The sequence below is a fragment of the Magallana gigas genome, chromosome 8 (genome assembly GCF_963853765.1).
Source record: "Magallana gigas chromosome 8, xbMagGiga1.1, whole genome shotgun sequence".
NCBI lineage: Eukaryota > Metazoa > Mollusca > Bivalvia > Ostreida > Ostreidae > Magallana > Magallana gigas.
The window spans coordinates 2,158,138-2,295,979 of NC_088860.1; the positions used below are offsets into that span (position 1 = coordinate 2,158,138).

General features: G+C 34.6%; 8 protein-coding genes and 3 long non-coding RNA genes across 18 annotated transcripts; 5 read left to right on the forward strand and 6 right to left on the reverse strand.

The window, feature by feature from the left end:
* Positions 1 to 31,875: 31,875 nt before the first annotated feature.
* On the forward strand, positions 31,876 to 77,242 carry LOC105344273 (scavenger receptor class F member 2). Of its 8 annotated transcripts, none has more exons than XM_066068590.1 (10): positions 31,876 to 32,030; positions 32,918 to 32,985; positions 33,359 to 33,484; positions 48,188 to 48,230; positions 48,596 to 48,657; positions 48,804 to 48,932; positions 72,085 to 72,117; positions 73,390 to 73,495; positions 73,766 to 73,803; positions 74,987 to 77,242. In XM_066068590.1, exons 1-10 carry the CDS (start codon positions 31,948 to 31,950, stop codon positions 76,078 to 76,080), a joined length of 1,782 nt encoding a protein of 593 aa, XP_065924662.1. In that variant the 5' UTR covers positions 31,876 to 31,947; the 3' UTR covers positions 76,081 to 77,242. The 8 variants fall into 8 exon arrangements, with proteins under 8 accessions (XP_065924662.1, XP_065924668.1, XP_065924665.1 ...); XM_066068591.1 differs by lacking the exons at positions 31,876 to 32,030; positions 32,918 to 32,985; positions 33,359 to 33,484 and adding exons at positions 45,327 to 45,454; positions 46,276 to 46,343; positions 46,716 to 46,841; XM_066068596.1 differs by lacking the exon at positions 72,085 to 72,117.
* On the forward strand, positions 34,085 to 35,847 carry LOC136270941 (uncharacterized). Its single transcript, XR_010708799.1, has 3 exons — positions 34,085 to 34,214; positions 34,580 to 34,641; positions 34,788 to 35,847. It is a non-coding gene; the product is annotated as an uncharacterized lncRNA (long non-coding RNA).
* Positions 55,152 to 55,561, reverse strand: LOC136270583 (uncharacterized). The gene is made up of 2 exons (XR_010708384.1): positions 55,417 to 55,561; positions 55,152 to 55,288 (listed from the first exon to the last, which is right to left on the reverse strand). It is a non-coding gene; the product is annotated as an uncharacterized lncRNA (long non-coding RNA).
* LOC136270582 (uncharacterized) lies at positions 56,980 to 59,242 on the reverse strand. Its single transcript, XM_066068597.1, has 2 exons — positions 58,974 to 59,242; positions 56,980 to 58,680 (listed from the first exon to the last, which is right to left on the reverse strand). Exon 2 carries the CDS (start codon positions 58,383 to 58,385, stop codon positions 57,426 to 57,428), a length of 960 nt encoding a protein of 319 aa, XP_065924669.1. The 5' UTR covers positions 58,386 to 58,680; positions 58,974 to 59,242; the 3' UTR covers positions 56,980 to 57,425.
* On the forward strand, positions 62,560 to 66,278 carry LOC105344271 (uncharacterized). Its single transcript, XR_010708383.1, has 3 exons — positions 62,560 to 63,202; positions 63,352 to 64,565; positions 65,361 to 66,278. It is a non-coding gene; the product is annotated as an uncharacterized lncRNA (long non-coding RNA).
* Positions 77,243 to 78,715: 1,473 nt separating the features above from the next.
* Positions 78,716 to 83,571, reverse strand: LOC117690239 (perlucin). Its single transcript, XM_034473798.2, has 5 exons — positions 83,436 to 83,571; positions 82,674 to 82,783; positions 82,080 to 82,173; positions 79,006 to 79,225; positions 78,716 to 78,782 (listed from the first exon to the last, which is right to left on the reverse strand). The coding sequence occupies exons 1-5, from the start codon at positions 83,455 to 83,457 to the stop codon at positions 78,776 to 78,778; spliced, it is 453 nt and encodes a 150-aa protein (XP_034329689.2). The 5' UTR covers positions 83,458 to 83,571; the 3' UTR covers positions 78,716 to 78,775.
* Positions 83,572 to 84,812: 1,241 nt separating this feature from the next.
* Positions 84,813 to 86,452, reverse strand: LOC117690240 (perlucin). Its single transcript, XM_034473799.2, has 5 exons — positions 86,348 to 86,452; positions 86,074 to 86,162; positions 85,693 to 85,783; positions 85,193 to 85,421; positions 84,813 to 85,023 (listed from the first exon to the last, which is right to left on the reverse strand). Exons 1-5 carry the CDS (start codon positions 86,394 to 86,396, stop codon positions 84,975 to 84,977), a joined length of 507 nt encoding a protein of 168 aa, XP_034329690.2. The 5' UTR covers positions 86,397 to 86,452; the 3' UTR covers positions 84,813 to 84,974.
* An 877-nt stretch (positions 86,453 to 87,329) lies between these two features.
* Positions 87,330 to 90,185, forward strand: LOC105344276 (carboxylesterase 4A). The gene is made up of 3 exons (XM_011452013.4): positions 87,330 to 87,474; positions 87,742 to 89,309; positions 89,829 to 90,185. The coding sequence occupies exons 1-3, from the start codon at positions 87,454 to 87,456 to the stop codon at positions 90,004 to 90,006; spliced, it is 1,767 nt and encodes a 588-aa protein (XP_011450315.3). The 5' UTR covers positions 87,330 to 87,453; the 3' UTR covers positions 90,007 to 90,185.
* Positions 90,186 to 95,413: 5,228 nt separating this feature from the next.
* Positions 95,414 to 97,593, reverse strand: LOC105344278 (G-protein coupled receptor 83). Its single transcript, XM_011452015.4, has one exon. It carries the CDS (start codon positions 97,192 to 97,194, stop codon positions 96,028 to 96,030), a length of 1,167 nt encoding a protein of 388 aa, XP_011450317.3. The 5' UTR covers positions 97,195 to 97,593; the 3' UTR covers positions 95,414 to 96,027.
* Positions 97,594 to 104,882: 7,289 nt separating this feature from the next.
* Positions 104,883 to 116,472, forward strand: LOC105344280 (MAM domain-containing glycosylphosphatidylinositol anchor protein 1). Its single transcript, XM_011452017.4, has 5 exons — positions 104,883 to 106,099; positions 111,116 to 111,274; positions 112,729 to 112,880; positions 115,371 to 115,484; positions 115,789 to 116,472. The coding sequence occupies exons 1-5, from the start codon at positions 105,247 to 105,249 to the stop codon at positions 116,005 to 116,007; spliced, it is 1,497 nt and encodes a 498-aa protein (XP_011450319.3). The 5' UTR covers positions 104,883 to 105,246; the 3' UTR covers positions 116,008 to 116,472.
* On the reverse strand, positions 116,158 to 121,555 carry LOC105344279 (zinc finger and BTB domain-containing protein 24). The gene is made up of 9 exons (XM_066068778.1): positions 121,486 to 121,555; positions 120,410 to 120,635; positions 119,977 to 120,110; positions 119,664 to 119,723; positions 118,884 to 119,549; positions 118,605 to 118,727; positions 118,166 to 118,417; positions 117,835 to 117,918; positions 116,158 to 117,687 (listed from the first exon to the last, which is right to left on the reverse strand). Exons 1-9 carry the CDS (start codon positions 121,511 to 121,513, stop codon positions 116,582 to 116,584), a joined length of 2,679 nt encoding a protein of 892 aa, XP_065924850.1. The 5' UTR covers positions 121,514 to 121,555; the 3' UTR covers positions 116,158 to 116,581.
* Positions 121,556 to 137,842: the final 16,287 nt, after the last annotated feature.

Genomic DNA, 137,842 nt, shown 5'->3' on the forward strand with positions numbered 1-137,842 from the left:
TTTTCAAAAAAAAAAAATTAAAAAATTGATGTATTTCATGTCTAATTTACATGATACAATGATTGGACAGATGAATTTGTAAAAAAAATAATATTAATTATAAATTTATATTTGGTTTCCTTCTTTTTGTCTCTTCTTTTTTTCTTTTATGTATCATTTTCAATACATTCAAAATAACAATATTTTTTTATTTAAAGTTTTCATTTATAAACCTTCTGTGTCAATTATCAAACTTTTACGATCATAAAGAATTCAAAATATTACGCATCAAGCTAAACAAACAAAACTTGTAGTTCAAGGATGCAATAAATAAATTTCTTTATTTAATGAAGCAGAACAGTCTTATCGGGTTAGTAAATGTGTTCCGGATATACTTTATGCGCAGCTGTGAAAAACGGTCGCGGCAGTTTCAAAAGTACAAAAAAGACCGCTACAGTTTTGAACAAGATCATGCATCAATGATTAAAAATCACGTGAGAAGAAAAACCACTTTTCCTATTCCCACACATCTAAACATACTTTGAGTTTTAAAAAAAATGTTCTAATTACATGTAGTATTTCTAATCCACCCACTGATGATTAATGGAGAGAGTTAAATGTAAAATTAATCATTGACTGCAGAAATCCAGTTAATTAAAGCAGCAAGGATGGCAGAATCATTCTACAATTCTCGGTAAGTGTTATATTACAAAAATATATATCATAATTCGAATCTAGAAGTAAACTTTAAGGGCAGAATCCATGTTTTACGAAAGAACGTACGAGTGAACAAAGATTTAGAAACCTGCAGACTAAATGAGTTTTATTTTTGTAAGATTATACAAACCTTATGTTACATAACTTAATATCTTGTTATGTAATAACATCAAAAACACAATTCCATCAGTGTAAAGAAAACTGAATGAAAAAGAATTGCAAAAGAAATTTTCGGTCTGGGTCTTAAGTTTCTCTAAAAAACATGGACCAAAAATATTAAGGTTAGTATATGTCTTAAAGGTTATCTTTCATTGACTTTTGATTTTCCAGCGATCAGCAACGTACATCTTCACCCTCCCGAAATCTTGAAGATTTCGAGGAGGAATGGCTTCAGATAGGGCGTGACTTTTCAGTATTATTTGATTCAGGGTAAGTTTGTCTTCTTAAAATTAGTCGCTTGTTAAAAAGTCAGCTTTTTCATCAACACAAATAGAAGAGACATTTTTCAAAGGATAATCGCTTACCAAGATTGATGATAATTACAGATTCATTGTTTGTTATGTACACTCTTTAATTTTCTTTACTAAAAAAGGTATTTATAAAACATTTTATTTAACTAGAAATTTTCCTGTTGACCCGGACCTAATTCAATCTATCGATGGGTCGAAAAGGAGAAAATTAGGCGAGGCGAAAGACTCGTTTATTATTTCAAGGAGGTAATCTTTTCTAACATTTCAGAAAATCCCCCTCTCTCTCTCTCTTTCCCCCTCTCTCTCTCTCTCTCTCTCTTTCTCTCTCTCTCTCTCTCTCTCTCTCGTCAATTAACTTTTTTTATAATTAAAAACTTGGTTTGGTTTAGACTTCTTTTATTATTGTATTTTAAAATAATTTTAATATAAAATACAGAGGTTTATAGGATGTATAGTTATTAATTGAAACTAAACTTGCTGTTTTTAAAAATCTGTAGGAAAATGGCAAGACAATCTGAAGGTTTTTTCTCAGCAGAGGAGTAAAGAAGACCTAAGTGGGCTTAATCAGTGAAGTAAACATTATGGTTTAATTAATACTCACTCCAGTTAAAATTCTAAAAATACCTAAATATAAATCTCTGCTAAAAGCAAAAGTAATGGGCTTAATATTTGGTGAAAGATTAAATCGAAGTTAGTATCTTTATTACTTTTTTTTCATTCTATTGTTTACAGACAGGAAAGCCCTAACAAGTACAAGGCGCTTGAAAGGCGTGCACGATCAACATGTACCCTGGTGGCGTCAAAATACAGCCCAGCGTCACCGGGATACAGCCCAGCTTTAACAGGATACAGCCAAGCTTCACCAGGAAAGAGCCCAGCTTCACCAGGATACAGCCCAGCTTCTCTGGGATATAGCCCAGCGTCACCAGGATATAGCCCAGCGTCACCAGGATGTAGCCCATCTTCACCAGGATATAGCCTAGCTTCACCGTGATATAGCCCAGCGTCAACAGGATATAGCCCATCTTCACCAGGATATAGCCAAGCTTCACCAGGATATAGCCCAGCTTCACCAGGATATAGCCCAGCTATACCAGGATATAGCCAAGCTTCACCAAGATGTAGCCCAGCGTCACCAGGATTTAGCCAAGCTTAACCATGATATAGCCCAGCTTCACCAGGATACAGCCAAGCTTCACCAGGATATAGCCAAGCTTCACCAGGATATAGCCAAGCTTCACCAGGATACAGCCCAGCATTACCGGGATGTAGCCTGGCATTGCCTGTACTGTTTCTTCCGGCACCCGACTGTGATTTACTTTCATTTGCACCAACAGCATCATCGACGTCTGAAAGCGTCCAACACCCTTTGAAAAAGGAGCTGGGGCGCTTATAGATTTGGTAACTTCCGTATTCATTGATCTTTTACAGACGTCAATGTTGGTAAATTACTTTTCTGACAACATATAAACTGGAAGTTAAGTCAATTCCCATGCGCGGTATATTTGATACCGAAAACTTTTCATTTTTCTGAGGGCGTCACAATATTCTTTAATATTTGGGGTAGTATCTTGAGGGCGCATTTGGACTGGTAATTTTTGTAAATAAATGTATTTAACTGATATATGTCTTTTTTGGCGAAAATAAATTTTTGTATATTCAACGTGTATATAATGTGTTCAGATTTAAGCCTTATATGATCGTGTACATTTTAATTATTGATAATGAATTAAAATTTTGATCAAGCAGTTTTAAAAAATGTTCTTACTTTTGGTGTCTACAAGGTGGTGTGTTCCTATGAATGCTGAGATTAGGCTAAGAAAATTTAAGAAAACCTGAACTTTATATAGTCTTGGACATATATCAGGTGTGTCTTGAACAACCACTTAGTTGCCAACATAGATAACTAGGAAAGTTTTTAGATGTCTCAATTTTTTTTGAGAAGTACAATTAACCATTTCTCCTTAAACGAAAGTGCAAGGTGCCCCAAAACTTTTCTAATAGAAAAGTGGTTATGACTTAAAAATGGCTTATCACTATGGGACTTCAAACTATAGCTTGACCATTCAACTTATAACTCCAGATGGTCTGATGGGGTGAGTGACCCTAGATGGGTGACCCCAGACGGTTCTGCGGGATGGTTCGTGACGTCATTGACGGCTTGATAGGAAAAGTGACCCCAGACGGGTTTTTTGGATGGGCAGTGAAGTCGTTGGCCCCAAAAAGACCCAGACTATACTCCTTACTACTATCGGTTTGTCTAGTGTGAGACAACAGTGTGAAATTTTTGTGATCGGCTTCGGCCAATTTAAGTTGTGTCCATACGAGTCATCCGTGTTCTGCCACAGGCTTGTTTCCATGTCCTCAAAGTGAAAACGCACAGCAGTTTTATGTTTTTATTAGGCCAACGTAGCACATATGATAACTGAAATTTATAACAATAAACATTCTTTGTACCTAAAATAAATTAGAAAAAAATTAGCAGTTTACACTTTTATTCACACTTCCTTATCACAATCCTGAATTATGTTTTAGATTGATAATCAGAAAATAATATTACTAATATATAGCAAAACATATAAGAAGAACATTCATCGCAGGTTTGCGACACGAAAATACGATGAAGCGAGACAGACGCTGTTGGGAGGATCGTCGATGGATGTACGTCCCAGACGCACGGGAAATAATGTCTAACTGAGACCGGTTGTAATCACCACTGTATAAATTTAGAACCAAAACTGACCGGCACCGTACATTTTGGTGGCGTCACAATCCGGCAAATTTTTACTATATGCGCACGGATTCCGTCTTGTGTTACTTTATTCACTATGTAATGACAACCTAAATAAATATTTTATTACACGTAGATTACTAAAAACGATACTCTTATCCATTTGCCTTGAAAGTAAATCATTTGTACAGTTACAAGCATAATGATTCATATCAAGTTTGTTTTTCTTGACATATGCGTAAGAATACTACATTGTGTAATCGGAAGTATAATTCGTCTACTATATAAAAGTAAGATTATTCATGCCTTGATATTTGTAAATTAACAAAACGGTGCTATATCTTATTACATTAACAGAGATGACCAATAATATTCAATGCCGTTCATTCCTTTATAGGGAATACTTGTTTTGTCGAACGCCGTGTATTATTACGCCGCTTTAAAACGTCAACAAATGTTGTCTGCTGTAGGGAATCCATTGAGTAATTCTTTTGCTAAATCATTTTTTTTAAACTGTCCTATGCTCTCATTTTGACTTGCACTCTTTTGAACGTCAGAACAAAAAGTTCTCACACATTGTTTTTTAATGTAACATAATGCGTGAAAAATAATCATTCATTATATACTTGTGTGGGATATTGACATTCCACCTAGGCAAAGCCCTTTCCTAGACCATATATCTTGTTCGTTCCGTGAAATTTCATTACCCCACACTCGTAATAATAAATGATTCTATTAATCTCAGCATCAAACCGTTTGTAAATATAAACTATCATGCTTAGCAAGAAAAATATTATTTTACACGTATTTCTTTTCTTAAAGATTCGGCTACAGAGCTGGAATCATGAACCTACCGGGATGTAGAATGAAAAAACTGCCTCGTTGTGAGTTCACTTTTGTGAGTGTCCTGGACGGGGTATCACAATGCGGCCCATTACACCGGAACTAACCTGGACGCATGCCTGAATAAAACGTGTGTAACATTTTGTCTGGACAGTGTCAAATCTGCTCAAATTGTGAAGACAGGAGGACTCTTGTTTACAACAGGACAGCGAGGTTCGTGGATGTATGGCTTGTCACGACAGATCGGATCCCGAATGATTCCGAGTTTTTACATTCGGAATATTAATCATATTCAATCACATTTATCATCCCTAAACTGTTATGTAAAGAAATAAAACAGACACGTTTATAAATCAACGTTTTTCTTATCCTGATTAATACAAAGAGGGTGGTGTTTCATTTTTATTTGTTAAAAAAACGAAAGAATAATGAGCGAATATGCATTATGTACATATATTTTTGTCCAAAAAAATACAAAAATATTGCATAGCCAACCGATATTTAGACGTCGTGTGAAGAGTTTCTGTAATTAAATTGCAATTTCAGAGAGGAACATTATTTTTGTTTCTTATCCTTTTTTGTCAATAGTTGCATTTATTCAGATTTATTTTGGTTTTATATTCTGTAGATTCTTAGTTAAACACGGGAACTTAATATCCTCGTAAAATCGCTAGAAGCAACCCTCGCGGATTTTAAAATCTCGGTTTTATTTTTCACACAGTTTTGAACTATAAGATATTATTAATAACAAAAAATTGGTGCTCGTGATTTTATATTCTCGCGATTTGATACAAAACAGCGGAATCAAGTACTCGGGTAAAATAAGGAAATTTACAGTATGTGATACGACAAACATCACACTTTTTTTTTTATCTAGGTCCTGGTATGAGCCCTTGGCTTTGGCCGATACCGTCAGTGACGAGTCATTACAACACACCGCTCTATAATGTACTAGTAGACAGGCCAGTAAAACAAGGTTTAAGCTCCTACTCTCAGCCAAGTACTGATATTTTAGTTTCTTGGGTAAACGTAAAACATACCCTGCAATCTTTTCTTGTCATAAGATTGATAAGTACATTGCTAAACCTGATAAAATGAATCTTCTCCAATTACATAGATCATCAAACTATTCTTATTACAGATAAAAGTAAAGTGCGAGTATACGACTGCCATCATACATCAGTTTGCTGACATCTGTATATAAATAGTGCCTGTTTTGGAGGGCAACAGATGAATTCGACACCCCCCCCCCGAGAAAACCATTGTCAACCGACACAAAGCGAAGGTCGACAATGGTTTCCGAGGGATGGCAATTTCAACTGTTGCCCTCCTAAACAGGCACTTTTTTTTTTATGATACTGAATGTCTTTATTTTAAAGAAAACTTGACTGCTCTGATTTTGTTAAAATAATTGATCAACAAATAAACTTAAATTAGACTTACGCGCATTACTTAAGCGCATGTAACAATTCAATGATCCGTTATGTTACCAGTTGCCAAGTGTGTTGCTAACGCTGAGGTTAATAGAGCGAACTATAATCTGCATCTAATAAAATCAGATTTATACAGTATACTAATTACAGCATTTGTGGTTCAAATTTCCTGAAGAATAAATGTCTGGTTAACGTCGCAAATAAAGCATTTTTAAATTGTTTTAACTTGTTAGCGTTTAACGTGTTGTTGGAACTGTCATAAAGATATTATATGAGCTATATATGAAATCTGCGAGGGCTGCTGTGATTTACGCAGTTATTAATTCCTGGCATTTAATAAGGAATAAAGAGTACTGTGTAATCAATAGAAGTCATGGTGGCTCAGCTTTCGTGGTTTTGCTTGGTAACCCTTTCATACAAATTTACATCCTCGACGAAAACAAATTTAGAATTCAAAGAGTAATTTCTCCTTAATATGAAGTAATATGTCCACGCCAGTTATTTTTTTTTCACTGACATTAAAATTGAAAGTGGGGGAGTCATGGTAGCGAGATCTCTAAAACATCGTTGAGAATTTGTTGAGATTGGTGGACGCATTGTACAATTCTAAGACTGCGCAATAGAGAGCGGCCTTAGGCGGAACACAACTTGTATTGATCATAAGGAAACATAGATCAGGGTTCAAATTAGGCAAAGAATTTAGGAGACTTTCTAATTTGTTTTTGAGATAAAAGATTGTCATTAATGAGGTCTGGAAACTGGCCGCTTGTATGTGTAAACAAACATAAATATTTTACTCAAAAGGTTTAGAAAAGTATTTTAAACATATTAAAATAGTCTATATATAGACTCAGAACGTACGGATCCTAACATTTAAACTTTGGTTTAAAATATGGTGCATGTTGTCCACGCTAGAACTCGCACATCTCATTGTTACTATTAAACAACCAAATATGTTGTCCATACTACAACTCACACATATCAATGTAACTTATAAACAACCGAGACAACCAAATGTTCATGCTATTAGCAATATCCTATTTTCTTTAAAATTACCCTGTTGTGAATCATAGGCATACCCATCTAATTTTGTAGATGACGAATTTTAAGTCTATAAGTCTATATAATTATACGTTTACCCTCTAAACCATAAAATCAACATAGAGGGTAAACGTATATAGACTTATTATTTGTCACTTACAAAACAAGATGGAGAGCGCCAAATTTCGATAATGTAAAACAATAAAATAATATATTTTGACTACCCCCTTTCCTTTAAATACCAAGTGAAAATGTTTGAAACCATCAACAAATCAGATTTTTTTAAAAAGTTTACATTTATGATTATTGCTTATCAAAATTGATGACGATTTGGCACTTAATGCACTTCCCCAATCACAAGGCTTAATATGACAATACCTTAAAGTATCACCAGATCGTTTCAATGATTACTATATATAAAAACACTTAGGCTATGGTAGAATGTAAAAACAATATACAACAATTGGCTGAGCCATTTAAGCTGAGGATTTTGGATAAAATAAACCATGACAAAACAATGTCTGGTGTAGTTTTGTTTTTAATTTTCTGCGTTTTCTGTCCTGGGAGTTTTTATCTTCCAGAAATTTTTACAGGAATCTGTTCGTAAGTATTTTTGTTAACTATGTGAACTCTTTTAACATGTTTTTATATATTACCAAATCATTGTCCGCAACAATAAACCAAACTGCTATGAATACCTGGTCTTACCAGGTACACAGGTAATGTATCACTGATACTGCTATCCATGTGATTTCCCAAAAAATATTAATTTTTGTCCTCCGATAATTTTCGTATAATTTCATTGTTAAGTTCTCCAACCTGATAAAGAGAGTCTGTAATCGCTGTACATTTATAAGTATACCATTTAATTATGTCAAATGTTTGTATATGTATTCTCTAAGATCATTTATTGGGTCAAATTAAATGGTTGGATCTATCTATGGCTTCGTCTTTTATGTCATTTGCTCGCAAATATAAATTCTTAATTCCAGAAACTCTCCTTAAATCTTGAGAATGAATAATGTAATAATTTCAAAATGTTGCTCAATGTAATACTAAAATACACGGGTATATAAATGACTCGATGTGTCACATTTGGAAAAATACTATATGTTCGAGTTCTCTTTGTGATTTTAGTCTTTAACATGTAATTCTTGTTTCAAATTGATTGTATAATGTTTTTGATTTTGATTTAAATTCAATTGACAATGATACGAGCAAGTTCCTTAAGATTTCGTCGGGAACTGTTAATGACATTTACAAGTTTAGCTTTTTTTAAAAAGCTTACCGTCTTTAGAACAAACCCTAAACAGCAATTAGTTATCAAAGACAGTTTAATTCTTTTTATATAAATGTCACCTTCCTCTACATAGCATGGCGAGTGAAACATTTTATGTCATGTTTCGTTTAAGCCTTCGTGTCTAAAATTGAGAACTGCGTACCCGAGCTTGTAAGTTGTGATCGACTATAGGGTAAAAGAGATCTTAGGTAGGATCGTAGACTGATTATTTTTATAAAATCAAAGTTATCCCACTGCATTTATCTATCTTAGGTGCAAATAACTTTACCGATATTAGACATACCGCATCAATTTTTTTTATTTTGTATAAATATTTGAATAAACAATGCTAAAAGAAAAACAAATAATTTCAATAGATATTATAGAATATTACTTTCAACTAGTTGGACCTGAAAACCAAAAGGCTGAATTTCATTCATAGCAATTTTGTATTGCTTTTTCGTTTTCTCACTTTTAAGGTGGCTCTATACACCCACAGTTTATTCAAATTTTCAATAGAAGACGACAAAACATATACTTATCAAATATTAAAATGACGATAGGGATACTATAGGTATTTTTAAAGAATTTTTTAATGTTTTTTCGTGTTTTTGTAAAATATTTTTTAAAAAGACAGCTATCAACAAATTGAGAGAAATTATTGTGTCATATGATGGATATTTCCTTCGGACACATAAAAAAAAAATATAACACTTCTTAACATTCAAAAATGTTATTATTGCAATTTTTTTTAGTATTTCCCCAAAACAAATTTTTTCATATTTTCTTACTCTGATGACAAATCATCTGAAAAAGTTGCTTGATGGTATAAGAAAATGTATTTTAATAAATGTGAAATAAAAAATTGAATGAAAATAATTGCAAATAAACACAAAAAATATTTAAAATTTTATTTGGTATGAAAGTTCCTCATGTAAGGGTTATCGTTCCTAAGTCCCAAGGCCCAAACACCTTGGGGACTTTTCATTTCTGAGTTGAAGAAAATTTCCTAAATATAATGTTGGAATGATAAATACATGCATATTTCATTATAGACTTTGCCCTGTATAAGTGAATATATTCGCTTTAGTGCAAAACTAAGTCAAATAAATAAAGAGGAACATTGACTAGGCTAATAGAATTTATGTATCCCAACCTGAGAGAAATTCAAAGCAACCCTCTCATCCCCGTTAGGTGTCGATATTAATGTGCATTAAAGTATATTATAATTGAAATATTTTCACCTGTTTAGAATTTTCTTTCACGGTATTCAACCAAAAAATACGTTTTAGAAATTTTTGGAAAGTTAAAAAATTTATTGTTCTCAACGGGAATCGAACTCATGACCTACTGGTTTGTAGTGAACCCACTAACCCACTGCGCTACGGTGTAACATATCGATGATGCTAAAGAAACTCTTTAAAAATTTATACTTGATTTTATTGTTTATTTCGATAAATAATACCACACAACGTGAAGGTGTCACATACCACATTACTTGTAAGTAATGAATTTTCCAATTATCAAATTAAATCTATCCATTTAACACATTTGTCAAAATAGCGGTTCCCATACAATTCACCTCAGTTTAAATCAGCCAGTACCGGAAATGCATGTTTCCAGATTTACTTTTTTGCGTACTGCGTCATCAAAAAGTGGTGTATAGAGCCACCTTAAAGATTTGAAATCTACGAAATTTGTTAAGTCGTACATGAAAAAGATCATCAGAAAATTATCTCCCTTGCGCCGAACAGTATTTCAACCAATGAAATAAATGTAAATTTTTAAAATCATGTATTTTCTACCAATCACAAAGGAAAGGAAGTGGACAACCCGGAGACTGTAAATTATTTCAACTCTTTATACCGTCTTCCAAGGAAGACGGTAATAAGAGAGGACTATACATGATTTGGGCCAAAAACGGCCCCCTAAAATGAACATCATCATCATTTGTGTAATTCTTTGTTTTCTTTGCACATAGATATATGTGATGTATATACATTATGTTCATTTTGATTCAAGTGCCCACAATTTAGAAATATGATATCATAAAGACAACATTTTCCCGCCATTTTTGCATTTTAAGCATAAAACAGCTTGTTTCCAAGCAGTTTTTCTTTCAGAAAACATAGAGCGCATGCTTGAACAAACAAAATATTTTAATCAGAGATGTAACTAGCCAAGACTAATAACTGACAAAAAAAATTTCTTTGTTCAAGCATGCGCTTTATATTTTCCATTCGTAAAAAGACAAAAAATATGTCAATTTTCGACTGATTTTAATTGAGTTATAGAAATAGCGTCACTTCTGACGTCATGTACTGCAAACGAGTACAAATAAATAGTGAAAAATAAATTTTATATAAACTCTTCTAAAAAAAAAAACAACATTTTATTGTTCCCGAAACACTTAAAAAAATGACGAATAATGGGGGCCAAATTCTATTCATATCAAATATAGTTCTTTGCAATATCCTATTGACTGACAACGTAAATATACCGGCTTTTCTTGCCTCTTTTATGGATATTATTTTAGGATTTGAATCAATTTTCAGAAAAACCAATTCTACCATCAAATGTTGTAATAATTTCGAGTTAAATGAAAAAAGAACCGGATGTGTCGGTAAGTGACATGCATTTCTTGACTAATTCAATATTTTAAACGTCGCCTAGTTTAATGTTTACTTACCAATTTTTTTTTATTGACCTTTATTGTGATTTAGAGTTTATGAATTAATTGGTATGTGCAGAAGTCTCCCTAAATCTTAAGAGGGATTGATTCATGTGACTATCAGCTTAATCTATTTGACCTGACTATTCAACTTTTAAAGCTAATTAAAGATACATGGATTTTTTCCTTTACTAAATAATTGTATATGGGTATAAATCTCGTGTCTAAAAATTTAAGGTAGTTCTGATGTCATTTGGTAATATGTTGACCAGCTAGCTTCCTTATAATAAAATGGCTATTGTTCTGTTTAATAATCCCGATTCTTTGCAGAGTGTGACCCTGGGTACTTCGGAGACTGTAATACGCCGTGTCCTCCGGGCCGGTATGGCCAACTCTGTGAAACAGAATGTCGGTGTCAGGTCCAACAGGAATGTCATCACGTGACAGGCTGTGTGGATGGTAAGAGTAAGCGGTTGTCTACCCAAGATATACTCGTATAACATTGGTTGGAGTATTTTGCGCTTTTTTATAATCCGCTTCGCGGATTATAAAGCGTAAACTGCCCCAACCCAGGTTATACTCGTATAACTTGGGTAGACATTGAGTTCATTTCCTGAGGAAATTAATCTCGTTATTTCTTAAATTGGATATATATTCCAGTTATCTTGTTTATTTCATGAAGTTACGTATGATGAATTTTAATATTAATTTATCAATATGGACCTCACTGAGATGTAACAGAGACAGTTTTTGCCTCTGTTACATTTGGCGCCCACGTTGGGACTCAGCTGGAATGACGCATCCCCTAATGGAGCCTCACAATAGTGAAAACCCCACAAGGAGCCTCACCGGAAGTATTCTACCGGAAGCGGCCCGTAAAGGAAAACAATAACAACAACACGTGAAATAAAAACAAATCCAGGGGATCCATGTGTGAGTCTATATATGTGATGAATATTTTATATGTTTAAATTACTTTTACGGCTACTATTGTGCGACAATTCCTGCCAGTTAGAACAAAACAGGCGTTGAAATTCGTGTACTATCCTGAGTAATCCACAGGGACATTCCAGTTCGAATTTGCTTTGTCTGTCATTAACTTGTGTCTTGGTGAGCGACGAAAACTTTGGTTGGAGTCAATTAGATTTGAACATTTACAATTATATTGGTCTGTTTATTAACACCTTTTGTGTGAGTGTATATTCACTATTTATTTACTCACAAATATCTCTGGAATTGACTTAGAATTTTGTTTACAATTTTGAACAGCTGCAGCTGATTGAAGGGTTCCATGTTTACAAATTCAGTTTGAAAATATTTTGGTACTACATCGATTTTTCCGAAGCAGTTGCTCAACAAATAACAATTGTAAGGATATTTTTTTTAAGCAGTCAGTTATACCCCAGTTTAAATTTTTGCTACTGTTCATTAAATTTTTCTTAAATTTAAAAAAAAAATTAATTTAGAGTGAGTCTAAGTGAGCAAGAATTGTCTAACATACTCAACCTCACAGTGACCTACTGAATGACATTGACCTAGTTATTGTGGTTCAGTGTTTTGATTTTTTGGAAGTGTAGTATTCCAGTAACTATAGTGTTGGTTATATTGGTTTAATCAATTATAGTGTAGTGTTCAGAGTTTGTCAAAGGCAGGTATCAGTCAGTGGAGTATTTGAAATATTCATTGAAGTTTTTCACTTGGTTATTTCAGCAGTTATTTAGAATTTATTAAGGTTTACATTAGTATAATACTTTAGTTAAATTACTTAGATTTAATTAGTTGGATATCCATACACCGCGAACCGCAATCCGTGAAATAGAAAACCGACTATTAGATAATTTGTGCACAACGTATGACGGGTTTTTCGTGCGTTTTCTTTTACTTCCTGCTTGCATCAAACAACATGGCGCAAACACCAGAACAATATCAGAAATTGATTGACACTTTGGAAACTTTGGAGGTTGTACCAAAGGCTGATAACATACTAGAATTTGAGGCATGGATGAAAAGTTATCTAGAGTCAAAGGGAGAAAAAGTAATTAAAACAGAACCAGAGGAAAAAGGACCTACAGAAACTGAAAAATCAAGGAAATATATCATTCAACCTCCAAGGTTCAGTATATTTACCGGAAATGACAAAAAGGGGTCCGAAACAACATTTGATCTATGGCTGTATGAAGTGCAATGTGCTATGCAAGACAAAACTCATTCAGAAGAAGACATCACACAGGCAGTGAGACGTTCACTTCGAGGAGAGGCTGGAAGAGTAATAATGAATTTAGGACCAGATGCGAACTTGAAAAAGATTTTATCAAAACTTACCAGTGTATATGGGGATATACAAGAAAGAGAATCAAGTCTCCAAGAATTTTATGGAACTAAGCAGGGCAAAGATGAAGATGTATCAACTTGGAGTTGCAGATTAGAGAACATTATGCAAAAGGCAATTAAGATTGGTGCTGTTAATCCTGCAATGGCTGATGGAATGCTGCATGACATGCTATACAAGGGATTGAAACCTGAAATCAAAGCCATCTCTCATTACGAAAAAGAAAGATACAAAGGTTTCGACGATTTGAGAATTGCACTAAGGAAAATAGAAAAGGAGAAGGAAATAGAAATAAATGGGAGCAAGACAGCTCAAGTCAAACAAGCAGTTGTACAGGAAGACAATCAAATTGAGGGAGTGTTAAAGCAGATCACTCATCGGTTGGATAACTTAGAAATTCAAAACAGAGGTAGAAACACTTATAGGGGATCACCATCGTTTACACCTAGAAACAGAGGTCACACAAGAGGCAGATTTGGTAGTTACCCCAGGAGATTTGAGAGTGAACGTGGCAATGTGGTAGAGTCAAGTTTATGGCATTCCTACTAGCTCTGGCTAGTGGGTTAACCCTTTAGCTCGATCGGTAGAGTGCTGGACTAGCGTGCCAGAGGACCTGGGTTCAAACCCCAGCAGAGGCAATAATTGTCTCTGTTACATTTGGTGCCCACGTTGGGACCTGGGTATTCTCTGGCGGGTGAGACAGCTTGGTTTTGTTGCAGTTATCACCCAAGCACAAGTTTCGTTGGCAATGAGTTGTTGGCTGTAAGTATTTTGATCTTACTCGTAGATTAACAAGTATGGCAAAAGCAAAAAAACAACGTCCTTCCCTATCAAATTTGAAGCGCATATTGCAGACCAAAAATATAATTCCTAACTTCTATTATTTCGGTCATCGAAGAGATCAGATTCTTCATACCAGGCTTAGACTTAAATGCAGAACTTTAAAACATCACCTTTTCTGTCGCAATATAGAATATATATATAAAAAAAACTACTCTGCACATGCGGTAAACCCGAAACTAACAAACACTATATTCGTGAATGCCCCCATATACCAATGCAAGAATATTGCACTTGGATACTATACCATTTCATACCGACGTCAACATATTATTATATGGGGATACAAATTTTTCTTCAGCAAACAATGAAGCAATTTTCAAAGCAGTTTACAAATTTATTTCAGCATCAAAACATTTTCAAACATAGAAATTTATCACACATCCTACATCCTTTCTGTTATTTTACACACCCTGCATCTTATTTATTCCAATAACGCATTTTTTTCATATACGTTGTGAGTTTAGACGTAAATTTTTCATAATCGTGATTACAAAGACATTAAAACCTGGGCACTTCAATGATTTATAATTTTGTAAATATTATCTAAGGAAACGGATTAATATAAGTGTTTACTTGTTTCCGAATCCTTGTTTAATTATGTATCATTGTATATATATGTTTTACGTTGTATTCATAATAAACTATGGTTTACACCAACAAATATGGCGTTTTACAAAAGTTTATCAAAGTAATTGTTGATTTACATCCCACTTTCATCATTTTTGAGCAAATGGTTTTTCAAACGGTAAGGTGTGTTTATACGAAGATACAATGACTTGAAATTTGAATGTTAAAAGTGGTATGGCACGAACACGGTATGGCACAAACCACTGGGATAGCCAAGGTAAAGCAAGCGCTTCAACGGTCAAAGATTTGTATTCCGATGGAAACTGTTGATTGACTTCTATATTATGCATGTATTGTGTCGTTTTGTAGGAAAGGTAGAAATGAATGCTGTCTTAATAACTTCTTGGATAATTTTGCTAACAAATGCACAGATATAAGTCAAATATATTTAATCATATTTCATATAAATCTATCTAAAATTGAAAGGTGCAAGATAATAACAGACTATCACTCCATGTTTTTGTAAAAAAAAAAAAACTGTTGATAAGTGAATATATACTGTGGTTTCATCAATATTCGTTGAATACCAATTTTCGTTGATTTCGTTTGTAAGTTTACCCACGAAATTAAATGTTCATTGAAATGCAATTTCTATTAACATTTTGTATTGATGGGGTCATTGACCACGAATTTACATATCCTTGAAACTGTGATTTTCTCTTTATCTACGAAAATTGACACCCTTGAATGTTAATGAAACCAAATGTAAAGTCTTAAGAGCGATCGGCGGCAGTGTCATTACCTTCCTTAAGAATTTTAACTAAAACTGTTTAAAATGTAGCTGGGTTTTTTATAGTTTCTTGAGTAGTTTATTAGTAGCGCTAAATTTTGTTTTCTTTGTTTTTACCAATGTAATTCATTTCTTTTGTCGTGAAGAAGGGACTGGTTGTCCCGAAAATTTAACAAAATGTATTGTTCGTGTCGTTAGCCATTTTTAGTGCATTATATATTCAGTTTACCGGCTTAGTATCTATATATTAGATCTGACACTTTAATTAAAGATGCCTAGTGTAGTTGATTCTATCCAACACTTTGTAGTGAATTCTTTTTCACTAGCACACGTCCGTAGGTATAACTATATGTTACTACCTACAGCCTTGAACAGAGAAACAAACATCCTTCAGAACATCCTTGTAAATAGCAATCTTAAATTAATGGTTTTTCCATCGCGACGGTATTTTTATTCGAAGAGACAATGACTTGAGATTAGAATATTAAATCGCAGAATGACATAAACCACTGAGCTAGTCTACATAGAGCGAACGCTTCAGCGGTAAAACATTTATATTTTGATGGAAACTGTTAATTGACTTCTAATTATATTTGTTATAACATGTTATTTTGTAGAAGTAAAAGTGGGTGCTGTGTTAATTACCGCTGGAACAGTAAAACTAACACATGCATAGGTATAACTGAAATACATTTAATCATCTTTCACTGAAATCAAAAACAATTTGAGAGGTTGAAAATACTATCAGAATAACAATACATGTTTTTGTTTTAAAAAAAAATCTCGGAGAAAACGTACAAAATGGTGAATTCTATTCAATCTCTTTTTTAGCGTGTAAGGACGGATGGTACAACGTAGATTGTCGTGACCAATGTCCGTATCCTTTCTATGGACATAACTGTGGATCCAAGCGTGATTGTAGTAATGAGACGTGTGACCATGTGACCGGCTGTTACAACGGTAAATCATCTAAGACAACCATTGGCAGTCAAAGCGTAAAAATTATATTTTTTTATAGTTAAGAAAGAACACATTTTTGTCAAGGTTGGCATGTCCCACTCATGTACGACCTTTTTGTATTATATCAGCTGTCAACAAATTGAAATAGTTCTACAGCCACAGAGTTCCTCACTTAACCATATGTTAGATTTGTTTCCTTGTCATTTACACTTGTTCTGCTTTGCACAATATTTTTAAATCTCTATGCTAAACAAATTGCTTATTGAAAAAAGAAATTCTGGTCTGGCAAGTTCCATGCTTAACTGTCAAAAACGATCCGAGTGTATACATGTTTTACACGTGGTACTGTAGATGTAGGGACAGTATATTGGGAAGGAAGTTAAAAGTCAAAATCATTTAAGGCCACATGGGTTGTTTACATTCTGTCTTGCTTCTTCTGGTCTTCTGACCATGGGGCATAAAACTTGGTCTAAGTTTAAAGGTCTGCGGGACTGTATTCTTCTTAGGACAATTGTAGTATGTTTCAAAATAATAAGTTATCGGTTTTACAAATAGCGTTTGCTTTCTCTATCAATATAAAAAAGAATCTTTTAATGTTTTGTAAAGTACATGTAAATGTTTGTGTTATTAAGATAATACTTTGTGGCAAAAATATTGTGTCATCAAAGTATGATGAAATCGACATTTCAATTATTATAATAATAATTGATTCAACGACATCTATATATCATGAAGCCTAAATATGTGTGTAAGTGATATCATCTTTTTTACGGCTTAGTACAATGAATCATCAACAAGTGAAAGGTTGAATGAGGTTGTAAAGTATCGTTCGGATCCTTTCTTTGTCGTACAACTTTATACCTTGTTTTAATTGAGACCACAGGTGCTTGAGTACAGGATCGACCCCTCCCCCTTTCAACCCCCACTCCCAAGTATAAAGACCCCGGAACTTTACTCTTTTTAAAAATTAAATTATCCTTTTATAACATATTTTAATCTAATTCATTTATTAACTGCCCTAAATTAACAAATTGAAACATTTTTAAAGATAACTCGTAACATTAATTTCTTGATTTTTCTCTTTTATGTCTTCCATTGTAATGCACTCAGTATGAGTGCCTTCTTTTAGATTTTCCAGTATCCAAGGCGATAAAAAAAGTTTTCAGTTCTTCGCGGCTTGATTAGAATTCATACTTCTAATGAATTGTACATTTCGAGTTTGCCATTTCGTAAATCTCTTACCTTTTCATTGTTCTCGTGTACACGCCGAACACTTATTGCGTGGACCCTGAGGTCCACGCAGAAAATATATAAGCGAGGTTAAACCGGATGCTATGGGGAAAATTCAGTCTGCGCATGAGCTAGCCTGGTTCCTATGCGTAATGGGTAGCTCAGGGAACCAGGCTAGAAAACGTTTATCTGAATCGGGATCGGGATTCCGTGCCATATGCACACATAAGTTCAAAGGCGCTGTAATTGTAAAGTTGTCGGTGAACAGTACAGAAACAAAGTATAAGTTTAAAGAAATGATTGGTATGTGATTTGAACTATCAGTATTATGAAATAAGTTAATGTTAAGCCGAAACTACAACATGCATCAACTAGCATAATTTGCAATGTTTTGTTGTTTTCCGAATACACATGTAACTTTACTTTTATAGTAGGCAAGGCTAGAGAGCTTCCCGATTAATTTTTTTTAAGCATTTAAGTATGATTGAATAATTATGTCACTGTATGAAAGTTAAAATCTCAAGAAAAATGCATCAAAATATGAAATTTTTAATTTACACAAAGCTGTCACTGCATAATTAACAAAGTAGTGCGAATCGTAATGTGTGCACAAATAGTAGAATTCACCGAATGCCTGATACTATACATGCAAACTTCATTCATAGATAGATCATAATTATTTTAGAAGTATGAATCCTTTAAATTCTGAGATAAAAAGTCAGGGCTATATATACATACATGTATACGTAATACAACGTACAAATTTAGTGGTTAAAAGCAGAGGGCTAGAGTCGGTGGAATCTCTAATAATCTTAAGGTGTCACTACAGTATTAAATTTTACTATATATTTATTGCACAACTTTACATAAAGATTAAAAATTGACAACGAACTCCTGAAAAAAATACTCTTTATATCTTTTTAAACAACGCTTCATTTACAATTTTCTAGCAAAATACACTCGTGCATCCAGCAAGGCGTGAGACTTTGTTTACCTCGAAGTTACACATGTGCGTGAAAATCAAGCCCGGGCCTTTTCACCCCCCTCCGGAAACAACACGCATCAAAAATTCAAATGACCTCGCATTATTACAAAAATGGGATAGTTAGACCTCTTACACATTGTTTTTCATCTCATAAAAAAATTCAGCTCCTGTCGCGTGCGAAAACGCCCCGAATTCAAAGGAAAATTCGGGAATTATTTTGGCTCAGCCATGTTTTGAAATTCTGTTATGACACCTTAAGGCTTTCACATTTTCGTTGGAAACACGTGCAAATGGTCCACGTATTGTAGTCTTTTTTTAAAGGACAGCAATTTGTCTGTTTATGAGCGGAGTTATCTTCCTTGCGATAAACCCTCACTTCCGTTTATTCTAGATACTAGCAACTTGTCGGTGAAAATTGTCCTAATTTCCCCGGAAATGAAATTAATTAAAAATGTAATAAAATGTACCTGTAAATGTAATTAAACGGGCATGGCATGCAGATATTTAGAGAAGGGAATTTTCGGGCTACGACATTTTTTACTGGTAGATTTATTTGATAGTTTGATAGTACATTTCAACAAATATTCATCGGTAGTGCTTCTAGGCTGGCAGACTAAGTTCGCCACCTTCTTGTATTAGAGTGAATATATGTAGAGGTTTAATTATTTTTTTTTAGAGGGTTTTAGGTAATTTTGTGCAATGAATGTGGAAATTAGATTAGAAATATGTCATACAAGGATAATTTGATAAAAAAAAATAATAATAAAGTCCTGGCGGGGGTCTACATACTTGGGGATGGAGGGGGAGTGGAAGGGGGGTCGATCCTGTCCTCAAGCACAGTTACTTGCCTATATCCCAACATTAAACATTGCAGTAAAAATGATATATATGTTATGAGTTAATTGCAAAACAAAACTCAAAATAAAGATACAAAACATTCCAACGATCGAGATCCTATGATAAAAAATAGTGTTTCCGCTTAATTTCATTATTTTAAAATAGATCACATGCATTCAAAAGATAACACCCATAGATCTTAAACAACAAAGATTATGTTGTTTTGGATCATAAACAAACAAAAAATAAAAAATTGAAAACATACCGTATGAAATCGAATAACTTTTATTTGTAAATACGCAGTTAAATATAAGAGAAGAGGATAGATTTATTTTCGTGTGTATGTGCTTTTATCGCTGAAAACTCCACGAAACTGTAATTATAAACGAAAAAACAATTGTCACGTTGCAAGTTTACATTTGAGGGTCCTGGATGCAAGCCTCAACACAACTTGTAATTTTTTTCGTCTGGACAATATCAAAACTGCTCAAATTTACAGACAGAAGGACGCTTGTTAAAGCCAACAACAAGACGAGGTTCGTATTTGTAAATTTCGTCAACATCAATCGGATTCCAAGTCAGGATTGATTCTGAGTTGGTACATTCGGCATACTGTATACAGGGTTATTTTTGCCCCTCGTTTATTTTATTTCGTTTTTACTACGTTTGCAAACAATTTTACCCGTCTTAAATTCGCCCAAATGCACTTATTAAAAGAGATATTATTTGCAACATTAGAATTCTCCCAGTTTTAAATTCGCCCGCTGACAACGAGGGCAAAAGAGACAAAAATAAAACGAGAAACGGGGGGGGGGATATTTCCATGTATACAGTATTTATGAAATTTACACACTTTTATCATCCCTAAACAGTTCTACAAAGGTGAGGCAGACATCTTTATCGACATGTTTTCCGTATGTTTTTAATTCTTATTAATACAGAGAGTGGGGGGGGGGGGCTTTCTTATCGAATTGTGGAAAAGAGGGAGAATAATGGGAGATTAACATAATAAACATGTAATTCTTTTTTGTCGAAAAACATGCAAAAACACCATATGATCTAATTAGATATGTCATTTTTATTGTGAAATTGATCAAAAATCTACTTTCATAAATTTTTATACCAGGACAGATTGATAGTATTCCTTAAACATTAATATGTAAACAATGAACAGATTTCTACCATAAATGCATAAAACGTTAAAGCTGAATATAAGAGGGCATCTTTTACATGAAATTCTTATTCAGAGCAGTGATGAAAATTATAATGTAATTTGACCTAGGGAACAAAATTTAAATTTAAAGATACGACGCACTTATTACCTACTTACTGGGGGTTTTTTTTTAGGTTTAAAAGATGTTTATTGCAATTTCCTGCTGCACATTGTTTCTGTCTCTTAATCTTTTTTTTTTATCAATAAGTTGTTTTAAATTAAGATTAGTTTTGGTTTTAGATAAATAATAAGACAAACACCACTCTGCTATTTTGATCTCGGCCCTGGTATAGAACCTTTACTTGGGCTGGTACCGTCAGAAGTAAACTACAACAGCATATCACCCTTTAATGCAAATACTAGCAGCCTTTTAATATTTTAATGTCGCAAATAAAAAGCAAATCATGTGATACCCTACAATCTTTTCTTGTCATATTAAGAAAGAGTTATCTCTCCTTCAACGCCAGTCATTCCTCTTTACTGACACCAAAATTGAGACTTGAAAAGGATTGGTAGCGAGCTTTGCATCGTTTAGAGGCTCTGCTGAGATTGATGGACGCATTGTACAAGTTTTAGACTGTGGAATTGAGAATGATCTTTGGTGGAACATAACCTGTAGTGATAACATGTGTCATGGAAACCTTAGGTCAAGGTTGGTTCGAATCTGGCAAAAAATGAAGAGGAGTTTCTATTTCTTTTTTCAAATTCATAACAGTACTATTAATGGGCTCTGGATACGGGCCGTTTTAAGAAACAAACATATTAGTATTAATGTTTAGAAAATTTGTTAAACATATTTAAGTAATGCCTATTTTTTAAAAATCTTTTTTGTATTTGGTTGGTTGAAACCGGGTCCCTTGGATTTGCAGACCACCAACTTTTTAATATACATTGGGCATCCAAATTGTTTTGTTATTGAGATTAAGTTACCATTTTGTTTATCGTAGTATTTTTGTAGGTATTTACCTTAGGTTTATTCAAATTCAGGAACCGGTAATTATGATCACTCGACAAAAATTATCCAACGAATTTATAGTTCCTGATCTCTGAATCGATGGTTATCAGCTTTCTCCACGTACTGGTGAAGAACTTGGTTGTATCACTACACAATTTTTTCAGGAGGACCATAGATTCATTCTGGAAATGCTGACTTATTATGCTGCGGCCTACCAGTTATTTGCATATGAAATGATTACTGCTCTTGTTAAGACCAAGAAGACAATTTTAAAGGACCTTTTTAACAGTTGCAGACAATACTTTTGATTTCAAACTATTTCATCACAAAGAAAGATTTTTTTCTTATGAAAATAGCTATTGAATTTTAAAATCATAAATTGAAAGTACTAAAAACTATTTGTAGATTCAGTTTGTAGAATTAAAAACCATAAAAAGTCATTATAATTGCAGACAAGTATGGTTGGGACTTTGCAAGAGATTACAGAGATGACTTATTGTCACTGACAATTCTGAAAACAATTGACGTTTTCTAAACAGAGGACAAAACGCAAAAGGTTTGAAAATAACAGTTAGAATAATTTTTTTCGTGGCTATTGCAATATAGAAGGCGTTAAATTACCATACCGTATTGTAAGGTTAATGATGTTGTTTGAATTTGTATCATACGCCAATTTTATTTCCAATATTTTATTAAGGTTTTTGCTCGAAATTTATGTATTACTGATATAGTATTTTGAATTTTAGGTCTACGTTTAGCACCATACTTGTACATATCCACTCAACCCCTGAAATCATTAGTTAGACATTGGGGATAGGGGGTTTCATAAAAGTACTGTGTTCATATCACGGTTTTGGTTTTTGCATCTAGCTACATGTCTTGATATGCTAGATTTGAGTTTGGCAGGTTTTATTCTATATAAAGAAAAGAGTATCTGGGAATCTCAGCATTTTATTGAATGGCTTGGGATACGTCTATAGGTTCTTTGAATATATCATCGCTGAAAGTAAACAAGCTTTTTGGGCAAAATTAAAGATATTGTATTTAACCCTGTTACTCTCACTCACAGAGCCTTAGTAAGTACTGCAGACAAAATTGTTTCTTTTCAGCCACGTTTAGGCAATATTTACTCGTTAATGAGTTTTGCATATGCTTATATGCTTAATGCAAATTCTATGTCGTAGAATTGTCCCATTTTTACGACAGAAATTTGAAAGTAATACGTTTGGTTGTTTTATACCACAAAGGATAGTGTGCACAGATGCAAGCAAGTTTGTTGGGACAGGATTTACAGTGTAGTGCGCAAAAGTTTGTGTACATCTATTGTGGACCTCTGGAAAGACTTTACATAGCTCTATCTGAAGAGGAACTAATTATCTTGTTTCTGCGTTGTAAGACATTGATATGAATATATATTTTCCATGTATATTCAAAAACAAGATATCTTTAGAGGTAATGGATACCATGATTGGAAATTGAGCTCGCTGGCTATAAAAGCAAAGTCTTTGATTACGATGATTGGTCTATTTCAGATAATTTTTTCAATCTTTAAACAATCTTATAACGTAGATTTACTATCTGATTTTAATAATCATAAAGTCCATTTTTTAGCATTTTGGACTCATGTTACCCCTGGATTTGATGCTTTATCTTACAAAATAAAGGATTTCAACGTATACATTGTACCCCCGGTATGTTGGGTATCTATAAGCTGTAATAAACCATATGTTTCTAGCAGATCTAGAGCTATGACACCATTGTTGGATGGGACAATTTAAATCGTTTGTGTAAATAATTATGAATATGTTAAACCTAGATTTTCATTTGTGAAGTAAGAATATGTTTGTATGTATTTAATTGACTATGATACAATAAATTTAACGTTTGAATGTAAAATGTTACATAATAGTGTGAAACAGTGTTTTAATTTTCCTTACATGCTTGGTTCGTTGCCGTTATATTGTTTAGAATATTTGAATTTTTCTAAAACAGGTTTCCCTAAACGTGGCTAAAAACAGTTCTATCAGAGCGTAAAACTTACCTGAATATGTTATAATTTTTCTATGTTTCAAAATTGGTATATAAGTATAACTTGAAATTTTTGTCGGAATCTTTGTTTTCATTATAAAGATCCTATATGGTTAAAACTAAATTATCTACTTCTGTCTCAAATGCTTTTATATACGCTATTCCGTGGTACTTGTACTGAGACACCAAACATGTTTCCAAATCCATGTAGTAAAAATCTTATTAAACTCACTGCAAAAAGTGGAGAGCGCATTTTGGCCAAACGAAAAGAAACCTAATACCGTAGAGATTATTGGAAAACATTTCAAATCATTTTTTATCTCTGTTTAATTTGAGAACTTGACTTTCATGTAATGTCTTTTTTTCACGGCATCTGATGTGATCTATGCATAGTCAAAAGTTTGATTATGATTATGTTATCAGTATGATCAATCAGGAGTTCAAAGACAGACATTTACATGTACATGAGAGGTAACTCTGTACATATCGCAAAATATGATTTCCCTTTTTGTCCAGTTTTGTATTTAAAGGTTATCTTCGTCTGGCGTAAATTAAAAATGACTAGGATTAATTAATTATAAATTTTACACCTGTTTGGTTTAAAAGTAACAGGTCTAATAAAGTATGCTTAAAGCTGCTTGGTCCGATTTTATATCAAATTTTATGCACGCTTTTAAACGATGGCTATGCTTAGCATATGTATAGTAATAGACATTGCAGTAGTTTTACCCGTCAATTATGCCAAATTTCAATGAAGAAAAATACGTACAAAATTTGCTAACAAAACAAACGACATTAAAAGGTACCGCGTTATTTCGCCTCATGTTAAATTTCACCCCTGACGACGAGACGGGTATGGTTGTATTATGACTTTTACACCGCTTCAAATAAAGGTCGAAATGATCAGACAAATTAAAAATAAACATGTGTACGTTTTGTTCGCTAATATTTCCAAAGTCTGCTTTCTTTACAATCGATGCATAGCATGCTGATTGAATAACCCCAATCATTCGGGGGACGAAACCAAGCGGTGTCCTTTATAAACATTCCCGTGATGCATTTTGGTTTGTTTTTTCGTTTGCCCAAACAGAAATTATTTTTATTTACTTTGAATATTTCTAACTTTGAAAGGAGACTGATTCTGCTGGTGTAAATAGGAGAAAGTTCATAACTTTCTTAGATAAATGATTTGTATGGAAAAAAAATTGATACTGTAATTACAAAAAAATCGGACCAAGCAGCTTTAATAAATGAACCTTTATAATATATGTCTGTGAGAGAGATTTTTAAGAGCAATGTCAGACAGAGTAAAAGTTCAAAATTTGGAGTCCTTTCCTCAGATAAAGGGAAACAACAGCTGCAGCAAATGTAGACATTCCGGATAAACTGCTCAAAGCCAATTGAGGATGAAAGTGCGGGATTTCCAAATATAGCTTCTTGTATGTTAAAGACAATATTTACAATATTTTCTGTCTCAAAAAATGTCAGATTATGACAAGTATAGTTTATAATTAAAAACTAGTTTTAAAATATTGTATAGGAACAGGAAATGATTCAATGTGTTCAACTGAGCGAAGCAAAATAGAGTATAAATGAATTTCTTTTCTTTCTTTTTTTTAAATTGAAGTTATAAGTTTGGTTGGTTCTAACCGGGATCTATTTGATTTTCGGACTGCCAGCATTACACCGAGATTATTTTGTTATGTTTTTTTTAGATAAAGGTTATTATTTTATTTATCGTAGGCAGGCATTTGCTAAAGGACTATTTAAAAAAAAATATATCGGTAACTGTAATCATTCGACAAAAGTTGGCCAACGACTTTCAAGTTTTCCTTAATTTCTAGCTTTAATTTTTCTTCTGTTTTATGAGTTTTTGTAAAAAATCATCATTTTTAAGATAAAACTTGTAATCTAAACCAAAAAAGAAGGCTATTTCTTTCACTAATTCAATGATTACCTTATGTATATCCATTCAACATAAAGAAAGAGTAGAACAATGAAACACAAGTTTATATATATCTTTTATCGTAAAAACAATCTCCGTATTAACGAGATAATTAACTCGTAATAACGATATCTTTTCTCGTCATAACAAAATTATTAACTTGCAATTGTAATAACGATATTGTTTGTTCCCATTTTGCACACATTAGAAAACAGGAATCGAAAAAATGTGTGCGAACCGGGACCAGGTGAGTTAATTGATATAGTCTATATTACAGTTCCTGTGAAGAAAATTAACAATAGAATAAATAAACCATATTACTGGTAATTGATATTATATAAATAGTGCCTGTTTGGGAGGGTAACAGTTGAAATTGACACCCCGAGAAAACCATTGTCAACCGACGCGAAGCGGAGGTTGACAATGGTTTTCGAGGGGTGTCAATTTCAACTGTTACCCTCCCAAACAGGCACTATTTATTTTGTTATACTGAATGTCTTAATTTTTAAGAAAATAACGTGAATTCTACAGCGAACCGTACGCGCATAATTTTCGCGCATGTAACATTTTTTAATGTTACCCGTTGCTAAGTGCGTTGCTAACGCTGAGGGTAATAGTAAATATTATTAACTGCGTCTTAACCAATCAGATTTCAGTATTTAACATGAAAGTATAACAATTACATTTATTTTATGTTACAATATAAGTTGCATAAAAGCACATTTACATAATAATTGAAATCCATGTTCTTGAATATAATTTCATACATTACATTGGTCATAACCATTTTCATTTAGTTCTTCAAACTATATAATGATTATTCCGAAAATTTTGTACATGTGAATATAATTTCATACATCAAATTGGTCATGAACATTTTCATTTAGTTCTTCAAAATATATATATCAATGAAATAACATTTGAATCGCTTGGAAATAGACTTAGTGAATTGGAATACATATGTGGACTCAACGACACTGTAAGTGAAAAAACTGATTATGTTACGCTGGATTTGTTAGATTCGAGTTTAGGCCTAAGTGTACAGTCTGTATATGAAAACCTCGAACTTGTAACGTTACCACCTGCTGGTATGCCCGATGTTGAAAGGGAAACCGTGAAGACACACAAGAAGATTCTACATTTGAGTTTGTAAAGGGCCTTCAAAATACCAATACGCGTAGAAAAATTGAATTTGACTTGAGGAAATTTAACGATTACCTAACGAAGAACGGTGAACACAGAAACCCGGAGGAAATTCCGGTTTATGACCTGGATATGCATTTGGCAAGATTCTTCATGAATGCAAAGAAAGCAAGCGGCGAGGATTATGAACCCGACACGTTAAAGTCTATCCAAGGGAGTGTGAACCGTTATTTGGCTGAGAAGAAGTTGAACATTAACATCATTACGGATAAGGAGTTCAAACATTCTCGCGATATACTTTTGTCAAAACGAAAGTTGCTTCGACAGCTGGGAAAGGGAAATCGTGAAAAACGAGCAGACCCCCTAACGCCAGAGGAAATTCATCTTCATGAAAAGAATCTTCTTGGAACTGGTAATTTATGATTTAGTTCTGACCCACTAAAACTTATATTTTTTAATGATAAATTGTCAACAAGAAAAAAATACAAACTCATCAAAAACTCACAATGTCTTTTTCTTTAATAGGCAAACGACTAAAATTGTCTCTGAAATTGTTTTCAGGAGATCCCAAGTCACTGATAAATGATTTGTATCTTAGCAACACAATGCATTTTGGAATGAGAAGCAGAGCTGAACATGTCAGTCTCTGATGGGGTGATGTGCAGCAAAAGGTATCCTCGACTGGAGAGGAATATTTAGAATATACGCGGGTAGGTTAAGGCAACTCCGAGTTTAATGACCGTTAAAATTATGATCAATTTAAAAACTGTTTATTTTTTTTTTTAAACAGTGATGAATATTGATACCGAGTGAAAGTGTTCACCAAGATATTAATTTTCTACTTTGGAATCGACTCGATCTCTGAAGCTGCCGTGTCATGGTATCACAGTTAAAAATAGATCACTTTTTTACCCTGACAAAAAATCAAAAAGTGTAACACTACCCCGAAGTTCATTTGTATGTTTGCTACAATAATTCGATCAGCAATTAGTTCATGTTTATTAGTATTACTGCTAGAATCCTATTGTTAATAGCATAAAATAAATATTGTCATTATTTATCGGAAACCATCTCTACTTCTATAATTTCATTGAAAATACTACGTATTTTTCATTTACAACAACAAAGCACAGGATTCTAGCAGCACTTTTCAAGTAGTTTAGGTCATATACTGTTGATATTTATCAAAGTCATCTTTCATAATATCCGGGGTAGTGTTACACTTTTGCCTTTTTTTGTACACACTGACAGAGGAAAGGATGGTCTAGCCCTTTAAACGTCGATCTGCTTACCTTATAACACTCGGTGATAAAACAAAACATCCATGCCTGTATTATCCTGATTATATCCTAACTGACACTTATCTAAGTCTTAGGTATCTGTATCAAATAAGTCATTGTTTACACTGCATTCCGATGATTTGTCTCCCGACATGATCGTCTCTATTAAACATGCTTGTGACGTCATCAATGATAATTATACGTAATACAGAGAAATCAAAGATATATTCAGTTAGAAGAGTTTCTATAGATATTTTATGCCTGTAGTTTTTATAAGTTAAACCAGGGATAAAGTTTAAATCGACATGTTTCTGAGTAAAATATGATACCATGCTGCTTATTGTGACGTCATATCGATCAGAGGAATTTTTACTCAATCGATCGCTGAGAGTTGCCTTATCATACCTGCGTAGAGAGAGATCAACAAAGACAAGAACTAGGGTCACAAGTGATAGTCGGAGTTTTGTACCAAAGATGTTTGAAAATAGAGGAACATATTGCCAGATTTATGAAAACTTTATTTGTTAACCTGAGATTTATTCCTGAAACCTGAATAGTTTGAATGTTGCATAGATTAGTGTATGGCTCTCTATACATAAACTACATATTATATGCTTTTGTCGTTCAAGATAATCTGTGATGCCCTGTTTTAGCGTATAAAGAGTTTGCCAGGAAAAGACCAGAACAGATGAACAACCCCGAGTCGCCATTTTACTTAGGAGTTTCAAAGCACCCTGAAAAAGCTTGGTATGTCAACCAACCAATGGGAAAGAATACGATTGGCAACATTGTGAAGGTCACGTGTAAGGCAGGGGGAATCCAAGGAAGAAAAGTTAACCACAGTGCAAGGACGACAGCCATTAGTTCCCTAGTATATGCTGGTGCCCCCCCCCCCCCCAACCATAATTCAGCAGCTGTCCGGCCATAAGAATGTTTACTCTATTAATAATTACAGCACTGCCTCCAATGAAAAACAGAGGCACATGTCTTCTATTTAATTCTTACAAACTATTCATCTAGTTGCTCGGAACCACCAGTCACAGCATTCGACAGTTCCTCTTCATCCCTTGATAAATATAGCTCAGCTCTGCCGTCCACCAGTGTGGTGCCTTCATCAAACACTGACGACATCATTCATCAAACACTGACTGAAATAAGTTCTTATGAAAATCAACCCATAATGAAAGAGCATGTCTTTGGCAATTTTAGGGGGGGGGGGGCAATATTTCTGGCAATGTTATATTTAACTTCTCTTCCAAACAACCAAAATCCCTTAAGAGATGTAGAGTCATCTACAGTGATTCAGAGTCAGATTAAGAAAAAGGAACTAGATCTGTGATATCTTGTAAATATGTTCAAATATTAAAAGTGAAGTTGTGTTATAGATATAACTGTGATATTTTCTTTGTTATAAAATTTTGTTATTGTCAAAAAATATGAAAGATTATTTGTGTTCAAATTGTCTGTTAAGTTTACCAGTAATGTGTTAAATTTTGTATTTATACATGTATCATATTGTTAAAAATGAAATTTGAATCATTTATGTTCATAAGAAAAAGGAACTGGGTCTGTTATATCTTGTAAATATGTTCAAATATTAAAAGTTATGTTGTTTTATAGCTATAAATGTGATATTTTTTTTGTTTTTAAAGTTGTTTATTGTTAAACAATTTGAAAGATTATCTGTGTCCAAATGATCTCTTAAGTTGCTGTTTGTTATAATTGTGTTACATGTTGTCTTTATACATGTATCATATTGTACAATGCCTTTTTAATCACTCAGATCCAGAACAGCTGTCGAACTGCGCAGGTACAGACTTATTTGAGGATTTAAAAATATGAAAAAATATGAAGGGGGCTCTTAAAAATGAAATATCATTTATGTCCATATTCTCTGTTTTAAGTTGTTGTTATTAAACAAACTAAATTGTTAATCTAAATTGTTTTTGTTTTCTGTATGTTATTAGTCAGTATGTAATGAATATAATAATACATGCCCTTCGGCCCTCCGGCTGATATTAGAATCTCTGGCTGATACAGGGTGTGCTATGGAAAAGGGTATGTAATATTCTCTATGTATTGATAACTGTTGAATTCAATATCTAAACCACCGAGCTTGTTGGGCAAGTAAGTAACAGCCAACCAAAGCATTAGCCATGATGAACCACTAAGTATGAGTGATAATTTTGCAGAAAGTAACACTTTTTTATACTGAATGTTATTTATGTTCCAAAATATAGTCACCTTATTACTTGATACATGAAATAAATTATAATGATTATTAATTATTCTTCATTATTAATCGTCAATGAGATACAGTCATTTGGAGGCATTTTGAATCGCATCGCGACCATCGGACGTTTGAAGTGTCATATGAGATGTATTAAAATAAAAACTACCTTATAGTCATACGTCATCAATTTAAGTTAGAATAGAAAAATATCATTCATTAATATTAATTATAATTCTTTTTTCTTTGCTTAAATTAATGGAGGAAATTTGTCAAAAACACTGTTGAATATTTTTCATTTATGCTGTGGCGTCAATAATCGAAAGAAATTGTGTGAACTGTGTGTTGACAAATCGGCAATTTTATATGTTTCAAGAACTGTAAAGATTTTTTACAAAAACAATCAAATGTAGACCCAATTCATGCATTTTCAACCCTCTTCATTTGGGGTATATAAAATCAATATCAAAAATATTATTTTTGTCGTAATGTTTTGTGCCAGTTAAGCTACTAATTTGAAATGATACAGAGTGACCCGCAATATATTACTGCTGTGATGTCGTAAGAACTACTGTCAAAATCGCTACATCAAAGATTGAAATATTTTGTGACAGTGACAAATTAAGATATGCTTCCTTCAGTGACGTTTAAGCTGTTTTCCTTACATAATATCCTTTCTATTTATATCAAACAAGTAAATATAAACACGCGATTTACATATTTTGTAACTACATTGTAAAAAGAGATTCGGAAAACCTTAATTACTAATACTGTGCCGGATAATTATGCCAGTGCCAAGGTGGCATTTTTGCACCCGCTTAAGATGCAATTTCGGAAAAATCCATGTATACCAAATGATAGACCATTGTCTTAAGAGTATAAAACCACTTTTGTATTTAGTGTGTTTCACCTGATAGGTGAGATATTTACCTTTAAAAATTAATATCCCATCGGAAAATGATAATTCCCATAGGAGAATTGACAGTTAACTTAAGTAATTCTATGCCATTTTATGATTCTAATGTGTTCTTTTTTTACATTCACGTTCTCTATGTAAGAAAAATTTCAATAACGTAAACAATAAAATATTATATTTTGACATTTCCCTTTCCTTTTAATTACAAGTGAAAATGTTAGGAACCATCACCATATCTGAAGTTAAAAAGCGTTTAATTTTAGGATTATTGCTTATAAAAATTAATACAACGTGCATCTATCTAGGGAGTATTGTTTAAACTTAACTGATCTATCTGAGAAAGGACGAAATGGCACTTAATGCACTTCCCCAATCACATGGCTTAATATGACAATGGTTTAAAGTATCCCCATATCGTTTCAATGATTACTATACATAAAAAACACTTATGGTAAAACGGAAAAACAATATACAACAATTGGCTCAGCCATTTGAGCTGAGGATTTTGGATAAAATAAACCATGACAAAACAATGTCTGGTGTAGTTTTATTTTTAATTTTCTGCGTGTTCTGTCCTCGGAGTGTTTATCTTTCGTCGGAGATAGGAATTTGTTCGTAAGTTGTTTTCTTAACTTTACTCTGTTAATATGTTTTATTAATTACCAAAACCATGTCAGCAACAATAAGCAAAACTGTAACACGTATGAATATCTACGTGTTAATTCAGCAACAAGTCCGGGCTTACCAGTAACGGGTAATGTAACACTGATAAATACGAAATTTTTGTCAACAGATGACTTGCGTTTAATTTCATTGTTTAGCTTTCTAACCTGATATAGGAAGTCTTTAATCGCTGTACATTATAAGTATGTCATTTAATTATGTAAAATGACTGTACATATATTCTCTGAGATCATTTATCGGGTCAAATTAAATTGTTCCTTATCTTCTTCCTTATATGTACACATTCAGAAGCAAAGGTTCCGTCATCTGATCGCAAAAATAAATCCTTTTTTTTTTTTTTTTAGAAATTCTCCTAAAAGTTTGAGAATTCATAATGTAATAATTTCAAAATGTAAAATTTAAATACACGGGTACATATATGAGTCAATGTGTCACAATTTGGAAAAATTGTCAATGTATTGAATACTACAGGTCTATACTATATATTCTCTTTGTGATTTTAGTCTTTAACATGTTATTTTTGTTTCAAATTGAATGTATATTGTCTTTGATTTTTTTTTTATAAATTAAATTGACAATGATAAGTTCAAGTTCCTTAGGATTTCTTTGGACCTGGTTTTTGTTTTTGATTTTTTTTTTTTTATAAATTAAATTGACAATGATAAGTCCAAGTTCCTTAGGATTTCTTTGGACATTTGTTTATTGTTAATTGCCTATGAAACGAACGGAATTTTGAAATATATCTGGAACATATTTGCAGTATCTTAATGACTGACAGTGTAAATATACCGACTTTTATGATATGAATCAATTTTCAGAAAAACCAATTCTGCCATCAAGTGTTGTAATAATTACAAGTTGAATGAAAAAGGAACCGGATGTGTCGGTGAGTAACATGTATTTCTGACTAATTCAAAAATTTGGACATCGCCCGATTAATGTTTACTTACCAATTCTTTTTGTTGACCTTTATTGTGAGTAAACGTTGATGAATTAATTGGTATGTGCAAAAGTCTCCCTAAATCTTAAGAGGGGTCGATTCGTGTGACCATCAGTTTAATCTATTTGACCTGACTATTCAACATTTATATTCAAGATGTATGGATTTTTTTCCTTTACTAAATAATAGTTTATGGCAATAAATCTCGTGTCTAACAATTTAAGGTAGTTCTAATGTCAATTGGTATTATGTTGACCAGCTAGCTTCCTTAAAATTGTGTGGTTATTGCTTTCCTAAAAGTGATCCCGACTCTTTGCAGAGTGTGACCCTGGGTTCTTCGGAGACTGTAATACGCCGTGTCCTCCGGGCCGGTATGGTCAACTTTGTGAAACAGAATGTCTGTGTCAGGTCCAAGAGTGTCATCACGTGACAGGTTGTGTGAATGGTAAGGGAGAGTGGATGAAACCATCTGTGTTTATATAATATTTATATGTCTATTATTTGTGATAGTTCACATAGATTTACATGATTTTATTTTGATGGTCAGGGTAAGCGTACGATGTCATTTGTATTTTTTTTGTGTACATACTTGCTCGGTGTGTGACAGTACGCATTTATTCATAAAGAGCTGTTTTATTCAGTAGAAGCATGAGGTCAAATATGAAATTTTCACGGGAGTCCTTTTCTCATTTTTACATTTACTCGAAGAATTTTTATTATCTACTGCTCAAAGTTTTGAAAAACATAGTTTGATACGAAACAGCTACACATATTTGATAAGAGTGTAACAAACTATTTACTATACTCACTTCTTGTTGGTTGCCTCATTGTTTGTTTATACTTTTTCAGCCGTATTGATAGCTTAAGTGTGGTTAGATGTTAGATCTATACCAAGTCTTTTGTTTTGCATTCTTTCAAAGAAATCAAATGAGTAACATTTTCAACTTCTCACAACACGACAATTTTATAAATCCTTAAATTTAAATTAAAAATGTGGCTCATTACTCATTCACCAGGAAATAAATATCGATATTTATAGAATTAGATTTGTTTTTCTGATGAAGTTACATGTAATGAAAATTATTATTTATTGATATGGACCATACTGATACCATCTTAATTTTTGTTGCAGTTATCACTCAAACATCGGCTTCCTCGGGAGGGAATTGTACGTCGTAAGTATGTTGATATTACTCGTAGGTTAACGAATATGGCATTACACAAAAGTTTTCCAAAGTAATGGTTGATGTATATCACACTTCCTTGAAGTTGATTCTTTGTCACTAGCAGACGTATGTAGGGATAACTTAATGTTACATACAGCCTTGAACAGAGAACTTGCAAATAACAATCTTAAATTCATGGATTTTCCATTGAGACGGTATTTTTATTTGAAGAGAGAATGACTTGAGATTAGAATATTAAATCGTGGAATGACATTAACCAATGCGCTAGTCTGCAAAAAGCAAACATTTCAGCAGCCAAAGATTTATTTTTTGATGGAAACTCATTATATTTGTTATAACATGTTATTTTGTAGGAGAAGTAAAAATGGATGCTGTATAAATTACCGCCGGGACAATATAACCAACACATGCATAGGTATAACTCAAATACATTTAATCATCTTTCACTGAAATGTAAAACAATTTGAGAGGTGCAAAATACTATCAGAATAACAATACATGTAATTGTTTTTAAATAAATCTCGGAAAAAAACAGTGAATTCTATTCCATGTCTTATTTAGTGTGCCCGGATGGATGGTACAGCGAAGACTGTCGTGACCGATGTCCGTATCCTTTCTACGGACATAAATGTGGATCCATTTGTGATTGTAGTAAAGAGACTTGTGACTACGTGACCGGATGTTACAACAGTAATTCTTCTAAGACAACAATTGGCAGTCAAATCAGAAAATTTTAATTTTTTATAGTTAAGAAAGAACTCATTTTTTTCAAGGTTCGCTTGTCCCACTCATGTACGACCTTTTTGTATTATATCAGCTGTCACCACATTGAAATAGTTCTATAGCCACAGAGTTCCTCACTTAACCATATGTTAGATTTGTTTCCTTGTCATTCACACTTGTTCTGCTTTGCACATTATTTTTTAAACTCTATGCTAAACAAATCGCTTATTGAAAAAAGAAATTATGGTCTTGCAAGTTCCATGCTTAACTGCCAAAAACGATCCGAGTGTATACATGTTTTACACGTGGTACTGTAGATATAAGGACAGTATATTGGGAAGGAAGTTTAAAATCAAAATCATTTAAGGCCACATGGGTTGTTTACATTCTGTCTTGCTTCTTCTGGTCTTCTGACCATGGGGCATAAAACTTGGTCTAAGTTTAAAGGTCTGCGGGCCTGTATTCTTCTAAGGACAATTGTAGTATGTTTCAAAATATTAAGTTATCGGTATTACAAATAGCGTTTGCTTTCTCTATCAGTATAAACAAGAATTTATTAATGTTTTGTAACGTACATGTAAATGTTTGTGTTATTAAGATAATACTTTATGGCAAAAATATTGTGTCATCAAAATATGATGAACTCGACATTTCAATTATAATAATTGATTCAACGACATCTATATATCATGAAGCCTAAATATGTGTGTAAGTGATATCATCTTTTTTACGGCTTAGTACAGTGAATCATCAATAAGTGAAACGTGGAATGAGGTTGTTAAGTATCGTTCGGATCCTTTCTTTGTCGTACAACTTTATACCTTGTTTTAATTGAGACCACAGGTGCTTGAGTACAGGATCGACCCCTTCGCCCTTTCAACCCCCTCCCCCTTTTCAACCCCCACCCCCAAGTATAAAGTATAAAGACCCCGGCACTTTACTCTTTTTAAAAATTAAATTATCCTTTTATATCATATTTTTAATCTAATTTATTTATTAACTGCCCTAAATTAACAAATTAAAACATTTTTAAAGATAACTCGTAACATTAATTTCTTGATTTTCTCTTTTATGTCTTCAATTGTAATGCACTCAGTGTGAGTGCCTTCTTTTAGATTTTCCAGTATCCAAGACGATAAAAAAAGTTTTCAGTTCTTCGCGGCTTGATTAGAATTCATACTTCTAATGAATTGTACATTTCGAGTTTGCCATTTCGTAAATCTTTTACCTTTTCATTGTTCTCGTGTACACGCCGAACACTTATCTGTTTATGAGCGGAATTATCTTCCTTGCGATAAACCCTCTCTTCCGTTTATTCTAGATACTAGCAACTTGTCGGTGAAAAGTGTCCTAATTTCCCCGGAAATGAAATTAATAAAAAATGTAATAAAATGTACCTGTAAATGTAATTTAACGGGCATGGCATGCAGATATTTAGTGAAGGGAATTATCGGGCTACGACATGAGGTCACATTTTTTACTGGTAGATGTAGTTTGATAGTACATTTCAACAAATATTCATCGGCAGTGCCTCTCGGCTGGCAGACTAAGTTCGCCACCTTCTTGTATTAGAGTGAATATATGTAGAGGTTTAATTAGGGTTCTTTTAGAGGGTTTTAGGTAATTTTGTGCAATAAATGTGTAAATTAGATTAGAAATATGTCATACAAGGCTAATTTGATAAAAAAATAATAATAATAAAATCCTGGCGGGGGTCTATATACTTGGGGATGGAGGGGGGAGTGGAAGGGGGTCGATCCTGTCCTCAAGCACAGTTACTTGCTTATATCCCAACATTAAACATTGCAGTAAAAATGATATAATATGTCTTATGAGTTAATTGCAAAACAAAACTCAAAATAAAGATACAAGACATTCCAACGATCGAGATCCTATGATAAAAAATAGTGTTTCCGCTTAATTTCAATATTTTAAAATAGATCACATTCAAAAGATAACGCCCATAGATCTTAAACAACAAAGATTAATATGTTGTCTTGGATCATAAACAAACAAAAACTAAAAAATTGAAAACAAACCGTTGGAATTCGATTAACTTTTATTTGTAAATACGCAGTTAATTATAAGAGAAGAGGATAGATTTATTTTCGTGTGTATGTGCTTTTATCGCTGAAATCTCCACGAAACTGTAATTATTAACGAAAAAACAACTGTCACGTTGCAAGTTTACATTTGAGGGTCCTGGATGCAAGCCTCAACACAACTTGTAATTTTTTTCGTCTGGACAAAATCAAAACTGCTCAAATTTACAGACAGAAGGACGCTTGTTAAAGCCAACAACAAGACAATGAGGTTCGATCGTATTTGTAAGTTTCGTCAACATCAATCGGATTCCAAGTCAGGATTGATTCTGAGTTGGTACATTCGGAATACTGTATACAGGGTTATTTTATCCCCTTGTTTATTTTATTTCGTTTTTACTACGTTTGCAAACAATTTTACCCGTCTTAAATTCGCCCAAATGCACTTATTAAAAGAGATATTATTTGCAACATTAGAATTCTCCCATTTTTAAATTCGCCCGCTGACAACGAGGGCAAAAGAGACAAAAATAAAACGAGAAACGGGGGGGGGGGTATTTCCATGTATACAGTATTTATGAAATTTACACACTTTTATCATCCCTAAACAGTTCTACAAAGGTGAGGCAGACATCTTTATCGACATGTTTTCCGTATGTTTTTAATTCTTATTAATACAGAGAGTGGGGGGGGGGGGCTTTCTTATCGAATTGTGGAAAAGAGGGAGAATAATGGGAGATTTGCATAATAAACATGTAATTCTTTTTTGTCGAAAAACATGCGAAAACACCATATGATCTAATTAGATATGTCATTTTTATTGTGAAATTGATCAAAAATCTACTTTCATAAATTTTTATACCAGGACAGATTGATAGTATTCCTTAAACATTAATATGTAAACAATGAACAGATTTCTACCATAAATGCATAAAACGTTAAAGCTGAATATAAGAGGGCATCTTTTACATGAAATTCTTATTCAGAGCAGTGATGAAAATTATAATGTAATTTGACCTAGGGAACAAAATTAAAATTTAAAGATACGACGCACTTATTACCTACTTACTGGGGGTTTTTTTAGGGTTTTTTTTAGGTTTAAAAGATGTTTATTGCAATTTCCTGCTGCACATTGTTTCTGTCTCTTAATCTTTTTTTTTTATCAATAAGTTGTTTTAAATTAAGATTAGTTTTGGTTTTAGATAAATAATAAGACAAACACCACTCTGCTATTTTGATCTCGGCCCTGGTATAGAACCTTTACTTGGGCTGGTACCGTCAGAAGTAAACTACAACAGCATATCACCCTTTAATGCAAATACTAGCAGCCTTTTAATACATGTATTTTAATGTCGCAAATAAAAAGCAAATCATGTGATACCCTACAATCTTTTCTTGTCATATTTAGAAAGAGTTATCTCTCCTTCAACGCCAGTCATTCCTCTTTACTGACACCAAAATTGAGACTTGAAAAGGATTGGTAGCGAGCTTTGCATCGTTTAGAGGCTCTGCTGAGATTGATGGACGCATTGTACAAGTTTTAGACTGTGGAATTGAGAATGATCTTTGGTGGAACATAACCTGTAGTGATAACATGTGTCATGGAAACCTTAGGTCAAGGTTGGTTCGAATCTGGCAAAAAATGAAGAGGAGTTTCTATTTCTTTTTTCAAATTCATAACAGTACTATTAATGGGCTCTGGATACGGGCCGTTTTAAGAAACAAACATATTAGTATTAATGTTTAGAAAATTTGTTAAACATATTTAAGTAATGCCTATTTTTTAAAAATCTTTTTTGTATTTGGTTGGTTGAAACCGGGTCCCTTGGATTTGCAGACCACCAACTTTTTAATATACATTGGGCATCCAAATTGTTTTGTTATTGAGATTAAGTTACCATTTTGTTTATCGTAGTATTTTTGTAGGTATTTACCTTAGGTTTATTCAAATTCAGGAACCGGTAGTTATGATCACTCGACAAAAATTATCCAACGAATTTATAGTTCCTGATCTCTGAATCGATGGTTATCAGCTTTCTCCACGTACTGGTGAAGAACTTGGTTGTATCACTACACAAATTTTTCAGGAGGACCATACATTCATTCTGGAAATGCTGACTTATTATGCTGCGGCCTACCAGTTATTTGCATATGAAATGATTACTGCTCTTGTTAAGACCAAGAAGACAATTTTAAAGGACCTTTTTAACAGTTGCAGACAATACTTTTGATTTCAAACTATTTCATCACAAAGAAAGATTTTTTTCTTATGAAAATAGCTATTGAATTTTAAAATCATAAATAAATTGAAAGTGTTGATTTGATAGAACTAAAAACTATTTGTAGATTCAGTTTGTAGAATTAAAAACCATAAAAAGTCATTATAATTGCAGACAAGTATGGTTGGGACTTTGCAAGAGATTACAGAGATGACTTATTGTCACTGACAATTCTGAAAACAATTGACGTTTTCTAAACAGAGGACAAAACGCAAAAGGTTTGAAAATAACAGTTAGAATAATTTTTTTCGTGGCTATTGCAATATAGAAGGCGTTAAATTACCATACCGTATTGTAAGGTTAATGATGTTGTTTGAATTTGTATCATACGCCAATTTTATTTCCAATATTTTATTAAGGTTTTTGCTCGAAATTTATGTATTACTGATATAGTATTTTGAATTTTAGGTCTACGTTTAGCACCATACTTGTACATATCCACTCAACCCCTGAAATCATTAGTTAGACATTGGGGATAGGGGGTTTCATAAAAGTACTGTGTTCATATCACGGTTTTGTTTTTTGCATCTAGCTACATGTCTTGATATGCTAGATTTGAGTTTGGCAGGTTTTATTCTATATAAAGAAAAGAGTATCTGGGAATCTCAGCATTTTATTGAATGGCTTGGGATACGTCTATAGGTTCTTTGAATATATCATCGCTGAAAGTAAACAAGCTTTTTGGGCAAAATTAAAGATATTGTATTTAACCCTGTTACTCTCACTCACAGAGCCTTAGTAAGTACTGCAGACAAAATTGTTTCTTTTCAGCCACGTTTAGGCAATATTTACTCGTTAATGAGTTTTGCATATGCTTAATGCAAATTCTATGTCGTAGAATTGTCCCATTTTTACGACAGAAATTTGAAAGTAATACGTTTGGTTGTTTTATACCACAAAGGATAGTGTGCACAGATGCAAGCAAGTTTGTTGGGACAGGATTTACAGTGTAGTGCGCAAAAGTTTGTGTACATCTATTGTGGACCTCTGGAAAGACTTTACATAGCTCTATCTGAAGAGGAATGAAAGCTATGGAACTAATTATCTTGTTTCTGCGTTGTAAGACATTGATATGAATATATATTTTCCATGTATATTCAAAAACAAGATATCTTTAGAGGTAATGGATACCATGATTGGAAATTGAGCTCGCTGGCTATAACAGCAAAGTCTTTGATTACGATGATTGGTCTATTTCAGATAATTTTTTCAATCTTTAAACAATCTTATAACGTGGATTTACTATCTGATTTTAATAATCATAAAGTCCATTTTTTAGTATTTTGGACTCATGTTACCCCTGGATTTGATGCTTTATCTTACAAAATAAAGGATTTCAACGTATACATTGTACCCCCGGTATGTTGGGTATCTATAAGCTGTAATAAACCATATGTTTCTAGCAGATCTAGAGCTATGACACCATTGTTGGATGGGACAATTTAAATCGTTTGTGTAAATAATTATGAATATGTTAAACCTAGATTTTCATTTGTGAAGTAAGAATATGTTTGTATGTATTTAATTGACTATGATACAATAAATTTAACGTTTGAATGTAAAATGTTACATAATAGAGTGAAACAGTGTTTTAATTTTCCTTACATGCTTGGTTCGTTGCCGTTATATTGTTTAGAATATTTGAATTTTTCTAAAACAGGTTTCCCTAAACGTGACTAAAAACAGTTCTATCAGAGCGTAAAACTTACCTGAATATGTTATAATTTTTCTATGTTTCAAAATTGGTATATAAGTATAACTTGAAATTTTTGTCGGGATCTTCGTTTTCATTATAAAGATCCTATATGGTTAAAACTAAATTATCTACTTCTGTCTCAAATGCTTTTATATACGCCATTCCGTGGTACTTGTACTGAGACACCAAACATGTTTCCAAATCCATGTAGTAAAAAACTCATTAAACTCACTGCAAAAAGTGGAGAGCGCATTTTGGCCAAACCTTGTTTTAACGAAAACAAACCTAATACCGTAGAGATTATTGGAAAACATTTCAAATCATTTTTTATCTCTGTTTAATTTGAGAACTTGACTTTCATGTAATGTCTTTTTTTCACGGCATCTGATGTGATCTATGCATAGTCAAAAGTTTGATTATGATTATGTTATCAGTATGATCAATTAGGAGTTCAAAGTCAGACATTTACATGTACATGAGATGTAACTCTGTACATATCGCAAAATATGATTTCCCTTTTTGTCCAGTTTTGTATTTAAAGGTTATCTTCGTCTGGCGTAAATTAAAAATGACTAGGATTAATTAATTATAAATTTTACACCTGTTTGGTTTAAAAATAACAGGTCTAATAGAGTATGCTTAATAAATGAACCTTTATAATATATGTCTGTGAGAGAGATTTTTAAGAGCAATGTCAGACAGAGTAAAAGTTCAAAATTTGGAGTCCTTTCCTCAGATAAAGGGAAACAACAGCTGCAGCAAATGTAGACATTCCGGATAAACTGCTCAAGGCCAATTGAGGATGGAAGTGCGGGATTTCCAAATATAGCTTCTTGTATGTTAAAGACAATATTTACAATATTTTCTGTCTCAAAAAATTTCAGATTATGACAAGTATAGTTTATGATTAAAAACTAGTTTTAAAATATTGTATAAGAACAGGAAATGATTCATTGTGTTCAACTGAGCGAAGCAAAATAAAGTATAAATGAATTTCTTTTCTTTCTTTTTTTAAAATTGAAGTTATAAGTTTGGTTGGTTCTAACCGGGATATATTTGATTTTCGGACTGCCAGCATTACACCGAGATTATTTTGTTATGTTTTTTTAGATAAAGGTTATTATTTTATTTATCGTAGGCAGGCATTTGCTAAAGGACTATTTAAAAAAAAATCATATCGGTAACTGTAATCATTCGACAAAAGTTGGCCAACGACTTTCAAGTTTTCCTTAATTTCTTGCTTTAATTTTTCTTCTGTTTTATGAGTTTTTGTAAATTTTATTTTTACAAAATAAAAACGAAAAAGAACAGAAATCATCATTTTTAAGATAAAACTTGTAATCTAAACCAAAAAAGAAGGCTATTTCTTTCACTAATTCAATGATTACCTTATGTATATCCATTCAACATAAAGAAAGAGTAGAACAATGAAACACAAGTTTATATAAATCTTTTATCGTAAAAACAATCTCCGTATTAACGAGATAATTAACTCGGAATAACGATATCTTTTCTCGTCATAACAAAATTATTAACTTGCAATTGTAATAACGATATTGTTTGTTCCCATTTTGCACACATTAGAAAACAGGAATCGAAAAAATGTGTGCGAACCGGGACCAGGTGAGTTAATTGATATAGTCTATATCACAGTTCCTGTGAAGAAAATTAACAATAGAATAAATAAACCATATTACTGGTAATTGATATTTACATTTATTTTATGTTACAATATAAGTTGCATAAAAGCACATTTACATGATAATTGAAATCCATGTTATTACATTGGTCATAACCATTTTCATTTAGTTATTCAAACTATATAATGATTATTCCGAAAATATTGTATTGTACATGTGAATATAATTTCATACATCAAATTGGTCATGAACATTTTCATTTAGTTCTTCAAACTATATAATGATTATTCCGAAAATTTTGTACATGTTAATATAATTTCATACATCAAATTGGTCATGAACATTTTCATTTAGTTCTTCAAAATATATAATGATTATTGCGAAAATTTTCTACATGTGAATATAATTTCATACATCAAATTGGTCATGAACATTTTCATTTAGTTCTTCAAACTATATAATGATTATTGCGAAAATTTTGTACATGTTAATATAATTTCATACATCAAATTGGTCATAACCATTTTCATTTAGTTCTTCAAACTATATAATGATTATTCCGAAAATTTTGTACATGTTAATATTATTTCATACATCAAATTGGTCATGAACATTGTCATTTAGTTCTTCAAACTATATAATGATTATTGCGAAAATTGTGTACATGTGGTGCTTTTCTTTAACTTACTGCCTTTGGGAAGAAGATGATTATGTAAATGTTTATGAAATATGATACAATGTATTGATAATTCTTGAATTCAATATCTTAACCGCCGAGCTTGTTAGCCAAGAAAGTATCAGCCAACCAAAGCATTAGCCGTGATGAACCACTAAGTATTAGTGATGAGTTTGCAGAATGTACCACTGTTCTATACTGAATGTTATTCATGCTCCAAAATATAGTCACCTTATTACTTGATGCCATAAATAAATAATAATGATTATTTACATTTGGATGGACACTCTTTACAGGATAATGTCAAGCTTGGATAGTAATCTCCAATGAGGTACAGTCATTTGGAGGAATTTTGAATCGCATCGTGACCATCGGACGTTTGAAGTGTCGAATGATATGTATTAAAATAAAAACTACCCTATAGTCATACGTCATCAATTTAAGTTTGAATAGAAAAATATCATACATTAATATTAATTTTGATTCTTTTTTCTTTGCTTACATTATTAGAGGAAATTTGTCTAGTAAAAATGCTGTTACATATTTTTCATTTATGCTGTGGCGTCAATAATCGAAGGAAATTGTGTGAACTGTGTGGTGTAAATCGATAAATTTGTTTGTGTCAAGAACTATAAAGATTTTTAACAAAAACAATCAAATGTAGACCCAATTCATGCATTTTTAACCCTCTTCATTTAGGATATATAGAATCAATATCAAAAATATTATTTTGTCGTAATGTCTTGTGTCAGTTTAGCTGCTAATTTGAAATGATACAGAGTGACCCGCAATATATTACTGCTGTGATGTCATAAGAACTACTGTCAAAATCGCTTCTTCAAAGATTGAAATAATTTGTGATAAATTAAGATATGCTTCCTTCAGTGACGTTTATACTGTTTTCCTTACATAATCTCATCTCTATTCATACTGGTACCAAACAAATAGATATAAACACGCGTTTTACATATTTAGCAACTTCATTGTAAAAAGAGATTCGGAAAACCTTATATGACAGCAGATTTCCCCCTTCATCCTAAATTAATCAATTATATCAGCTTTCAAATTGGCTTAGGGCCGACGTTTTCCCCGAATTTATTCAGTTGGTTTTTTTTTATTTTAATTAAATGGACAATAATATAAAAGTTGAATTATATATCGTTATTTTTTTTATCCATGAGCAGAAATTTAAGGATAAAAATATCATTATTTTTATTTTATTAAATGCTGATAGGTATTGGTTATTAATCCTAAAACACAAAACAATAATTTTATTCTTGTTTCATCGTTAATGCTGAGATAAAACACAGGTAAAATACAGGTAAATCTTGCAGCAAAAGCAGACTATATGGATTCGATAATCTTTGTTTATAATTAATTAATAGAGAGTAAACGTATGAATAGACCTATTGTTGTCACGTAAAAATATAGAATGGAAAACGCCTGTGTTGTGAACACGTTACATTTTCAAAAAACTTATATACGATTATATCACTGTGGTGAGGAAAGCGGAAACAGGCAATATGGTGGTTGCAAACATTCAGAAATAGACAATACGACAGTGACAGTTTAACCAACTTAATTCTATGCCATTTTATGATTCTAATGGGATTTTTTTTACATTCAAGTTATTTATGCAAGAAAAATTTCAACAACGTAAGCAATAAAATATTATATTTTGACAACTCACTTTTCTTTTAATTACAAGTGAAAAGTTAGGAACCATCAACAAATCTGATGTTAACACAAGTTTACTTTTAGGATTATTGCTTATCAAAATTGATACAGAGTACATCTACCTAGGGAGGGGACAAAAATAGGACATGTCTGCTGTCCGATCATATTTCAATTTGAAATAAAATATTGTTTAAACTAAACTAATCTATCTGAGAAAAGACGAAATGGCACTTAATGCACTTCCCCAATCACATGGCTTAATATGACAATGCTTTAAAGTATCCCCAGATCGTTTAAATGATTAATATACATAAAAACACTTATGGTAAAACGGAAAAACAATATACAGCAATTGGCTCAGCCATTTAATTATAAGCTGAGGATTTTGGATAAAATACACCATGACAAAACAATGTCTGGTGTAGTTTTGTTTTTGATTCTTTGCGTTTTCTGTCCAAGGACTGTTTATCTTTCGTCGGAGATAGGAATTTGTTCGTAAGTTGTTTTCTTAACTTTACTCTTTTAACATGCTTTTATATATTATCAAAACCATGTGAGCAACAATAAGCAAAACTGTAACACGTACGAATATCTACGTGTTAATTCAGCAACAAGGCAGGGCTCACCAGTAACGTTAATGTAAAAGTGATATTGACGAAATTTTTGTCCACAGATGATTTGCGTACAATTTCACTGTTAAGCTTTCCAACCTGATATAGGAAGTCTTTAGTCGCTGTACATTATAAGTATGTCATTTAATTATGTAAAATGTCTGTATTTATATTCTCCGAGATCATTTATTGGGTCAAATTAAATTGTTCCTTATCTTCTTCCTTATGTACACATTCAGAAGCAAAGGTTCTGTCATCTGCTCGCAAAAATAAATTTTTTTTTCCAGAAATTCTCCTTAAAGTTTGAGAATGAATAATGTAATAATTTCAAAATGTAAAATTAAAATACACGGGTACATAAATGAGCCAATGTGTCACAATTTGGAAAAATAGTCAATGTATTGAATACTACAGGTCTATACTATACATATGTTTGTTCTCTTTGTGATTTTAGTCTTTAACATGTAATTTTTTTTTTCAAATTGACTGTATAATACTTTTCATTTTTTTTTTAATTTAATTGACAATGAAAAGTGCAAGCTCCTTAAGATTTCTTTGGACATTTGTTTATTGTTAATTGCTTAAGAAACGAAAGGAATATAGAAATATACATGTGTCTGGTACATATTTGCAATGTCCTAATGACTGACAGTGTAAATTTACCGACTTTTTCTTGCCTCTTTTATAATATGAATCAATTTTCAGAAAAACCAATTCTGCCATCAAGTGTTGTAATAATTACAAGTTGGACGAACAAGAAACCGGATGTGTCGGTGAGTGACGTGCATTTCTTGACTAATTCAAAAATCAGGACATCGCCCATTTTAATGTTTACTTACCAATTCTTTTTTATTGACCTTTATTGTGATTAAACGTTTATGAATTAATTGGTATGTGAAGAAGTCTCCCTAAATCTTAAGAGGGATCGATTCGTGTGACCATCAGTTTAATCTATTTGACCTGACTATTCAACATTTAAAGCTTATTCAAGATGTATGGATTTTTTCCTTAACTAAATAATAGTTTATTACAATAAATCTCGAGTCTAAAAATTTAAGGTAGTTCTGATTGCATTCAGTAATATGTTGACCAGCCAGCTTCCTAGTAATTATTGTTTTCCTAAAAGTGATCCCGACTCTTTGCAGAGTGTGACCCTGGGTACTTCGGAGACTGTAATACGCCGTGTCTTCCGGGCCGGTATGGCCAACTCTGTGAAACAGTATGTCGGTGTCAGGTCCAAGAGTGTCATCACGTGACAGGCTGTGTGGATGGTAAGAGTAAGCGGGTGATACCATCTGTTTTTATATAATATTTATATATCTGTCATTTGTGATGGTTCACAAAGATTTACATATATCTAAAATACTACAAAGAAGCCTGAAGCCAAATATGGTAAGAGTAAGCGTACGGTGTCATTTGTACTTGTTTTTGTACATACTTGCTCGGTTTGTGACAGTCAGCATTTATTCTTAGAGAGCTGTTCTTATTCAATATAAGCATGAAGTCAAATATGAAGTATTCAGGAGTCCTTTTTTATTTTTACATTTAACACTGTGCCGGATAATTATACCAGTGCCAAGGTGGCATTTTTGCACCTGCTTAAGGAAAAATCCATGTACCATTGTCTAGAGAGTATATAACCACTTTTGTTTTCAGTGTGTTTCACCTGACAGGTGAGATATTTTCCTTTAAAAATTAATATCCCATCGGAAAATGATAATTCCCATAGGAGAATTGATTCTCCTACAGGAAATATTGACAATCCTAAAGGATTTTTAAAAAGTCCTATAGGAATTATATTTCCTATAGGAGAATGGTATTTACTGTAGGAATTTAATTCAGACAGTTTTCCTATAGGATATTAAGTTTTCCAATCGGATTTTATCAAATCCTATCGGAATTGAAATTCATATAGGAAGTTCTTGTATTCCAATAGGAAATTTCAAATTACCTATAGGAATATTGTTTTTCCTATGAGAAAAATTATTTTCCTATAGGAATTTAATTTTGAAGGGTAAATATCTCACCTGGCAGGTGAGATACAATGATAATAAGGTGGTTGTTAACTCTTTAAGCAATGGTCTATCATATGGCATATTGGAATTTTTCGATATATGCAGCTTAAGCGGGTGGAAAAATGCCACCTAGGCACTTGCATAATAATCCGGCACAGTGTTATTTACTTGAAGAATTTTCACTTTGATCTACTGTTCGAAGGTTTTTGAAAAAATAGTTTGATACAACACAGCTACACGTATTTGATAAGAGTGAAAACCATTTACTATACTCAGTAATTTTTTGGTGATTGCGTCATTGTTGTTTTGTACTTTTTCAGTCGTATTGACATTGAAGTATGGTTAGATGTAAGATCTATACCCAGTCTTCTGTTTTGCATTCTTTCAAAGAAATCAAATTAGTTACATTTTCTTCTTCTAACAACATGACAATTTTATTAATCCTTAAATTTAAATTAAAAATGTGGTTCATTACTCATTCGCCAGGAAATAAATATGGATATTTATAGAATTAGATTTGTTTTTCTGATGAAGTTACATATAATGAAAATAATTTCTTATTGATATGTACCTTACTGATACCATCTTAATTTTTGTTGCAGTTATCACCCAAACATCGGCTTCGTCGGGAGGGAATTGTACGTCGTAAGTATGTTGATATTACTCGTAGGTTAACGAATATGACGTTACACAAAAGTTTTCCAAAGTAATGGTTGATGTATATCACACTTCCTTGAAGTTGATTCTTTGTCACTAGCAGACGTATGTAGGGATAACTTTATGTTACATACAGCCTTGAACAGAGAACTTGCAAATAACAATCTTAAATTCATGGGTTTTCCATTGAGACGGTATTTTTATTTGAAGAGAGAATGACTTGAGATTAGAATATTAAATCGTGGAATGACATTAACCAATGCGCTAGTCTGCAAAAAGCAAACATTTCAGCAGCCAAAGATTTATTTTTTGATGGAAACTCATTATATTTGTTATAACATGTTATTTTGTAGGAGAAGTAAAAATGGATGCTGTATAAATTACCGCCGGGACAATATAACCAACACATGCATAGGTATAACTCAAATACATTTAATCATCTTTCACTGAAATGTAAAACAATTTGAGAGGTGCAAAATACTATCAGAATAACAATACATGTAATTGTTTTTAAATAAATCTCGGAAAAAAACAGTGAATTCTATTCCATGTCTTATTTAGTGTGCCCGGATGGATGGTACAGCGAAGACTGTCGTGACCGATGTCCGTATCCTTTCTACGGACATAAATGTGGATCCATTTGTGATTGTAGTAAAGAGACTTGTGACTACGTGACCGGATGTTACAACAGTAATTCTTCTAAGACAACAATTGGCAGTCAAATCAGAAAATTTTAATTTTTTATAGTTAAGAAAAAACTCATTTTTTTTCAAGGTTCGCTTGTCCCACTCATGTACGACCTTTTTGTATTATATCAGCTGTCACCACATTGAAATAGTTCTATAGCCACAGAGTTCCTCACTTAACCATATGTTAGATTTGTTTCCTTGTCATTCACACTTGTTCTGCTTTGCACATTATTTTTTAAACTCTATGCTAAACAAATCGCTTATTGAAAAAAGAAATTATGGTCTTGCAAGTTCCATGCTTAACTGCCAAAAACGATCCGAGTGTATACATGTTTTACACGTGGTACTGTAGATATAAGGACAGTATATTGGGAAGGAAGTTTAAAATCAAAATCATTTAAGGCCACATGGGTTGTTTACATTCTGTCTTGCTTCTTCTGGTCTTCTGACCATGGGGCATAAAACTTGGTCTAAGTTTAAAGGTCTGCGGGACTGTATTCTTCTTAGGACAATTGTAGTATGTTTCAAAATATTAAGTTATCGGTATTACAAATAGCGTTTGCTTTCTCTTTCAATATAAACAAGAATTTATTAATGTTTTGTAACGTACATGTAAATGTTTGTGTTATTAAGATAATACTTTATGGCAAAAATATTGTGTCATCAAAATATGATGAACTCGACATTTCAATTATAATAATTGATTCAACGACATCTATATATCATGAAGCCTAAATATGTGTGTAAGTGATATCATCTTTTTTACGGCTTAGTACAGTGAATCATCAATAAGTGAAACGTGGAATGAGGTTGTTAAGTATCGTTCGGATCCTTTCTTTGTCGTACAACTTTATACCTTGTTTTAATTGAGACCACAGGTGCTTGAGTACAGGATCGACCCCTCCCCCCTTTCAACCCCCTCCCCCCTTTCAACCCCCACCCCCAAGTATAAAGACCCCCGGGACTTTACTCTTTTTAAAAATTAAATTATACTTTTATATCATATTTTTAATCTAATTTATTTATTAACTGCCCTAAATTAACAAATTAAAACATTTTTAAAGATAACTCGTAACATTAATTTCTTGATTTTCTCTTTTATGTCTTCAATTGTAATGCACTCAGTGTGAGTGCCTTCTTTTAGATTTTCCAGTATCCAAGACGATAAAAAAAGTGTTCAGTTCTTCGCGGCTTGATTAGAATTCATACTTCTACTGAATTGTACATTTCGAGTTTGCCATTTCGTAAATCTCTTACCTTTTCATTGTTCTCGTGTACACGCCGTACACTTATCTGTTTATGAGCGGAGTTATCTTCCTTGCGATAAACCCTCTCTTCCGTTTATTCTAGATACTAGCAACTTGTCGGTGAAAAGTGTCCTAATTTCCCCGGAAATGAAATTAATTAAAAATGTAATAAAAATGTACCTGTAAATGTAATTAAACGGGCATGGCATGCAGATATTTAGTGAAGAGAATTATCGGGCTACGACATGAGGTCACATTTTTTACTGGTAGATGTGGTTTGATAGTACATTTCAACAAATATTCATCGGCAGTGCCTCTCGGCTGGCAGACTAAGTTCGCCACCTTCTTGTATTAGAGTGAATATATGTAGAGGTTTAATTGGTTTTTTTAGAGGGTTTTAGGTAATTTTGTGCAATAAATGTGTAAATTAGATTAGAAATATGTCATACAAGGATAATTTGGTAAAAAAAAAATAATAAAATCCTGGCGGGGGTCTATATACTTGGGGATGGAGGGGGGAGTGGAAGGGGGTCGATCCTGTCCTCAAGCACAGTTACTTGCTTATATCCCAACATTAAACATTGCAGTAAAAATGATATAATATGTCTTATGAGGTAATTGCAAAACAAAACTCAAAATAAAGATACAAGACATTCCAACGATCGAGATCCTATGATAAAAAATAGTGTTTCCGCTTTATTTCAATATTTTAAAATAGATCACATTCAAAAGATAACGCCCATAGATCTTAAACAACAAAGATTATGTTGTCTTGGATCATAAACAAACAAAAACTAAAAAAATTGAAAACAAACCGTAGGAATTCGATTAACTTTTATTTGTAAATACGCAGTTAATTATAAGAGAAGAGGATAGATTTATGTTCGTGTGTATGTGCTTTTATCGCTGAAATCTCCACGAAACTGTAATTATAAACGAAAAAACAACTGTCACGTTGCAAGTTTACATTTGAGGGTCCTGGATGCAAGCCTCAACACAACTTGTAATTTTTTTCGTCTGGACAAAATCAAAACTGCTCAAATTTACAGACAGAAGGACGCTTGTTAAAGCCAACAACAAGACAATGAGGTTCGTATTTGTAAGTTTCGTCAACATCAATCGGATTCCAAGTCAGGATTGATTCTGAGTTGGTACATTCGGAATACTGTATACAGGGTTATTTTTTCCCCTTGTTTATTTTATTTCGTTTTTACTACGTTTGCAAACAATTTTACTCGTCTTAAATTCGCCCAAATGCACTTATTAAAAGAGATATTATTTGCAACATTAGAATTCTCCCAGTTTGATAAATTTATGTATGTCAATAGATTGACAATTTTACTTATCTAAGTGCTCCAATACAATGTTTCTGTACATAATACTATCAGTCCTTCTTTCTGAACTTTCTCCCCTATAACTTTCACTAATTGTATATTTATATGCATATATATTGCTATATATATATATATATATATATATATAAGACACTAACTAATGAGAATTTTTTTTTTGAAACTGTAATTTCACTTGCTATTATACCAATGACATGTTTATATGCAATTGTGAATTGAAAATGTCAAAATAAAAAAAAATAAAAAAATAAAAAAAAAAAAAAAAGAATTCTCCCAGTTTTAAATTCGCCCGCTGACAACGAGGGCAAAAGAGACAAAAATAAAACGAGAAACGGGGGTGGGGGGTAAATCCATGTATACAGTATTTATGACATTCCAAACACTTTTATCATCCCTAAACAGTTCTACTAAGGTGAGGCAGACATCTTTATCGACATGTTTTCCGTATATTTTTAATTCTTATTAATACAGAGAGTGTGGGGGGGGGGGGGGGGTTCTTATCGAATTGTGGAAAGAGGGAGAATAATGGGAGATTTAGATATGTCATTTTCAGTGTGATATTGATCAAAAATCTACTTTCATAAATTTTTATACCATGACAGATTGATAGTATTCCTTAAACATTAATATGTAAACAATAAACAGATTTCTACCATAAATGCATAAAACGAGAAAGCTGAATATAAGAGGGAGGGGCCCTCCCCTTTAAAAAAAAAGCATCTTTTATATGAAATTCTTATTTGGAACAGTGATAAAATTAAAATGTAATTTGACCTAAGGAACAAAATTTAAATTTAAAGATACGACGCACTTATTACCTACTTACTGGGGTTTTTTAAAAAAGTTTTTTTAGGTTTAAAAGATATTTATTGCAATTTCCTGCTGCACATTGTTTCTGTCTCTTAATCTTTTCTTTATCAATAAGTTGTTTTAAATTAAGATTAGTTTTCGTTTTAGATAAATAATAAGACAAAGACCACTCTGCTATTTTGATCTCGGTCCTGGTATAGAACCTTTACTTGGGCTAGTACCGTCAGAAGTAAACTACAACAGCATATCACCCTTTAATGCAAATACTAGCAGCCTTTTAATATTTTACTGTCGCGAATAAAAAGCAAATCATGTGATACCCTACAATCTTTTCTTGTCATATTTAGAAAGAGTTATCTCTCCTTCAACGCCAGTCATTCCTCCTTAATGACACCAAAATTGAGACTTGAAAAGGATTAGTAGCGAGCTTTGCATCGTTTAGCGGCTTTGCTGAGATTGATGGACGCATTGTACAAGTTTTAGACTGCGGAATTGAGAATGATCTTTGGTGGAACATAACCTGTAGTGATAACATGTGTCATGGAAACCTTAGGTCAAGGTTGGTTCGAATCTGGCCAAGAATGCAGAGGAGTTTCTATTTCTTATTTCAAATTCATAACAGTACTATCAATGGGCTCTGGATACGGGCCGTTTTAAGAAACAAACATATTAGTATTAATGTTCAGAAAATTTATTAAACATATTTAAGTAATGCCTATTTTTTAAAAATCGTTTTTGTATTTGGTTGGTTGACACTGGGTCCGTTGGATTTGCAGACCACCAACTTTTTCAAATAGAATGGGCATCCAAGTTGTTTTGTTCTTGAGATTAAGTTACCATTTTGTTTATCGTAATATTTTTGTAGGTATTTACCTTAGGTTTATTCAAATTCAGGAACCGGTAATTATTATCACTGGACAAAAATTATCCAAAGCATTTCTAGTTCCTGATCTCTGAATCTGATGGTTATCAGCTTTCTCCACGTACTGGTGAAGACCCTGGTTGTATCATTACACAAATTTTTCAGGAGGACCATACATTCATTCTGGAAATGCTGACTAATTAATGCTGCGGCCTACCAGTTATTTTCATATGAAATGGGTACTGCTCTTGCCGAAACCAAGAAGACAATTTCAAAGGAGCTTTTCAACAGTAGCAGGCAATACTCTTGATTTCAGACTATTTCATCAGAAAGAAAGATGTTTTCTTATGCAAATTTTAATTGAATTTAAAAATCATAAATAAATTGAATGTGTTGATGTTGATGGAACTCAACAACTAATTGTAGATTCAGTTTGTAGAATTAAAAACCATAAAAAGTCATTATAATTGCAGATAAGTATGGTTGGGACGTTGCAAGAGATTACAAAGATGACTAATTGTCACTGACAATTTTGAAAACAATTGACGTTTTTTAAACAGAGGACAAAACGCAAAAGGTTTGAAAATAACAATAACAATTTTTTTCGTGGCTATTGCAAACTAGAAGACGTTAAAAATACCATACCGTATTGTAAGGTTAATGATGTTTGAATTTGATTTAAAAAGTTTGTACCATACGCCCATTTTATGTCCAATATTTTATTAAGGTTTTTGCTGGAAATATATGTATTACTAATTTAGTGTTTTGAGTTTTTGGTCTACGTTTAGCACCATACATGTACATATCCACTGAACCCCTGAAACCATTAGTTTGACATTGGGGATAGGAGGATTTCATAATAGTAGTGTATTCATATCACGGTTTTGGTTTTGCATCTAGCTACAAATAATGTCTTGATATGTCAAACACTGTAAAGCTAGATTTGAGTTTGGCAGGTTTTATTCTATATAAATGTAACCGAGCAGTAAGGAATTCCAAAAGACAGCCGTTTTGTTTAACAGATTTATTAAACGTTTTAAAGCATTGACCTATAAACAAAGAAAAATACATTAGACAAAATACAATTTTACATGTAAATTCAATATGTTTTAGTTTCGATAATTTGTTCATAAAAATGCAACCGTTATTTCAGTATTCATTTATATGGTAAAACATGTTTTGTAGCAATTTAATATTAGAACTTACAAACAAGTTTCAGAAATTACAATGGCAAGATTAACTGCAAAAATACGATAAAGTATAAACCTTGCAATTAAAATAATATGCCCTAATCACTATCATGGTAGTAAAGAAATATATAACTAAATATAATATTAACCTACCACAAGATGCAGCTGATATACACTGGATTGTCCGACGTCGTTTAAAATGAAATACTGCCCAATTGGACTTAGGTTGAACGGTTAATTTTACTAATAGAGAATCAAATTTATTGGATAATAATATGAACCAATGAAATTAAAGAACCATACGCGCGCAATAAAACTTTAGATGATTAATATTTAAGAATATACTGCACAAAACGAAAATAGAAAATCCAAAAACGAATAAATACATATGAAATAGATAATAATAAATCTGTTCTTCCACATACCCCCCAGCAAAATGTTTATTCGTCCTCGAATTAATATAATAAATACATATAAAATAAATAGATATGCAATTTCAAATAACTTTGCATCACAAATATCCGCAGTCGAATATATATTCCCATTTCACATATTGACCGGTTTTAATTCCAAACGATTCACAGTTTTCACAGAATCACTATTCACTGGCTTCACACTGTATACGGATTTATACGGTTTGTCTACGATAACATGAATCTCAGCTTTCCATTTGTCCTGAATTTTGTCTCTACCTTTTAATCCTCTGTTTCGAATAAAGACTTTGTCACCAATCTGTAGTTCTTTTTCCGATCTTCCTGCATCATGTCTCTGCTTCCTTGCTATTTCGTTTCTGTTGAGTTCTTCTCTGGCTCTGTTGTAAGCAAACGAAAGCTTTTCCGAATGTAGATCCACCCATCTGTCGATGTTGATTTCATCTGACGGTTTGGTACTTAAGCCTAGAAGAAAATCTATCGGAAGGTTTGGTTGTCGTCCATACATCAGGTAGTAGGGGGAATAACCAGTCGATGCATTTGGTGTGACATTATAAGAAAACACTAACTCTTTATGTACTCGGGCCACTTACGTTTCCTGGCTGGTGGTAAAGATCGAAGCAAGTCGTGTAACGTTCTGTTGAAGCGCTCGCATTGCCCGTTGCCCTGAGGATGATACGCTGTAGTTCTGGACTTCTTGATCTTGTAAAGGGAACAAAGGTGTTGTATTATTTCAGCTTCTGAAATGAATCTTGTCATTCTGATGTCCATTTATCACCGAAAGTTGTCTTTGGATGCTTAGTATTCTTCTTGGCAATTTCTAGTAGAGGTTCCGCAATTTGTGAAAAATGTCTGATAAATCGACGGTAGTATCCCGCAAAACCAAGGAATGACTTCACTTCTTTCACATTTTCTGGTATCTTCCAATTAACAATACACTTAATTTTGTCCTCATCTGTACTTATCCCGTTTTCACTAACGACATGGCCAAGATATTTAACAGACGGCTTAAAAAATCGGCACTTTTTCATCTTCAATTTCAGCCCATGTTGACGAAGAATGGAAAACACTTTGTCGAGACGCTGAACATTTTCACTTAATGTTTTGGAAAAAACGATGATATCGTCAAGGAAAACAAGTAAAGTGTTGAAAACTTCTTCACGGAAGCAATGTTGCATCAAACGTTGAAATGTGGCTGGAGCGTTTGTAAGACCGAATGGCATGCGGGTATATTCATAAAGTCCGAAGGGTGTAGTGAAAGCAGTTTTCTGTATATCCTCTTCTGACATTTCAATCTGATTGTAACCGGAAGTGAGATCTAAAGTAGAAAATATGGAAGATCCATGCAACACGTCGAATGTTTCTTCAACTCTCGGCAGGGGAAACTTGTCTTTGATAGTTTTCTCGTTGAGTTTACGGTAGTCAACACATAGCCGCAAAGAGTTGTCTTTCTTTCGAACAAGCACGATCGGAGATGCGAAGGGACTTGTACTCTCGCGAATTACGCCGTTGTCAAGCAGCTTCCGAATATGTTGTTTTACCTCTTCAAACTGAGATGGAGGGATTCGACGATACTGTTGAGAAACTGCTGCATTATCAGTAAGACGAATACGATGTTGAACGGTATCTGTGCATCCAATATCGTCGTTGTTTTTAGAAAAGACATCACTGTATTTCCGGAAAAGAGAGGTTATCAATGCTTTATCTTTTTCACTACAATCAAGCTGGTAAATATCCTCTGGTAACGTAAAATCATCATCACTGGAAGAAATCTCGTACACTTCACATTTCTGAAAAAATACTTCTTCGACACTGCCGACACGATTAAATCCAATGCTTGAATTTTTATTCTCCACATCACATTTCGACACAGTTCCAATCATCGTGCGCGGTTTTAGATATATATCTTCATCACCGATGTTTGCAACTCTGGCCCACGATTTTCCTTTGCTAACGGTAACGCAGGTAGGTACAGTCCGGAAATTACGGTGTAGGTGCCCGCCGTTGGTCAAGGGATCAACAATCACGTCACCATCAATATGCGGTCCGGTACACTCAACAACAATAGCGGTATTGGCTGGAATGCGTACAGAGAAAGTCCCTTTCACTCGAGCGAATCCATGAATCGATCGATTATCGAACACACTGTTCTCTGCAAACACTTCATTTAAATCTCCATCGACAGGAATCTCACATGAAGATAACATATCTCGACATTCGCTTATTATGTTCATGCCAATTACACCGGGTACAGCTTCCTTACGTTTCCGGGTAGAATCATCAGTCGAGTCTTTCACTATCAATAAACCACGCTGTTTGAGAATATTTCCAAGATAATGAACATCAACTTCAATATAACCGATATAGGGAATTTCTAATCCATTGGCTGCTTTAAGTTGAATAAAACTGTTCTGAATCAGCGATGTACCAAGAGGCTCAATGAATTTGCGGTAGAAACTTTCCGTTACCGTGGAAACCATAGAACCAGTATCAACTAAGCACGGAAGATTTATTCCAGAAACACTTATGTTTATCACCGGACACTTTCCAATAACCCGGCTATGGAATTTCGAGTCCTGTTTATAATCATCTATTACCGGACTCACTTTAATAGATGTGATTTGTTTTCCGACGATCCGGTTGTTGTTTCACGGGGTTTAGTAGAACGGCAATTTCTCTGAATATGGCCAACTCTACCGCACTGATAACACAAAGGTGGGGAACGAGAATAGTTGCGATTTTCCCTTGTTTGCTGGCTGGTCCCGCAGTCTCTGATCAAGCCGGTTAGAGAGTCAATTTGCTTTTGTTGCGCTTCAATGATTTTCAATAACTGGTCAGTTGTTGGTGAGTCGGTCGTCTGGGTATTTAAATTCTGTTGATCGTTGGTCGTGTTCGGTTTAGTTGAAGTGGCGATTGTATTGTCTGCGGTTTCCTCTTCTTCGCTGAATACGATGATTTCATCTCGAAAGGTGTGAAATTCTGTAGGTTTTATCCTGAGTAGTTTCTTTGCTTCTTTTCTTAAAGACGAATCACTTAAGCCATTAGCGAATTTTTCACACAAAGTAAGGTGTTTGTTCGGAAAAACACTACTGTCCTTTCTGACTACGTTTTGGTATAACTCCAGTAATGCGTACGAATAATGTCTAATTGTTTCTGAATCCTGTTGATTTCTTTCAAAGAATTTCTGTTGTAACGAGGTAACTGATTCCGGGTTGCCAAATGCCGAACGGAGACAGTCCAATATGGCGTACGGGTCCTGCCGAATATCTGGGCGGAATTTAACTTCTTCTTTCGCTTGGCCTTCTAAGTGTGAATAGATAAGGTCCACTTTCTGCAAATCTGTATATTTTCGTGCTGAGAATACAATTTCGATTTCATCTATCCAATCATCAATAGAAACATCGGATTTTGACATAGGGCGGCCACAAAAAGTCTTTAATTTTCTTGTTTCAGGTATAAAAGTTTGTTTTTCAATTACTTGTTTGGATTGTGATCTGTGTTTTGCTTCTAATAGTTCGATTTCTAGTTCATGAACACGATGTTGCAATTCCGCTTTCTTCATGGTGACAAAATAATTGTAATAACAGTACTCACGAACACAATTCACTCCGCGGAAAGTATAAGGACTTTAACACAGGAAATCATTCAGCGTGATATTTACTCACTGTCACAATAGAAAGTTCTTTCTGATAAATTCACTATTACAGATACTTAGCTGCATATTTGGAAAATAAATTCCTACGGTGGTCAATGCTTGAAGATGGTTTCTCGCAGCGCCATGTGTAACCGAGCAGTAAGGAATTCCAAAAGACAGCCGTTTTGTTTAACAGATTTATTAAACGTTTTAAAGCATTGACCTATAAACAAAGAAAAATACATTAGACAAAATACATTTTACATGTAAATTCAATATGTTTTAGTTTCGATAATTTGTTCATAAAAATGCAACCGTTATTTCAGTATTCATTTATATGGTAAAACATGTTTTGTAGCAATTTAATATTAGAACTTACAAACAAGTTTCAGAAATTACAATGGCAAGATTAACTGCAAAAATACGATAAAGTATAAACCTTGCAATTAAAATAATATGCCCTAATCACTATCATGGTAGTAAAGAAATATATAACTAAATATAATATTAACCTACCACAAGATGCAGCTGATATACACTGGATTGTCCGACGTCGTTTAAAATGAAATACTGCCCAATTGGACTTAGGTTGAACGGTTACTTATACTAATAGAGAATCAAATTTATTGGATAATAATATGAACCAATGAAATTAAAGAACCATACGCGCGCAATAAAACTTTAGATGAATAATATTTAAGAATATACTGCACAAAACGAAAATAGAAAATCCAAAAACGAATAAATACATATGAAATAGATAATAATAAATCTGTTCTACCACATAAAGAGTATCTGGGAATCTAAACATTTCACTGAATGGCTTTGGATACATCTAGAGATTTTTTTACTATATCATCGCTGAAAGTAAACAAGCTTTTTGTACAAAATCAAAAATAGTGTATTAAAACCTGTTACTCTCACTCACAGAGCCTTAGTAAGTACTGCAGGCAAAATTGTTTCTTTTCAGCCACGTTTAGGCAATATTTACTCGTTAATGATCAGAGTTTTGCATATGCTTAATGCTAATTGTGTGTCGTAGAATTGTCCCATTTTTATGGCAGAAATTTGAAACTAATACGTTTGGTTGTTTTATACCACAAAGGATAATGTACACAGATGCAAGCAAGTTTGTAGGGACAGGATTTACAGCGTAGTGCGCAAACGTTTGTGTACATCTATTGTAGACCTCTGGAAAGACTTTACATATCTCTACCTGAAGAGTAATGAAAGCTATGGAACTAATTATCTTGTTTCTGCGTTGTAGGACATTGATATGAATATATTTTCCATGTATATTCAAAAGCAAGATATCTTTAGAGGTAATGGATACCAAGATTGGAAAATGACCTCGCTAGCTATAACAGCAAAGTCTTTGAATACGATGATTGGTCTATTTCAGATTAGTTTTTCAATCTTTAAACATTTAATGGGGATCTTATAACATAGATTTATTTTCTGATTATGATAATCTTTAAGTGCCTTTTTTTAGCATTTTAGACTCATGTTACCAGATGCTTTATCTTACATAATAGAGGATTTCAACGTATGCATTGTACCCCCGGTTTGTTAGGTATCTATAAGCTGAAATAAACCATATGTTTATAGCATATCTAGAGCTATGACACCATTGTTGGATGGGACAATTTAAATCGTTTGTGTAGATCATTATGTGTATGTTAAACCTAGATTTTCATTGTTTGTATGTATTAAATTTAATGTTTGAATGTAAAATGTTACATTATAGAGTGAAACAGTGTTTTTATTTTTCTTACATGCTTGGTTTATTGCCGTCATACTGTTTAGAATATTTGAATTTTTCTAAAACAGGTTTCCCTAAACGTGGCTAAAAACAGTTTTATTAGAGTGTAAAACTTACCTGAATATGTTATAATTTTTCTATATTTCAAAATTGGTATATAGGTATAACTTGAAATTTTTGTCGGAATCTTCGTTGTCATTATAAAGACCCTATTTGGTTAAAAGTAAATTATCTACTTCCGTCTCAAATGCTTTTATTTACGCTATTCCGTGGTACTTGTACTGAGACACCAAACATGTTTCCAAATTCATGTAGTAAAAAAACTTATTAAACTCGCCGCAAAAAGTGGAGAGCGCATTTTGGCCAAACCCTATTTTAACGAAAAGAAACCTTATACCGTAGAGATTATTGGAAAACATTTCAAATCATTTTTTATCTGTTTAATTTAAGAACTTGACTTTCATGCATGGTCTTTTTTTCACGGCATCTGATGTGATATACAGTATGCATAGTCAAAAGTTTGATTATGATTATGTTATCAATATGATCAATCAGGAGTTTAAGGACAGACATATACATGTACATTAAAGGTAACTCTGTACATATCGCAAAATATGATTTCTCTTTTTTGTCCAGTTTTGTATTTAAAGGTTATCTTCGTCTGCCGTAAATTTAAAATGACTAAGATTAATTAATTATAAATTTTACACCTGTTTGGTTTAAAAGTAACAGGTCTAATAAAGTTTGTTTGATAAATGAACCTTTATAATATATGTCTGTGAGAGAGATTTTTTAAGAGCAATGTCAGACAGAGTAAAAGTTCAAAATTTGGAGTCCTTTCCTCAGATAAAGGGAAACAACAGCTGCAGCAAATGTAGACATTCCGGATAAACTGCTCAAAGCCAATTGAGGATGGAAGTGCGGGATTTCCAAATATAGCTTCTTGTATGTTAAAGACAATATTTACAATATTTTCTGTCTCAAAAAATTTCAGATTATGACAAGTATAGTTTATGATTAAAAACTAGTTTTAAAATATTGTATAACAGGAAATGATTCATTGTGTTCAACTGAGCGAAGCAAAATAAAGTCCAAATTAATTTTTTTTCTTTCTTTTTTTAAAATTGAAGTTATAAGTTTGGTTGGTTCTAACCGGGATCTATTTGATTTTCGGACTGCCAGCATTACACCGAGATTATTTTGTTATGTTTTTTTAGATAAAGGTTATTATTTTATTTATCGTAGGCAGGCATTTGCTAAAGGACTATTTAAAAAAAAATTATATCGGTGACTGTAATCATTCGACAAAAGTTGGCCAACGACTTTCAAGTTTTCCTTAATTTCTTGCTTTAATTTTTCTTCTGTTATATGAGTTTTTGTAAATTTTATTTTTACAAAATAAAAACGAAAAAGAACAGAAATCATCATTTTAAAGATAAAACTTGTAATCTAAACCAAAAAAGAAGGCTATTTCTTTCACTAATTCAATGATTACCTAATGTATATCCATTCAACATTAAGAAAGAGTAGAACAATGAAACACAAGTTTATATATATCTTTTATCGTAAAAACAATCTCCGTATTAACGAGATAATTAACTCGTAATAACGATATCTTTTCTCGTCATAACAAAATTATTAACTTGCAATTGTAATAACGATATTGTTTGTTCCCATTTTGCACACATTAGAAAACAGGAATCGAAAAAATGTGTGCGAACCGGGACCAGGTGAGTTAATTGATATAGTCTATATCACAGTTCCTGTGAAGAAAATTAACAATAGAATAAATAAACCATATTACTGGTAATTGATATTATATAAATAGTGCCTGTTTGGGAGGGTAACAGTTGAAATTGAAATTGAAATCCCAAACAGGCACTATTTATTTTGTTATACTGAATGTCTTAATTTTTAAGAAAATTTTACTGCTTTTATATAGGAATAACGTGAATTCTACAGCGAACCGTACGCGCATAATTTTCGCGCATGTAACATTTTTTAATGTTACCCGTTGCTAAGTGCGTTGCTAACGCTGAGGGTAATAGTAAATATTATTAACTGCGTCTTAACCAATCAGATTTCAGTATTTAACATGAAAGTATAACAATTACATTTATTTTATGTTACAATATAAGTTGCATAAAAGCACATTTACATGATAATTGAAATCCATGTTCTTGAATATAATTTCATACATTACATTGGTCATAACCATTTTCATTTAGTTCTTCAAACTATATAATGATTATTCCGAAAATTTTGTACATGTGAATATAATTTCATACATCAAATTGGTCATGAACATTTTCATTTAGTTCTTCAAAATATATATATCAATGAAAGAACATTTGAATCGCTTGGAAATAGACTTAGTGAATTGGAATACATATGTGGACTCAACGACACTGTAAGTGAAAAAACTGATTATGTTACGCTGGATTTGTTAGATTCGAGTCTAGGCCTAAGTGTACAGTCTGTATACCTCGAACTTGTAACGTTACCACCTGCTGGTATGCCCGATGTTGAAAGGGAAACCGTGAAGACACACAAGAAGATTCTACATTTGAGTTTGTAAAGGGCCTTCAAAATACCAATACGCGTAGAAAAATTGAATTTGACTTGAGGAAATTTAACGATTACCTAACGAAGAACGGTGAACACAGAAACCCGGTGGAAATTCCGGTTTATGACCTGGATATGCATTTGGCAAGATTCTTCATGAATGCAAAGAAAGCAAGCGGCGAGGATTATGAACCCGACACGTTAAAGTCTATCCAAGGGAGTGTGAACCGTTATTTGGCTGAGAAGAAGTTGAACATTAACATCATTACGGATAAGGAGTTCAAACATTCTCGCGATATACTTTTGTCAAAACGAAAGTTGCTTCGACAGCTGGGAAAGGGAAATCGTGAAAAACGAGCAGACCCTCTAACGCCAGAGGAAATCGATCTTCTTTATGAAAAGAATCTTCTTGGAACTGGTAATTTATGATTTAGTTCTGACCCACTAAAACTTATATTTTTTAATGATAAATTGTCAACAAGAAAAAAATACAAACTCATCAAAAACTCACAATGTCTTTTTCTTTAATAGGCAAACGACTAAAATTGTCTCTGAAATTGTTTTCAGGAGATCCCAAGTCACTGATAAATGTTTTGTATCTTAACAACACAATGCATTTTGGAATGAGAAGCAGAGCTGAACATGTCAGTCTCTGATGGGGTGATGTGCAGCAAAAGGTATCTTCGACTGGAGAGGAATATTTAGAATATACGCGGGTAGGTTAAGGCAACTCCGAGTTTAATGACCGTTAAAATTATGATCAATTTAAAAACTGTTTATTTTTTTTTTTTAAACAGTGATGAATATTGATACCGAGTGAAAGTGTTCACCAAGATATTAATTTTCTACTTTGGAATCGACTCGATCTCTGAAGCTGCCGTGTCATGGTATCACGTGACAGTTAAAAATAGATCACTTTTTTACCCTGACAAAAATCAAAAAGTGTAACACTACCCCGAAGTTCATTTGTATGTTTGCTACAATAATTCGATCGGCAATTAGTTCATGTTTATTAGTATTACTGCTAGAATCCTATTGTTAATAGCATAAAATAAATATTGTCATTATTTATCGGAAACCATCTCTACTTCTATAATTTCATTGAAAATACTACGTATTTTTCATTTACAACAACAAAGCACAGGATTCTAGCAGCACTTTTCAAGTAGTTTAGGTCATATACTGTTGATATTTATCAAAGTCATCTTTCATAATATCCGGGGTAGTGTTACACTTTTGCCTTTTTTTGTACACACTGACAGAGGAAAGGATGGTCTAGCCCTTTAAATGTCGATCTGCTTACCTTATAACACTCGGTGATAAAACAAAACATCCATGCCTGTATTATCCTGATTATATCCTAACTGACACTTATCTAAATCTTAGGTATCTGTATCAAATAAGTCATTGTTTACACTGCATTCCGATGATTTGTCTCCCGATATGATCGTCTCTATTAAACATGCTTGTGACGTCATCAATGATAATTATACGTAATACAGAGAAATCAAAGATATATTCAATTAGAAGAGTTTCTATAGATATTTTGTGCCTGTAGTTTTTATAAGTTAAACCAGGGATAAAGTTAAAATCGACATGTTTCTGAGTAAAATATGATACCATGCTGCTTATTGTGACGTCATATCGATCAGAGGAATTTTTACTCAATCGATCGCTGAGAGTTGCCTTATCATACCTGCGTAGAGAGAGATCAACAAAGACAAGAACTAGGGTCACAATTGATAGTCGGAGTTTTGTACCAAAGATGTTTGAAAATAGAGGTACATATTATGGTGGCATAGATCTGCCACCACTTGTCAGATAATTATGTCGACTTGTCAGATGATTATGTCGACTTGTCAGATATTTATGTCAACTTGTCAGATCCTTATGTTTACTTATCAGAAAAAAACAATATTGACTAGAAACTCAATATCTTGCTGTTAAACCGCGTTAGTGCCACAAACTGCCATTTACCTGTCATCATAATATCTGACAAGTCGGCATAAAGATCTGACAAGTTAACAATTATCTGACAGAAAAAATAATATGGCCACTAGTTTAAAGAAAATTATCATTCAAATTATAAGTCGAGTGCCAGATAATGATGTTGACTTGTCGGATGTAATGTCGTCTTGTCAAATAATTATGTCGACTTGTCAAATAATTATGTCGACTTGTCAGATAATTATGTCGACTTGTCAAATAATTATGTCGACTTGTCAGATCCTTATGCCGATGTGTCAGAAATTATTATTACAACTGGATGGCACAAACTGGGCGTGGAAAGGTTTTAGTGTTAAATTTTTAAACACGTGGATAAGTGACAAGTCGACTTAAAGAACTGACAAGTCAACATAATTATCTGACAAGTCGACATCAAGATTTGACAAGTTGACATAATTATCTGACAAGTGGTGGCAGATCTATGCCACCATAACATATTGCCAGATTTATGAAAACTTTATTTGTTAACCTGAGATTTATTCCTGAAACCTGAATAGTTTGAATGTTGCATAGATTAGTGTATGGCTCTCTATACATAAACTACATATTATATGCTTTCGTCGTTCAAGATAATCTGTGATGCCCTGTTTTAGCGTATAAAGAGTTTGCCAGGAGAAGACCAGAACAGATGAACAACCCCGAGTCGCCATTTTACTTAGGAGTTTCAAAGCACCCTGAAAAAGCTTGGTATGTCAACCAACCAATGGGAAAGAATACGATTGGCAACATTGTGAAGGTCACGTGTAAGGCAGGGGGAATCCAAGGAAGAAAAGTTAACCACAGTGCAAGGACGACAGCCATTAGTTCCCTAGTATATGCTGGTGTCCCCCCCCCCCCCAACCATAATTCAGCAGCTGTCCGGCCATAAGAATGTTAACTCTATTAATAATTACAGCACTGCCTCCAATGAAAAACAGAGGCACATGTCTTCTATTTAATTCTTACAAACTATTCATCTAGTTGCTCGGAACCACCAGTCACAGCATTCGACAGTTCCTCTTCATCCCTTGATAAATATAGCTCAGCTCTGCCGTCCACCAGTGTGGTGCCTTCATCAAACACTGACGACATCATTCATCAAACACTGACTGAAATAAGTTCTTATGAAAATCAACCCATAATGAAAGAGCATGTCTTTGGCAATTTTAGGGGGGGGGGGCAATATTTCTGGCAATATTATAATTAACTTCTCTTCCAAACAACCAAAATCCCTTAAGAGATGTAGAGTCATCTACAGTGATTCAGAGTCAGATTAAGAAAAAGGAACTAGATCTGTGATATCTTGTAAATATGTTCAAATATTAAAATTGAAGTTGTGTTATAGATATAACTGTGATATTTTCTTTGTTATAAAATTTGTTATTGTCCAAAAATATGAAAGATTATTTGTGTTCAAATTGTCTGTTAAGTTTACCAGTAATGTGTTAAATTTTGTATTTATACATGTATCATATTGTTAAAAATGAAATTTGAATCATTTATGTTCATAAGAAAAAGGAACTGCGTCTGTTATATCTTGTAAATATGTTCAAATATTAAAAGTTATGTTGTTTTATAGCTATAAATGTGATATTTTTTTTGTTTTTAAAGTTGTTTATTGTTAAACAATTTGAAAGATTATCTTTGTTCAAATGATCTCTTAAGTTGCTGTTTGTTATAATCGTGTTACATTTTGTCTTTATACATGTATCATATTGTACAATGCCTTTTTAATCACTCAGATCCAGAACAGCTGTCGAACTGCGCAGGTACAGACTTATTTGAAGATTTAAAAATCTGAAAAAATATGAAGGGGGCTCTTAAAAATGAAATATTATTGATGTCCATATTCTCTGTTTTAAGTTGTTGTTATTAAACAAACTAAATTGTTAATCTAAATTGTTTTTGTTTTCTGTATGTTAGTCAGTATGTAATGAATATAATAATACATGCCCTTCGGCCCTCCGGCTGATATTGGAATCTCTGGCTGATACAGGGTGTGATATGGAAAAGGGTATGTAATATTCTCTATGTATTGATAACTGTTGAATTCAATATCTAAACCACCGAGCTTGTTGGGCAAGTAAGTAACAGCCAACCAAAGCATTAGCCATGATGAACCACTAAGTATGAGTGATAATTTTGCAGAAAGTAACACTTTTTTATACTGAATGTTATTTATATTCCAAAATATAGTCACCTTATTACTTGATACATGAAATAAATTATAATGATTATTAATTATTCTTCATTATTAATCGTCAATGAGATACAGTCATTTGGAGGCATTTTGAATCGCATCGCGACCATCGGACGTTTGAAGTGTCATATGATATGTATTAAAATAAAAACTACCTTATAGTCATACGTCATCAATTTAAGTTAGAATAGAAAAATATCATTCATTAATATTAATTATAATTCTTTTTTCTTTGCTTAAATTAATGGAGGAAATTTGTCAAAAACACTGTTGAATATTTTTCATTTATGCTGTGGCATATGTGACCTCGAAAGAAATTGTGTGAACTGTGTGTTGACAAATCGGCAATTTTATATGTTTCAAGAACTGTAAAGATTTTTTACAAAAACAATCAAATGTAGACCCAATTCATGCATTTTCAACCCTCTTCATTTGGGGTATATAAAATCAATATCAAAAATATTATTTCTGTCGTAATGTTTTGTGCCAGTTAAGCTACTAATTTGAAATGATACAGAGTGACCCGCAATATATTACTGCTGTGATGTCGTAAGAACTACTGTCAAAATCGCTACATCAAAGATTGAAATATTTTGTGACAGTGACAAATTAAGATATGCTTCCTTCAGTGACGTTTAAGCTGTTTTCCTTACATAATATCCTTTCTATTTATATCAAACAAGTAAATATAAACACGCGATTTACATATTTTGTAACTACATTGTAAAAAGAGATTCGGAAAACCTTAATTACTAATACTGTGCCGGATAATTATGCCAGTGCCAAGGTGGCATTTTTGCACCCGCTTAAGATGCAATTTCGGAAAAATCCATGTATACCAAATGATAGACCATTATCTTAAGAGTATAAAACCACTTTTGTATTTAGTGTGTTTCACCTGATAGGTGAGATATTTACCTTTAAAAATTAATATCCCATCGGAAAATGATAATTCCCATAGGAGAATTGGCTCTCCTACAGGAAATATTGACAATCCTATAGGATTTTTTAAAAGTCCTGTAGGAATTATATTTCCTGTAGGAGAATGGTAATTCCTGTAGGAATTTGATTCAGACATGTAGTTTTCCTATAGGATATTAAGTTTTCCTATCGGATTTTATCAAATCCTATCGGAATTGAAATTCCTTTAGGAAGTTATTGTATTCCGATAGGAAATTTCAAATTATCTATAGGAATATTGATTTTCCTATGGGAAAAATTATTTTCCAATAGGAATTTATTTTTGAAAGGTAGATATCTTACCTGACAGGTGAGATACACTGATAACAAAGGTGGTTGTTAACTCTTTAAGCAATGGTCTACCATATGGCATATTTGAATTTTTCGATATATGCAGCTTAAGCGGGTGCAAAAATGCCACCTTGGCACTGGCATAATTATCCGGCACAGTGTTTATAAATAACTGCAGATTTCCGTCTTCGGCCTATATTTATCAATTATATCAGCTTTCAAATTGGCTTCGGGCCGACATTTTTTCATCAATTTATTCAGTTTTTATTTAAAGTAAATGGACAAAAATGTAAAAGTCACATTATCTATCGTTATATTTCTTATCCATGAGTGGAAATTTAAGTTTAAAAATATCATTATTTATACGATTATATCACTGTGGTGAGGAAAGCGGAAACGGGCAATATGGTGGTTGCAAACATTCAGAAATAGACAGTACGACAGTGACAGTTAACTTAAGTAATTCTATGCCATTTTATGATTCTAATGTGTTCTTTTTTTTACATTCACGTTCTCTATGTAAGAAAAATTTCAATAACGTAAACAATAAAATATTATATTTTGACATTTCCCTTTCCTTTTAATTACAAGTGAAAATGTTAGGAACCATCACCATATCTGAAGTTAAAAAACGTTTAATTTTAGGATTATTGCTTATCAAAATTGATACAAAGTACATCTATCTAGGGAGTATTGTTTAAATTAAACTAATCTATCTGAGAAAGGACGAAATGGCACTTAATGCACTTCCCCAATCACATGGCTTAATATGACAATGGTTTAAAGTATCCCCAGATCGTTTCAATGATTACTACATGTATATATGAAAACACTTATGGTAAAACGGAAAAACAATATACAACAATTGGCTCAGCCATTTAAGCTGAGGATTTTGGATAAAATACACCATGACAAAACAATGTCTGGTGTAGTTTTGTTTTTAATTTTCTGCGTTTTCTGTCCTGGGAGTGTTTATCTTTCGTCGAAGATAGGAATTTGTTCGTAAGTTGTTTTCTTAACTTTACTCTTTTAACGTGTTTTTATTTATTACCAAAACCAAGTCAGCAACAATAAGCAAAACTGTAACACGTATGAATATCTACGTGTTAATTCAGCAACAAGGCCGGGCTTACCAGTAACGCTAATGTAACACTGATATATACGAAATTTTTGTCCACAGATGATTTGCATATAATTTCATTGTTAAGCTTTCTAACCTGATATAGGAAGTCTTTAATCGCTGTACATTATAAGTCATTTAATTATGTAAAATGTCTGTACATATATTCTCCGAGATCATTTTTCGGGTCAAATTAAATTGTTCCTTATCTTCTTCCTTATATGTACACATTCAGAAGCAAAGGTTCCGTCATCTGATCGCAAAAATAAATCCTTCTTTCTTTTTTAGAAATTCTCCTAAAAGTTTGAGAATTCATAATGTAATAATTTCAAAATGTAAAATTTAAATACACGGGTACATAAATGAGTCAATGTGTCACAATTTGGAAAAATTGTCAATGTATTGAATACTACAGGTCTATAATATATGTTCTCTTTATGATTTTAGTCTTTAACATGTAATTTCTGTTTCAAATTGACTGTATATTGTCTTTGATTTTTTTTTATAAATTAAATTGACAATGATAAGTTCAAGTTCCTTAGGATTTCTTTGTACATTTGTTTAGTGTTAATTGCCTATGAAACGAACGAAATTTTGAAATATATCTGGAACATATTTGCAGTATCCTAATGACTGACAGTGTAAATATACCGACTTTTATGATATGAATCAATTTTCAGAAAAAACAATTCTGCCATCAAGTGTTGTAATAATTACAAGTTGGACGAAAAAGGAACCGGGTGTGTCGGTGAGTGACGTGCATTTCTGACTAATTCAATAATTTGGACATTGCCCAGTTTAATATTTACTTACCAATTCTTGTTATTGACCTTTATTGTGAGTAAACGTTGATGAATTAATTAGTATGTGCAAAAGTCTCCCTAAATCATAAGAGGGGTCGATTCGTGTGACCACCAGTTTAATCTATTTGACCTGACTATTCAACATTTATAGCTTATTCAAGATGTATGGATTTTTTTTCTTTACTAAATAATAGTTTATGGCAATAAATCTCGTGTCTAATAATTTAAGGTAGTTATAATGTCAATTGGTAATATGTTGACCAGCTAGCTTCCTTAAAATTGTGTGGTTATTGCTTACCTAAAAGTGTTCCCGACTCTTTGCAGTGTGTGACCCTGGGTACTTCGGAGACTGTAATGCGCCGTGTCCTCCAGGCCGGTATGGTCAACTTTGTGAAAAAGAATGTCTGTGTCAGGTCCAACAGGAGTGTCATCACGTGACAGGCTGTGTGGATGGTAAGGGAGAGTGGATGATACCATCTGTGTTTATATAATATTTATATGTCTATTATTTGTGATAGTTCACATAGATTTACATTGTTTTATTTTTATGGTAAGAGTAAGCGTACGATGTCATTTGTATTTGTTTTTTGTACATACTTGCTCGGTGTGTGACAATCCGCAGATATTCATAGAGAGCTGTTTTATTCAATAGAAGCATGAAGTCAAATATGAAATATTCACAAGAGTCCTTTCTTATTTTTACATTTACTCGAAGAATTTTCATTATCTACTGCTCAAAGTTTTCGAAAAAATAGTTTGATAAGAAACAGCTACACGTATTTGATAAGAGTGTAACAAACTATTTACTATACTCACTTAATTCTGGTTGACTGTTTCATAGTTTGTTTATACTTTTTCAGCCTATTGATAGCTTAAGTGTGATTAGATGTAAGATCTATACCCAGTCTTCCGTTTTGCATTCTTTCAAAGAAATCAAATTAGTAACATTTTCTTCTTCTAACAACATGACAATTTATTAATCCTTAAATTTAAATTAAAAATGTGGTTTATTACTCATTCACCAGGAAATTAATATCGATATTTATAGAATTAGATATAATTTCCCGTTTATCTTGTTTTTCTGATGAAGTTACGTATAATGAAAATTATTACTTATTGATATGGACCTTATTGATACCATCTTAATTTTTGTTGCAGTCATCACCCAAACATCGGCTTCGTCGGGAGGGAATTGTACGTCGTAAGTATGTTGATATTACTCGTAGGTTAAAGAATATGGCGTTACACAAAAGTTTTCCAGAGTAATGGTTGATATATATCACACTTCCGTAAGCATTGTGTATATATAACATTGTAGTTGATTCTTTGTCACTAGCACACGTATGTAGGTATAACTATATGTTACCTACAGCCTTGAACAGAGAAACGCTCACCCTTGCAAATAACACCATTAAATTAATGGGTTTTTTCAACGAGACGATATTTTTATCCGAAGAGATAATGACTTGAGATTAGAATATTAAATCGTGGAATGACATTAACCACTGTGCTAGTCTACATAAAGCAAACGCTTCAGCGTTCAAACATTTATATTTTGATGGAAACTGTAAAATGCCTTCTAATTTAATGATATGTTATTTTGTAGGGAAAGTAAGAGTGGATGCTGTATTAATTTCCACCTGGACAATATCACCAACACTTGCATAGGTATAACTCAAATACATTTAATCATCTTTCACTGAAATCAAAAACAATTTGAGAGGTGCAAAATACTATCAGAATAACAATACATGTTTTTGTTAAAAGAATCTGGAAGAAAACAAACAAAAATGGTGAATTCTATTCCATTTTTTATTTAGCGTGTGATGATGGATGGTACAACGAAGATTGTCGTGACCGGTGTCCGTATCCTTTCTATGGACATAAATGTGGATCCACGTGTGACTGTATTAATGAGACTTGTAACCACGTGACTGGGTGTAATTCATCTAAGACAACAATTGACAGAGAAAGTATAGCAATTTGTTATGATTAGGAACATGTCTTTTCGCTGAGCCCTTATCCCAATCATTATATCAGTTGTAACTATAGACGTAGTACTATATCCACAGAGTTCCTCTCTTAACCATATGTTACATATGTTTCCTCGTCATACACACATGTTGGGCTATGCGTAGTTTTTTTTTTTATTTCAAAGTTTTAACATACCATTTCCCGTTTCTGATTTCTCTAAATTTTTTTAACGAGAATGAAAATACTGGGTGACCTCGGCTGTTCAGAAAGCAGTTCTAATTTGGCCTATTTTAAGCAAATTGCCTTTTGTAAAGGAAAATCCGGTCTGACAAGCTCCATGCTTTGTCATAACGATCCCAGCGTATTCATGTTTTTACATGGTACTGTACATGTAGGTAGAGTATATTGTGGGGGGGGGGGGGGTTAAAAATTATATTGAGATCTCGTCTAAGTGTTTGGTCCCCGGGCCTGCATTCGTCTTAAGACAACTTTTTAATTGTCAGCTTAATAAGCTTGAAAATATTAAGTTACCAAAATTAGTTTATTACAAATAGCATTTGCTTTCTCTATCAATATGGAAAAAAAGAATTTATTATTAATTTTTTGTTTTATAAATATGCTCACAATATGTGTTTACTAAATTATTAAACATATTCCAAGATAATCATACTGATTAATGACACTTTTAATAGTCTTCACTGCAAATTTCCTTTAGTAATTAATGGAAAAAATCGTTAAATGATGTCCCTTTTCTAGAAATAGTTGTGTAATTCTAATAGCTAGATACTGAAGCTACTAGTAACTGCAATGGGCGGTATATCCATGGCTGAATAACAACATTATAATAGCTGGTTATGCTTACCGATACAAATATTAGATAAAAATATCAAAATGGTGCATGATCATAAGATCAGAATATGTTAATTTGACTAATCACTACACGACACGAGTATCTGGTAAGGTCCTGTTATTGCTCAGTGAATCTTTGAAGGTCTGATCATCGAAGGGCCGGAGAAAGTTTTGGATTTTTAATCACTGAATGAATATTTGTTACTTATAAACTTAATGACTGCATGGACATCGTTTCTTTTAATCATTAATATTTATTAATATTGCAATATCTCATCGTGAAATGTTACCTTTTGAACACAAACTTTGAAATGTTCCCCCAAAAGACAAGACACAGCTCTTTTGAAACGGGCAAGATTTTTAGAAACTCTTAATATTTTTAGGATAATACTATTTACGTTAGCATTATGTCTTTATTGAAGCTGATTCCAACTTAGATCCCAGAACGATATGGATCATTGTCAGTATCAGTGTAGGTGTGATGTTAATAGTGGTGGCCATAGGAGTCATCTGTCGATGTGCATTTAGGTGAGTCGTCTTGAAAACTTAACATATTCTACACAAGTTGTTTTTCTCAAGTGGACTGAGACATCATAAGAATTCCCGATGGATCAATATTTGGGGATTGCGTGGGTATCCCTAATTCATTATTGTACATCTTCGAATTCCACGAATGATGAATTTGATCTTGTTGGTTTTATTTTTTGTTTTTTCTTGCGGGTACTAATTTTGTTTAAAATTTGTATTTTTTTCCTTCTGATAAGTTACTAATAGTCTAAAAATTCTCCTCTTTTTCAGTAAATCTGGAATCGACTATCAACCTAAACATATACAGAGTAAGTAGAGGCGCGGTGTTTTTCTAAATCGTTCTAATAAAATGCAACTGCTACTTGTTTAACTTTCTAGATCATATTCAAATTCTCCTAGATGATATCACGCGCAAGCGCGGGAAATAACACTTTTAACATTAATATGATACAATGCTTAATATATTAAACAGTATAGTTTGTTCATCTGTGTATTAACCGTCTCACAAACTTGTCTTAATTGCTTTCTTAACCTATTCTTTAAAACTGAAATAATGAAACAACTGCATGCCAGCTAATATTGGCTGGCCTTTAAGAGGAGCGGGCAGAGTTGAAAAATTTAAACTGGATTGGATGAGATATTCATGTATATGGCTTTAATTGTTTTTGTTGCAACTGACAGGAAAAAATTAAGAATTATTTTCTTTTTTAATTTCAAACATGGGATTGGGTATTTAGTGCTTCGCATCTCTAAATTTGGTTCTTTATGGTAAATTGTACTATAATATTTAATCACTGTTCCGAATACAAATTTTAGAGAAAAGGCTGTTGCGATGCATCAATACATCATTTATTCATATAGACATATAGACGCAGGGCACAATCTGTTCATTGCAATTGTTTACAAATGAATGCAAAAGGTGTACTTCCAATTTGTTGTGGTATAAAATGTATGAAATTTAAAAACGCTAGTCTGTGCATGTAAATTTTATTGACTGCAAACATATCCATTATTCGCATGAACCATCGGGGTTGGCTAAATTGTATGTCGTTTGCCCAGGTCTTAGTCATTAAAGTAGTTTTAAAGTCCCCTACCGTTGAAACATTCGGACATCCTCTGTGTCTGCCCTCTTTCTGACAACCAGTCCGTTCGTACTTGGTATGAAATAGATATTGTGTTACTGTTACTGTTTGATACTTTAGATGTAGCTTGTAATCGGAAAGCGACAGTATAATGTGGATGATAAAAAATTGATTGAAAACGGCTCGGTTTTTTAGATCACGTTCGTCCTACACGAATTTCAAAGTTTTGGAACATGGTGTTCATTTCTAATCGCAAAAGCAGTTTTATCTATCTATTAGTACTATTGCAATCATAAGCACAGAGTAAGGTTACTTTATTTTGCTTATAAAATAATAAAGGACTTGTTTCCCTGTCTCTTTGGATATTGAATTGGAGATTTTATCTTTAATAAAAATTTCAAATTTCCAGATTCGACCCGGCGACAACAAGCATCTTGTGAGAACGATAGTTCGGTTAGAAGACATTGTGACTCTGAGCAGCCATTGTGTCACCAAGAGCCCGACTGTGGGACTCCAAGTGACTTCTACACTGACAACTCGGAGAACCCGTATGCACAAATCACAGACACCGCCAGACTCATGCCAAGAACTAAGCACACACCGAAGGAGGTGCCCATACCCCAGGCCCCGCTGTCTCGGAGTATGCCAGGCTCCAAGTGCGAGGAAACCATACCATACGATGTACTCAGTTTAAAAATCGGAAGCGTGAGTGATTTAAGTTCCTGTGATTGGTCGGCACCAACTGCGCATTGGAGCAAAACGTGCGCCCCGCCTCCTGTAGTTAAAAACAAACCTCTTCCACCATTGAAACGAAAAAGTTTTCTTTTTCCGGATGACTCTTCTGGATATCTGGAAGAGAAATACGTCACAGGTCCCAGCAGGTCCAGTGAAGCGGAAATAAAGAGCCTCCCTACCGCTCCCCCTCCGCCGACAAAAATCCACCAAAATGGAGAAATCGGGTCAACCAAACCTGCAAAGAAATTACCAACTCCGCCCAAACGAACAGTCACTCTAGTGAAGAAACCTGATAAGGTACCAAGAAACCCACCAATGCCACCCAAAAAACCACCCAAAAAATCCTTTGTATACGCAGGCAGCAGTGACAATGGGGATCCCGCCATTCCTAATGGAAGCGCAAGTATGCAACATGAAAGTACAGCCGAAAAGAAATCAAAAACAGCTCACTTTATGCCCAACACTGTACTAAGGAGAGAAAAGTCCTTGAAGGCTAACTTACAGAAGGATGCCCTGAACAAACGGAAAACCAACGGCAAGTCGTACAACTTGTCTGGATTATTGGAGGTTGATGACATGCCTCCGCCTGATTTTGAGGAGGAGGAGGGGGGTTCGGGGAGCCAGGAACCCCTACAGAACGGAGCCCCGCCCCCCACCGTGTTCCGGAAGTGCCAGACGGTGCTCAAGAACAAGATGAACAGGATCAGTGCCCTTAAGTTTGCCGGTAATCCTCTTAGATATAGCTTCGCGAGACCTCAAAATAACTAGGTTTTTATGTATTATCTCTATGTTAAAGAGTGTTTTATAATTTTATAAGTATTATACTTTTTCCATGTACATGCATCTTTGTCAAGTGTTGTAGTTTGGTCATTATTTTAAAATAACGAAAACTGTTTAAAAGATATCTGTTTCGAGTGTAAAAATTCATGTATATTGCAAAGTACTTAGTATGCATAACTCAACATAAATGAATGAAATCGATCGCTAAGGGGTGCAGAACGAAGTGAAATTTTTCTATCCATGTCTTTATTATTATAAAAAGAAAGTGTCACGTGTGGAGAATTGTTACATACCTAATCAGTTGACCAAGATCATCACACACGAGTCTTTTATTTATAGTATTTTCTACCTCACTATGTGAAGAATTTTATGATGAATCATGATTATACATGTTCATGATGTTTATAATCTATCGTTCCCAAGCTTTTTCAAGGTGTCAAATGTCATTTGCGTTTGAGAACGACAATGTAGTTTGAACTACCGAGCTTCAGAGATTGATAGAAAGATATATAGATGATATCTATATTGAGTGATTTTACATTTACTTTATCCAAAAGTTGAAATGGTGTATAAATGCACGCGGTAATTTCAAAAAATTTGATAAGGCGAATATAAACACCACACAAGTATAGATGTTCTATTTGATTTATATATAAAGCTTTTGAGACAGCCTCTTAAATGACACGAATTGCATAGTAATTTTTTTAGCCAAATCGATGATGCAATGTTGTGTTATGCGGTTATTGTGATCTTGTGGAATGCAATTTAGTAAGTCCGTTTGAAGATAAACATAGCTTTTTTAATGTAAATCTTCACTGAAATAAACCTTGAAACAATTTGTTTATATCAATATTTTTTCCTAAGATCTTACCACTTTTTAAAGTGGAAGTATTGCCGGCTTGAAGAGTTAAGTTTGTTGACATGCTCCATGTTGCAAATGCTCGTTAGTTTGAATACTGACGTTGTTTTAATCGCGTCGATAGGATAAGCCTCACTCCTTGATAGTTAGAGTAATTTGCAGTTTTATTAACTACCGATTTCTGTGTTTTCTTTCATTTCTTAAGTTAAATTTTCGACAAAATCTGCAAACGTGCACGAATATACAAGAAAACCTTCAAAACCTAGGTCACTGAAGCGTTTATTAAGCGAAGGGCTGTGTCAAAAAAAGTTCTAACCGGAAGTATTTGATAAAGCATCACACGTTGATAAAGCAAAGGTTTATCACACGGGTAGTATAATCCACACTTACATGTAAGGGATTAAAACATGTACTCAACCCTTGTACATATTCAGTTAATGTAATTTTACCGAGGTACTGGATATGTTTATCAAAATATTCTAACAATTCTGTTAATAATCGCCATAAAACAATGTATAGCACAAGCGTTTTGGAATAACTATTGAACTGAGGGTTTTTGATTGCATACTTACAGAATACATGTATTCTCTTACTTTTAAATGAATCATAAACACCCTTCTTCTTACAAATGTACCTTATGATACTGTTCATTATATCAAAACAATGAAAAAATAATTTAACATATATAATACGAAACGATATTTGTTGTAATTCTTTAAGATCTCATGTGTATGTTAATATGAGCAAAAATATTTTATGACAATAAACCATGGATTTACACATACTTTTCATTTTTGTTTTCATTTTTCATCTATGTTTAAGAAGAATCAATCATTATTTATATTCCGATAAACTTTTTTGTTGAAAGATGTATCCAAAGCAATTTCTCCGTTTATTAATTGTTATACATGTATTTCTTGGGCTACTCTTCAAACTAGTTTTAATTGTAATTGTTTTCTATTCTAATAGTCAACAAATACAAAAATCTAAAACGCCTAGATAAATCATATGCTTCTTTTAAACCCCGAATGACTTGGTTGGGAGGTTGAAAAACGTCTTATTTCAATTTACCCTATTATTGCAGTTTTCGAACTTGTCTAGTTTGGCAGCCCCACTTGAAACATCATAAATATACTGAACATAATCCGAGTTTTTGTTTCTTACTTATTTCCAATTTCCCTAAAAACAGAAAGACCAAATGTTTAATACTTCCGGGAAAATATATCCATAAACTGGAGAGTGTCGTTCATCATTTAGGGTTAATCATGTAGCCGGAAATACTTTTTATTTACTTGGCCTAATGAATGATATTTTCATTTCTCAAATGGGGCATGTTTTATACTTTTGATTTTTACTCTTCCTAGACTGTTCCCTGTTTATATCTGGGGGTTTTTCAGAAATGTGTATTTTTTCTCAACAACAAATGATTGTAAGTAATCCTAATGATCCTTATGAATGATGACGCCTGGTGTCGGACACCCCAGTTTCCTTGTCTATCTTGTACATATTTATTTCCGTTTCCTGTTTGAGAAGAGATATTAGAAAAAGACCCTTGAAATAAATACTTTATCGAATGGTCTTTAATGAAGCAAATAAAGAGTATTATATGCGACAATATTATCTGTAAAAGTATACAAATCATCGTTTTCCTTTCATTTAAGTTTTAAATGACATACTCAAAACAAAAGCCATTACAAAAGTCCACTCGATATCTTCAAAAAAAAGAATTGAGTCAAGAAGTCAAGAAATCGAGCATAAACAAAATTTTGTTTAAAGTTTTTTATTGAAGTTACCGATTATTTCATAATTTTCGAAATTTTCGACCTATGCCCTGCAAAAGAATTTGAAGAAAATGTGTATGTCTGAACCGAAGCTATATATTTTTTAAATTTGAAACAAATATGATGTGTTCCTGAGTAAACAGATAAAAAATTCTATTTTATATAGACTTCCTGAGAGATAATTGCCTCTTTCTCTCTCTCTCTCTCTCTCTCTCTCTCTCTCTCTCTCTCTCTCTCTCTGACGATCGATCGATCGATCGACCATTCACTTACGGAGATTCGCAGATGAAGTTATTAAGTTGTTCACAAACGTTGGCAGTCCAAAGAAACTGAGATTTGAAGCCGATAGCCATGCACTTACTGAGTGCGTGGGTGGACGGTTCGTTGGGGGCCCATGATGTGTAGATGGGGCTGGTCTGAGTCTGGGTCCAGATCCAGCTACCAGAGAAGAGGCTGGTGCCCCCAACCCACAGCGAGTCAGTGGAAAACGCTCCTATAGAAACGTAAACACACTGTATGTGGGATTGCAAACGAACCTATTTATTAATCGTTAATATAAAAAATCAAAGTACTGAAGAACTGACGGGAGTTGATTTTTTTCGATGTTTATTTATTTTAAAATCAATGATATGTTATTTTGCATGACAAGTACATGTAGTTTCTAATTTGAATTACGCACATTTTTATGATATGAATTGTTGGACTTTTTCGACAAGAATGTCGAGAAACCCCCATACGAATCATGTTAAATAATATTTAAAGATAAAATTAATTTAATCAAACTATGTATCAGAAATATTTCTCGAAAATTGTATGGATCCAAGCAATATTGAACTCTAGTCTCGTTCAACCAAACGCTCGGCTGACACTGTAAATCTCCGACAAGGATTTACGGAGACAGCCGAGCGTCGAGTTGAAAGAGACTATATTGAACTCTGGCGTAGGAATACATACGACTACAAAAAATATTTAAATTGTTCGTACTATTTAAAATCTGACTATTTTCAAGGTATTTATAAATAAGTTTCTTTGAAAAACAATGCTTTAGCATACATTACATCGATTTTATATCAATTATGTTCATGAACAAGAACTAAGTCTTGTCAGCAGCAATGATTTGTGCTGAGGCCCAAGCACTGTTTCACTTTCGGTTTGTCTGAGTAACTGCATAGGAGAGTTGATTAAAATCAACTCCCAAAAATTATATAAGAACTATTACCAGAACAAAACTTAAAATTACATTACACAAAGTTTCTACTAAGTTTATGAACAAGATTGTAAAGATACTATCTGTTTTATGTTTTTGTGAAAACTCTACCTGATCTAATTTTTCCATGATATTCTTTGTTGTATGTTTTTGACCTTTTCCGAGATGTTCTTGATAATCTTTGTTATATGTATATAATTTTTCCTACATAATGGTTTCTTAAATATTCTATGTTTTGCTTTCATTACTTTTACTGAGTAGTCCAAGATATTCTTTGGAGTGTTTCTCACTGATATCCTGTGTTTGTGTTTCTTACATTGACTGGGTTGCCCAAGATATCCTGTGTTGTGTGTTTCTTACCTGGATTGGGTTGTCCTAGATACTCCTTGTTGTGTTTCTTACTGATATCCTATGTTGTGTGTTTCTTACCTGGACTGGGTTGTCCTAGATATCCTGTGTTGTGTGTTTCTTACCTTGCCTGGGTTGTCCCAGATATCATGTGTTGTGTGTTTCCTAATTGGGTTGTCCTAGATACTCCTTGTTGTGATTCTTACTGATATCCTATGTTGAATGTTTCTTACCTGGACTGGGTTGTCCTATATATTCTTTGTTTTGATTCTTACTGATATTCTGTTTTGTTTGTATTTAACTTGGATCGGGTTATCCTTGATATCTTTTGTTGTACGTTTCTTACCTTATTTGGGTTGTCCTAGATATCATGTGTTGTGTGTTTCTAACCTGGATTGGGTTGTCCGAGATAGCATGTGTTCTGTGTTTTTTACCTGGATTGGGTTGTCCTAGATATCCTGTGATGTGTGTTTCTTACCTGGATTGGGTTGTCCTAGATATCCTGTGTTGTGTTTCTAACCTGGATTGGGTTGTCCGAGATAGCATGTGTTCTGTGTTTTTTACCTAGACTGGGTTGTCCTAGATATCCTGTGTTGTGTGTTTCTTCCCTGGATTGGGTTGTCCTAGATATCCTATGTTGTGTGTTTCTTACCTTGACCGGGTTGTCCTCGATATCCTGTGTTGTGTGTTTCTTACCTTGATCGGGTTGCCCTAGATATCCTATGTCGTGTGTTTCTTACCTGGATTGGGTTGCCCTAGATATCCTGTGTTGTGTGTTTCTTACCTTGTTTGGGTTGCCCAAGATATCCTGTGTTGTGTGTTTCTTACCTGGATTGGGTTGTCCTAGATATCCTGTGTTGTGTGTTTTTTACCTGGATTGGGTTGTCCTAGATATCCTGTGTTGTGTGTTTTTTACCTTGATCGGGTTGTCCTAGATATCCTGTGTTGTGTGTTTCTTACCTGGATTGGGTTGTCCTAGATATCCTGGGTTGTGTGTTTTTTACCTGGATTGGGTTGCCCTAGATATCCTGTGTTGTGTGTTTCTTACCTTGTTTGGGTTGCCCAAGATATCCTGTGTTGTGTGTTTCTTTCCTGGATTGGGTTGTCCTAGATATCCTGTGTTGTGTGTTTCTAACCTGGATTGGGTTATCCTAGATATCCTGTGATGTGTGTTTCTTACCTGGATTGGGTTGTCCTAGATATCCTGTGTTGTGTGTTTCTTACCTGGATCGGGTTGTCCTAGATATCCTGTGTTGTGTTTTTTACCTGGATTGGGTTGTCCTAGATATCCTGTGATGTGTGTTTCTTACCTGGATCAGGTTGTCCTAGACATCCTGTGTTGTGTGTTCCTTACCTAGACTGGGTTGTCCTAGATATCCTGTGTTGTGTGTTTCTTACCTGGATCGGGTTATCCTAGATATTCTGTGATGTGTGTTTCTTACCTGGATTGGGTTGTCCTAGATATCCTGTGTTGTGTGTTTCTTACCTGGATCGGGTTGTCCTAGATATCCTGTGATGTGTGTTTCTTACCTTGACCGGGTTGTCCTAGATATCCTGTGATGTATGTTTCTTGCCTGGATTGGGTTGTCCTAGATATCCTGTGTTGTGTGTTTCTAACCTGGATTGGGTTGCCCTAGATATCCTATGTTGTGTGTTTCTTACCTAGACTGGGTTGTCCTAGATATCCTGTGATGTGTGTTTCTTACCTGGATCGGGTTGTCCTAGATATCCTGTGATGTATGTTTCTTACCTGGATCGGGTTGTCATAGATATCATGCTCTGTGTTTCTTACCTGGACCGAGTCGTCCTAGATATCCTTGGATGAATTGTTCCTCACTGGCGTCATTTATTGACAACAGAGACGATTGAATCAGACCGCAGTAATACTACAAACATTGTTAAACATTTATATAAGGGTGAGGAATATAATTAAAAGTAGGGAGCGGAGACAGTTATCATTTAAAATTTGGCGGGAGAACCTTGACAATTTAAATAACTCTGACAGGTATACTTGATTGTCGATATATAAATCTGTGGGGTGGGAGGGGATCACAGTGAATTGAAAACTGGTTTTAAACTATTACAACTCTATTAAGAACATAGTATTGCTCAAAAATCAAAATTAAGTCTCTAACGTGATCCGTATTTCACAATCAAATGGACACTTGTGCTATGGCTTTATCGGACAATGACACGTTAATAAAAGTAAAAGTAAGATTGAAATGATATTGGTTCATACTTATTTGATTTCATGTACATTCTATTTCATTGCCTATTATATTAGGTGGGATTTCCATTCATATAATTATGGACTACGTTCGCCCAAACGGTAGCACCGTAAAATAAATTACATATAATGAATTCATTTTTAATTTTGACCACGTACGTTTGCCTCCGCCCAGGAAGCCCGGATGTGGAACGTCATGTAACAGGAAGTACCATGTTGTACAAACCCGACCGGACACGAACCGCTGCAGATTCCCGCCCAAAACAGGACTGTCAACAACAGGATTTGTATTTAAACACATTTTTAAAGATTTTCAATTAAGGGAATTGGGTTTTTTTAACTAACATATATCTTTAAAGAATTTTAAATCATAAGAATGAATTCATTAGATTTTAATCATTTTTTTAATAAATGTGCATGTATAATTCTAAAGTCAAAACAAATGTCACTTTTCACCTCTTCCTGTGTTGTTAAACAATATCGATTATCAGTCATGCTATTGAAGTTAAACGTTAAAATCAACAAATATCCTCATTAAATGTGAAAAACTTTATCACATATTTCTCCCGGACAACAAGTGATGGCAACATCAATATCATCTTAAATTCTATAAATATTCTAAATTTGAATTTATTGGCAATTTTCTATGTAACAAATCTTGATCTCAAATAGTTGAAGTATTTATTTTGCAGTTTTTTTTTGATAAGAGGTCAATCAGTCATTCGGAAAAATCTGAGGATTCTCACCAAAGGACAGATCTGTATCTTTATGACAAACAATTGTCACTACACATATCTGCCATCTGATTCTATATACATTGTACCATTTTTCAGTGGACCGGGATTTGTATACAGCTGAATAACATTTAGATGACAAACATTTATTGAATTCTTAACTCGGTTAAAAGAAAACAACACTTACCCAAAAAACAGGTTTTCCACATTATGACCGAGATTTGTGGCAGTGTGTTCTGATCTAAGTAGCACAGGCACACGACTTATCTCTATGAGTCCCCTTGGGTCACCAAACAAGTTAGAGCAGTAACTGTTGGTTATTTGTACTTTATGAGAGTATCCATTGATACTGTTAGGTCAATCATCTCCCTCCCCAGTTTTCTTCTAGAGGTGTACATTTGTTATATCGCTGGCTTTTTTTTACACTTATGTTTGGGGGTGGAATCTAGATACTCGAGAGGGAGTGCAGCATATATTTTGAATCGAAGATCTCGAAATTATAAAACAATGGATGATTTTAACCATTTTCAATTTAAACAACGGTTAATTAATAATCAGATTTTAAAGTGAGATATCGAGAACAATTTTATCAAGAACGCTATAAAGCTTTACTTGATCAATTGTGTGGAAGTCATACTCGACGCACTGTTCATGGTCAGAAAGACAATATGAGACTGATGTTGACAAATGTTCAGGCAGCCCCGTTGAATGAAAATGAAAGACGACAGATTGGCGTACGACATAAGAATCATTAAAGCTGTAGTGGTAAAGATTAACATGCTTTTTTTTTTGGAGGGGGGGGGTGTCACTTGGAGCTTTGACTGCTTTTTGGTTCGTTTGCATGGGTTGTTTTATTAATTTATTTTGGTGTGTTTATTTTTCTTTCTTTTTTTATTTGTTTGTTGATTTTTTCTCTTCTTCGTCTAATTTTTTTTTGATTGTCTGGTTTTTTAAAATAAATTTTATTGGGGGGGGGGGGCATTGCTACAAATGATAATTTTATTTTTTAAATGATAATTTATTTTGACATATTTGAAGATTTTTATTGGATTTATAAAATACAAGTGGTTAGAATTGTAGTTCTTGTACTATCCAACACTCACGCCTTGAATCCCTCTTGAATGCTATTTAGTTCTGTGCAGATGTACGCTAGCGATTGGAGCCATATACTCCATATCTCAGGGAGGAAGAAAGGGTTCGCACTCGATTTACACTCAATAATGCTCTTGCTTGTAAGATTGACTTCCTTGTTGTCTAATACAGATTTTGAAAAATTCACTAACTTCCGGAAATAACACAGAATTTCCTGAAACCTCTTTATCCTAAACTCTGCCAAAGTAGTGTAGTCGTTGGTAGAATGACGTCAAAATTATAAATAATGATTGAAATAACAAAGAAGCATGATTTTAAAATGTATTTATAAGTTGCATGGTACCACATACGCATGTAAAGTCTTAAACTCCGAACAAATGGTGAAAGTCATTCATGGCTGTATGAAGGGGCCTTTGTACTGACGAGTTTATATATCCCTTGTGTAAGTGAAAATGAAATAAAAGATGCATATTTAAGGTTTAATTTTGTTTATTTCAAGTGGCTCATAGTTTTATCAAATGCACCAGTTGAACAAAAAAAACATGGGCCACATTTCTCTATCCAAACAGCTTCATATATCATGGATTAAAAATAGGAAATATCAGGGCTGATTGACCTGTGGGTGGGTGGTTATTTAGCCAATGACACCCTGGCCACCAGCGCCTATACCTGGATCAGCCGTCCTGTAAAAACGAGTTACCATTACTGGGGATGCATTGGTACAGCATTATTTCACGGACGAAGTTAGCAACGAACAATAACTCTGAGTATATAAGAATGCTCGATTTGTAAATTTGTAAGGCAGTTCCTTGAAAAAAATGTTACGAACAATAAAGAAAGCATTATTCGTACGGCATTTCACAGATGAAGTTGAATCTGTTTTCACAGTTGTTGTCGTTCCAATGGTACTGTCCCCCCATGTCCATCTCCAGGCAGTGCTCGTTACCGTTAGCGTTGTTGGGTTCCCCGGGGGCCCAGTTCTTGTAGCTGCCCATGGCCTGCACGTTACCCGTCCAGACCCACTCACCCTCGATCTGGACGTCCGTCCCTCCCAGCCAGAAAATCCCGGGGCTGAAGCCTCCTGCCAAAAACGACTTCAACAGTATGAATTCTTCGTCAAAAACAGAATTGTGAACTAATGGTCTCGGTACTGGTGATGGACACAAACCCTTTTGTATCTTAGTTTATGCAAAAGTGTATAACAAATTGTTGTGAACTGTTATAGGCCCTATAGTGTTGTAAAAATATATCAGGACTAAAAAAAATCACTTCTACCATCATTATTAAATTGTTGCAAACAAATTGATACCAGAATCAGTTTTGACAGTAATATGGACCATGCCTGGATTTACCTATGTTCCTGGAGACGACGGTTTCTATCACGTGTTGTTCATGAATATCGTTGATGTTGGCCAAGTAACCGCCATACGCCCGGCATATGATCTGACATTTAAAAAAACACCACACCGTGTCAATGTGTACATAAGACAAAATGTCGTTTCCCAACACTATTTCTTACAACATTAACTATATCAATATATCTATCACTAAAATTTGTCTGTGATGCAGACATTTGAAACAAATTCTATTTTTTTTAAATGATAAATGGACCATCCTTGCTGGCGGCTAGCGCCACAGAGTGCAGACGTCACAATTGACACAAGGCGGGAAAAGTGACACTGCAGTTATCCGGCATATGCAACTGTGGTTTGTCTATTTGACGGACGACTTACGGAGGCCTCAGCCCACGTTGCCCGGATATTGAATTCAAGGTAGCACGAGTTTCCGTAAGTAAAGGTACCGTCTGGACATGCGCCCTTCACTGAAACAGTCAAACATTGCGTCTTATATAGTTTTTTTTTAAATATAGGCAAACAACAACTCAATCAAAAAACGGAGGCTACGAACAGAACACACATGCCATTTTCTCGCTTTTGAAGAACTATGCAGACGTTTTGTTTAATTCATATTATGGACTTTTTACGGAAACAGTAAGAAGTGGCCTACCTATAGAGCTACACCATCCGACCAGTAAGAATAGCAGCTCTGTGAGCATGGTGTCTGTAAAGTGTTGTGACCGAATTTCTACTTATCTGTGACCGTACACAATAATAAATTACTCAAAGGCAAAGCATGACCTCGACAGGGTCATAACGATAAATGATTAATAAGGACGGTCAAAAACTTATATTAGCTCCACATTTTATGTCAGGTACTTATATAGTCTAATTATAACAAAATACTTTATTGATAGAAAGTTTTAAAATTCGATTTCTATACATAGTGATTGTGCAAAATACTATCTAGCAGATCTGATCAGAGAGCAATAATAGTACGATCGTCCTGTACAAACATCATCGCTTTACACATATTTCATATTAAAGAACTGTTTCCTTTTGATAAAGTCAAACCTTTTTTCATAGTTATCATTGTGCTGAGGTTACACACATTATTTAGATAAGCGCATGTATTACAGTAAAATAAAATTCTTGAAATGAATCTTGAATTGATTTAAATATATGAGATGAATAGAACTAGAACCATTTTAACACGAGCTTGGACGTTGGGTAGTTGTGTTAAACAGCAATGTGACGTATGTCTGTCTATTTCATTGTCAGGCACCCAGCCATTGCTCTCCAAAAATAAACAAGATTTGTCTGGCATATAAGATAAGACTACGCAATCGGTGCATATTTCGCTTGAAACCGCGTCACTTTTAACTTGTTTTGACGCAGGAAATAGATAGCTACGTCCTACTGAAAGTCCAAGGTCTTGTTAAAATGGTTCTAAGTGATTATGGTCCGTCCTGATAGTTGACTGTCTTAATTTGTCATTTTACACCCGCTTGGTCAGTAGCTATTTGTGAATTAAAAAAATAAGTACATGTCAGCTGGCTTATTAAAAACCACCATTTTACTGTCACTTTTATTCGACTCCGGGTTAAAGTTAGTCCTTAATCCTTTAATCCGGCATATTACACACTGACCTAATCTTCAGAGCTTTTAATACCTGACTTCTGTGCACAATAATGAGTTGACCGTAAACAATAAGTTTAGGGAACAATTTTTACTCACTCCATCTTCATTAAACACAGAGGTACCCGACCTCCTGAGATGGCGGATATCGCTAAATGTGTAAGTTACCCGTACATTAATCAAAATATGTGAGAATGTAAGGGCCGAATCAATTAGTGGTAGACTTTTTTTTTGCTTTGTTGATTCATTTAATTCATTTTCTCTTTAAAGGTTATTTGTAGAAGGGGTTTTTATTTGTTTGTTTGATTTTTGGTTTTTGATTTTAGGGTCTGATTCGAAGTTTTTTGGGGGGGTTTTTCGGGGGGGGGGTCTTTCGTCAAAATCGAGAACTAAAAGATTTCAAAATTCTAATCTTTTTCATTACAGATTTCTCTTTTTCTGTTAGTCATGGTCCTAGCACTGTCCCGTAAATCAGCGCACGGTGAGTTGAGCAACCCCTCCATATTGGTTGACACACCGTCGGGTCGGGTCAAAGGTTACAAGGAGACACACAATCAAACCCACCCAATGATTCGATTCATAGGGATTCCCTACGCCGAACCACCCGTAAACAACCTCAGGTTCCGGAAACCTAGGCCCATCGGAAAATGGGACGATGTTCGAGGCATTCCGAATGATCATGGACCCGGATGTATGCAAGATGACAGAGATTACATAGGTACGTACGAAATGGGGTTTTCCGAAGACTGTTTGTACTTGAATATTTATGTTCCAGGCCACGAAATTAAACAAACTAAAACCTTCTCTGTCATGGTGTGGATTCACGGCAAAGACTTTATTCATGGCTCGACCAGCGAGTACTTCCCGCACAATATCGTCGCACACGGTGACGTCATTTTTGTGACGTTTGATTACAGACTAGGAGTATTCGGGTTTCTAAATATAGATGACCAAGACGTGACCAAGAACCTTGGTCTGTGGGACCAGATTGCAGCTTTGCAGTGGGTGCATAAAAACATTGCAGCTTTCGGGGGTAATCCGGAAAATGTCACTATAATTGGACACTCGTCCGGAGCCGTCTGTGCCCATCTTTTGTCGTTAATGCCCAGAAACGGGGGGTTATTTCAAAGAGTGATAGCAATGAGTGGTGTGGTGTCCCGTAATACAGTTGTCAAACCAAACAACGCAGAAAAAGTCGACCGGCTTCTGTCAGAGAGAACTAACTGTACAGAAACGACTCAATCTTCAATCTATCTTGATTGTTTGAGATCAGTTCCTGCTGAAAAACTTGTGAATGCCGTCAGTCTCCAAGACTTTATTCCTACTGATAATATCACGGCAGACCTCTACGTGGGGCCGTCGATTGACGGCGAGCTTATAACAAAGGACCCTTATTTACTTCTGTACGATTTTGATAGCAATGAGTCTCGCTTTTTCCGATCCCTGGATTTCGTTGCTGGTACTACGGATGTGGAGGGTAGCCTTCTCTACAGAAAGATCGTCGACAGTCGAAAAACGAGCTTAGTCTCAGAGTATGAAAACAATTTAAACTTTTCTTTAGACTCAGAAATTCCGTTTCACGTGTTTAAAGATTCCATTGCTCCCGGTGTAATCAATTCGCTGTACGGAAACAATCCGATCTTGACTCATAAAGTAGTCGACTTCTACCACAGTCACAGGGGTAGTCTGGACCAGAGTAACCAGGCTATACAGATGTATGGACAGGCCACCATTGTCACCCCTACCATCAGTGCCCTCGTGGCCCACTCCAGGAACAACGCTGCCTCAAAGACCTACCACTATCTGGTCACTCTCATCAGCCCCCTCCCCGAGGGTCCCCCTCCACCCCTGTGGTTCGGAGGCTGTGGCCACGGGGATGAACTCTATTTGCTGTTCAGGTTGATGGCCACACCCATCAATCTACAGATGAGAGACTTTCATCATGATCTCTCCAGAAAGGTTGTCCGTTACTGGACTAATTTCGCCAAAACTGGGTATGTAGGAAGTCTAAGGACTATTTCTTTCAAAGTAGCTCGTAACATTTTCTTACACTTAAACTTAAAAGATGTATAACTCATGTTGTTATACTTTCATGTTAAATACTGAAATCTGATTGGTTAAGACGCCGTTTATAATATTTACTATTACCCTCAGCGCTAGCAACGCACTTGGCAACGGGTAACATTAAAAAATGTTACATGCGCGAAAATTATGCTCGTACGGTTCGCTGTAGAATTCACGTTATTCCTATATAAAAGCAGTAAAATTTTCTTAAAAATTTTAAAAAAGACATTCAGTATAACAAAATAAATAGTGCCTGTTTGGGAGGATAACAGTTGAAATTGACACCCCTCGAAAACCATTGTCAACCTCCGCTTCGCGTCGGTTGACAATGGTTTTCTCGGGGTGTCAATTTCAACTGTTACCCTCCCAAACAGGCACTATTTATATAATATCATGATAAACTTTATTTGTGAATGAATTTTTCACTTGTGAAATAACATTATTTTCAGAAACCCCAGTGACGACGACACAGAGATCACGTGGCCTGCGTATGACGAGGACAAACGTCATTACGTCATTTTGGATTATCCAATCATATCGCACATTGATTATTCGTCGGAAGAAGTAGCTTTATTTCAACCTGAATTGTCGAACTATGTGAGGACAAATTCACACGATGAATTGTAAAAACAATTAAATACCTGTTTGTTTATCACTCGATTATACAAAATCTAACTTGCATGGATCGATTTAACAAAAATATGCTTTAAATGCAAAAGTTTGTGAGATTTCTTAGCCTCATATAAATATATAAAGAACACATTTCAGATATACATCGTTGTGATAAAAGTAGACCAGTCATAAATATGTTCATGTTTATCAACCCTAATAAGTTAATATGGATTGGTATTTGTTCATTTTGTTGGGGTTTTGGGGGGAGGGGTTTAATTCTTTTATAGATGGCGGGGCGTTGGATCAAGCAATATGTACACTGTAAGGTTGATACGTTGGTTATAATTGAGAGCAATATTCGATAATCAGATTGATATTTCTATTTGATTATCCACAGTATAACAATTCTCATACACACTAAGCAGAGTTAGTCTGTACTCCTAGCAGATTACGGAGACGGACCATACAACTTCTATAGAGTGCATAGGAATAACCTAGGATATGAGACTTATGTTTCATGAATGGCCTAGGACATAAGTTCATCCATAGCAAGGCTGTCATAGGGTACGATGGCGGGGATGTGATTAACGACACAACGTTCAATGTTGGGAACATCAGGCCAATCTGTCGCAGGTTGTAATGTAACTAGGCTTATCAGATAACTTCCGGTGACGTAGCATCAACCAAAAGTAAATAAGACGTCACAGATATCATTAGCAGTCATATATTTTCGAAACGCAGAAAACAGTCTGCAGAGTCAAATTCATTGTCCTCAATGACAGCAAATGCATCAAAAACGAAGCAATTGAGCCGCATTTGTGCTGAGCTTTCAAAGAACCATTATGACCAAAAGGACAAAAAATGAAGATAATATCATCAATCCATTAGCTTACATAAAGGCCTCAGATAACCCGCACCCTGGAGTCATCAAGATCTGTAACTACAGCAGAGATGTGCGTCCCCTCATCGACTGACTTTTTGTTCTTCGTCTGATGAAACATCGATTTCATCTAATGCTTGTTCGGTGTTGATTTGTCATCTTGACAATGAAATTTAAACAGTGAATAAATATTTTAAAACTGGTGACCTACAAAGCCGATCTCGCTCTCACACGGCAAAAGTATTCACTCTGAGTAATTTTTAAGTCATCATTTTGAATTAAGAATGGCGATAATTGTCTACTTGCAGTACTTTAACGAATAGAGAAAGAGAGAGCTTATCAAGAAATAAATACAATTCGATATTCTTTAAATCAGATTTTGTTGCATAAGCGTCAAAAAGTCCTCCTACGGAGGCATAATTGTTTTTACCTGATCCAGAAGTCTGAAGCATACCTTTAGCAATCATTAAGTGCTTTTTAAGAAACTAATGGAAGCAAAAAAGTGTGTCTTAGCTTTTTGAAGACCTTAAGATACGCCCCTTCATCTGCAAAAAAAAAAATAATCAGATTGCGTTTCGGCATTGCACTTTGTGTTTGTTGTATCAGCAAATGTGATTTAATTAACCGCAGAAACACGTTATGTTGAATGCTCTTTTAGAAATTTGATAGCAAACTTAGAATAGGAAATAAAAAGAATTGATAAATAATATCGCAAATCTTTTTTTCAAACAAAAAACTGCGAAATTGGACTCGAGTCACGTGGTAACAAGGTAATACAGTTACCTTGTATTCAGGTTGCACACCACTATTAATTTTTACTATATATTCTTACCAAAATTACGCAATTTTAGTTACGGGTAGCGAGTTTAAAACAAACTTCTGGGGTAATTCCTCTTTACAACTTTTAAAACAATTGTTCCTAACCAATTTAGTAGCGAAAAACACACAGCCATCCACAAAGGCACGAGAGTTTGTTTACATCAAAGTTACACCATGTCCGAGCCCTTTCACCCCCCCTGCCGAAACAACTGGCATCTAAAATTCATGTGACCTCGTAATTTTTACAAAGGTGGGAAACTCAGGCATTTTATACGTTGTTTTTCATCTCATAAAAAAGTACAGTCCCTGTCGCTGGCGGAAAACTCCTAAAAACGAAGGGGAATTCGGGAATTATTTTCCCTCGGCCATGTTGTGAGACCTGCAGTTTGCACACTGAAATAAGGCCATGGTTGCCATCTTGACACTGAAATAAGGCCATGGTTGCCATCTTGACACTGAAATAAGGCCATTGGTGCCCTCTTGACTATCTGTATTAGGGTCTTTATCTTATTTTAAGTTATTACATTCTTCATAATGGCTAACTGTTTGATAAGTAAAACATAGATGTGCAAACAACTGCATTTAAAACAAAAGTTATGACCGATCGTTACTTAAAAGAAGCTGAATTCGAAAGATGGCAAACAATTTTGAGGTGGTCTATGCGACAAATTAATGGAATATGTTGAACAAAGGCAGCAGAGATTTCGAAATTCAAAATATTACACGTTGATGAATAGCTTAGCGAAAAAAATAAATCCGTTACAAGCGATCTTAAAAATGATCCCATCAATTTCGAATTCAGGCGCATCATTTATAGGTTTTAATGATCTTGACATTTCGAAATTCCTTATTTTTTGCACAGTCTGATCACGAAAACTTGCAGAGGTGTTGTTGTGAAACCGAAAATATCCGATGATCTTTTTTATTTCCATTGAAAAACAACAATTCTCTGGAAGAGAAATCATTCAGTTCAGCAGATATTGTGTTTGAATGAAATAATAAATGTCTTTGTTTGGCGTTGTAATTGATTGCAAGGGGCCAATATAAGCCGTAATGTCCAATTAATGGGATATTCCTCTCCAAAAGATGGTCACCGTATTGTCTGTAATCTCTGCAAGGAATTTCCAAGCATGGTCTTTCACAGCTGTCCTGTCAAATTCAAAGACGATTTTTTGTTTGTTTGACATGCAAGGAGTTGTGATAATTTGAGAAGTGTGTGAGAACGAAATAAATAGGAGTCTCAACAGCAATCGGCCTTCGTTTGGCGTTTGGCGGAAAAACCCAATAATCTGTCCTGTTTGTTTTGGATTTTAAAAAACATAAGGATTGATTCTTGGTCATTTACCTGATTTCCTTTCGTTCGCTTTTGTAATACGTGTTTAAATTAAGCTGAATTTAACCTTTCATCGACTTCACAAAAGTCTGATAACTAGAAATTGATGCAAGTTTCAAATAAGCAGTTTATACCACACATGATGATCAATTTATTTTCTTTAACTAATTAGAAGCTTGTGAAATGTACATGCGTGATTTACAGAAAAGTATTTGAAGGCAATAACACAATTAAATAAAAAATAGGAAACTCGAACCATATTTTTCTGAATGTAGTTTAATTTGAATGCGCCGTGAGAAATTGACATGTTTTATGGTAAAGGCGCTAAACATCTATAGCTTTGAGTCCAATCAACACGCACTTAGGGATTTATCAAAACGAGATTTAAATTAAAATGCTATATTCATGTCGACCTATGTGTACCAATTTTGGCAAATACCTTTTAGAATCTAGATTTTTTTCATTGTGATTGGTGCAGCTGAACTCATTTCTAGGTTACAATCGACTTTACAAAAAAGTATATTTCAATATTCTCAGCACCCCTAACCAGCTCCCGATATATCATATCAGTATACAATGCAATTATGTTCAACTTTACTTATCAATACTGAGAAAGAAAGTTATTTCTATGTATTTGCAAGAAAAATCTCTATTAATTATTGTCGCTGACTGTAATTTCACATATACAAAACATATATAATCATTAATCAAACATATTCAACTTAAAATCTTCAAATGAATAAAGATAGATTGAAAGAAAGGCGATCACAGTTTCGAATTTGTCTTTCAAATTTAATGTTTTCCTTTAAAAAGTCACTTACTTTGTATATTTAACTTACTCCCTTTTTTCAAAGTCACTCTCTTTGTATTGTATTTAACCGCAACACACAACAATAGAGATTTCAAATTAATTGCTTTAAAAAGTAACAAGATCTAAAGCAAAGTAAAGTCTCTCTCTCTCTCTCTCTCTCTCTCTCTCTCTCTCTCTCCGCAACATTTCTCACAGAAAATGTCCCACTAGCGACTAATAATAGAATGTGTCAGGGTAATTGCACGTCATAATTGGCGAGTCGATGATGTGGGGACTCCCCGATGTCGTTTACAACGCAACATCTGATTGGAGGTCGTTATTGAAACTGGGTGACACGCAAATTGGATTAACCTAGTTTATAATCATTGCTGAATGGAAACGGATGACTCCCTGAACGAAAACTCTTTGAAGTATGGAGGACACACGGTAATCATGATTTCTCACATCAATCGATTTGGTTCAAACTTTGATCGACATATTACCATGTACAATACAGGCAAATCAAAGTATTATACATCACGCATCAGTGTTCGGAGTCACACATTTCATTCTTTGAATTTTTTATACACTTTAATGAAAATATAACTTTATCGGCTCTGACCATTTCTTAAATATTTAATTAATTAGCAATTTGACAACCATTAAAGTGAAGATAAGAAAAAAACTGGCGATAAGTATGAAATCTTACAAAGTGTTGTAACAGAAATTAAAATAAATTTCAAATGCCCGGAGCAATGCTCCATGATTCTCTTCAAAACATGCACATTCGGGGGGAAATTGAGTCAAACTGTAATTGTGTTACTTCAATTTTTTAACTTAAATGTCAGGGCTTCAGATTTGAATATTGCAGACTACTAGTACTTAGTATACAGTTTACCGTACCCAAATGTCGAATAACAGATAATAATTCTATTCCGATAACAGTTTAAGTTTCTATCAGTGAGTATCTAGCTGACACCAGGTGTTCTGTAGAGAATCTAATAATTCACGAAAAATTATTAAAAGAATCTACTAATTCACGACAAATTGTGGAAAGAATCTTAATGTATAATTCACGACAAATGTTTAAGAAGAATCTAAATAATTCACATCAACTTCTTTCTACAGAACACATAATTATATCATGTTCTTCAACAAAGGGAATACTACATCAACAGTTTTCATTTTATCTAGTTATGTAGCTAATGGTATGTTTGATTTCATTCTCAACGTCAACAGGATCCCCCCCCCCCCCCCCCACTTTCGAGACATGTCAGTTAACCACATCATTATAAACAAGAGAGATAAAAAAAAAAAACTTTTATTTTAGAAAAATACTATAGAAAGTCAAGTGTTTGAAAGGTAAATCAATGTACAAAACTTCGACTATTTGATTTCATAATTATTTTTTAACCATGCATATTTTAAATGTATGAGTTTTTATTCATAATTTTCTCAAAAGATATAATCATTTGTATGGCTAATGAAATTCTTTTTTTACGATAAATCTAGTATTAATAATTTAATTTCAAGCTTCTAGGTGTAAGTGAAATATATCATAACTTAAACTTTTTTCGGGTATATATAGTCAAAACATGAAAAAAATACGTTATTTTTTTATTAACAATATAAATGGTCATATAACGAAAAATAGTTTAACAAATGCTACAAACAATCCAGAAGTCTATGGTTTTCAAATATTTTCTTCAATGCAGGAATCTTAAAACATAAATGTATATGAAAAAAAAATTACAGGACAGCTTTATTTTGTGCATGTATTAACAAATATACAAATCGACAAGTCAGTTCAAAAACATACATATGCTAATAAGGATGATTTTTTCTTACAAAACAATGTCCTAGCTAAACTTCTCTTTAATTGAAATATAGAAGACTAATGAATGATAAATTTTGGTAAAAGATCGTTAATTAAGGTTTATTCAACATCCGACGACACAGTATATTTTTATTTGGTAATTTTTCTTATCAATTCATAAAAGATATACATGTAATCATTTACAATTTAAAGTTACAGCTTTTAGATAAAAGAAAATATTGATAGAGTTGTAGATATAACATAACATTCAACAATATATTTATCAAATAAGAACTAGTTAAATGACACAGTTTCAGTGATGGTTGAAAAACTCATAGGTAATGTCGTTGAAATCTTACTCTTATTACACCACGTGGTCCGTTGACCGCCAATGTCCTCTAACAGTAGACGGACTTGTCCGATTTCTGTTTCAGGAAGGAGAGCACCGGGAACTTGTACACGTGCGTTTCCTGGGTGTTAGTATCCGGGCCACTAGCCATGTCCTCCAGTTCCTCGAACGAGCCCTCCGACTTCTCCTTCTTTTCGCGACAAGCCTTCTTCTTCATGATTCTTGACCGGAAGTGAGGATTAATCCAACAGTACAGGAACGGGTTAATGCACGTGCTGCTAACCGCCACCCACAGACACACGAAGAAGGCGAGGCTGTCGTATTTGAACGTCTTGGTGTTGGGGTGGAGGTCCGTCAAGAGGTGGTACAGATTGAGTGGCATCCAGCAAACAGCAAACACCATCACCACCGCGATCAGAAGCTTGATGCTCTTACGTTTGGCACGAATCTGACGCATGCGCTGGTCCTCGGTGACGTAGCCCAACTGGTTTCTCAGCCAGAGTTTGTGGATGATCCTTACATACGCCACCCCTATGATAGTTAATGGGATTACGTACTGTACCAAAATGGTGGCGATGGTTAAGTACTGTTCCCACATCATTTTAGGTTCGGGAAACGCCGATCTGCACCTGGTGACTTTGACGACAAAAATGTCCATCTCCCGGACTGAATTGAAAAAGCCGTAAGGAAGGGCTAACGTAAACGCCATTATCCAGATAACGACTATGACGGCCGCCCCCGTCTGTTTGGTCATCCGGGGCTTCAGAGGATGCAGGAGGACTCGCTGTCTGTCAAACGCTATGGCCGTCAGAGTGAACGTGGACACGTAGGAAGAAACCATGATGGAATACGTCAACGCCTTACACAGAATAATCCCCAACGTCCATTCGTAGGTCACATTGCGGACGATATTCAGCGGAACGTTGATTGACACCAACAAAATGTCCGACATCGCCATGTTGGCAAGGAAAATGTTGGTGACGGTGTGTAGGTTTTTGTTCCTGAAGATGATGCAACATATAAGAGAATTAAAACTCAAGGACAGCAAGACGAGAATGCCAAAGCTGAGTCCGAGCCAGAGGGTCCGACCCTGGTCAATCCCGCCATGAAAGTGGGAGGACGCCAGAGAGCTATTGGTGTTCTCAAACAGATTTTTCAAAGTGTTGTTATCAAAGTTGTCCAGATAATCGTAAATCAAGGTAAAATCATGATCCATTGTTTTGTAAGAAAATGTTCACTCCTGGTACCAATCTCACTTTCCGATACATTAATTTCACAAATTAATGATAACGAAGTTGTAGATGGATAACTAACCGGTTTCACTATGTCTGTCTGCCGTTTAAACCAGTGACTTCCCAGAGTCAGGGAACGGGGACGTTATATAGGGACTGTTGGATCGATACTTTGCTGTTCTGTTGACGAAGGTTGATAAATCTGAGCTCAGGGGTTAAGGCGAGTGGCATCACCCTGGCAGGGTGCACCGGGCCGTAAGGAGATTGTAGGGGACTGTGCTGAGACTGAACAGTACACCCCTCTGAGGAATGACCGCCAGAATTCGAATTGACCAGAAAAGCTCCTTACAAATCACAGTGCAATCGGTCCATTAGAGGTGAAATACAGTTCTGTGGGCGATGCTCTCATAAGAAAGTTTTTAATGCGTTTCGCAATGATTGTTGTTGGTTTGTTTTTCCAAATGTACGCACTTTAATTGTGATTTGAATGATGATAGTCGTCGTTGACATTTAACAGTTGTTGTCAGAAATGAACTAGTATTAACTGAAGAGTTATAATTCTGCTAGGCTACAATAATTTGCTTGTTTAACCTAATTTAGCAGTTCTCCTCTGCTCTCTGTATTACAAGTTCAAAATATGTAACAGCTAAACCCTAAGTTTTTTAAGGGTTCGGATTATTGACCTATTTGCTTGACTTTAGTTTTCTCAGGTTTTAGTTTCTCGTCCAGTCCTCAATTTGGAAACATTAAAATAACAAGCATAAATTGTAATTCAGTGCGATATAATTTTCTTTTACAATTTGTTATAAGCTGTTGTTGTCGCTTGCTGTTGTTATTACATGCATTACTGTAGCACTTATCTTGCTGTTGTCGATTCTGCTTGCTGTTATAGCATTTCGGGGTTTTTTCTGATAGCTGTGACTGTTGTACCAATTTTGATACTATTGTTGCTTAGCTTGATGTTGTTATTATTGCTTGTGGCTGTTTCAATTGTTGCAGTTGTTTTTGTTGGTTGTTTTAGGTTACGTTGTAGCTTGTTGCTGTTGTTATTGCATGGTTGTTTTCCTGTTGTTGCTTGATGTTGTTGCTTGCCTGTTGTTCCTTATTGTTTTTTTATGCTTGTTGTTGTTTGTGTTATTTTTTTATGTTGTTACTAAATGATGTTATTCCTTGTTGTTTGCTTGCTTTTTATGTTGTTCTTTTTGCTTAGTATTGTTGCTACAGCTTTGTTGTTTGTGTTTGTTGCTTTTTGTTTCTTGATGTTTGTTGTTGTTGCTTGTGTTTTACAACTGTTGTTGATTGGTGTTTGTTTTTATTTTTGTTGTTGATGATGATTGTTGTTGTTGTTTGTTTGCTTTTTGCTTGCTATTGTCGCTACAGCTTAGTTAAAGCAGTCTCTGCTTTTTTTCTGCTGAAAACAGAGTCCTGGCTATAGGCAGGCAAATCGCCAATGTTACTATAAATAGCACAAATAAACAAAAAACCTAACAGCGTCAAGGTAAAGCTTCCGCTATACCAAATAGTTACACAAAGAGCCACGTTTTGTCAAAAGTGTTGGCATGTTGTTTCTTTTTTTTAATTTCGAATGAATTATCTATCTTTTTTAGTTTTCTTATTAATAACGTGTTTTAAAAACATTACTATGCATTTTGGACACATACAATGCGCATGAATTTCCATGAACTACTTTGCTGCGCGATGAAGAAACGGGGATTGAGAGAGAGAGAGAGAGAGAGAGAGAGATTTTCAGTCTTTACTACACAATAAGTATAAAGACTCACCAAAAGAGCCCGGCTTTCAGTACTTCAGTACTTTGATTCTTGCACGCTTTTGTTGCTTTTGCTTATTTTTGTAACGATTTTTGCTTTAGCATTTTTTGTTGCTAGAATTGCTGCTGCTGTAGTAACTATGAAATTATTTGTTTCCCTTGTTTTCTTACTCTTTTGTTGCTGTTTTCTTTTGTTTGCTGATGTTGTTGTTGATGTTGTTGTTGATGTTGCTTTTGATGTTGCTTGCCGATTGTTGATATGTTTGCTGTGGCTTGCTTCTTTTTCTGCTGTTATTTGTTGTTGCTCGCTGATGTATTGGTTGTGTGTAATGATGCTGTGGTTTGCTGTTTTATCTTATTTTTGTTGTGTCTGTGGCAAGAACGTATATCCTCTCTTGCTTTTATGAATTAGTGAATTATAGATCAAACGTGCCCCCTCCACCCACATCATCAGAGAAGTTCTCCAATCTCTGGTACATATCCTCGATCTTTGTTCTCTCCCACTCACGGCTTGTGAATACTTTTTGGTTATGAAATTGGTTCAGTAGCTGTATCCCTATTACCTGGGATGTGCATTACACGCTGAATTATGCCGAAGATGCCGAAAAATATTTACGAATTTTATCCTTAGTCATAAAGTACACAAAGTATCTTTTTACAAAAATCAGTACTATTTTATATATGATCTAATGAATGGTTTTTAAGTCAGTACTGGTTATAAATCTATTAAATAGATTTAAATATTTGGTTTTTAAAGCTTTTTTTTCGTTTCTTTTTTTATTCATAAAGAATGAGATAATTAGGTCGAGAATTTAACTTCCTCAAACAATGATCAACGATGCCCCATAAGTAGCTATGCTCTGTTCTAGAAATAACATTTTACCCCAAAATCTAAATAAATGTATTCTCTAATATAATCTACTTGATTTTATCTTTCATCTTGATTAATACATGGCAAATACATGTACTAATGAATAAAGAGGCTGGTATCTATATTTCTGTATCTATATAAAGCAGGGTTATTATGTTGTTTGAAACTAAAACCACATAGGCTATCGAACACTCTCCGATCTTGATTGATTGAAATGAAGAAAATGATGTATTGTTTAGTATAGATAAGCGGAGGAAGGAAGATAGAAGACGGAGAACGTCTAGTTATTTACCCGGAGACCCAGGCACGTTTCATCATTCTAAATGTGACACTGGGATAATAGATGTCAATTGCCTTTTATCAGTCGGAGCACTGCAGGACTCGAAACGTGTGCTGATAAATATTATCCAATACTAATACAGACCTTTGGGGATTAAAACTCACATCCGCAAATTGAATCCAGCGAAATTGGTTCCATTAAGAAGCAGAATCGAATTGCTTTCTTGGTTCTAAATATGACGTCATAAGGATATGTGTTTCATGTCTTACACAGTAACTCGTACATAGGTGAGGAACACTCATTATTTCTGATACTGCTGTACTGTTTAAAGTCTGTTATACCCTGGCGTCTTCCTAATGCAACATTATTCAGCAGAATAATATAAGAATGTGTTATGCTTATGTCTTAGTACGTTGTTCAGATATTACATCATCAGAATTTGACAGTTACAAAATTACTAAATAAAGTATTTGTCTGTTTGTCTGTATATGAATGTTATTCCACTTTTCCCCTGTTTAATCACTGTTGAGCTTTGACAATTTTTGTCAAATGTTTGTAAACTTTTTACCAAATAAAAAAACAGAAAGATGATTTGAAGCATTGGTACTTTTATTTCTCTGGAGAGTTAAAAAGAACTGTTGAATATTTCTATAATGTTAATAACATTTAATCCTTAATGTCAGTTACGGGTTTTATCTGTGGATTTTCCGGTGTTCTTCTTTATCATGGGACCTATATGATATATCTCACCAGTATTCTGATACCAAAAAAAAAAGTAAAAAAAAAATATCTCGCCAGTTTTTACCGACTATAACAGTCATTTTTCGTTAAGTACCATCGGTTCTTCGGAGCTACCAATCCAGTGTCGAAATAAATTGCCTCTATGAGTCCATGAAGACCAGTTACTATTCTAGCGGCAGTTATTTATTCTTTCTCGAGTTTTTTTTAAGACATCAGATATAAGTACATGCAGCCTTCCAAAAACTACAAAGAATTCGGGTAAGTCTCCTGAATGTTTTTTTATGATATAGAAAGGAAATTTTACTTAATGAAAATTGAAGTTTTCCTTAAAAGCTTTAGTTTCATAGATGTTGAAGCACTTTTCCATACACATTCAATAATCTCAGACCAGCTGGGGCTTTGTGAATACAGAGGCGATGTCTGATTCATACACAAGTGCACTGTCTTGGGGAAATTGGTAAAACCTACTTATTTATAAAATCCATTTGAACGACCATTTGTTTTAAGCATCAAGTTCATATTCTAAACGTTATATATTTAATGAAAGAAAATGTGAAAAATGGTTTTATAGCCATGAAGTTACGACAACAATAGATGATATAGAGAACACGTTTTCGTTATAAAGTTTAATCTCATTTTTTTTTTCATTTTCAAATTCAAATAGAAATTTCAATTAAATCTGCTGCCTAGTTTCCGACTTTTCTAGTTTTTTTTTTAAAGGTCAGGACAGTAAAGAAACACTAACATGAAACTAAATCCTTCTGGTGTTTTGACGCTTTGTAGTTTTTTATGTTTTGTTTTTGTCATGAGAATTATTTTCCTTGATATTTTGGTGTCAAAGTTAAAATATCAGCTTTATTTGTTTGAATGGTGAAGTATCATCACCAAAAATAAATATGAATTTATCGGAAAATTATTCTCAAGTTATCAGAAAATGTCAACAGAAGAGCTTTCTTAATCATTTATTTACTTTGGTTCTGTTTGTTCCATAAAGTGCACTTGTTTGACCCATACATCGATGTCGATATGCCAATAAATAATTATTATAGTAATGAAAATTTAATTGAAATTCGCGAGAGATATGCTCTAATGATATCTCAATACATGTATAATGATTGGGCACGTCTTATTAAGGGCTCGTCCATCGATTACCCGTGCTACTTTTCCCTCCTTTACTCCTCAAATCCCGCCAAACTGGGATTCCCAAAGCTATAATTTGTACCAGGCCCTTCAAAATGTGCACCCACCTTATTACTAGTTTCACATCTCCAACTTAAGAATGTTTGAACCTGTTCATTGATTATTGATATTTTAGTGGAAATACGGATAAAACAGTAAACCAGTTACCCTCGGGAAATGACCTTGTTATTCACAAACATAACGTAAAATTCTCTATGTCATTTACAATCGTTATATTATGATCTTAAAGTAATTTCTTTAAGAAAATATCAAACACATTGCTAAAGGCTCTTGTGTCATGCGTGGGTCTTCTCTTTCAAATTGAGATACATTTTCATCCGTGAAGCTGTACCTATAATGAAAGTAGATATTGCAGTAACTGTATGTGGCGTGACTTTGTCCAAGGACACAAGGAACCTCCCTCAAGCTTCAAGTCAAATACACAAGTAGCTACACCGAAAACGATCTATCATGTTAAAAAAAACGGTTCTCTTAAAAAATGATGTGCATCTCTCTCTCTCTCTCTCTCTCTCTCTCTCTCTCTCTCTCTCTCTAAAAATTGTTTCTATTTCAATAAAAAGCCAGATTCTTTAAACAAGAGAGATAACTGTAGCTGTGATGAAGAAGAATTTAGTCCATCGTTTTTAAATCAGATACAGGAGGGGGCACTGTGTCATTCAGTGTGAAAATTTTATAATCAAAAAGCTACAAAATATTAAAACTACAGACATTTTGAACAAAGTCATCAAATGATGTATTTTTTTCGATTCTGTCATATCAATTATTTTTTCTGTATCCTTTTACTTCTTTCATTTTTCTACGACCGAAGTCTGAGTAGAGACGTCAGATAACCAACACCAATTCCAGAGGAAGATGTTTTGTTATTATCATCTCCAGACCTCAATTTCAACATCGTGTTTATATCAATTTCGATAATGACGTAATTGATGAAATCAATATGTGAGATTATAAAACACTTTGATAATCCATCTGTTTGACTTTAGAAACAAACTCGTCGATTTACGATTATCACCTCCTCAAGATTTTATCTCTTTCTTTCTTGGTAATGCTTCTATTGTTTTAACTTATTGCGGATTATGTAATCGTGCACGGATTTGATTTAAGACGTCATGTTGTATATTTACGTAGGAAGTCCCTCTCCCGGGATGACTTCTAACAGTTACAAGGGGAACTCCCCCTTTTAGTGGATCTTAAAAATCGTAAGATTGGGCTGCTAATTGACCAAAGAGCTCACGTGTTTGTCTTCAATAAGAGTTTTCAAATCTATCTTTTTTATCATCATCCAATGCTGGGATCAAATGCTGTTTGGAGTAGCTTCTGTTTTAGACATTTTATGACAGTTTCCTGGACATACAGTTCTATACTGTACAACAGCCATTATCTATTCAAGTCATTACCTGTGCAGTCTCTAGGATGAGCTCACCGTGTAAATATGCAGTGGTTTGTTTTATTATCATAGTTTTGGGGATTTTTTTTTCAATTATAATTTTATAATTTTATAACATGAACTTGAAGTACAAAAATAATTATGTATTACATGGATTTAATGTGTGGAAAACAACATTCAACAAGTACGTCCTACTCTAAGTTAAAATTTTTAGAAATACTCGTAAATATTTAAAAATCGACAGGTAATGTAAAACTAAACTTGTTTATTTTCCTTCGTTAGGCAGTGGGGTTTCTTTAAATCAAAATTTGAATAAATTTCAAATATACCGGTAAATCCAGTTTTTCTTTTTCTAAAAAAAAATTCAATATTCTTATGAAATCTTTTTCTGCTGCTTATTATCCGGGTTTTTTCTCTAAACACGATTCATTAATAAAAGAAACAGACATTTATTCATTATGAATTTATTTGTTTTATTTAAACTTTTTTGATTGAAACTTTTAAAATCACTTATTAAACAAAATGAAATTAAAATTGTAAGAAAAAGGTATTTTACTCACTCACGTTTGACAAAATATATCATGACATGGTAAACGAAAAAAAAAGAACATTTATATAAACTGAGCTTACTAAAAAACATGAATATTGAAAACAAGTGAATTAATATTGCCCAATTTTTTTACTATAAAAGTATACTTTTTAAGAACAAATTGGTTGATCAAGCACTAATCTAGAGAGAAAGTACCTATGGATACTTAAGACTTCAATAGATCAGAAAAATCTTTGGAGATACGATACTTGTCTTCCAAAGTTAGATATTTTATTTGTACATACGTAAATTAATTATTGATCTTTAGAACGAGAAAAGGGAATTAAGAAAATGCGGGAAGTTTGCGAAATAGATAAAATATAGAATTACCTGTAAGGAGTTTAATATTCTGTACCGTCATACATGTGTATGCATGAATAGCTCTCGCTGAATGTTCATCAAGACGATAATCTATTCAGTTAGATAAAGATATTTGTAAAAATTCTAAAAATATTTTTTTAATCGAGTTATTTAAATTCTCAAAGAAAGAATTCCGTGGTTCAATCCTTTACCACTGCCGTCATCGGAACGGCGCACTGTGAATGTCAAAAATGTTAATTTCTGTGGCTAACAACTCCAGGTAACGCTTAAAGAAGAGTCTCAAAAAAGTTCGCCTTTTTTTATTTCGTTTTTATTCTGAGGGGAACGGGATCATAAATATCACCAAAAATTTACACAGGGACCAAAATATAAGTTTATTACTTATCTCTGGCTTATCTGACAGATCTACCGTATATTTTAATGTTTTCTGTATCCCAAATCGGCTAATATTTCAAAATATATACACCTGAGCGATCATCGGAACCCTTAATGACGAGGTATCGAGTAGCCGAGTGTATGAAAGGCAATACCAACGGAGCAGCCCCAACACCTAGACAGTCGGGGGCTTCTCTCCCATTTAAGCGTTCTGGAGCTAGTAGCGCGGTAAGTAGCAAGAGTACACGAGAGCAGGCGGGAGGGAGAAGACGCGCACTTGCTGACGGTGTACCAAAACAAAAAATGTGTCAGCGAGGGATACAGGGACGGGAGGACGGGTGCTGACTCTGTCATCATTGATGGACGACCGTCATTGGAGCACGGCCATGCTTGATGATTTCTTCTCAGGATATCCATTACTGCATCCATTTAGATATTATGTCGTTATAATTTAATTAATTTATTGGCGCTTTATCTCGGTTGTTATATCGTTATATATTTAAGATGGAATTTTGGATCCGTGTGGTTTTCGTTTTGACACAATGTATTGTTGTGTTATCAAATCAGTGCGTCCTACGTGACGGAGAGTGTTCTTACAATGTGTACTTATCGAACAACAACTGTGACAGGCCGTTACAGAAAGGAGATGCCAATATACAGAAGGACTCTTACACAGTGGCCGGGATGCAGCGGGACTTCAACGTCGTCAAAGTCAACCACGAGGACCGGATCCGTGAACTGGAGGCCTCCATCCAGAAACTGCTGCGCTCCTCCATCCCCGCACGTGACGGGGTCTTCAGTTCTGGTCAGGCTTTGGAGGGGCCGGTCAACATCGAGAACTTTTTCCCAGGAGTCCAAACCGCGGAGGGAGGGCTACTTTCTTCTCTTCACAACCATTTTACAAATTTGAGGAACGAAATCGAGGCTAAGGCCAATAAAGTGACGGACATGGAGATCAGGCTGAATGACACGACAGTGGCCTTACAGCAGGCCCACGACGAACTATTCAAGAACAGCCAGAAAGTGATCGCAGCCGAGAACCAAGTCAGAGAAATGGTACAGGAAAGATACGTTTTAAAAAATCAAATCAAGTTCAAATCTGAACAGTTGGCCCAGGCCATGGAGAAGGTTAATTACACGGACGCCCGGGTCCTGCAGCTGGAGAACCAGCTTTACGTACTGGTCCGGTCCGAGTCCAACCTTAAGGAGGAGCTGGGTCTGTACCAGTGGAAGCTTAACAACAGCCTGAAAGCCTTCAAGAATCTGAAGGGCAACCACACAAAGCTGGAGAGGACTCTGAACAAAACACAGACCGAGTTGGAGAGAGCCAATCTGGACCTGATGGAATGTATCACTGGTGAGTAGTGTGGTCAGAGAATGTTTTTAAAAATATTAAAATGCTGGTATATAACGATGGATAATGCCTTTTTATCACATGTTTATCCCAATATACGGTGGATATCACTCATGGAATAAATTTTTGATATTCCACTGTGTGTCCTTACGCCACGTGACGTCATAGTTAATCATTACGAAGGTTTAGACGGTTGATTGACTTAGAATGAAAAAGTAGATAATTAATTCAGTTGAGGGGTGTTGAGATATAAATTTGAAACATTTAATGTTGTTTCAGTTATTTGTCATGAATTCATAAAAAAATGTTCGAAAATGAATGTCTGTCTCTTAAACTTCAAGGAACTTTTTTTCCATGCGTAACGTTGTTGACGTGTTGTAAATAATATGTTGTGCGGCTCACAATCACAATTTTTCAGAAAAAGTTGGGATTAACAAAATACTTGGTAAAACATGTGATAAAAAGAATCTCTCATGATTTGGGATGGTATATGATTTTTATCTACCTCGTTGTGTGTTTTCTATCCCCTCGCCAAGGCTCGGGGATAGAAAACACACAACGAGTTGGATAAAAATCATATACCATCGCAAATCATGAGAGATCCTATATTTATTTAATATTTAATGACGCGGAAATATAGGAAATACATTTACAGAATATTTAGGGTAACTTAATGAAACTTAGCTATGAACTTCACCCGTATCTATATAGCACAAGCATTTAGTGAACTCGCACCACGGGTACAGAAAATCTAAGGCCAAAATGAACATTCTCTTCAATCTGTTAACAGGTACTTGCGCAATTTTTCAATATATCAAAAGATGATAAATGATGCAATGATCTTCTTAAGTCAAATATGTATATGTTTTTCAAAAGGATCGACCGCGCTGACTTCCGATTAAGTCTTAACTTCAATACAAATGTCAAGAACATTACTCCGATTGCAATCGTCAATTCACTGCTAACTGCTCTCGTGAGAATCAAGTGCAGAAAAGTTTTCTGAGATCAAACGGCTGACGGCTGAAACAAATTGTCCCTTACGAATACGGCAAAGACGGCACCTCTGAGCAACTATAGGTGAGCACATTTAGTATCAGCGCTCAGAGCTGAACACTTTGGAGTAGACCTAAACCACCTGTACCTCGTATCTTTGGTTTCGGTATATCAGAGGTCATTCATCCAGTAACCTCCCCTGACCCCGCTGCCTGGGACCGCAGACCGCGTGACGTGTAAGGTTGTTAGGTTGGCAGCGCGGTAAGTAGGCGATGACGTTTTGGCGGTAAAACATCGTCAGCGGGAGACGTGTTCGTCTGAGTGGAAGGTTCAGTCGTTCATTCTGGAATCCATTCCCCCTACACCCGAGACCCTGACAGACATTAGATCGCCGCATCACGTCTTTAATTAATAGTTTGTAAACAGGGGCTTAATTCCCGGAGATCAAGCGTCTATATAACCAGCGTCCTCTTTACCGGGTTCTTTTGCTTCTGGCTCATCGGGTCGATTGTGTGCGGGAGATTTTTCATTGAAATCAGGCCTGGTTTAACACAATAGCTTAGGTTGCATTGTTAAATTCTTTTCAATGAGGAACACCTTTCTATCATATTATGTACGTTTGTCTTTTTTTTTGTGTGTAGAAAAAATATTATTATCATTATCTTAGTAGGTTATCTTTTGAATTTGACACGAGAGATGTGGTGAGATTAAGTGTGCCAATTGATGAATTCTACAATTAGAGAATGTCCTCTTTTTGTTCATCTCATTAACCTTATGTAATCAGTGTCGAAGTTAGACATACAACAGTCAAACGCAATCACAGAACATGAAAGCAAGCCACTCAACACAAAGACAGATAAATTCCGGTTTCCAGAGCCAAGCATAAACATCACTCATTGGAAACTGCCGACATATTTTACGAGCCGGAGTCAAATAAAAAATGGCAAAACTTCACCCCTGCTAAGTAGAAAACAGGTGGAAGGAGCGATTGATTTTTTTTTTAAGAAGGAATCTGCTGGTGATAAATGATGGGGTTGTCGGGATAGATTCTGATTACACCTAACTGTATTGGAGAGAAGAGTCTCTTGAATTGCATAATACTAATGAGCTTCTTAACAGCTTTCTGAACAATTTAATTTACAAACTTGTATATATCATTTTATTTTCAATACGGTTGGTTATTTTTATAGTCGTTCGTTGAACGTGCCTAAAATTCTTAAACAAAATCTTTTACAAATGAAACGTCAACATTCTCTGAAAAAAAGAAATGAGTATATATACATGTAACAAAACATTGAAGATTTTTCCAATGCATTAAAACATTTAAGTTTTTACATCGTCAAATCCCATGGTTGATTCTCTCGGTTTTCACCCCTTCTTATATCATTTTATTTCAGTTTATTAAAGTTTTTAGCATACTTAAGTAACATGTAAATTCTAGCTGTACCCATTCAACCAGTCTAATCTGCAAACCCACATCATTTCTTACACATACCCAGCCAGGTCGAAATCTGATAGCTAATAATGCATTACATTCCTGAATTAATCACAATTTAATACATCACAAGATGGAGTGATATATTTTCATACGCGTTTACCTCAACACTAGAAACCCATCATTTTTTCTATGCTGTATTACATTCATAAAATTAAAATTCATGAAATGTGTATCAAAGTTTTTGCACTTCTCATCTGTGGAATTTATCATGTGACCTGATCTGATTGTGACGTAGTCTCTCGAGATTTTTTGGGAGAATGGTGTGAAGGGTCCCATGTTGCTTTCATTTACCGAATCACAAACAGCAGGTTTTTCCCCAGTCAAGATCTGTAAGATATGACATTTAATAACATTTTGTGGCAAAAGGAATGTAGATATGATAAATATATTAATGATAACTTGCTTTGTAGTTTTGTTTTTTGTATAAGTACCCGTGCCTCGGTTTTATAGTGCGTCAGTACTCTAATAAAGCAAAACGAGCAACAGCAAGTAGCAATGGCCTGGCTGGAATCTGGTTATATATATATTAAGTAGATTAAGAACCAAAAATTAAAGTTTTGTTGCAATGAGAGAAAATGAGGTTTTTTTATTCAAATTTTAGATGACGGAAGCGATGAATTAAATCTACTTTGGGACATTTCAGCTATTCAAACACATTACTTTCTCCATAAAAATGTTTGGGGTTTTTTTTTCAAATCTAGAAAAATGTGTTTGTCACACAAAGTTTAAACGTTAACACTTAGACCGACTCTGTCTGGAATCAGTCCCTGTTTTAGATGTGATCACACCAGTTGCTGGGTTTTTTTTATATAGAGCAAAGTTATCCCTCGCATTTCTGAGTTGTGCAATTTAGGAAAATACCTATATAAATGCTCAAAATTACGATAAAATTATAATTATTGTTTTTGTTTTGAGAATATACTCTTCATTGTCCTGTTAATTTTTGTCATGTACATTTTGCACAGTGCTATGTGCACATGCAGTCTAATACAAGATTATGATGTGGTGGTTTTTTTGGGGTTTTTTTAAATGTCTACATATGTTTGTTCACTTTACTTATGTATATATGTTAAACCTATGAATTGTATGGTTCTTGGTTATAAACAATACAATGCTCCGGAGACATAAAAATGATAATGAGGGGAATTTCTCATTTACCTATTATTCGACTAATTAACAGTACCAGTCACCTAAAAATTATCTAATAATTATATAACCAATTTTCTTCTACATAGTTACCGAGTAACCAGTCTGTTAAAGCTATTACGTACAGTGTAAGTAGATGCATACGTTTGATGGTGTGCGAAAAAAAAAATGTATACACTTTCTACAATAAGGCGATATATTACGTGTTGTATTATTTATGTCTTGTGCATCAAGTAAAATCTATTGTCAGTTCACACCTGGGCGTCTGGAGTCCTCGGTCTTATATTACCTACCGCATCAAAATATTCATACACATAAAATTCTCACCCATTATATCTGGATGATTATTTAACGTCCTAGTTATCATTGTATGTAAATTATCTATGCTCTGTCCTGAGGAGCTAGATCCTACTATTATTGTACATGTATTATGATATCATAGACACCCCCCTTCCTTTACCCCCAATATCATCCATGGCTGATAAGTTCTTACAGAGGGAAAATTATAAAACATGCTGCAACCTGGAGCTAGTTAACCTCGAATTTTATATTAAGATTGAGAATGTCAGGTTCTGGTAGAATAGAGTACATGCCAGGCATGTTATTCTGTAACACAGATCCTATCTGACATGCAGTTCAAACTGTTTTTCTTTTATCGGTTATCTGAACTTGATTTAGGATAGACCTATTCCCATAACTCAGTAATGAATTTAATTCTTGATACGATGTGTCTGTGTAGTTGATCTGAGCATGAGATTAGCCGTGTTACAAACTGTTAACATGGAGCAGTTTAACTCTGATCCTTGCGTCAAAGCATGTTACAGGAATCAGACATTCTTCACTCTCTAACAGCTGTCTGAACGTGGCATGAAGGCCAGTTCTGGATAGAAACAAAACTAATCAGTGGGATTCAAAAAATAACCAATGAGCTCGGTTTTGTCTCAGCAGAGCATCTGTTAATTTGCCCATTCAAAAAATGTAAACAGACTTATTAAGCAGTCTTACAAAAGATTTTTGGGAGTTAATTTTAATCAACTCTCCTATGCACTAACTCGAGCAAACCGAAAGTGAAACAGTGTTTGGACCTAAGCACAAATCAATACCGCTGACAACACTTAGTTCTTCAAAATAATCGATAAATTCGATGCAATATATTCTGAAACATTGTTTTTCAGGAAAACTTATTTAAACCTTGTGAGATTTTAAGTGTCACAAACAGTTTAGATATTTTTGGAAGTCGTATGTTAGAAACATTTTCTATTATTAAAAAATCAGAAATCTAGGGTTTTTATGTTAAAATAAGAGTGATCTCCTACTTATTATTTTATTAGAATGCAGCTATTTTCACCTTTAAAATAAAATTACTGATATTTTGATTTCAGCAAAGACGCAGTCGTTTTGTGGGTTTGAGAACGACGACATGTGTGGTTTCACCCAGGAAACGGAGAAGGACCAATTTGATTGGACGAGAAGCAAGGGGGAGACTCCGTCCAGTAACACCGGACCCTCGGGGGACCACACGTGCCGGGCAAAGGGGGCTGGTAAGAAATGTGGAGATCTATTGTTGTCAGATGAATATGGAGTAATTCATAGTTTTTGAAAAACGAATTTTTTTTATTTAGTCTGTGTCCGCGGTCTGAAATTCCATTGTTTCCAATCCCCATCCCGTCTTTTGTATATGACTTATCTGAAGTCTCAATCCGCCAAATTAGTCTCCCGCTAAAAACGCTACACAATATTTTAAAATTATTAAGTTCTTCAAAAAATATCAATAAAAGTTTTCTTTAGAAAATGTAATACATGTATTAGGAACTCCGTCCAAAATCTTACAAACAATGCGTTAGTTTAATCTTTTGCCGAATGCATGCATATGTTTCCAGTGCATGCGCTACGTAAATATAAATGGTGCTTTGTGGTATATAGATAAAGCAAGTGGGGAGTTTTCCTGAGGATTCTGTTAAAGCTCACCCGAGTATCGAGTTTTTGACACCACATAAAAGTCTGGTTGTGTAACCTGCCCCCCAACTCTCGGATGTGACGAGTTCACTCTCCCGGGAACCCGATCCCTCTAACTGTCTGTGGACAGGCAATCTCTGGGCCCTACTGTCGTACCGTCCACAGACAAACTGATTCAGTAACATTTTCAAAAAGCCTTTTATTTCTGACCTACTTGAGTATAGGACGACGTTTATTTTAGTGAGAGCAAGACCAGGGCAATTTTGTGCTTTCAAAAACAAAGGTGTGCTTGTCTCCAGAATCCGGTTAATGGTGTGTTCTACACGTCACGATAATGGACTTGACCTAAAGCTGTATTTTTGTATCCCCAAATAACAGTTTAACAAACTGTTCTCTGGCATTCTGACTTCTTAATATCATTGATGTCGTTGAAATCGGCTTCATCTAATGACTGTTATTACCATTTCTAAAATCCTTTCACATAATAGTTGTTCTACATGTACTCTTATTTCATTTAATGTGTTCTAAGGGAATGACCCATCCAATTTTTAGACTTCTTATGTTATGTATGCTGTGTTATAATAATTTGAACGTGTCCTAAATGTGTTTCGTTGTTTAGTTTTACTCAGGTTCTTTAAGCTAGAAGTCCTATTATCATTAATGCTGTTATTTTTTCCCAGGTAACCGACAAGTAATGCATTTCTTCTATATTTTCCTCTACTCTGATTTTTACTCTTAAAAAAAGGACCCCCCCCCCCCCACACTGATCAGACTGGTTCATGTTTTACATGATGCTATTTTGCGATCCAAAGCTGTTTTCGAGTGATTTTCTTGAACACGAGGGCAACGATACTACATGTGCCTGTTCAGCAAAGTTGGTGCTCGCGAACGCTCACCAAAATTTCCTATCCATGTAAAACAAATTTTAGCAAGCGCTTGCAAGCACCTGCTCTATTGAACACGCCTGCGAATTCCTAAATGTTTACGCGCCCCTGAACTGCTAAAACAGCCCATAGTAATCCAATGTTCGTGCTTGTAGGTCACTTCCTGTATGTAGAGGCTTCCGGTCGGGGTAACAACGAGCGTGCGGTGATGTACTCACCATTCTACCAGAGTCTGGACCAGCTGTGTCTGGGATTCTACTACCACATGTACGGGCGTCAGATAGGGACGCTCAATGTCTATACCAAGGTAGGTACGGGCGTCAGACAGGGACGCTCAATGTCTGTACCAAGGTATATACAGGCGTCAGATAGGGACGCTCAATGTCTATACAAAGGTAGGTACGGGCGTCAGACAGGGACGCTCAATGTCTATACCAAGGTATGTACGTGCGTCAGACAGGGACGCTCAATGTCTATACAAAGGTATGTACGGGCTTCAGACATGGACGCTTAATGTCTATATAAAGGTATGTACGGGCGTCAGATAGGGATGCTCAATGTCTATACCAAGGTATGCACGGGCGTCAGATAGGGACGCTCAATGTCTATACCAAGGTATGCACGGGCGTCAGACAGGGACGCTCAATGTCTATACAAAGGTATGTACGGGCGTCAGATAGGGACGCTCAATGTCTATACCAAGGTATGTACATGCGTCAGACAAGGACGCTCAATGTCTATACCAAGGTATGCACGGGCGTCAGATAGGGACGCTCAATGTCTATACCAAGGTATATAAAGGCGTCAGATAGGGACGCTCAATGTCTATACCAAGGTATATACAGGCGTCAGATAGGGACGCTCAATGTCTATACCAAGGTATGTACGGGCGTCAGATAGGGACGCTCAATGTCTATACCAAAGTATGTACGGGCGTCAGATAGGGACGCTCAATGTCTATACCAAAGTATGTACGGGCGTCAGATAGGGACGCTCAATGTCTATACCAAGGTAGGTACGGGCGTCAGATAGGGACGCTCAATGTCTATACCAAGGTATATACAGGCGTCAGATAGGGACGCTCAATGTCTATACCAAGGTATATACAGGCGTCAGATAGGGACGCTCAATGTCTATACCAAGGTAGGTACGGGCGTCAGATAGGGGACGCTCAATGTCCATACCAAGGTAGGTACGGGCGTCAGATAGGGACGCTCAATGTCTATACCAAGGTATGTACGGGCGTCAGACAGGGACGTTCAAAATCTATACCAAGGTATGTACGGGCGTCAGACAGGGACGTTCAAAATCTATACCAAGGTATATACAGGCGTCAGATAAGGACGCTCAATGTCTATACCAAGGTAGGTACGGGCGTCAGATAGGGACGCTCAATGTCTATACAAAGGTATGTACGGGCGTCAAATAGGGACGCTCAATGTCTATACCAAGGTATATACAGGCGTCAGATAGGGACGCTCAATGTCTATACAAAGGTAGGTACGGGCGTCCGATAGGGACGCTCAATGTCTATACCAAGGTATGTACGGGCGTCCGATAGGGACGCTCAATGTCTATACCAAGGTATGTACGGGCGTCAGATAGGGACGCTCAATGTCTATACCAAGGTATATACGGGAGTCAGATAGGGACGCTCAATGTCTATACCAACGTATGTACGGGCGTCAGATAGGGACACTCAATGTCTATACCAAAGTATGTACGGGAGTCAGATAGTGACGCTCAATGTCTATGCCAAGGTATATACAGGCGTCAGATAGGGACGCTCAATGTCTATACCAAGGTATGTACGGGCGTCGTACAGGGACACTCAATGTTTATATCAAGGTAAGTCTAGTTTGACATTGACAAATGTATACAAGCGTCACGACTTTCAGTTTCTATACCAAGGTATGAAAGGCGTCAGATAGGGAGACTCAATGTCTATACCAAGGTATGTACGGGCGTCAGATAGGGACGCTCAATGTCTATACAAAGGTATGCACGGGCGTCAGATAGGGACGCTCAATGTCTATACCAAAGTAGGTCTAATATGACACTGACACAACGTTCAGTTTTTATGCCAAGGTAGGTGATGTCAGACACACGTATAGATATGAACGCTTAATGTTTATACGAATGTACGTACATGCGTCAGATAGGGACGCTCAATGTCTATACCAACTCACACTGACAAATGTATTCAGGCGTCACGACTTTTAGTTTCTATACCAAGGTAGGCGATGTCAGACACACGTATAGTTTGAAGGGCTTCAAAAAGAGACGCCGAATAATAACACCAAAGTAAGCAGGGTCATACACTGACAGATGTATGCAGGCGTCAGAAAGGGACGCTCTATAGTAATACAAAGGTATTAACGGGAATCAGATAGAGGGGCGCTCAATATAATGCATGTATATATCATAGTTAGCGATTCTCGATATCATATAGTTTACAGCTAGGCGCTCAATGTCTAGGTAAACGGGGTCATGACATTGACACATTTACAGGCATTAGATAAGAACGCTTAATGTCTTTTCCTTGGTAGACAACTTCAAAGACTGTTACATGTATACTGGCGTCAGATAGGGAAGCTTGTTGTGTATACCAAAGTAGACTGGTACGTCTTCAGGAGTCAGATAATTACGCTCAATTTGAATATACAAATGTCAGCGATGTTTGAGAGAAAAAATGAGAGAGAGAAAAGAAAAATGAAATTACACTCCATAAAATAATTGTTGCGAATAAAGTTTTGTGTTTAACTAAGTTTATCAAAATAGTCTTCTTTTTTTCTAGACTCGGTCCGGTGACGTAATTGAAGCAGCGTGGAGAGCATACGGTAACCAAGGAAACGTGTGGATTCAGGCGTTACTAGACATCCCCAAAAAGCTAGCCAGGGCCGGGTTTCAGGTAGTCCTCTCAGCAAAAATATCTAATAATTTTTTTGATAATTATAGCAGTTGAAAACGTGTTATATAATTTTTGTTAAGTTTAGCCAGAAAACCACCCTTTTCGATATATTGCATCTTCACAATGTCAGTGCTGTAATCACAAAACCTTGATATTGTGAACTAAGAGATTATTTTGTAAAGGTTATATATGTTCTTAAGTTCTGGGAATAAAACGTCCTGGGAATGAAACAATGTTCATTTTTAAAGAATTTGAGTTCCTCGATACACCTGTAGCTAACATTTCTGTGTTCCCTGTGTTCCAGCTGGTGTTTGAGGCCACAATGACGGGGAGTTACCTGGGAGACATCGCCATTGACGACATCTCGGTCAGTGACGGCCGTTGTGGGTCAGATTCCGTCATCCCGGTCTCCGTCCATTCCAACGTGACCCTGGAACGCAGCGCCCAGCTCCGGAGACTCCAAAAGTTCAAGAAGTTCCGGAAAATGCTCCGACGACGGAGAAATGATAATAGTGATAGTTAGTAGTTGAAATCTAGTGTCTTCCAAGACTCGTTAAAATATATACATGAGAAAAATAAGAAGACCGACCCTGCTTGTTGCATGGTGTTGAATTTGTTCGAAGACAGAATTGACTGGCTGCTGGCAAGATATCAGCGGTAAAATGATTGGGTCTGACAGCTAGTGGCTCATTTTTATAAGACTAGCTGCCGTTGTTCATATCAATGTTACACCGGTGAATTCATTGTATTAAAGCATGTATGTGTGTATACTTATTGCAGGCTGCAATGGCCTCCTGATCTCTGTAATAAACTCATCTCAAAGATATGCTCTTCCTGAGAATAATCGTGTATAATGTAAGAAATTTACAAATGTATGACAATTTCCATTTCTTTTTCAATTGTGTTTAATCCAATTTTAACACGTTAAAACAAATAACAAATGTATAATGATTACATAACTACAAAATAAATTATAGTTTCTGGAGAATGAGTCAGTTTGATTGCCACAGATTTAAATATCAGACACATAATTTCTTAACAAAACCTGATCAAATACAACGATAGCAGCAATGAAGAGTAAACTCAAAAACTGGTCACTACTTCTCATCCATGGCATCCAGATTCTGCATGACGTAAAACAAGTGCTCATTAATGATGGTGTTCAGTTCTTTAGAGATGTTCATGAGTGTCTTGAAATTCTCCTTGTCTGCCACGACACCTGAGGGTGTTGCCATGACGTCAGACAAATGTTTGTGGACCTGGCTGATTTTCTGGAAAAGGGATACGTCCAGCGGCATGGGCATGACTTTACACAGCTCTGTGAAGCTGCACAACCAGTTATAGTACGCCTGGCTGCTGAAGTCGGGGTTACTGGCATAATCCACCGCAGCGGTGTCTGAGGTCTGGTCAGATGCTGATGGGGTGACGGTGGGGGGATCCTCCAGGGGTTTGGGGATTCCCTGCTCAGTGTGGAGCTCCCCCTGGTGTTCCGAATCCTGATAGTGGACCTCCACCACCTGTTGTTCCAGAGATTCAGGTGCCAGCTCCTCTATGATGTGGAGGTACTCAACCGGCACACAGTCGTCCGTCTGGATCGTCTGGATTTGGCCGTTATCCAGGACCTCCGCTATTGTCACCACCGTGGACTCTGACATCTGGGAACCGTCGAACGTCGACACGGGCAGTGTCTGTACCCTCTGGTCCCCACCCTGAGACATCAGACCCTGGTTCTTGTCCAGGGCCTCACTGATCACAGACTCCACAGACATCTCCTCCTGTCTGTCCCCGTCAAGTCCTGAGGGAGACTCGGTGGCAGAGTAATCGTGAGGAGGTGGGTTAATGGGGACATTCTGTATGGAGGAGTTGAGGTCTTGGATTAACTTGACTATTTTCTTCTGCTTCACCATGGATGGGTGATCGCCGGACATGGAGGAGGCGATGTCCTGCTGGGTGATACATTGGTCAGCATTCGGGAACACAAACTGTAGGGCCCCAGTACTAGTCCGGATCACCTGTACATCATCCTTCTGATGAAGATGTTTCCTACTAAGATGGGCCTTTAACTGCCCCGCCCTTTTAAATGACTCGTAACAGAGCTGACACACATACGGCTTGGTTCCCACGTGCTCTCGTTCGTGGCGCCGTTTACTGGACGGATCACTGAACCGTGTTCCGCAGACTTCACACTCGTAGGGTTTCTCTCCTGTAAATCAAGTCAATGAAATAAGAGTTATCTATCCTGTCACTGTCTAATCTATGTTAGTGACTGAATTCATAGTGAATCAATATAAAAAAATAAAGGTAATGTGTATCAGCTTCTGACAAATAAGCATACTGGTAGCCAATTTACCTGAGTGAACTATTTTGTGTCGGTTGAGATCAGACTGATGGGCAAAAGCCTTGTCACACAGCTTACACTTGAACGGTCTTTCTCCTTCATAAAAAAAAAATAAAATGCACACATTATATTTCAATTTACTTTTCTCTTTTTTACAAACTCTAAAGAAGTTTCAAATATATATGTGTACAGTATGTGATTATACAAAATACAAATTTACTTCATTTCACAAAAAACAGACAACTTAAATAAAAATTATTTCACACATACTTGTTGATTACAAGACTATGAGAAATTTTTGAATTAAAAAACTAAAACTGCTTTTTCGGTTCAAGTTTCTAACCTGTGTGCATTTTCATGTGGGACCGGAGGTACATGTTTTGGGAGAACTTCCGTCCACAGATTTGACAGGAGAACGGCGTCTCTGAGGAGTGTGTGATTAGGTGACGCCGTAAACAGCTGATCTGTCGGAAGTTCCGCAGACAGATGTGACACTGATGAGGTTTGGAGTCGGTGTGTCGCGACATGTGCTCCTGTAAACTGACATTACTGGAAAATTTGTTGTTACAAAAACTGCACTCAAAGGGCTTGATACCTGTAAGAGAATGCAATCATGAAATAATAGTTACCTTCCTTTGCAATAGACATTAGTCTGTACATTAAGTCTTTTGTATTTGCAAATCCATCACAAATACATGTAATATTAAATAAAAGGAGTTAGAATGCAACAGTCTGATTTACAATACTATTAATGTTTTAGATCAATTCGTACATCTACTTACCTAAATGTGACATTTTGTGTCGCCGTAAGGCTTCGTTACTTCGAAATGACTTTGGACAATTTTCAACGTTACAGTGGAAGGGTTTTTCTCCCAAATGTATCTTCATGTGTGTTTTTAAATTGCCTGCAACAATAATATTGGTACCAAAAATTCACATTAGAGTGCATTCATTAATCAACAAACATACTCACTTTACAAGCTTCATAAGATCCATACAAGAGGTTTAAGAAAATTTATATTCTGTTCTGATCACAAGATATGAATTACTTGTATAAATACCTTTTGAGGAGAACTTTTTCATGCAGACTCCACAGGAATAAACCACAACTATGTTATTTTTCTTTCCTGACCGTCTTGGTTTTTTATTGAGGTAGACAGTTTGTGGTTTTTGAGATTTTTGGATTTCAGACTCATCCTGAGAATTAACAATCTGGGATTCCTCCTCCCCCTCCTGGGTCATGCGACTTTTCTCCTCTTCCCCCTCCTGAGATTCCACACTTCCACTTTCCTCTATTTCATCCTCCTCCATTGAATCAATATTTTCTGATTTCACAGCTAGCGTCTCATCAATTACCTCCCCCTGACTTTGGTTTTCGAAAGAACCTCCTGCCTCACTCTGTTCCTTATCACCCGCCGAGTCAACCACATGTTGAGTCAGAGTTGAGGCTTGTTGCGTCAAGGTTGAGGTTTGTTGAGTCAGAGTTGAGGTTTGTTGTGTCAGGGTTGAGGTTTGTTCCACGAGGTGCTGTTGAGGTAGGTTTGTGGACTGGTCTGTAGTGGTCTGCTGTTGAGGTATACTCTGAATCTGATTGGTCTCCACGGAGCCAGAAAGCACCTGTCCTCCCCCGGTCTGTAGAACTATGTCCCCTCCTTCAGTCCCCTGCTGGATGATCACTATACTGACTTCCTCATTCCCTACCCCCAGGCTATTGGCTGTATTAGCATCTGTATCATAAATAACACAGTCTTACTTGTGCCACTTAACAGGAAGATTTAATGAAAAAGACATCTATTTTATACTTTTGAAGATTTCCAAGAGGAGAGAAAGCTAATCCTTACCTAAAGTGATAACTTCTTGTGTCATGGGCACTTCATACTGGGGAAGTTTTCTTGGCCGACCTGGAGAACATAATATTTTCGTAATGATGTATTTATATATCCCAATTTAATTTTGTTTGATTGATATTTATATTGATTTTATGCACATTAACTTAGCTTAACACAGAGAAAAGTTTTTGTGGCAGAATTTGACATAAATAACAATTTTACTTTCAATACCATAAGGAAAAGATGAAGTCAGTAATTCCAGTGAGATTTAATGATACTGGCGTTAATTTCAATCTTTTATTCTTTGCTAGAGAACTGAACTTGCCTCTTTTTCGCGTGGAGGATGTGGCAGGTCGTTTCACCAGGGACACGTTTCGGAACTCCTCCTCAGGTGTAAATTTCTCCTCCGCCTCCTCCCCTTCATTCTCCTCATTCACCAGGTCTGGATTCCTGTAATCCCTGTCAATTACAAAAGTTTCCTTTAAACATCTACAGCACAGCACTTATCTTCTGGTATTTTAGCTTTACAAAGTCAAGTAGAATCTCAACCATTCTAAAGTTAAATCATCAAATCACCATATTATGATCATGAAATATTTAAATAATATCAACTTTCAAAAAACATGATGTTGTCAGAACTCCTAAGCAATATTCAAAAAATTGGGGTTTTTAATGCATTTTGAAGATGCATGTATACCTATAAATTTGAAACAAACAATTTATATCTAAGCCCGGCCTGAAAGAAATTTTTTTGGCACCTGAACTTGAAGGGAACACTTCTTTTCCTGGTGGGGATTCTTCCTGACCGTCTCTCTTCGTATGCCGCCCGCTGCGGCTTCTTCTCCTCGGGCTGAACAGACACCACCACATGAACTTCAGTTGGGGACTGGCCCTGATTGTCATGGCTGTGGACTTCATTATTCGGAACGGTCCATACTTCTGAGGAGACGTCATTAACACTGGTCGAATCATCTGCTACTTGATCTAAAAATAATATATGTTGTCAATTTCTTTTTAAAATTCACCAGAATTATTTTTTACATTAAAAATTTTAAAGTTTTTTGTGATTCCTGACTATCGTGGATATTCATTTCAAGTTACTGGTGTACATAAGTGATTAGTTAGTTAATGTATCCTGTAAACCACCCTGTTCTGTGTTGTCATAAAGGTACCAGATTTAACTTACACAGGTTGGGACCAATTTTTTTTTAATTTTAAACTTTTTGATATAAATCCGCATAAGAATCTGAATAGATGAAATACAACAACTTTTGGTAAACAACTTTTTCTGTAGCTGGATATTGATCCCTCAGTACAGCCAAAAGTTGGTGCATTTGATTCACATTAGTGCGGATTTATATCAAAAATTTTAAAATAAAAATTGTTTATTTTTTGCAATTTAAATTCATATCCCATTTGGGCTATTATATATCCCAATTGGGAGTTTGGTCCCAACCTGTTAAACTTGATTATGTATGTTCCATGTATGATGAAACATGTTGGGATATGTCACATGTACTGGTGTACTCTTCACCTCGAGTCCTATCAACAATCAAACTGAAATTTGGAACGTGGACGAAACATGATGTCTACATTTCAACTTCTAATAAGGGATTTGGTCGTCTGTTTGACCAATAAACCCCCTTAGATCAAAAACTGAGAGGCGTGGGCCTCCCATACACTTAACAATTTGTCAAAGGTGCGTAAATTGGTGATAACCGGAATTAAGGATAATGTGTGCATGATTAAAACTTCTATGTCGTTTAAATTTCAAGTATCTTTACATAAGAAATACAAAAAGTAAACCAGCTATTGAATAGGTAGAAATATTCACCTTGCGAAATGTCACAAGCGGCAGCCATTTTGATAGAAGGAGCCTTGCCGAAAACCCGGATGAAGATTATGGTTTTGGCGCGAAAATTTGAAATTTTTCAATGGGGGGGGGGGGTGATGAGAGAGTGCAAAGCACCTCTGATAACAAATACCCCAATAGAAAAGAATTTAAAGAAAGAAAAGTTGATTAAATGAAAGAAGGTATCCGGGGCTTATTTTCGCATTTACTCTTGAATTTTAAATTTAAAAGGCACAAGACTCTCCCTCTAGATCCGACCATGGTTTAATACGAAATTCCATCATTTTCATTTTATTATCAGATGTTACTGAGTTCTCTCTCTCTCTCTCTCTCTCTCTCTCTCTCTCTCTCTCTCTCTCTCTCTCTCTCTCTCCCATCGCTTAGCAGAGAGAAATAAAAGGAGTGTCACATTTAGAAGTTGTCCAATTTAGCCTATTCCCCGTTTCTATAGTCACTCCATGAAGTTAATTAGAAGTAGTATAAATTCCAAATGTCGAGGCCACTCAGTCCGTGCTTTTTGTGAACGCTGAAATAATTGTAGCAATTATTTTCCCCTCTGATTCGGCTCCAAAGCTTGCATTTATTTTATAGTTCATTGTATGACTCTGGCAAATTTTGGACAGAAAGTTAAACATATACTGACGTGTATTTAAGAAGTTTTCATAGTTTTTAAGACGAAATAATTTGTGTCGGATTAGTGAATTTTAGGGAGTAATGTACAGTCTGAGGTAACGAGGATGATTATTTTACAAATGTTGAACAAACTATATTCCTGTGAAATATATACCAATCTCACTGTGTAATGCGGGAAATTGACCGTTAAAATGACCCCGGTCTGTTGCTGAGGTGACAGGTGAACCGTTGGTGGATATCCAAGACTAGGTAAGTGTCCATGTTAAGTTTTATCAAATAACAAAATATGTTTCCAGCGCCTGTGGACCTTTTTATGGTCATTATTTGTGCGTTTGTCTTTAGTGTGCTTATATTATGACATATTTACGTCATTTACAGTACCTTATCATAAGCTTCATGTTTTGATGAATAAATATAAAATCATGGACAAAATATCGTATCGCAATGCATGCGTCAAAAGCTGTTGTTGTCACTGATGTGAGATAGATCTACATATCTTAACCATATCTATCATTGTTTCTGCGATGAAGCCCCACCACCACCACCACCACCACCATCACCACCACATAGAATATTTATACACAGAAACAAGTGCCTGTACATGAGCATTCCACCTACCGACATCTCTACAGTAAGCCGTTAATAACGATTACCACTTCTTTGCTTTTTTGTATAATTATACCTACGTATACTTATATACCAGAATAATGCTGGGTTTAGAATTGCAGTCAATTATATACATGTATGGTACATGTTAGTAGGGATTTGTAGACGTATATATAATAAACTGTAGATTTTAAAAGTAACACATGTAATTAAGAAAAGGAATTATTTTTCAGAATCTTTTGAAGATGGAAAAATACAACTATCCTCATATATATCGATAGAAACACGCGTGTTGAGTCACGATCAGAGTCAATAATAAGACTTTCCTGGAAATCGCTATTATTAATGTCAACCGCCGGCGGATAAATTTATTTTATATCAGTAAAGTTTGAGAATCAAAAAAGTGTAGGTATAGTCTACACGGCGGAATGAATTCAAATTCAAACACACGACTTTATACCCACCCCAGATATTAGAATTAACTTATATTTTTGTAAAAAAACGAGAAATAGCATTTTCCCTGAATCCATTTGATGGCAAATTGGAGCAATGAAATTAACAATAGATCGAGACACGTAATTATCCCCGGGTTACATTGTCTAAAGCACACAAAGTTCGACAGCTGTGGCGGCCATTATGTGTCACATGCCGCTCACCGGATAGAATTTGATTCTATCAATGAAGATAAATTCTCCTAATTTAGCCTACAATGATGGGTACACCAGTAACATGCATTACGTACGCTACAATACTGAATCACTTGGTATAGCGTCATTGACCTCTGACCCCGATTCACAGGCAGCGTCCTATGAACAGATAGAAGCACAGACCCCATTACAGTGTCCAGTGATTTTATCTACCAATTATCCAGGGTGATAAAATTCACTATTATTGTAATTCAGAAATGATGATCATGTCATTTTGAATTCCACCGCTGCGGTAATCAAAAATGACATTCAAATCAATGCTGTGTAGTGAACGAGAAAAAAATGTCATTTTTCCTTCTTTTTTCTACTTTGTGTGACGGATCGAGAATCGGCGGGGTTACGACAACACATCTGAAAAAGAATTGTTCTCGATGTATATTAGTGTATTATTTCTCCACTTTACCTAAGAATGGCATTGTTACATTACGGTGTTTGCAACCCTCACACATTATGTTGGTCACTTGCACAACATTACACAATTTCATATGAACAAGGGTTGATCCAAAAGTAATGTCATACTATGCAGAATTGTTACAATGCGATATCTTATTTTGTGTTTGTGGCCATGGGTGTGCACGCGCGCGACTTCGAAATATTGTGTTTGTTGTGTAATTTTTTAAAATAATTTTTAGTTTCACTTGCTTTGTGATATTCTTTTAATATCCGTTTCTTCTAAATATCTATCTGGTTTTTTTCCAGAGTTGTTGATCCTCAAAATAAAACCACTCAATTTCAGATGGAGTTATATATATTTAGCATTTGTATTTTTTATGAGTCGGAAACAAATGAATGAGTCACAATATTGCTGTTGCGTAATCAACGTCCGACGTGTAACTTACAGGAAAGTGATACTCTACATAAGAAATTTAAAAGTGAAGTGAGAAATCGTCAAAATATTGATTTATAATGTAAAATATAATGCATAAGTATAGTTCAAGTTATACATATAGTTAAGTAATTCATGGTTATATATTAAAACATTCATATGTAGTTCCTAACATGTAATTAACTAAAACATATACTAGTAACATAATAAGTATTCTTTAAGAGAATGGTAGAGTTTAGCGATAAGTATTTCCTAGAAATAAGATTAAATACACAAAGAATTTAAATCAAATCAAGGTGTTAGTTTTTTTAGTTTAAACAACATTTACTGATGTTTCTCAATAGCAAGTACAAATAATTGACAAAGTTTACAATAAGATCGGAAGCAAGCCAAGAGACGCATATAATCCCCCTCTTACATAACAGAAGTAGGAGGGGTAAAAAATTACAGAAAGGAAAAAAACCAAAACAGAAAGCTGATGTTAAAAAAAAAACATCCAAAATGTATCAATCAAAAGATAGAAGAAATATACAGCTTGAGATGTGCACAATGATTAGAGAGTTGGAATTACATATGCATAGTTACTAGTAGGCTATAACTCTAAGCATGATGTTAAGACCATCCAAAGATGTTAACAACAGTAAAAATATTTATTATCTAATAACTGTATAAATTACAAATGTGCTGAAATAATGGAAACTCTCAAGGACACCATTGTACTAGATAATTACAGTTTAATTCCATTCATGAACTTTCATGCAGTAGACTTTTGTCTGTCGAGTCCATCCGCCTTAAAGCTGCTTGGTCCGATTTTTTTGTAATTACAGTATCAAAATTTTTTTCATACAAATCATTTATCTTAGAAAGTTATGGACTTTCTCCTATTTACACCAGCAGAATCAGTCTCCTTTCAAAGTTAGAAATATTCAAAGTAAATATAAATAATTTCTCTTTGGGCAAACGAAAAAACAAACCAAAATGCATCACGGGAATGTTTAGAAAAGGAAACCGCTTGGTTTCGTCCCCCGAATGATTGGGGTTATTCAATCCGCATGCTATGCATCGATTGTAAAGAAAGCAGACTTTAGAAATATTAGCGAACAAAACGTACATATGTTTATTTGTAATTTGTCTGATCATTTCGACCTTTATTTAAAGCGATGTAAAATTCGTAATACAACTATGTACCCGTCTCGTCGTCAGGGGTGAAATTTAACATGAGGCGAAATAACGAGGTACCTTTTAATGTCGTTTGTTTTGTTAGCCAATTTTGTACGTATTTTTCTTCATTGAAATTTGGCATAATTGACGGGTAAAACTACTTCAATGTCTTTTATTATACACATACTAAGCATAGCCATCGTTTAAAAGCGTGCATAAAATTTGATATAAAATCGGACCAAGCAGTAAAGTCTAATCTAATGTGAATATCTAGGTGCTTTAGAAGACATCCATAAAGTGAGTATACTAGATGGAAATATCAAATTGAACAAACAAATTAATGGCCTTATTTGACAAACAGGATATATATGTTTACATCTTGAGACGTTAATCTATCTATAAGATCGACAGCATTTGATTGATTCTGTTGTACAACTGTTGTACACCGATTGCTGTATTTATGTATACACCGTAAATGTGAGATCAATAATCTGCACTAACTGATGAAACAGAATAATCACAGTCACAAAATTACAATATTACAAACGTATTGTACATTACAATATTACAAACGTATTGTACATTACAATATTAAAAATGTATTGTACATTACAATATAACAAACGTATTGTACATTACAATATTAAAAATGTATTGTACATTACAATATTACAAACGTATCATACATTACAATATTACAATCTATTGTACATTACAATATTACAAACGTATTGTACATTACAATATTACAAACGTATTGTACATTACATTATTACAAACGTGTTGTACATTACAATATTACAAACGTGTTGTACATTACAATTACACAGTTACTGATGGTAACCAAATGAAAAATAGAAGGGAAGGGGGAAGTGAATCTCCGAGATTAAGGCTGTAAAGACTTGCATGATAAACGATATCACTGTACTGTAGGAGTGTGTTCATTTATTCACAAAAAGTGGTTGATTAATTTTTTGTGAACAAAGAACGGAAATGAGAATTTAAAACGTATAAAAATTTAAAATTTCATTTAAATTTATGGACTGATAAAGTTTCTCAGTAGTATGAACTTTTAAGTTTTAATGGAGTTTTCAGCTTTATCTACTTTACAAAACGTGTAATCTCCACTTGATCAATTGATTGTTAAATACTACATTTGTATTGAAATATTAAATTGAAAATCAGAAAATAGATGAAGCGCGACGTTAAATGCAGCATGCAGATCCACCTGTCGTTCTGTGTACTTCGTCTGTAATCCGGCGGGAACAGCATCCACGTCTTGTAGGGTAAGGAAAAGTGCCACGTCTTTCTCTCTCTCTCTCTCTCTCTCGCTCGCTCGCTTTCCCCCGATCTTTTTTCTTTATTGGTATCCCGTTTTTCTCTCTCTCCCTACTCCCTCTCTCTATTTTCTCTCTATCTTCTCTCTCTCTCTATCCACTCTGTCTGTTTGTATATCTCAATTGTTCTCTCTCTCTCTTTCTCTCTCGTTTTCTCTCTTTCGTTATCTCTTTATTTCTCTCTTTCTTTCTCTCTATCATTCTTTCACATGGCGACAGGACCAGGATAAGTACAAGGACCATGGATTATACTTTGATATTGTGACCAGTAAGTTATTTTATAGGTATTTGATGCAAAAGGGGAATAATAATTTGATGTTGCATTATAGAACGAAAATTCATTTACCAGTTGAATTGAAAAGTTTTCTGAAATCATTAATTAATATATCGATCACAAGATAAAAAAAAAAAAAAACCAAAAAAAGAAACCAAAAAACATATAGGTCTTTTAGGTAGAAAAGAATTGATTTTTTTAAAGTCAGTAATTAGGAAAGATCCTTTCCGTTCAAGATGTTAACGAAATAAAATTGGGCAAACAACAACTAGTAACAAGATACTGATATATAATCGTAAGCTAATTCCTATAATTAAAAGATATAGATTAATTTATTTTGCCATTCATGCGTAATGTTGTAATTTCATCATTTAACAAGTAGAAATGGTTTAACAAATTGATTTTCAATAATCGTATAATTCTCAATAATTTCGTTGCACACTTGACCACGTGTCAAACACTTGATCCGGCTAAATATTTAAAAAACCATGTAAACACAGCACGAGCCGGCATTACATTTATTGAACATGCACCTGTTACCTGCAACAGGTGCGCTCTCTGTTGCAGCCTTGCCCACCTTTCACGTGTGTAGATCAGTCAGTCCCCTCAGGGCACTTAACCAATTATTCACTCCCCTCAGCCACAGTCTGTAGTTCGAGCTGGACTAGCTGCTGTACGGTTCTGTAATTTTTCTCGTCCTGACTCAGCAATGGAGCAGAGAGAGCTGTAGTGGTCGGTTTATGACAGTGTTGTATTTTTAGGCTGTGACACCAAGGAGGCTGAGAGACCACTCTCCATCCCGCTCAACAAATACGGTGATTGTTTTATTACCTGGGTATGGAATTCATTGTTTGATACTTCAGTAAACGTGTTTCACTTTATATACGACTTACCCTTAACTTTACTTTTATATATGTTTAATGTTTTACGCTTTTCTTGGCTTTGTTTGGTTTGTCGGTTTTTAAAAAAAATCAAACTTCTTAACAGTATAAATGCATGAGCGTTAATACAAAATCTTGACGATCTTAAATATACAATCTCCAGAACTTCCATTATTAGGTGACGGTTGGATATTCCTACCACAGTCTCTGTACCATTCGAACACACCGGCAATATTTTCACTGGTTGAGACGTTCGAACCAGAGTTCTTCCTTTTTTGACCTCAAGTATCGTTCCTTTTTTTCCCTTTTCGACCTCAATAATCCTCCCTCTTTCGTTTTCGTGACCTCAATCTCTCTGTGACCCCAGTAATATATCCTTTTTTGTGACCGTTATATAAGGCATATAACGTCTTATGACCTTGATAATTCTATTCTGCGACCTCGATAATTCTTCCTTTTGGGTGACCTCGATAGTTATTCCTTTCCGGTGACCTCGTTCATTTATCCTTTTTTATTACCTTGATAATCCTTCCTTTTTGTGACATCGATAATCCTTCCTTTTTTGTGACCGTTATAATGGGCATAACGTCTTATGAATGCTCGTTGTATCGATCATCAAAATGGAGGAATATGCACGACAGAGCACAAGGTATCGGACTATTCATCTTTGGAAGGCCTCTGCTTTTTTACCCAATTTTTCATTTTGTTGGATTTTGTGACAACAATTATCAACCACTTTGTTCCATCTTATCTTGATCTGCACCTCCTCCTGTTGTCTAGCCGCCCCCGTGTTAAGTAGTGGTGCCGCAGGTACAAGCTATACTCGAGTCTACCGGCGCATCTCTACTTTACTCGGGGTTTGGCCTCGGTTAATGATAACGACATAGGGGACAGTACTGATGTAACCATGATACCAGATGAGGATCTATTAATCGAAGGAAGAAGAAGAAATCGACTAATAAACGATGTGTGGAGGTTGTATCGACAATAAATTTATTGCCAATATCTTGCTTTCGTTTCTTATTATTCGTCCTTTATCAGCTGACATTCTAATCTGATTCTAACAGTTTAGCTATAAATACTGGTACAAAACCAGCCATTTTATTGTATATATTTAGGTAAAACAGCTCTATATTGATCACGATGGAGATCACAGCTTGGTATAGGCCGTCCGTTAACATTGTACTTCATCATTCTAACAATAACAATATGTTACAATTTTAGTACGGTATATGTATCTCACGGAACACTAACGAGTTGTCCCCAAGCATAATAGCTAGCCTTCACTATCTATAGCCATAAACCCACATCTGTCCACAATCACTGGATAATTTTGTTAATGAACCCGGTCAATTCTTCATTATTTATTGTAACAGATTTTGAAATGATTAAGTTCCGATAGGGCATACTTTATCAAAGTACTGAAAGTACTTAAAATGACAAAAAAATGACAATAACAAACTGTCAACCATCTCGAAATACAAATTCAAAGCAGAACAACAAGGACCTCTAAAAATCTTAAAAAAAAAAAAAAAAAAAAAAAAATAGAGGTAGGATCAGGTACCATGGAGGAGTGAGCATCCTCGTCTGACCGGTCACGCCGTGTGCTCTTTGTCGTTATCAGGGGAAAAACGGAAAAGTCCGAAGACAATTAGGTGATTAATTTTGGTCTAACAATTAGTATGAACATGCCACCCAGTGGAAGATTGTATTTGCTGACAAGGTCAGATTGTATCTGGGTGACTTTAAAACGAAGCAAAGCCTTTTGCGAAACTTTGGCGAAAATAACTTTGTTTTCAGTAAATAATGTTTATACTTGTTTTCATTTGATTCATTACTTTTTTGTGAAATGCATTCACTAGTGCACTGCTCAACAATGATTCTTAAATCAATGGCTCTCCTGCAATTCAAATTTTCTTCTTCTTTTTTTTTTAAGATTTATGAAAGACATCCTATTTAATGGACGGGCAAGACAATAAGTGGGAGGGGGGTGGTGTTGGGGGGCGGGGGGGGGGGGTGTAAACAAAACGTTGCGAGACAGAAAGTGGACAGGTGAGACAAAAAGTGGATGGGTGAGCGTTAGTGAGACGAAAAGTGGATGAGTGATAAATAAAATGAAGGAATGAGACAATAAGTGAATGGGTGAGACAATTAGTTAAAAGGGAGCGAGACAAAAAGTGGATGGGCGGGGAAAAAGTGGACAGGTGAGACATAAAGTGGATGGGTGATAAAAAAAAATGGAGGGATGAGACAAGAAATAAAGTGGCGAGACAAAAGGTGGAAATGGGAAATGCGAGAAAAAAGTGAACAGGTGAGACAAAAAATGGAGGGGTGAGACAGAAAGCGGAGGGACCAAATTGGCCTGTTGGTTACCTTTTTTGGGGGGGGGGGTGAAAAAATTATACATTATTTCTAAAAGTTGAGTTCATGACCACACCCACCCTTATCCCAATCCTCATGTTGGGACGTATTTAGAACGTGCATCATTTCATATAATGCAGGGTATCCCAGAATATCTGATACCATTTACTTTTGAATTACTTTTCATTAAATTTATATAACAAAAATTGAAATGCATTTTCATAAATGTGATGCCTGTTCTTTTCTCAGCTTCATTTTAGAAAAAAAAATAATTCATTCAAAGAAATGATATTTTTGACATCATTATTAAAAGAAAAAAAATGTTTCTCCCCCAACCTTTCTTGTGGGGAAAATTGAAAACTTCTTATCTGAATCACAGTTTACAGGTTTTGGTCAAGTTTTGTGATTTATTCGAATATTGAATGGTACCAGATATTCTGGGACACTTTGTTTTTCACTAATTTACAACAAGAAAAAAAATTTTAAAGGTTGAATTGACGTTCGACAAATATTGTTTTTTTTTCCTCGTATGCAGAAGATTTTTTACTGTAAAGTTGTGATAAAAATGTAATGCTTAAAACAAAAAATTAATCAAACATGATAAAAATATATGTTGTATCAATATATTTGTCATAAAACGTTCTTACTGAGGCGAATTACTACCTAGTACCTGACTCATCACGTCTACCTAAACAATCAAATATCTTTTTCTATCAATAAAACAAAAACGATTTTCCAGCCATAAATAAAGAGAGACCAAGTTTTTGAACCAATTTTAATTTGTTCTCGGACCTTTAGAATTAAGGTTGAAGCTTTTTCTATCATATAGAAAGCTGGAATAAGAGTACTTTTTCTGTAAAATTTTACCATGACCACTCGGCCATTTTTACTAATAAAACCGTCATCCTTTGGTTGGTGTTTCTTCATGTTTCAAATATATATTGTGTCCATCCAACTAGCTTTGTAATCTTTGGAAATATTGATGCTATGAGTCCTTTTTAACACATAATCCCGCGAGTCCGATTTGAACAAGAGCCTGGACTTTGGTAGTTGGTGTGAAACAGCAATGTGACGTAGGCATGTCTATTTCAATGTAGGAAACTCACCACTGCTTTTTGAATTCAACAAGTTTTTTCTGGGTTTTGAGCTATGACTAAGCAGTTTGTGTATATTTCACTTGAAACCAGCGTCATTTTTAACTTGTTTTGACGCAAGAAATGAATAGTTCGTCCGACTGAAAGTCAAAGGCCTTGTTAAAATTGTTCTAATTAAATATGTTTGTCGCTCTTAGCAAACTGCCTAATCTTGGTGTTTTTTTTGTTGTTGTTTTTTTTCAAAGTGTAAAATCGAATATATCATTTTAAAAAAGTTCGTCCTTTATTAACTCGCCTTTAGCTAATCATCAATTTGAAAAGGATAAAATGTACATGTATCAGACTTAATTACTTGATAAACTGTTGTTCTAACATATATTCAATGAATTTCAGTTAGAACCATTTTAACAATTAGCTCAAAAGCCAGACAAATCTTGTTTATTTCAAAGAACCATGGCTAAGTGGCCAGCAATGAAATAGACAGGCCTACATGTACGTCACATTAATGTTTGACGCAACTACCCAAAGTATAAACTCTTGTTAATATTCATTTTCCTCTTCTTTGGTTGTATTTGAAACATTTTCCAAATTATATGAAGAAAGTTCTCTTAAACATTGATATTTAAAATGCTGACGGCAGGCAATGAATAAAAAAAGTTTCATCATGCTGCAAGTCGAGCATCAAAACAAAGTGCAACTTTCATTCTTGTTCGCCAAAGAAAATGGTGGATGTAGTTTAACTTGACTATTCAGACAATCGATAGACTTACACATGATAATATGATAACAGTTAATTTTGTCTCTCTGATACCAAAAATATTAACTTATAAAACAATTCAAGCATAAAATATATAAGCAGTTATACGAAACAGATTGGAAAAACTCTCAGACTGACTTTGGAAAAAGGACACCTCCTTATGTTGTGACGTATTATTCATCGAAATAAACAATAAAATCAAGTAGATATAGTTATATTTATATAGTTTTATAAATACTAGTAGTTTCTTCCCAAAGGTGTTATCTAACAGCGTAGGACAGTTGGTTGGAGAGTTCTCTACGGATCTGTAAGTCATGAGTTCGAATCCCGCTGGGGATTTTAACATTTTTTACCTTTCCAAGAATTTTTAAAACTTATTTTTTGGTTAAATATTGTAAAATTTGCAAATTCTAAATCTGTGAAAGCATTTATTTATCATGTATACTTTAATCCACATTAATTTCGACGGATGTCCAATACCGCCTTTGAAAACATCCATATATTTTAACTTTAAGATTTGAGGGTTTTCCTGTGTCTTTAATCAGAGCTTATTTTTCTTAGGAGATTTATATAGTTTAAAATTAGCTAAGACATTTTAAGCTTCTTCGTTTATATTTTAGCTACTTTCTACTGTCGAGGACGATCTGGGCACCTGCTGTTACTTTCACCGTCATATCAATATATGTACATGTATAAATAGGAGTTATCCACCTTACCTTGTGGATCCTGCAGTTTTTAAACTATGACTAGTACAAAAGACATCCCCGGATCCAGAAATTTTTCCCGGAGGTGGGAGGGTTGTCTGGGGGATATTTATTTTTGGCGGGGGAGGGTGGTCCGAAGATTACTTTTGATTTTACTATATAAAATTAAGAAATTTGAATCCCCCCCGACCCCCCCCCCCCCCGACCCCCGACCCGCGAATGTTGTACACATATGGTGCATTCACAAATATAATAAAGCAGCTAAATCAGAAACACCTTAATGATTGTGAGAAAGACCACGGTCCGTTAACCCGAATTTATCTGTAGCTAATTAGTTCAAAATTGTTACAGCTTTTGTTCAAAAAAATAATTTCTGTTTGAAAAAGAAAAACGTTAGGATTTGTGTTAGCAAACTATACGATTTTAGTTCTCTTTCCATTATCACAATGCATGAGGATGTTTAGTCATTCATGGGTACGTTTGCAATATTTGAAATTAGAACCTACTAATTGTTGTCATGTTAATTAATTAAAAACTTACATTTTGCGATTTTACAACTCAATAAATCATATAATTTATTTACGCTAACTTCAGGCACGTAGCATCGTTTTTGAAAGTGGGGGAGGGGGGGGGGCAGACTCATCCAAAAAAATTTGACAAGCAAAAAACAACAACAATATTTTCCCAAAATCTCCAAAAACCTAATCCGGGGGGGGGGGGGGGGGGCGTACTGGTGTGGTATATAATTTCAATTTCACTCCTAATTCTCTTATTTTCATATCAATTTTTTACATACTCCCCAAAATAGTGGGGGGCCAACTCCATGATAATTCAATTTTTTATATGTAAATTTTAAAAAATTAGTTGCTGCGGGAAAAAGTGGGGGGCCAGCTCCCCCCCCCCCGGCCCCCCTGATGCTACGTGCCAGAACTTTCTGCACACAAATAGCTTCCATCAGTTAAAGTATGTTAGAAGGATTTTTAAAATGTTTAGATCCTGTGCACTTGTGATGTCATCCTCGCTTTCCAAATTAAGGCACGATTTTGGATAAGAATGAACTAATTTAGCCAAGCTAGCGAACATTAATAAAAATACGGAATGTTACAGACAATTTTCGGATTATCAGAATGATTTATGCTTTTTTCTGAACATGTATTTCCCGACAAGCTTAAATCTTTTAATCGGAAAAAATTAAGTGAACAGTCTTTTGTTTTATGTATTTTTACATTTTTAAAGAAATATACGACGGTATTTTGCTTTAATTCTGCAATGAAAACAATCCATTATCCATCCAAAATGTGAGATATACACATTTATTTATTTTTTTCTTTCTCTAATGCCAATTTAAGGTTAGGCTTATGAATAATACTTCAGGTATTTTATATACATCGTTTTTACAGACAATGTTTCATAATGAACATTTTGAATATAGCAGTTGTAGGCTGTTGTTAAAACAAAACGTGTAAGCCATCTTAATAACCATGAAGGAATGTTGATCAGGGTTTGTTGCAATATGATGCTCTCTGTGTGATGCGGTCAGTGAGATACATGTAGAGTTGGTTCCGAAACAACAAACAGTAAAGGGAGACAATCATCCATCGTTCGTGCCCGAATGTAGCAATCGCAACCACGCCGTTCGAACACGTCTCAAGTCGGAAAGGTCATAGAATTTGGTGATTAAAGAAAATAATGATGTGTTGAAGTCAGTCGAATGACACAAGACCTGTTTATATCTCTTGGTTACAGGAACCTGTAAACTATTTGTGTGGTTCATAATGCCGCCAGATGTCGCCTTTTTTTTTTACAGATAACTCCTTTCTACTTCCGCTGTTATAGCAGATGTTGCAGCATGGTGCACGTGCAGCATAATGGCTTAAAATAAGGATCGATACAGATTAGCTAATATCATAAAATCATCACTTATTGTTGTTCTTTGTGTAATGAGGGTATTTCATTGCAGACTTAATTAAAGGAGAGGGATGATAACGTTTTTTTTAAAACTTAATTACCATATTATTTTATTTGTGAAAAAAAAAATTAGAAAAATTTACAAAAATACCAGAAGTACCTATTTTTTGGAAACAAATTCACATTGTCTATTTTTAAAACAGGAAATTTCCTAAATTGAATGAATTACACCATTCTATCGGGAAAAGGGTGTAAAAGATACGTTTCTTTAAACAGGTATACGTCACTGTTTAAAGATTTAAATTGAATTTAACCGCATGCAGAAGAAATGAGTTTGGGGAAAGGTATTGGTTTGAACTTATTTTGCTGTAATATGATTACAATGGGATCGGGCACAAGTTCTAAAACTTACTTAGCCCTCTCCCTATACAAAAACTTACATACAAAATTTTACATGCACATTAAATATCATCCTAAACAGAAAAATTAGCCCACGGGATCATATCAATGACTTGTGTGTAAATCATGGTTTTGAGATGGTTTCGGTATAAGAAAATTTCACATGCAAATGAGTTAATGGACCATGGCTCTTGTATGATCCATTAAGAATAACAACACGTATTAAAATCATGATTCTAGTATGATCTGTTAAAACTTATAACGGCTCATTCAATAATCATGGTTTTACAATAATTTGGTACAGGAAAATCTCACATACAAATAAGCTAATGGTTCATGATCCTCGGATGATCTGTTAAACTAAACAAATTGCAAGAAAACCATGGTCCTGGTATGACCTGTCGTAACTAACAACTCGTATCAAAATAATGATCCTGGTATGACCTGTTAAAGGACAATTATACAATAATTTCTTACAGAAAAAAACCTGAACACTTAATTTATAACTTGCAACAGACATATATCCTTTTAATATTTGAAATACATTGTCAAATAAGCTAATGGTTCATGATCCTCGGATGATCTGTTAAACTAAACAAATTGCAAGAAAACCATGGTCCTGGTATGACCTGTTGTAACTAACAACTCGTATCAAAATAATGATCCTGGTATTGTATTGTATTGTTTATTGGCTAAATTCAAATGAATTATAAGCTGTTGAAACATATGTACATAATTATAGATATATAATGCTACACTCTATCCAATCAAAATCAAACAGTTCGCTATTGACGTTAAACAATAATGGTATGACCTGTTAAAGGACAATTATACAATAATTTCTTACAGAAAAAAACCTGAACACTTAATTTATAACTTGCAACAGACATATATCCTTTTAATATTTGAAATACATTGTCAATTACCAAATATGAAAAATAATATACATGTATATGAATGAGAACAAAGGATCAAAGTCTTCCATAATTTAGATGATAATTATACTGTTGTTTAAAACTCTTCAAGCAATTATTACATACATTGTACTAGTTAAAATATTTTAACATGCATTTCAAAACCTATAGCTGCATGAAAGTCAGTAGCTAATGGTCCGAACTAATAATACATCCATGCATTAGTTGCTTGCTTTACTTAATAAATCACTTGATAGTGTAAATGTCAATTTATAGTCTTAATAAAATATCATTTACCTCAAGTGAATAAGAATTTATTTCCCTAAAAATACGTCCATAAATTCACTTTATAAACATGCCAAGATAACGCTAGATGCCAAGAAATAATACATTTTCCTGGCAATGTACATCACATTTAGGCCCCAAGATGAACATTCAAAATTTGCAACTCAGCTTCCCGTTATGCAGTAATCTTAATTCTAAGTGGTCAGTTTATCTGGCAGTGGCCAGTGACCCAAATTGGTAACCCAGCTGGAAATGACTTTTACTGTACTAGTTAACAAATTATGTGTAATTATGTGTAACTCAGGTTTAATTTAAAGACAAAGTTAAGAAACCATATCGAAATCACAAACCTTTAGCAGTTAAAGTTAACGAATCATTTCAAACTCATGTTCCGTTGCCTTCTAAGATAATAGCACACACCAGAATCACAAGAAAATCATTGCATCCTCACAACCAAGAAACAAACCACATCAGGATCATACTACCTTATTTGTCACCTATGATTTGGGTATGATTCATTTAATGGATCATATCTAGATCATAGAGCAAAACTATGAATTTGTAAGTTTGATTTTTATGTGATTTTGATCTGAAGTGTGAACTAAGAAAAACAAGTGTTCATTGGCAGTATTACTAAGTTTGCCATTCTGAAGGAATTCTGTCTACTTCTGATTTAGAACAGCCGGTGATCGGCTGATGAATATTTCAGTGTTAGCTGAGAGGTGTCAGATAAAGATCGTCATCCATTAATTGATATATCATACCTGTATTATACCTGTTTCGGCGTGAGGGCGCCGTCAACTTATTGACGGATCATACCTGTATTCATATATCTGTAGTCCACGTGTCACTGTGCCGTGTTACGACAGGTGAGATCTAAACAGGCTGAATCTACCTGCCGCTTCTTCATCTTTACCCTTTCTACAGCCGGGAACCTTTTTATCAAATTTAATAAGTTTTACTTCTATTATTATTCAAAAGGTATTATTAAAAGTATACAGACTTTAAAAAACAGTTTACACATACATGTATCGATAAGGACGTTATGCAATACAAGACACCACGCCTGCCTATATGTGCAGCAGCTGGAGAGAACAAATATATGCACAGGTTATTTTCAAATACAATGTATGTTTTTAAACAACATACTGTATGTGAATGGTATCAATATTTAATCTATAACTCGTTCCATTGTTGCAATTTTATGACATCACAACCATTTCTGAAAGTTTTGACCAGATATTTCCTCAATTTGACAGAATGAGATACTGATGTGCCTACAATGATTTCTTATTCTAACAATTTGTCTCCATTTGTATAAGAATGGTTTTGTGACCTGGCATTAGTTTTTTTGCTTGTGTTTTACTAAATGCACATTTACTAGTATATCTAGTATTTCTCATAAGGTTATCAGTATATTATTAATGTTTCATCTGTGATGTGAAATGAAAATTTAGGAATTTTGTGAAAATTTTACTGACATTGAATGAAA

Excerpts from the sequence above, each read along its gene's own strand:
- LOC117690239 (XM_034473798.2), bottom strand. The coding sequence starts at position 83,457 with ATGTGGAAAACCTGTTTTTTGG. Across the intron at positions 82,784-83,435 it reads GTGGAAAACCTGTTTTTTGG|TCCTGTTTTGGGCGGGAATC; the intron begins GTAAGTGTTGTT and ends TGTTGTTGACAG. Across the intron at positions 79,226-82,079 it reads TCTAGGACGACTCGGTCCAG|GAGCGTTTTCCACTGACTCG; the intron begins GTAAGAAACACA and ends ACGTTTCTATAG.
- LOC105344279 (XM_066068778.1), bottom strand. The coding sequence starts at position 121,513 with ATGGCTGCCGCTTGTGACATTTCGCAAG. Across the intron at positions 118,728-118,883 it reads GAAAAAGTTCTCCTCAAAAG|GCAATTTAAAAACACACATG; the intron begins GTATTTATACAA and ends TTATTGTTGCAG. Across the intron at positions 117,919-118,165 it reads CCACATGAAAATGCACACAG|GAGAAAGACCGTTCAAGTGT; the intron begins GTTAGAAACTTG and ends TTTTTTATGAAG.
- LOC105344273 (XM_066068590.1), top strand. The coding sequence starts at position 31,948 with ATGTCTGGTGTAGTTTTATTTTTAATTTTCTGCGTGTTCTGTCCTCGG. Across the intron at positions 32,031-32,917 it reads TCGGAGATAGGAATTTGTTC|AAAAACCAATTCTGCCATCA; the intron begins GTAAGTTGTTTT and ends ATCAATTTTCAG. Across the intron at positions 48,933-72,084 it reads CGTGACCGGATGTTACAACA|GTAATTCATCTAAGACAACA; the intron begins GTAATTCTTCTA and ends ACGTGACTGGGT.
- LOC117690240 (XM_034473799.2), bottom strand. The coding sequence starts at position 86,396 with ATGCTCACAGAGCTGCTATTCTTACTGGTCGGATGGTGTAGCTCTATA. Across the intron at positions 85,784-86,073 it reads CAACGTGGGCTGAGGCCTCC|ATCATATGCCGGGCGTATGG; the intron begins GTAAGTCGTCCG and ends TTTAAATGTCAG. Across the intron at positions 85,024-85,192 it reads AACTTCATCTGTGAAATGCC|GACGGCTGATCCAGGTATAG; the intron begins GTACGAATAATG and ends TCGTTTTTACAG.
- LOC105344278 (XM_011452015.4), bottom strand. The coding sequence starts at position 97,194 with ATGGATCATGATTTTACCTTGATTTACGATTATCTGGACAACTTTGAT.
- LOC105344276 (XM_011452013.4), top strand. The coding sequence starts at position 87,454 with ATGGCGGATATCGCTAAATGT. Across the intron at positions 87,475-87,741 it reads TGGCGGATATCGCTAAATGT|ATTTCTCTTTTTCTGTTAGT; the intron begins GTAAGTTACCCG and ends TTTTCATTACAG. Across the intron at positions 89,310-89,828 it reads ACTAATTTCGCCAAAACTGG|AAACCCCAGTGACGACGACA; the intron begins GTATGTAGGAAG and ends CATTATTTTCAG.
- LOC136270582 (XM_066068597.1), bottom strand. The coding sequence starts at position 58,385 with ATGAAGAAAGCGGAATTGCAACATCGTGTTCATGAACTAGAAATCGAA.
- LOC105344280 (XM_011452017.4), top strand. The coding sequence starts at position 105,247 with ATGGAATTTTGGATCCGTGTGGTTTTCGTTTTGACACAATGTATTGTT. Across the intron at positions 106,100-111,115 it reads CCTGATGGAATGTATCACTG|CAAAGACGCAGTCGTTTTGT; the intron begins GTGAGTAGTGTG and ends TTTTGATTTCAG. Across the intron at positions 112,881-115,370 it reads CGCTCAATGTCTATACCAAG|ACTCGGTCCGGTGACGTAAT; the intron begins GTAGGTACGGGC and ends CTTTTTTTCTAG.